This window comes from Acomys minous (assembly GCF_964271855.1).
Source record: "Acomys minous genome assembly, chromosome: 5".
Taxonomy (NCBI): Eukaryota; Metazoa; Chordata; class Mammalia; order Rodentia; family Muridae; genus Acomys; species Acomys minous.
The window spans coordinates 57,775,651-57,919,829 of NC_140494.1; the positions used below are offsets into that span (position 1 = coordinate 57,775,651).

Below are 144,179 nucleotides of genomic sequence, written 5' to 3' on the forward strand. Positions count from 1 at the left end.
ACCCATAAGCTGGCTTCCTGGGCAAAAGGCAGTTGGTGGCCAGGCCTAGGCTCTGGAATCCACTAATAACACTGTGGGAGACAGGAAACAGAGAGGCTGAAGCTGGGCTCCATTGCTCGGGCCTATCCTGGCTTCCCTGCTTACTGGCTTCCCTCGCTTCTTGAGCTTCAGTGTCTCTGACTGAGGATCCGTGGACAGCAGCGGTCTCTGTCGCCTCAGATCACTGCAGGAATTAAGTAAAGCAACAGAGAATGTCAGTGGCACAAATTGTATGGGCGTTGCCATACGCCTCCTCTCTCTGAAGAACACAGTGATAGTAAGCCTGCAAGTGTCAGTAGTCTGTTTTTATATATCAATTTGTATCTCTCTTGCTGTCCCTCTCGCTATTATAGAACATATATCCATATATAAAAACTACATAAATATATGTTTATGTATGTCATACCAACAGGACTCAGCAGAAATTCATAACTCAGGGTCTTCCGTCTGAGCCTGAGTTTTCACTGTTGGCGATGGGTAGACTTACAGCACAGTTGGAAGTGCGCAGGAATGAAACCACTAGGTGCATCACGGGCTAAATTAAGACCGCAGCACTGAGGAGGTAGGGCTTGAGGCTCAGTGCAAGGTCACTCTTGGCTGTACAAGGAGTCAAGAGTTAAAGACCCTGTCAAAAGAAATAAACAAAAAGTACCCCCCAAGGTAAAGGGAGTATATTACATTTAAATAAAAAATTTAGTATAGATGTTATTAATATTAATTTTTGTGGTATTTCATACTGTTTGTGAATATATAACCTGTTGCATGTTTTAAATACATATTTTCCAAGTTGAAAACTATTGTTTTCTCTCCTTTCTTTGTGAATATTGACCTCTCTATTAAGATCAACCCCTAAGGTCACATTTTTAAACACTGTTCCATTCATGATGCTATTAAATAGCACACTTAATATTTTACAAATTCTTTATAAGTTGTAAAATATTGCAGACATGCAAAAAGTATGTAAAGTCATATTTTAGCTTAAAGTAAAATAATTTTTCATCTTAGATGTTTATTGTCAGCTTAAATGCCGAATGTTTTCTCTTTTTTCCTATTACTTTAATTGATTATAATTCATTCAGATTTCATCCTGATTGTTATCCCCTCACTTGTATTTTCCCGTTCCAACCTCCCTCCCTCTTCCATCCTATTCCCCTCCCCTAGACCTCTGACAGAAGGGAGACCCCTACCCCACCATATGATCAGAGCCTATCAGGTCTAATCCAGATAGACTGTTTCCCCTTCTTCTGTGTGCCACCAGGCATCCCCACTAAGGGGAGGTGAGCACATCAGGGGCACCAGAGTCCATATCAGAGGCAGTCCTTGCTCTCCCAAGGCTGGCCTCGAACTCACAGAGATCCACCTGCCTCTGCCTCTCAAGTGCTGGGATTAAAGGCATGAGGCACCATGCATACAATATATTTTGATCATATTCTTTCCCCTCCTTATAACTCTTTCCAGCCTCCTTTCCAACTTTATGTTCTTTCTCTCTCTCATTAAACAACTAAACATAAAAAACCAAGCAACCAAACAAAGAGCAAACAACATTTGGCAAAACACCATGGAAGCTGAGCATGAGGTTTTGTCCCGAAGTGGCACTCCACCAAGGAAAACTCATTTCCTCTCTCCTAGCAGCTGTCAGTTGCAGGCAGCTTCTTGGTTAGGAGTGGGAGATCATGCCACGACACCTTCCGCATGCTGGCTTTTGTCGGGCTTTAACTTGTGCAGATCTTGTGTGTGCTGCCACAGTTTCTGTAAGTTCACCAGTGTGTCAGCCTTGCTGTGTTGGGAAGGAAGGCGTGCTTTCCTTGAGGTCGGCCAACAGCTCTCTGGCTCTTACAATCTTACTTCTTCTTTTTCGGCGTGGATCCCTGAGCCTTGGGTAGAAGGCTGCGGTACAGGCTCATGCTGCACATTGCTGTGGCTCTCTACATTTACTCCAAGTAGAAGCTTCTCTGATGAGGGTCTAGCGATGCTCTGATCGTTGGGTCTAGCAATAGGTCATCGGCTTTGAAGCACTTACCTGTCCAGGTGAGGCTGGCTAGTGGCTCTGGAAGTCATGTCTTTGAGAAAGCAATCTGTTAGTGCACATCAGGAGTCTTGAAGATGTTTTCACCTTTGCTCCAGTAATCCTGCATCTGAGCAACTAGTCTAGCAACACAAGAGCCAGTTACACACATCTAAATGCTCTTATGTATGTCCATCTGTTTCCCTAAACAATTACGTTTATATATAAATATACATATACATAAACACATATGTTTAGGGAAACATATGTGCATATATACGTGTGTGTGACACACACACACACACACACACACACACACACACACACACACACTGTGTAGTGAGTCTTGTGGAAACAGAGGCTGCACACAAAGGTTTGGAGCCTTGATCAACTGTCTTCTCCACCCCACTGCCTCTGTCCGGTGGGTGCTCTGCCTCTGTCTCCCAGGATCCTGTTAGAATACTGCTGCTACCAATGCCTCACCTGGGGGCGTGGGAGTAGGTACAGGAAAGCGTGGGGTCAAGTCCTGTGTCTCCACATGACTGGGTGAGGCCCCAGACACCTGGGAGGGTTTCTATTGGGAGTTCCCTGGTGCTCCCAAGATAGTGAGGTGGCAAATAAAATGAAAACAAACAAGAAACAACACCTTCACCACCAAAAAAGTAACCACAGAAGGAGGAGAACAGCCCTGTTGTTTTAGACAGGAGCTCACATTTTCATTCTGTGCTATTCTCATAAATTACGCAGTTACTGGAAGAAAAATACTAGTAGATAAAATTCAGAGGCCTCGGGGGAGGACCCAATACAGCTTTATCAAGAAATTACTCTAGATAAAGTAGGAAGAAGGAAAAACTTTCCCTTTTACCTTTTAACTCAGACTGCAGGAACCCAGCCAGGAGAGAAAGAAGGCGCACAGAGGTCCTCAGGACATGTATGGCTTTTCTCATACTGGGAAGAAAGCAATATCAGGTCTTGGCCCCAAGAATTATACTCGTGCATGTGTGTGTGTGTGTGTGTATGTGTGTGTGTGCATGTGTGTGTGTGTGTGTGTGTATGTGTGCATGGGTGTACATAGAGTAAGGAGGTATAAAAGCCAATGTGTGTGAGTGCATGTGTGTAGGGGAAAGGAGGTATGGAAGTCAACATATGTGAGTATACATACATGTGCGTGCGCATGTGTGGAGATATGGGTATAGAAAAAGGTATGGAAGCCAATGTGTGTGATTGTATGTGTTGGGGGAGGGTATCAGGAGGAGTTATGGAAATCAGTATATATGAATGTCCATGCATGAGTATGTTTTTTGTCAGTTTATATGTGTACACATGTGAGTGTAGGAGCAGGTGTGGAAGACAGTGCTGTGACTGTATGTGTGTGTGCACATGCGTGTGTGTAATGATGTAGAAAGAAAGTTTGGAAGTCAGTAAGTGTGTGTATGTGAAAGTGTGTAGGAGTATATGCATGTGTGCAAGTGAATGAGTGTACATGTGTGCATTTACATGAGTAAGTGTGTGTATTCATGTGTGTGTGTGTAGGAAGAGGTATGGAAGGAAGTGCTTCTGCATTGCTTTCTGCAATACGCTTTGCAACTTTCTTGTTTTCCTTTTAAACTTCACTTAAAGGAACCATCCCATTATTTGTATCTGAGTTGTGCCAAAGGAGCTTTTTTTTTTAAAAAAAATAATAAGAAAAATACAGAAGAAACCCCAATGCCTCCTGAAGGAACCCGTCTCTCTTGTGTGTGACTGGGTCTGCCATGTGTGAGTAGCCACTTGAGAGAAAGTGCTCAGCCCTGTGCAGTGAATGGGCTCTTTCAGGGCACCGGGCCTCCTGCCGGAGGCATCCTACAGGCCCTGCATAGCAGCAGGCTCAGCTCCTGACCTGGGAGCGCTTTGTTCCTCTGGCCATGCAGATAAGCATCTGTTTGCTCTCCCGTCTTCCTGGTCAGTGGGGCTGGGGTCCCTTCAGAGAGGCATTGGCATCTAAACATCTGGGCAGTTTGGTAACAGGAATAGGGAAATGAACTCAGCAAGGGCTTCAAGCGCTTTTGTTTGACGTGGGAAGAGCTAGCAACAGTAGTTTCTGACGTCAAGTTGAAAGCCGATGACGTCGTTCCTTTCTTCCAGGCATCAGTCTCTGGGGCATTTGAAACCAAGTGTTTATAAGAAAACGCCAACGCCACTGGCAGTTTCTCTAGAATTGTTCTAGGACAGTGGCACCGCTTTTGCCCTTTTCGGCCTAGTCCAGATAAAACCTTCCTGCCCATCCGTGTTGACAACGTCAGGGCCCCGCTTTCATGCAGAAGAGGAGCTGGAGATTACCGAGTCGATAAGGAAGTGGGGTTCCTGTGTTTATGCCTTGGGACAGTTAACTGAGAGAACATCCAGCTGCCTTTTCTTCCTGTTTTCCAAGAACCGTCTGTTTAGGAGGCCAATGGCTGAGTTTATGTCTTCAGCAGTATGTGGAAGATTCTTAGCGAAGAGCTCTTCCTCTGACCGGAATCCCAAGGCTCTCATGTGCAATGTCTTGGTGTTTTGGGGAAATCTTCCAGTGACCACTCTGAGGTTCAGATTATGAAACAATTATAAGAGAATAAAAAACAATTAATACAATTAAGCAAAAACACCGACTCTCTGGGCTTGTCCACTTGTGAGGGTAGAGAAAAATAGTTTCCCTGGGAAGGGCTAAGTATATAAATCCAAACCACTGAGGTGAGTTCTTAATTCAGCCGAGGACAAGACTGCTGAAAATTATTCTAAAAGCACCATTTTCCAAATCTCTTAGCAATAGTCACCTTGGATTGTGGTTTTGTCTTGACTTGCTGATTCCATTTGTCTAAGTCCTTTAAGCTTAGGATCTGGAACATTCTAACCCTCTAAGGCTTTGTGAGTGAAGGAATGGACCAGAAGACTCGTTCCCATACATTGTGACACATAGAAAGAAGAGGGGCGCTCCGGGTGGAGCGACATCCTGAGCCAAGCGCTGGATGTATTTTTAAGGCTCCAGCATCTAAGAAGCCAAGAAAGCATCCAAGGGGGAAGAGTGCTCCTTGAGGGGAAAGGCCCCTGGGCAACACCCGGGCGTGCTGTTCTTGGTAGATGGCCAGGAATCTGGAGCATATATGCCCCTGGGAAATCGGCCAAATGCATTGCAGGCCTAGGTGTCTTCGAGCCACAGCGACAGCTTGGACAAATTGAGTCTTTTCTCAACTCTGACCCTTACCCAGCCTCTCCTTGGCCAAAGCCACTCCTCATCCCCTTCGGAGTTCTCATTTCACTCCCAGGAGGAGAGCAAACTGTTCCCATGAAGTTTTATCTTTAACTTTCGGTGGCCAGTGTGGAGAGTCCAAGGGCATGTGTCAGAGAAATGGGACGGAGGCAGGTGTGCGGGGGCTAGGGGTGGGGTGGGTGGGTGGGGGGTGGGGGGTGGGGCGTCTGTTTCATAGCACCAAGTGCTTGACACTTTAATAGTCTATAAAGAGCCAAACAAACCCGAGGTCTTTGTCTAACTTTGGGAAGTTTTTGGGAAAACATCAGGTTTCAAAGAACAATATTTTAGCTCTACTGGGGCCTGTTCACCAGAATAAAATGTCTCCGCCAAGTGCCTGAACGTTTTTTCAACTGTCATCTAAGCGCACTCACGAGAGGACACTGCATCCTAGAGTAACGGTGCTCTACCACAGGCAACCTGATGGGACAGGATCGTCTGTCAAAGAACGAAACCCCCATCAGGCATGAGCATGTCAGCTGCCTCCTCTGCTGCTCTGATGAATTTTGTCCCAGGCCAGGGCTGGCCTCTTCTTCTTACCCATTTTGACAGCTGCTACTGTAAGACCCTGACATCCTTTGGATTTCCCCAGAGGCAGGCTAACCTGTCTCATGCCACTTTGTGGATCATCCAGACAAGAGTGGAATTTATTGGGTGTGGCTAGTATAGCCGAGGAGAAAAACAGTGAGATGAGGATGCATTTTCTTCTGGCTAGCTTCACTGGGGCTTAATAGATATATAATCTCAATTTCAGATATATCTATCTATCTATCTATCTATCTACCTATCTATACATACATACACACACACACACACACACACACACACACACACACACACACACACACATATCTGAAGTTGAACAAAGAAGTTGAACAGAACAGAAGAACAGAATTGTTTTTTGTTTTTTGTGTTTTGTTTTTTCAGGATGATCAGTTTCTCTCAGCTCCCAGCTGTATGCACTAAGGACTTCTGTATACTGTCCGTACAGTTGAAGGTAGCTCTGTCTCTGAAGACAGGGAGCTTAGTAGCAGCCCTCCAATGTAGCAGATTTCTTCTTAATAAGGAGAGAAGAGGAGGTTAGTATAAACACTGCCAAAGAGAACTTACCAGTCCACAACAAGGTCTTCGTTGCCACTGCAAATCCTCCCAGGAAAAAGCCCTACCTTCAGGAGGCATTGTGTCCCTTTGTAGAAGATGGCTTTTGCCTACAGCCCAAAGCCTCAGTGGTTCCTTAACACCTCACTCAAAGTCTCCCTGCTATGGCGAATGGATGGAATTAGAAAATATCATCTAGAGTGAAGGAACCCAGACCCAGAAAGACATGCATGGTGTGTGCTCACTTATAAGTGAATATTAGCCATAAAGTGCAGGATAACCGTGCTGTAATCAGCAGACCCAGAGAAGCTAAGTAACAAGGAGGGCCCAAGGGAGGATGTTGGAATCTCCCTCAGAAGGGGAAATAAAACAGACATCTGAAGTAGATGAAGGGAGCGAAATGGGTGGGAGAGGGGGTAGGGGCCAGATGCGGAAGGAGCTAGTGGGGAGGACTAGGAGAAAGAACAGAAATTGATGGGGGTCTATGGAGGTGGCCATAGCTGAAACTCCTAGCAATGGGGGATATAGAGACTGAAGATGCCACCTCCTGTAGCTAGGTGGGACTTCCAGTGGAGGGAGGAGGACACCAACCCACCCCCAAAACCTTTGATCCAGTTTTTTCCTTCTGCCTAGGAGAAGTGTAGGGATAAAAATGGAGTGGAGATTGAGGGAATGGCCAACCAATCACTGGCCGTACTTGAGACCCACCCCATGGGAGAAGCTATCCCCTGACACTATTAATGATACTCCGCCAAGTTTGCAGCCAGGAGCCTAGCCTAACTGTTTTCTGAGAGGTTTCATCCAGCCCCTCAGATGGAAATAGATGCAGAGGCCCACAGTTAAATGTTAGGTGGAGCTTGGGGAGTTCTGGTGGAAGAGTGGGAGGAAGGATTGCGCCGGGGTGGGGGGGGGGAGCCAGAAGGGTCGTGGGCACCACAAGAAGATGTACAGAATCAACTAACCTGGGCCCATGGGGGCTCACAGAGATTGAACCACCAACCAAAGAGCATGCACGGCTGGACCTACACCCCCTACACATATGTGCAGCTTGTGGGTCATCATGTGGGTCCCCTAACAATGGAAGTAGGGGCTGTCTCTGACTCTGTTGCTTGCCTTGGGATTCCCCTTTTCCCTGGCTGGGCTGCCTTGTCTGCCCTCAGTGGGAGAGAATGTGCTTAGTCCTCCTTAACTTGATGTGCCAGGGTGGTTGGTATCCATGCCCCCCCCCTCAGAGAAGGGGAGGGATGGATAGAGAGAAGGAGACTCCCAAGACTAGATTAGGTTCCCTAATATTTCTGCTTCTCTGCATTTCTGACTTGATGAGATTTTTGGATGCTTATCTGTCTCTCTTCCTGTCCTATGGGGGACTTTGATTTCCCCAGGGCGAAGAGTATATTCCCTCAAGATATTGACGATGTCACTAGAAACAGCTTTCATCTGTGAGCTCCATTCAGAGATTGTCTTTGTTGCAGAGTCTCAGGCAAGTACCATCCCCTGTTGGAAGGTGTGATGACTTTCAGCCCTTAAAGTCATGTGTGTTCAAGTCTGGAAGGTCACCTGAGCTTCGGGGGTTTCCTGCTTGCTCAGTGGAGCATCTCCCTGAAGCTGTGCAGCACATCCCAGCCTCTCCTTGTAGCCATTTCTGCTTCTCTTATTTCTTTCCATGCTTGTTGGTGTCAAGCACTTTTTGCATGCTGGCCCTGACTTCAGAATCAGCTTCCAGAGTGCCAAGGAGGGCCGTGTGCCTTCATCTAATCCGAGGGCCCTGATCACAGGGACTGTGTTTTACTCAGTTGTAGGTTCTAGCATCCAGGGCAGTATCAGGCACACAATACAATGGTGTCAATGAGTGTCCGTAGACAGGTTGGTTAAGTGAGATTGAATACAAGGGAGCAACTACGTTCCTGCTAGGAGGTACGTAGCCATGCCAGCTGGCAGCCTAAACTGTTAACTGTGGAGGAGGCTTGTGGTTGGTGTGGACAGATGGTGTTTGAGTCCTCCGCTTTTACTTGTTTAGTATGTGGATTGATAGGTCCCAGCATGAATTAGATGTCACACTCAACCCAGGTGGTTGGAGGACAGTTTAATACAGGAGCATCCATGCTTTGAACGTGAGCCTACGGTTCACCAGAAACCTATTGACTAATATAAGTACTGAGGAGTAGCCCTTAAAATAAAGGTTCTCAACCTCCCTGATGCTGCGACCGTTTAATACAGTTCCTCATGTTGTAGTGACCCCTCCCCCCAACATAAAGTTATTTTCGTTGCTACTTCGTAAGTGTAATTTTGCTGCTGTTATGAATGGTAATATAAATATCTGATCTGCAATCCCTGTGAAAGGGTCGTTCGGCCCCCAGAGGGGTTGAGACCCACAGATCGAGACCCACTGCCTCAGGTCATTGGGGCTCTGTCCTTGAGGATTAGTGATCTTCTCTTGGGAGTGGGTTCGTGTTCTTAGGAGTGGGCTCCTCAGAGAAGAATTAGTGTGGATTCATTTTCCCCTCCATTGTTCTCCTTTTCTTCCCTCTCATTCTTATCTTTGCACCTCTTTCCACAGGATGATGCAGTGAGGGGACCTGCATCCCTAGATTCCAGAACTGGAACAAGTACATCTCTTTGTTTTGTAAATGATCAAGCCTCATGTATTCTGTTACAGTAGCCCCCAAACAGATCAAAAGACTGTGCACACTCTTTGCAAGATGAAGATGGAGTCTAGGGAGAGTAATGAGCACCAGCAGGACACGCAGGGCTGAGTTCTTATCACTAGGCCTAAGGGGGCTGTGTCTGGGTGTCACTAGATGGGTACCGCTTGGGTCCTGTGACAAGGTGTGAAGGGAGCAGGGACACAAATCACCTCCCTTCCACCAGTGCCTCTTTGCTGCAGACCAAGGGACTAGCCTTGTAAGGCCCTGAAAAGGAGAGAGGAGGGAGAGTGAGGAGGGAGGAGAGAGGAGGGAGAGGGAGGAGGGAGGAAGGAGGAGGGAGGAGGGAGGAAAATGGACCTGAAGTGGAAACAGAAGACTGTCAGCACAGAGACTGTGACTGAGGGAGGAGTTTCAGATTTGCTCCTTGGAGAAGAGTGACACCAAGTTCCCTTTCTCCATTTGGCTAGTTACTTAAAACAGACATTGTAAGCCCAAACCTGAGATACGTGTGTGGCATGTGTGGACAGTTGATTGGAAATGTTCTCTTACTGTTTCTGAGTGTGGGTCTCCATACAGTTAATGCCTGTCCAAATGGCCTAAGGTTAACAATGGGTATTTCTCATTCAGTAACAGGAAACTACCTCCATGCCTGCTGGCTCTGTCTGTCGCCTTTGGGTTCATGGGGACCAGGGGTTGGAAAGGCCAGCTTGCAGAGCCTTGACCTTCTGCCCGCTGCGTTCAGTCTTTAGTTCATACAAGCACAGAGCATGCTTTCCTCTGGGAAGGATTTCAACATTATTTGGAAGAACGGTTTCACTGGATTTCTTTGTTTAATATTCATTTAGAAAAAGTCCATGTAGCTTCTCTGACTCATATCACAGCTTTAAAAAATTTTTTCCCACTTAGTGAAAAGTGGCAGGATTTTAAATTTGTTAGCACAAAATAATGTGCCCTTGGGGAAAATGAACACAAGAGAATTAAAATTGGTTTGAAAAAAGTCTAACAAGTCTTTTATTTTATCATTGCTCCATTGTTTGATGTAAATATTTGTATAAGTATATAACACTGAAAACCCAGGAGAGTTTGCCTTTCTCCCCTCTTCCTTCTCTCTTCCCTTCCTCTTCTTCTGGCTCATATGTGCATATTTACTGAATACTTATTGTGTACCAAGAATCAGAAATACAGCAGTGAAGAGAAGAGACTGAGAAGCATGTTGCTTATATTCTACTGAGAAAGGATAAACAACCCACAACACACATCAATAAAATGTTCATCATGGGAGATGTTGACATCTGGCTGAACAATAAGCTAAGAAAAGGATGAAAGGAAAACGGGGCAGCCTTTTCTCTGAGTGATCAAAAGAGCTGATAATTCATTATTTAGATGGTAGTAAACAATTGTAAAATTTGTGTGTTACAAGCAGAAACAATTTGGGTTCCTTAACCCCTTACCCACATAGAGACTGCATGCCCTGGGACCCAGAGTCTCAATTTTCTTGCCTCTTTTACAAAATTATTTATTTATTTAATTATTTATTTATATTTTAAATTTATTTTTAATTTATATATTCACTTTGCAACCCCCATCACAGCCCCCTATCTCCTCTCCTCCCAGTCCCTCTTTCCTACCTTCTTCTCCCATCACTCCTCCCCTTGTCCTCAGAAAAAGTCCCCCCCCCCCCACTAACCTACCCGAGCATATTGAGTCACATCAGGACTGAGTTCATCCTCATCCACTGAGGCCAGGTAAGGCAGCCCCTTTAGGGGGAGAGAGCCAACCCCTGACACCATTAAAGATATTCTGCTATGTTTACAGACAGGAGCTATAACAGTCCTTTGAGAGGCCCCACCCAGCAGCTGATCCACTCAGCCAAGCATTAGGCAGAGCTTATGGAATCCTGTGGAAGAGTCGGAGGAGGAGGGAGAAGAATAGAAGGACCTGGAAGGAACAAGAACACCACAAGACCAACAGAGCCAACTAACCTAGACCCATGAGGGCTTACAGAGATGGAAGCACCAACCAAAGAGCATGCGTGGGCTGCACCTAGACCTCCTACACGTAAGTAACAGATGAGCAGTTTGATCTTCATATGGGTCCCCTAGTAAATTGAGTGTGTGCTGTCCATGACTTGTATCATAAAGTACTACCAGCATGTCAGGGCAGATGAGGGAAATATAACCCAATGACCTGAAATGATCAGTGAAGGATACAAACTCCTGTTTCTTTATTTGCTTCCACTGATTCTTTCTCTGTCTGTCAATATGTTGATTAGTTCTATTATTAACAGACACCTACAATGGGGCATGGCTTCCCTCCCCGCTCTCTAGCCCCAATAGCAGTCGCTTTCCTTGGATCATACCAATAAACACTTACTGACTACTCAGGTGCTGAGCCCACACATTAGATGGGGAAAACCTTTAAGATGTCATGTCGTGTCCTTGCTTTGTTGAAATTGTCAATGCCTTATAATGCATGGTCCTGTGCAGAGTCAACGTGGAGGCCACTCAGGCCCCCTATTACCAGCTAAGTCCACATTAACCTCTTCAGCCCTTGAATGTCAGAGGCCTTCCTGTATCCCCGTGTTCTACTTCCCCTCCATCTGAATGCTTTCCTGATACTCCCACCCCAGTCCTTTTGCATAGACCTCTTCTCAGGGAGTCTGTGTCCCTGACCAGGTTCCTCTCTCCTCTGGAACTCCTCTCTCCCTAAAAGCTTGCTCTGTTTTTGTTTTTGTTTTTATTTCCACAGTGCTTGTTATTTTTACACAGTCAACAGCCTTTACTAAGTCATTCACTATTGTGTTAAATTGTGCATCCGTCTGCTAGAACACTGTCTTCCTGGGAGCAGGAACCTTGTTTGTTTTGTGCACCGAGGAATCCACATGATAGGTGATAGGTACTTAGTGAATAACTTATAGGAATAATGGATGTTTTCTTGTATGAGTTTATATGCATAATATACAGTGACACACACACACACCAACAGAAACGCACATAATCTCTCACACACACCTTCACACATACACACTCTCTCATACATATTCTCACTCTCTCTCTCTCTCTCTCTCTCTCTCTCTCTCTCTCTCTCTCTCTCTCTCTCACACACACACACACACACACACACCACACAAACAAACTTTTCTCCTTCACTTTCTCTCAGAAGCACTCTCCCTCACGTTTCTTGGGTGATAGCCCACTGTTTTGGCATAAATATTTGTTTCTTTTCAAGATTGGTAAATTGAAGCTGCAAGCCTCAGATGGGGCTTTTAAGGGATTATTTAGGGTTAAGTAAGGTCATAAGAAGTAACACTGTGTGATACAATTAGTGTCCTTGTTAGAAGAAATACCAGGGATAGCACACACTCTCTCTCTCTCTCTCTCTCTCTCTCTCTCTCTCTCTCTCTCTCTCTCTCTCCATCCCTCTCCTCTTCTTTCCCCCTTTATTCTCTTTGTTTCTTTTTCCCTTTCTTTCTCATCATAAAGTTACCAAGGAAAGTCCACAAGAACACAAGAAGGCAGCCTTCTGCTGGCCAGAAAGAAAGAGGGACTTCACCAGGAACTAAAATGGCTGACACCATCGGTCTGGGACTTACAGCCGGCAGAACAGTGAGAAGACACTTTTCTGTTCTTGTAGCTATTTAGCCTGTGCTATTTCATCACAACACCCAGAGCAGACTAACACACCTACTGTACTTTAAACTAGCCCAAAAACTGCCCCTTCCTCCTAGTCACTGTCAATTGTCATCCCACAGACACAATATTTTTCACTCTTTGCATAGCCTGGGGTGACTGCCAACATGCTGTCTTCCTGCCTCAGCCTCTTGACTGCTGGGATTACGTGCGTGGACCGTGACACAAAGCTCCATTTTCTGACCTTCTGCAGCATTTTTGCCTGCACGGCACTTATAGAGTTGGCTTTTGCTTATATTTGTTGCCTTCTGATTTGTGTGCAAACCTAGCCACTCTATGTAAAATATAAGCTACTGTATGGGGGAAGAGACTGAGGCAAACATGAGCCCCTAGTGCTGGGTTTCATGTAATGAAAGCAACTATTGTCTTACTCACAGGGGATATTATAGGATCATTTTGCAGCCTGAAGCCACATAAATGGTATTGAAAGAGAATAGGGCTCAGTTCTCCCGACTCTTAGCCCAGCACTTCATTTGGGTGCAATATAACCAGGCTTTGAAGATGGATGGTAATCAAAAATGATGTTGCACTCCTTCGCAAGGGAAGCCTTTGTGAAAATCTGTCTATGACCAACGGTGCTTCCTACAGATAGCAGAGTACATCTTCCTGACACCAGTGCTGAATAAAAGTCGGCATGTTGCAGATGAGATCCTGGCTCATCACTCATCTCTAAGTTGTTTTCCCTACCTCCTTCAAGCAGGCGAGGCACTGCCAATGGGACTCCCAGGAGAACATACAGGATGCTGAGGGAAGGACTGTGAAAAACAAACACAAAAATTATATAACTGAATGAAAAAACATTAAAGGAAACTTGTATTTGATGCTAATGATTAAGAACAAAAGTCATCCATATTTGACCACGTCCCCTGAATGGGGAGGCCTGGTGGCACTCAGAGGAAGGATAGCAGGCTACCAAGAAGAGACTTGATTCCCTATGAGCATGTACAGGGGGAGGTCGTCCCCCTCAGTCACAGTCATAGGGGAGGGGAGTAAGGGGAAAATGGGAGGAAGGGAGGAATGAGAGGATACAAGGGATGGGATAACAATTGAGATGTACTATGAATAAATTAATGAAATATATGAAAAAAAGAACAAAAGACATTCAAGGGGGAAGAAAGTAGATGCATAGTTTTGCTGAGCTTTTAGAATGAAATTGGGGGAGGATTCCAGGCTTTGGGGAGGGCTTCCTCACGCTATTCATTTTCACTTAGAAAAGCACATTTTTCTCCGTTGATTGGCACATGCCTACTACTGCCTTTTAGACACAGAACTACCAAGCAGAACAATCCAGGCATGAATTGAAGGCATTTTAATCAGGAAACTGAGCAAGAAGTAAAGAGGAGATTTGAGGGCTTCACTACCTTTGAAGAAGGCTTCCTGTTAAGATGCACACGAGAGGGGAAGGTGGGAGGGTGAGGGCATAGCCCTGTGACAGTCCGTGACTCTGCAGTATAGGCTGCGTGGAGACTTTTCATCTGCCTTGAGCACTTGACTCCCATAGCTTCTCAGCCTTAATCTCATCTGTAGAATAAACATGGCCAGAAAGGGGAGAGGTGGCTGTCTCTGACATGGACTCTGTCTGCCTTGCCAGGCTACACAGGTGAGCTCAGTCCTGGTGCAACTAGATGTGCTGGGGTGGGCTGTTTGGGGGGGATGCTCCCCTATCTGAGGAGTAAGGGGGGGATATGGGGGAAGAGGGAAGAGGGTGGGACTGGGAGGACAAGAAGGAGGGCCTTCCATCTGGATGTAAATTGAGTTAAAAAAAGATGGACAGATTTAAATGTCCAATAATAAGGGGGGGGAGGGGAGGAGGAGGAAAGAATAGATGCAGTCTTGCTGTCATCAGCCTGGTGTGAGGATGAGATGAGGGAATGAAGCTGAGGCAAGAGTGGGAAAATCTACTGGCGCTGCTGCTCTGCTGAGATGGTAGGGTTGAGAGTGGGAGACAGAGGGGCAGGGGCAGGGACTGGCTGGCTGGCTGTCGTCTAGAGTGCGCTAGAGGTGGAAGGTGGCATGTCTCGGGGGAGGTCACAAGGGTTAAATGGAGGAGGAGGAGGGCATGCTCATGCCTGGGCTCTTCCTGCTACACTCACACAATGGAGGGAGCGCATCAGTGCACAGTGAGATCTGGTTTTGCAAAATTTAGTTGAGTTTTAGTCTTTTCCTTCTTTTATTTTCCTTCCCCCCACTGAGGAAACTATACAACATCTCTGGGTTGCTTAGCTACAAGACCTATTGAGTTGAGAATCTTAAAAAGAAGTTAGAAGTTAGGTTCTCTGTTTGCAATGTCCTTGGTTGGTGCATCAGTTTGTGCAGGCCGCCCCTCTCCCCCCCTTCCCCCCCATCCAGATCCATCAACCTTGATAGTCTCCTTGTGGAGCATCTGACAACCTTCCTTCCATCCCCCAACTCTTCCATGCAACACTTTACCCAGAGTCTGTCTGTGAGTTCAAGTATCTGTCCCAATCCCCTGCTGGGTGGGGTCTCTCAGGGGACATCTATGTTGGGCTAATATCCACTTATAAGCTAATATATACCATGTGTATCTTTCTGGGTCTGCGTTACCTCACACAGGATGATCTTTTCTAGTTCCGTCCATTGCCTGCCAGTTTCAAGATTTCCTTGTTGCTAATAGCTGAGGAGTATTCCATTGTGTAAATGTACCAGACTCAGTATTCAGATGTAGCCAATGAAAATCTCATTCTCCATGTGTGGAAAGGGGTGGGGAGCAGGGGACTGCCTCTGACAAGATACCTGTGATTTGATCGCTGCCCCTTGGCGGAGAGGCCCTGTGGGAACACAGAGGAAGGGGATGCAGGCCATCCAGATGAGGACTGATAGGCTGTGGTCAGATGGTGGAGGAAGAGGACCTTACCAGTCAGAGGGCTAGGGGAGGGGAAGAGGGCAGAAGACAGAGGGAGGGTGAGAGCAGGAAGATAAGAGCGAGGGGATAACAACCAGGATGTAATGTGAATAAATTATAATAAAATAAAATTTAAAAATTAAGACGCCATCCTAGAACAGTGATTAATAAAGTATTGTATCCATGTAGCACCCCAGGACACCATCCTGGGACAGTGGTTGATAAAGTACTGTACCCATGTCGCATCTCCTAGGGGGCTGGCTGAGCAAAGCTGGTCACAGAGGATGCAACGAACAACAGCAAGACTCTTTTCACATCTTCCCCCAAAAGGGCTCACTCAGTTTTTTGTCCAGTCTGGTCCACCCACAGTCAGTCTGCTGGTCTCAGCATGGGCTTTTCTTGTTTCTCTTTTGCTTCGGGTTATCAACTGGGCACTCAGTGGCTGTCCGGATGGCCTTCAGTGTCTTCTCTGTCACTTAGATAAACAATTGACCACATTAAGGCGTTGCCTCTGAGTCATGTGATCCTATCTTATTCCGGGATTTGTAAAAACTCTCTCTTTAAGTGCCTGGCTTAAGTTCTCTAATCATCCTCACAGAGCCTGCTGCGTTCAAGTAGGATGAATTTGTTTATGTGTGCTCCAAGAGGTCATTTAAAGCATGTCGTTTCCAGTATCTTAAAACCTCGTTGAAAAAGAACTGCAGGTTTGTCCTATGAAATAATTCAGTCTTCCAAATTTCTACAGAAACTAAAATTTATGAGGGGGGGGCAACTAATGTGTGACTTAATGTGATCAACACTGTTTACTGCAAAAGTAAGTGGAAATCACGCAGGGCCTGAAGTCACTCGCCAGGCCTGGGGAATCTCTACCTAGGGCTGTATAATTGGATAATCTTTCCATTCACTCTCTTGCCTTTTTGCTTGTGACTCTAGCTGACCTTTAACAGTTGAACCTTCCCCCACCCGCCACCCTCTACTTGCTCTCAGAGAGCCGGTCCAGCCTAAGGCATAGCCCGGCTGGCTATATTGTTTCCAAAGAGAGTTAAACCCACTGGGGTGTTGAATAGAATATTCTAAGAATCTTTTAAGTCAACAGCTCTGCTCTCTTGACTGTGAGGAATGTGCTCTCCCTGGGGATGCCTGGAGAGGAGGGAATGCGTGCCTTCACACCAACAATGGATCCTGGCCCATCCTCCCTATCCGGCTCTCAACCTGCTGGAGGAGGGAACTCACTGCTCTACAGGAGGGACAAAGCTGACAAGGGGATGAAACCACCAAGTCTCTCACCCATTCTCTTCCGATGGACGACATCTTTTCTTCCCCAACCCTGTGCTGCCCCCTGGGTGCTCAAAAACGTGTTCTAGGAAGGCGGTTCCATAGCAGTCTGCAGACCGATGGCCCGCTTAGAGAGCGTTTGTCTCAACAAGAGTCTTGCCATTTTCATTTTAATCTGAAGTGGTTGCAACCACGTGGTTTCGGATTTCCGCATTCTCTTCAAAAGAAGGCAAGGCTCTAGCTTTAGCAGATCATGTTTCTAGCGCCAGGAAGGGGGCGTCTTTGGATGGGCCCAGGCCCGCTGCGTTTGCTACAGCCTTCATGCCTTCCTCCTATCTTAAATGGATCTGCTTCGCTTGGTGACTATCATTTCTAGCGTATACCGACAGACATGGTGCGTTTCCCTTGTCAGGTAGGGGCTAAGCACATGGACGATGCTGTATGTGAATTTCACTCTGCAATGGGGGCACATTACACACATCTTCTTTTTCTCATCTTTGGAATGAGAAAAATACTTCCTACCTATATGCTGTCGGGATTCTCAGAGCAAATTTCTGCACAGCACGCAGACTAGAACCTGACTGATAGAAATCTCTGAAGGAAGGTCACCTATTTTTAATACACCAAAGAGGGTACCCCTTTAAAAAATATCCTATGTACCAGAGTTATCCCTTTCCAACTAGTGTTATCACTCTCCCCATCCCTGTCAGTATCCCATAAAAACAAACAGGATTTCTAGTCGGATGTTCTAACACTTTGGAATTGAGTATCAGCTGAGTCAATGTCTTAGGCACCGGGGAAGCTGGATGTAACTACATAGTCTTATGTCTCAAGGGGTTCACGATTGTGGTGGTTTGAATGAAGATGGCCCCCGATGGGCTCATATTGGTCCCCAGCTGGTGGTGCTTTTGGGAGAAGGATTAAGAGGTGTGGCCTTGTCAGAGGAGGTATGTCACGAGAGCTGGGCTTGACATTTTCAGAAGTCCATGTCAGACTCCAGTCTCTCTCTCTCCCTTCCACATGCATATGGATCAGGTGTCAGCGCTCAGCTGCTGCTCCAGCAACATACATATCTGCCGTCCAACTGCACTTCCTGCCACTATGATTGTGGACTAACTCAGAAACTGTGAGCAAGCACTCAATTAAACTCTGTAAGTAGCCTGGGTCACAGTGTCTGTGTACAGCAATAGGAAGGTAACCAACACAATGACCCTATTGAAGAATAATGTTACAGTTAAGCTATATGCACAAAGGAGCACATAGTGATAGTAAGCTGTCAACAATGGCTTTCATCTGTAATTGGTGTGATAAGTACAAACTAGTTCTTTTTGCAGAGACGAGGAAGTCCTCACTGACTTGCCAATTTCCGTGGTGTAAATTTTTCCACTAAGATCAAGTTAAGCTTCCAGTGATTTAATAATCATGTCTTAGGAAGAAGTAATCATTTATAGCATATACTGTTTGTACATAGTTGACCATAAAAGGTCCCTTCCTGTGTCTTCTCCTATTCACAGTGCTGAGAAGGCACAATTGCACTCCTATCCTTCTCATCAACAGAAACAAAGTCCCAGGAAGCACTATGGCTTTCCCAAGATCACGGAGAAAGTGAACAAGGAAGCAGAGAATAGGCTTCTGTTTGAGTCATCACCCTCTAAATACGGCCTTGTAAGTCACTGTTTTAATCTTTCCAGGCACTTAAGAACTTAGCACACACTACCTACACACCTTCTGAAGAAGGCTACAGGATGATGTGCTCCCTTAGCAAGTGAAAATTACTAATAAAGAGGATAGATGCAATGCAAGCAAGTAGGAGAAAAGTGAAGGCAATCCCCAGGACAGCTCACTCTACTACCAATGGGGTATCGTAGGGTGCTAGCCTTGCAGCAGAAAACATGGATTGGAGTATGTTGGAGGCTCTTGGAGGGAATTTTTCAAGAAAAATTTAAGCAAAGGGATATATATTTATTCATAAGAACATCTCTAAATTGTGGAAGAGCTTAATGTATAAGAGCTTAAATAATATATAAGTAATATTAAACAATATAAAATATAGTAGATAAAGGGCTTAAATAATAAATGGATGAGGAACCAAGCAGATGAAAAGGCAAGAGATTTCTTCACTCCAGGAAAAAGAAAAGCGGTGCAACTAAGGAAAGGGCTTTGTCTTAGCTTTCTATAGTGATAGAACACCATGACCAAAAACAATTTGATGAGGGAAGGGTTTAATTTAGTTTATACTTCCACAACACAGTCCATCATTAAACAAAGTCAGGGCAGGAACGCAGAGAGGCAGGAATCTGAAGGCAGGCACTGAAGCCGAAGGCATGGAGGAACACTGCATACTGGCTTGCTCCCCATCGCTGCTTTATTGTAGCACCCACGGCCACCAGCCCGGGGTGGCTCCACCCAATGACCGAGACCTTCCCATATCAGTCACAAACAAACAAACAAACAAACAAACCCAAAATGCTCCACAGGCTTCCCCACAGACCAGTCTGGTGAGGTCATATTCTCAGGTGAGGCACTTTCTTCCCAAATGCCTCTACTGACATAAGACGATCCAGCATGGGCTGTATACCAGGATTTATAAATCTCAGATTTGGAACGAATTTACATGTTCAGAATAATAGAAATACTTTTTTTTAATTTGCCAGCATTATGTAAAGCAATTAAAGATGTTTCCAAGTAGTTGAGATGAGGTTTTTGTGTGTAAGTGAAGATATAATCACCCTAAATTGTGAACCTGATCATATAATTTCAAGATGTGTATAAAGGGGAAAAAGACTCCAGTTAATGTGTCCACAAATGTAATAATTATCTACCTTTATAGAATTCCCCAGAAACTCACAGGTCAGCTGAGCAAGATAGGATTTTAGTGGCTCTAATAGTTATGTGCAGGATTTTGAACCAGTGGTCTTAATGCACACAAATATTTACAATTTAAACTCATATTGAGAATCTGAACCAAGACTAATGATTTGATATCATTGTTGCACTGTGAGAGGGTGAGAGGGTTCTTCATGTTCCACCATGGCCTGGCCTTCCATCTGAGGAAGGACAGGCACCACCGCTTGCTTCTAACTTTTGGAACATGGGAAAAGTGAGTGACTGTGACTCCACAAGCACATTACAGCCTATGTGTCCTATCCTACTAGTGGATCCTCTGGAGACCTGATGCTCATTGAATGAATGACCATGTTGTCATTTGTCAATGAACTTTGGGAAGTCTCTAAGGACAATAGGTCATCTCTAGAGCATCTCTAACAGCCAGCAAGAAACCTCGCACCGAGTCCTACCACTGAAAGCAAGCAAATTCTGCTTATAATCTGAGTAACATTCGAACTTAGTCCCTATGAGGACAGCTCAGCCACCCAATGAAAATGCATCCTGGATGACTCCTGAGTTCTTAGGAGACATTTAACGTGACAACTTGCCTACAAAGTCTGAGCTAATTCATAAATACATTATTAGATTTACTAATTGGAGGTAGTGGGTTACAGAGCAACTTATAACAGTCAATATGTACCATCAGTAATCAGTTAGGTCAGTGCTTCTCAATCTGTGGACCCTTGGGGGGGTCCAAAAGATACGTACAAATTCCTGCCATCCCTGAATCATTTCAGTAGCAATCAGAGAGTAGAGCCCAATAATAAATTTGATCAAGTAACATTGTTTTTGAGACTTTCTTAGCAGTAAGAGTACTGTAGGATTGTGAGTGCCCTGATTTTCTCCCATTCTAAAAAAAAAAAAAAAAAAAAAAAAAAAAAAAAAGAAAAAAAAAAGATCTAGAGTGTGAATTTGAAAGACAAATCATGGTAGAGCTGTTTCTGATGTAGTCATCATCACCACCGCAACCATCCATTCATTCCTCCAGTCAGTCTGCCACCCAAGAAATAAATCCAGTGCTTATCATGCAGCAGGCCATCTTCCAGGTCACCAGGAAATAGTGGGGAAGGACTCGGAAAGGACTCCTACCCCAGTAGCTTAGACTACGGGACAATGACGTCAGAGCAACAGAGTGGAGCTTTGGAAGGGCAGATCTGTGAAGCATGTGATCACTCCCTAAGGTCTGTAGGAAAGCTTATGAAGTGGATTTGTTTTGAGATCACACAGGAAGACTGTTTAGAGTGTTACTGGTTGCTCATAGGAGGGTTGTTTCTCTAGAAGGAAGATGAAATTGGAAGCATTGTTATGCTTACTTTAGAAGAAAAATAAACACGTCTGTCAATTCAGGTTGGTCTTTAATTTAAAGGAGGAGCATCTGGATGGCTGTGCACTATTGCCATGCTGTCCCACACCTGTGACACTTAGGCAACATCAAAGAATTTAAGATGCCCAAATTAAAGTGCCCTGCCCGGAACCAGGATGAAAACATCCCTGTGTAATACATTAATGGTTATATGTATTTATTACCAGCCAATCAACATTAAAAATGCATTATAAAGGAACCTGGAAAGTCTGCTAAAATTTAACTATCAGTTACATATTCTTTTTAAAGAAGCTTGTGACTTTATGATTATATTTAACTTGGAACAAACGTAGTCTTGTCTCTCTCATCTTTAAAAGAAGACTTAAATCTGCTTTCTTGGCCAACTGGAGTGACAAAATACCATGACTGGCTGTCAAAACCCCAAGTAATACCAATTGCAAAATACTAAGAAATAGAAGTTGAGCAATAATGAAGGATTACATTGATTTTATCCCCCAAACAAGTTCTGCATAAAATTTAAGAAGTTTTCAAATAAAAAAATTAGGCAGCAAAATGGAGCTATGAGAACTATGAAAAGATAAGGGCTATTACACAATTTTCTTTAAACATGATCACCATGTTTTCACAATACACACGTTGGAGATAAATATGTGTTGCATGAGAAAGTCAGAAACATCAGGATTTATGTCCTCCCATGGCAGTAGCCTCTGAAAGCAGCCATATTAATCTAAATCTAAGATGCCAATAGCTGGGGTTTGGAGACGTCATCGGACTGCAAAGGTGGATTCTGTTGTAACCACTTATTAAAAACAAACCAAGCCAAATTTGTGGTATAAAATTGAGAACAGATGATGTTTAATAAGCATGAAATGCTTTTGCTGTTACAAACGAGAACCAGGTGTGGTGATAGGTGGCTTCAAGCTGAGCAGGGCCACCTACAAGCAGGACTTGTCTTCCTCCCAAGGGATGAGGGTTGGTCACCAACCATACAACTTGTCCACAGCTTCGCATTCTTGGGATGAAATGTCCCATTTGAGAAATTAGAAGTGGACACTAGAAAGTGGGGGGAAGGTCTGGGGATCCAGCTTCGTGGAAAGAAGGCTTTTCTAGCAAGCATGGTCCTGATCCCTAGAACTGCATAAAGAGAATAGGGTGGTCAATGCTTTTAACCCCCCTGGGGAGACTGAGGGAGGAAAATCAGAAATTTGACATCATCATCATCAGCTACATATCAAGTTGGGGCCAGTTTGATGCTAACTTCGGATGCATGAGATGCGATCTAAACAAACAAACGAAAGCAAATAAATAAATAGATAGAAAAGAACAAATAGAAAGAGGGAAAACCACGGAGGTGTTCTGAAACTGAATAAACCAACAGAAGGCATGGTATAAAGGGATGAGTTAGACAGCGGCATTCTTTTATTAATGTGGGGCAAAGGGATTGAGTAACTCATGATAGAACTGTTTACCACCCTGAACCTTGGTTTTTATCATTTGTAAATAGAGCCTTCTTGTTCAAGGTTACTTTTAGAATTATGATCTCCAAGACGTGTATGTTCAAGGGAGCATTGGAAGGTTTGCTGACTACACTTAGATGCCAAACTTAAAAAAAAAATATCATTGGCTCTGACTTCAAAGGAATGAGATAAACAAATACATTTTTGTCCTTTTCTATTCATGCAAACCCATTTAAAGAAAAGTTCTCCAAACCCAAATATCTCCCATTTATCTTCATTGGTTCTATATTAATAGTATACACTTAGATTGAAACCAGTACAAGGCAGCAAGTAATATGGAGACATAAGCTCTACATTCAAGAGGTTGATGATGTCATCATGCAATTATTGTCACTTCTTATTCACACAATAGCATCGTCTTGGAAGCTTGTTACAAACAGATGACTGAGCCCCAACTGTATATGTTCTGATTTAGTAAGTCATGTGTGGACCAAGGGTTTACATTTCTGACAAGTTCCAAGATGCTGTTGCCACTCCTGGTCCATGGCTTTCACTTTAAGAATTAGTGAAAAGCCAAGCGTGGTGAGACAGCTGTAATCATGGCACTTGGGAGGCTGAGGCAGGTAGATTTTAAGTTCAAGGGCTGCCCGGACAACATAGAGGGTTCCAGGTATGCCTGGCCTACATGGTGAGACTTTGTCTCAGCAAACACAATATAATACCACACACACACACACACACACACACACACACACACACACACACACACACACACTCCCCAATTTTTAAATGCTGGAAATTAAGTGAGAATTTGAGAAACACTGTAAAGTTAGAAAAAAAAAGTTGTATGCAGCATCCAGCCTGTGTCCATCAGTTTTCCACCTTCAGTTTACCAGGAGGCATGAGCTTGCACCATCTAGGCTAAGGTGAAACTGGTGAGGATATCAGGGTACCAGAGGAAGGTTAGCATTTGGGGGAAACAGACTGTCAGGCCCTGAACATTTTGGAACCCACTGCCTTTGTATGAGCAAAGTATATTTCAAATCATACTCCTTACAAGTTCATTCATTCATTTGATAAAATAACTGGGAGTTCCTGTGGTGTGTCAGACACTGGTAAACAGTGGGTATACACAATGGCTGTTTTACTTAGTGGTTCAGGCTGTCACAAAACGCCATAGACTGTGTCTTAAGCAATAGAAACTCACATCCCTGCATGCCAGCTTGGTCATGTTCTGGCTTGCAAATAGTGGTCTCTTCCATTTGCTTCCATGAGCACTTCCTTGTGCATATCTGGTGACGAAAGAGTGAGTGAGTGTGAAAGAGAGAGAGAGAGAGAGAGAGAGAGAGAGAGAGAGAGGGGGGGGGGGAGACAGAGACAGACAGAGAGAGAGACAGACAGACAGACAGACAGACAGGGAGAGAGAGAGACAGAGAGAGAGACAGAGAGAGAGAGAGAGAGAGAGAGAGAGAGAGAGACAGACAGACAGACAGACAGATAGACAGACAGACAGGGAGAGAGAGACAGAGAGAGAGACAGAGAGAGAGAGAGAAACAAAGAGAGACAGACAGACAGACAGACAGACAGACAGACAGACAGACACACACACACACACACACACACACACACACACAGATATCATCAATACCACTTCTTATTCAAATACCAGTTCCTTCTGTAGGTTCCACTCTAATGGCCTCATATAACCCAACTACTGCCCCAAGGCCCCTAATTTCAGATGGCAGCATACAGGAGGTTAATATTTGAACACGTGTACCTCGGGAGGTTATGCACATTTAGGCTAGAACAGTCAGCCACTGTTGTGATCCGTGTCCTCTTATTATTAACAGTACCACAGACTGGCTCAGTTATAAAGAAAAGAGATTTACTTTGGCTCAAAGGTCTAACCCAAGGTCGAGAGGCCACATCTGGTGTTGTCCTTGATGGCAGAATTTCAAGGTGTGTGGGACATCAGAGAGTCAGGAGTAGGAAGAAAGGAAGAAGAGAGTGAGCCAAGGAAGGTCAGCTTGCCTTGTCAACACTCGTTCTCTTAAAAAACAATCCAGACCTAGGAGAGAACACCGATTCCTTATGGGGTAAGACCCCCCATGGCCCAACCACTGTCCGCTAGGCCTCACTTCTTAAAGGTCCCATCACCTTTCCATACCTTATACCGTGGACAGAGTTTCCATCAAAGGAACCCAAATGTGGGGAGAGAAGAGGGAGAATATACTCACATCATGGTTTCCTGCCATGACTTTAAAAGCCTGCAAATCTGACTACCACAAGTTGGGTGGGAGATTCCAGACAGTGGGCAGCATGAAGACAGGCGTAAACATTAATGGTGTTTTGCCTATTTACAGGTGATGTTGGGAAGTCCCATGTAGCTTAACAGTGGACAGCCAGTGGTCAGGTTGTGACATGATCTTTTTTAAAAAATTTTATTTTATTAATTTATTCATATTACATCTCAATGGTTATCCCCTCCCTTGTATCCTCCCATTCCTCCCTCCCTCACATTTTCCCCTTACTCCCCTCCCTTATGTCTGTGACTGAGCGGGACCTCCTCCCCCTGTATATGCTCATAGGGTATCAAGTCTCTTCTTGGTAGCCTGCTATCCTTCCTCTGAGTGCCCCCAGGTCTCCCCATTCAGGGGATATGGTCAAATATGAGGCACCAGAGTACGTGTGAAAGTCATACCACACTCTCCACTCAAGTGTGGAGACTGTTCTGACCATTGGCTAGATCTGGGTAGGGGTTTGAAGTTTATGACATGATCTTATCTTTAGATCAGTTTGGACTTTGCGTAGTGTGGCCATCGGTTTTCGTCACATAGGAGAGTGGAATGCAAGCCGGGTGGGATGGAAAGGAAGATAGAAGGACAGGAGCTGTGACATTCTAGATAGAATAACACGCTGGGTGAGAATAGCAGACGCTTACCTGGTGTGGGGGGAGCGGGGAAAACGTGCCACAGGGACACTCTGGGTACCAGATGGCACAGATGTGGAGTCAGAGGCAGGGCCAGAGAAGGCTACTCTGAAGTCCTTCACATAGCGGCAAGCCTTGTAGTCCCAGAAGAGTGTCCCCAGAGAGAGTGGACAAAGGGGAGCAGAGGCTGAAGATTCGGCCATGCTCACTGGGGAGTGTCTTTGTTCAGGTTGGCAAAGAGCATGGGGGTGGGGGTGGGGGTGGGGGGCGGTGGGGGCAGGGGCGGGAACATGTGCTGGAGTGGAGGTGCAGGGCCGTCTCTGCTTCCACAGAATCTGGAAGAGAAGCAAGCAGGACCTCAAGGAGGTCATGAGCTGACAAGTGGCCACTGCATTTGGTAAGCAGGAACTGACTGGTGACCTTCTAGAGCCTCTCTTAGCACAGGCTGAGTAGCAAGATATTTCTTTATATATAGGGATGTTTTGATTTAGCCATTCCCCATCTTTGGCGGATACGTACAGGGGAATTCACAGAATTCACAAGTTCAGTGCAGGCAAGCTTGCGGCAGAGCCCCTGTCGATGCACAAGGCAAACAGATGCTCATAAATTCTCTGTACTGTTTTTTTCTTTCTCTTCTTCTTACTTCAGTCATAAGGGGTCTACAGTGCTGTTATATTCAGAGTCAAAAACCTGAATGCTGGCATTTAAATCTAACCAATAAGCATTTAGAAGCATTCGATCCCTCACCGCAATTCAGAAGATCTGAACATCAGAAAGAGAGACTTGAAACACGTAGCCAGGGGTCCTGTAAGTGGATCTCGTAGGTTGGACAGTCACCCACTGAGCAGGCTGTTCCCTGTGAGGTATCCGGCAGCCAGTCATGCTTACGAGCACTTAAAAAAGTCCCACAAAGGCATAAAGGCTGTAGACGTTTAGAAGGGTCATGTATTTATCCAGTAATGCCATCGTGGAGACCCCACTCATGTCCAGGCCTGGAGGTTTGGTCCCACACAGGCAAATCTTTGACAGTTGTGATGAACAAAAGAAAACAAAACAATTGCTGGACTTTGTAGGCGAGGTTTTGTTTTCAAACCTTTTTGAGTGTTTTAATGAATCCAAGGGCTGTCGGTGGCAGCCTCAAATTAGATGTCTGTGCTGGGGAGAGGTGGCCTGGAGGACTTTTCATTCAGTTGGTAATTATACAGCAATGGGTATTTTATGAATTTTTAGAAGTGCAGAGTGGAGTTGAGGAGAAAAGGGCAGGCACTTAGCGCAGGGAAGGCTCTGGTTGCACAGCTTGGCCTCACCGGCACCACCGCAGCCTCTTTGGGGGCAGCCTGTCCGCAGTGGCCCTGGCTGGCACCAGGTCTCTGAAGAAATGCGAGGGCAACCTGACATTTTCCTATTTGTTTATTTTAATCTCTCAGGCCTGCTGAAAACAACTGGAATCTTCTGAGTGGCTGAAAGCACATAGGCTTCTTTGATGGGGCTCTTGGCCCCTGCCACCCTAAAGCCAAAGGGGTCCATTGATTAAGTTGTTGAGTAACTATGCCCTCTGTGAATTCGGGTCAGGCCAGAGGCGATGGCTGGCTAGCAGGTAACTGTCCCTAATGCAGTCTTTACCATAGCCTCCAAAGCTGGCCGTGGGAGAGTGTCCTGCTGAGATCCAGGCTGCAAAGTGGGAAATATTTTGAACCTGGACATCTTCCTGTGGCAATGCTGGAAAAGCAAAAGCTAAAAGGTAGAAACATTGATTCACCACAGCTCGAGGAGACGCACGGAGATGGACAGGCATATGGGTCAGCAAGCAACCCAGCCCCCATCTCCTTTTTAGGTTAGAGTAGTTCAAATTGGACTTGGTGGGCTGTGAGGATGAGCTCACGTGGACCTCGGCTACTGATAGGTTCCAGCTCTGATGGACCTTGAGGACAAGCTGCTGGGCCGGCCAGCCTTCGCAAACCAGATCCTGCTGTTTCCTCAACACCATCCAAAGTTGGTCCAAAGACTGTCACATCCCGTGAGCACCTGTCATGTTCTCAATGTGAGTCATGCCATGGCAGCTTGCCACATCACGTCAGATGATGCTGTTACTCCCACAATGTGGAAGTAAGTTTGATTTGACTTGAAATTTCTTAAAATAATCATCAGTGATAAATAATAAATGAGTGCCATGAGATAATGGGAGGAGAATATTATCAGACACTTTATATACGTGTATGAATATGTGACATGAAATCCATAATTCTATCTGATTACTGTACTAATAACAAAAACAAAGGTCAAAAGGAGAAAGCCAGGTGAGCACTGGCACTGCTCTGCAGAGAGGTGAGCCAGATCCTCATGTTCCTGCCTCCGCAAGCAGGAAGCTGCTCCCACTCCCGTGTCTTCTCCCTTGTCATGACAAACTGTGTACCCTTAAACCCCGAGCCAAGAAAAAATTTTCCTCTTCTAACACACACACACACACACACACACATGAACATACATATACATACACACAATACACACATACGCACGCACGCACGCGCGCGCGCGCATACACACACACACACACACACACACACACACACACACACACACACACACACACACGAAGCTCTGTTAACTCTCTGCATTAGCGTCTCTTTCCCTTCCCTGGGACAGCTCCATTGTCCGATGCCAAGCTTCAGGCACAGGCTGCACCCGTGTGCCACTTCTCTGAAGCCGGCTGAGCCCTTCACTTAGGTCAACTGTAAATACTGTTGAAACGACACTAGCTAAGTGTTATCTAGGTTGATGAAATAGGAAGGTGAAAGGAGAACTGAAAGATAAAATGTAGATGAAGACAAAGTTGTAAGACAAATTCTGTGAAATCAGTGTAGACAAGGCAACTTGCTAAAGCGTGAAGAGACCGCAAAGTACAGGTGAAATCAGAGTGTGCAGTTTCACTTTAAGGAAACAAGCTAGAACTTGCAGGTGAGAAGGACTTTAATCAGACCATTTCATACCTTCCATATTATGGAAACCAGTCTCTTCTCAACTAATTTGTATTCACAATTTTGCTTATTTTGTGATTTATCTTTTATTTTTTGATTTTTTTCTAAAATTTTGATGAAGTCCAATTTTGTCTATATTGTTATTATCGTCATTATATTATCTTTCTCTACTTGTATTTTTATTGTCATACTTAAGAAGCCATTTACAAACCCAAGGTGATAAGGATTTAGCCTCGTTGTTTTCAGAATTTTACAGTTTATTTTGCTAGCCATAGTGATGTATGCCTATAATCCTAGCCCCCAGGATCATAGGCCGGATGGTGAAAGCCAAGGTCCTCCTCAGGTACATATTGGGCTCATGAACCAGCTTGGGCTACGTGAGACCTTGTCTCAAAAACAACCTCAACAACCTCAACAACAACAACAACAACAACAACAACAACAACAACAGCAACAAAACAAAAGAGAATCTTAATGGTTTTAGTTCTTATGGTTGGTCATTGATCCATTTTGAGTTAATGCCTGTTAGTCACATAACAAATACTATAGGCTGGTGAAAGAAGTTTCTTTCTTTCTTACAATTTTAGAAGGCAGTGTAATAATCAGGCTATGGCTCTCTCCCTGGCCTCCACCTAGCTCTCTTTTTGCTGTGTCTTCAGGGCAGACAGAAAGTGATATAACATTCATAAGGGAACCAATGCCATCATGATTTCCCTATTTTCACTCCCTTAGACCCCAGGAAACACCGTCATTCTGGGATTATAGTTGGAATATGTGGGTTTGGGACTGTGGGAGGAAACAGATATTTATTTCCCAGTCATGTTTCTTGGTGGTTTGGGTTGTAGGTTTAATTTCATTTATTTTGTCATGTAGACAGCTAGTTGCCCAAGTACGATCCAAAGAAGAGGCTGTTCCTCCCAACCCGAATAGGTTTGATATGCCTGTTGAAACTCAATTCACCCGAAACATTTCTGTTTTAATTTTTAAACCTTATTTTGCTCATTTATATATGTTTAACTTTGTGTCAATATCATGCTCTTTTTGTTTGCTGTGGCTTCACAATAAGTTTGAAAATTAACAAGCTTGAATACTTTAATCATCTTACTTAATATTGTTTTTGCTTTTAAGGGCATCATATAATCCTGAGTGGATTTTTTTCCATTTTTGCAAAAAATGCCATGTAGATGAAAGAGGAATTATTCTGTAGTTCGCTTTGGGAATATTGCCCTTTGGCCAGCACAGACTCTTCCAATCCACAAACACTGGATGATTTAAGGTTTTTTTCCCTCCAGTATTTCTTTATAATTTCAGGGTACACATCTCACATCAACTTGTTAAATTTATTCCTAAGTGTTTTACTCTTTCATTTTACTTTTTATTTTTAAAGATTTCCCTTCATTTAAAATAAAAATGTGAAATAGGTGTTTTTGCCTGCCTGGGTGTCTGTGCACCACATGTGCAGTGCCCGAGGAGGCCAGAAGAGGGCATCAGACCACCTGAGACTGGAGGTACAGATGGCTGTACTCAGAATGTGAACGGTGGGAACCAAACCCGAGTCCTCTAGAAGAGCAACAAGCGCCCTGAACTGTTGAGCAATTGCTTTTATGCCTAATATTTTTACTATTTATGATGCTACTGTAAGTGGGATTGTTTTGTAGCTGCTGTGTGTACTTTTACTTTAAGAAGGGCACCCACATATTTACTGTTTATGTAGCACACACATATGGCCTCACCCATGTAAGTGCACCTGATATCGCACATAAAATAGGTTTGTAATTTTAAATTTATTTATTCTTTCATTAATTTATTCAGTGTATATCACAATCGCTGGCCTCGCCCCCCTTTTCTACCACTTACACCTTCATATCCCTTCCCCCCCCCCTCCCCTTCTCCTCAGAGAAAGGGGCTCATGGATACCAACCCACCCTGGCACATCAAGTCACAGTAGGACCAGGCTCATCCTCTCCAACTAAGACCCGGCAAGGCAGCCCACTAGGGGGAAGGGATCCAAAGCAGGCAACATAGTCAGAGACAGCCCCTACTCCCATTGCTAGGGGACCCACAGGATACCAAGCTGCACATCTGCTATGTATCTATGTGCAGGGGGCCTAGATGTAGGTTGGTGGCTCAGTCTCTGTGAGCCCCATGGGTCCAGGTTTGTTTACTTTGTCAGTCTTCTAATGGTGTCCCCCTGCTGCCCCTCTCAATCCTCCCTCCCATTCTTCCACCAGACCCCGCAAGCTCTACCTAATGTTTGACTGTGGGTCTCTGCATCTGTTTCCATCAGCGGCTGGATGACGGCTCTCAGAACACAGTTATGCTAGGCTCCTGTTGGCTTTCCCTTGGTGGGTCTCAAGTTGGACCAGTCATTGGTTGGCCATTCCCTCAAACTCTGTTCTGTCTTTATCACTGTCCGTCTTGTAGGCAGGACAAGTTTTGTATTGAAGGTTTTGCTGGTGGGTGGGTGTCCTTATCCTTCCACTGGAAGCTTTTCCTGGCTACAGGAGGGGGCTGATTCAGGCTCCAATGCCCCACTGCCAGAAGTCTCAGCTCAGTCACCCCCATAGACTCCTAGGAGCCCCCCCATCCCAGGTCTCCAGCTCATTTGTATTCTTTGGCCCATCCCTCCCCCTCCCCCACACCGTCTCCCACCCACCCAATTCCTCAATCCATCCACCCCCAATGCCTATTTTACTTCCTTTTCTGAGTGAGATTCAAACATCTTCCCTTGGGCCCTCCTTTTTACTTAACTTCTTTGGGGCTGTGGATTGTAGCATGGTTATCCTGTACGTTATGGCTAATATCCAGTTAGAAGTGAGTATATGCCATGCATGTCTTTCTTTTTCTGGGTTGCCTCACTTGGGATGATGTTCTCCAGTTTCACTCATTTTCCTACAAATTCGTGATATTCTTGTTTTTAATAGTCCATTGTGTAACTGTACCATATTTTTTTTAATCCGTTATTTGGCTGAGTAACATCTAGGTTGTTTCCAGTTTCTGTATGTTAGGCATAAAGATGCTATGAACATATTTGAGCAAGTGTCTTTGTGGTATGGTGGAGCGTCTTTTGCATATATGCCCAGAAGTGGTATAGCTATGTTTTGAGGTAGATCTATTCCCTATTTTCAAAGAAACTGCCAAATTGATTTACAAAGTGGTTGTACAAGTTTGTACTCCCAGCAGCAATAGAGGAGTGTCCCATTTCTCCACATCCTCACCAGCATGTCTTGTCACTTGAGTTCTGGCCATGGCCATTCTGATGGGTGTAAGATGAAAGATCATAGTTGTTTTGAATAGCATTTCCTTGGCGACTAAGCACACTGAATGCTTCTGTAAGTGCTTCTCAGCCATTAGATATTCCTCTGCTGAGAATGCTCTGTCCTTCTGTACCCCGTTTTTAAATTGACTTATTTGGTTTTTTGGTGTTTAATTTCTTGAGTTCTTTATATAGTTCGAATATTTGCCTTCTGGTGGATGCAGGTTCTTTTTTCCATTCTGTTGGCTTCCATTTTGTTCTATTGACAGAGTCATTTGCATTTCAGTTTCACGAGGTCCAAAATATTAATTGTTGATCTTTGAGCCTAAGCTGTTGCTGTTCTTTTTGGAATGTTGCCTCCTGTGTCAATGAGTTCAAGGCTCTTCCCCACTTTGTCTTCGATTAGATTTAGTGTACCTTGTTTTATGTTGAAGTCTTTGATCCACTTGGACTTTAGTTTTGTTCAGTGTGATAAATATGGATCTATTTGCATTCTTCTACATGCAGACATCCAGTTAGACCACCACCATTTGTTGAAGATGCTCCCCCCACCCCCGCATTGTATGTTTTTTTTTTTTTTTTTTTTTGGTCAAAAATCAAGTGTCTGTTGCATGTGGATTTATTTCTGGGTCTTTGCTTCTATTTCATTGATCAACCTGTCTGTTTTTGTGCCAATACCATGAAGTTTTTATTACTATTTCTCTGTAGTACAGCTTGAAATCAGGAATGGTGATACCTCCAGAAGTTCTTTTACTGTACAGGATTATTTTAGCTACCTTGGTTCCGTTTTGTTTTTCCAAAACAAAAAATTGCTCTTTCAAGGTCTATAAATAATTATGTTGAATTTTTGGTGGGAATTGCATTGAATCTGTAGATTGCTTTTGGTAAGATAGACATTTTTACTATGTTAATCCTACTGACCCCATGGGCATGCGAGATCTTTATATCTTCTGATATCTTCTTCAATTTATTTCTTCAGAGATTTGAAATTTTTGTCATACAAATCTTTCACTTGCTTGGTTAACTTGACTTAACTCTGTTAACTGGTATATATCAAGAAAATCATCCATTATATTTAGATTTTGTGGAGTATAGGTTTATGAAGTAAGAGCTAATGATTCTTTGGGTTTCCTCAGGGTCTGTTGTTATGCTCCCTTTTTTATTTTGTTAATTTGGATACTGTCTCTTTGCCTTTTAGTTAGTTTGGCTAAGAGTTTGTCTATTTTGTTGATTTACTCAAAGAACCAAGTCTTGGTTTTATAGATTCTTTGTTATCTTTATTTCTAATTTATTGATTTTTGCTCTGAGTTTGATTATCCTGTTATCTACTCCTTTTGGCTGGTTTTTTGTTTGTTTGTTTTGTTTTAGAGCTTTCAGGAGTGTTGCTAAATTGCTAGTGTGAGATCTCTCCAATTTGGTTTTTTCATGGAATATCTTATTTTCTCTATCTATAGTGATTGAAAGTTTTTCTGGGTATAGAAGTCTGTCCTGATATCTGTTGTCTCTGAGAGTCTGCAAGACATCTTCCCAGGCCCCAGGCTTTTAGAGTCTCTGGTGAGAAGTCAGGTAAAATGCCTTTATATGTTACTTGACCTTTTCCTCTTGCAGCTTTTAATATTCTTTCTTTCTTCTGTACATTTAGTGTTTTGATTATTATGTTGTGGGAGGATTTCCCTTTTTGGCCCAATCTATCTTGTGTTCTGTAAGCTTCTTGTATGTTGATTAGCATCTCTTTCTGTAGTTTGAGGACACTTTATTCTATGGTTTTGTTGAAAATATTTTTTGGGCCTTGGAGATGGGAGTCTTCTCCTTCATTTATTTTTATTATTCTTAGATTTTGTCTTTTCATAGTGTTGAAGATTTCTTGGATACTTTGTGTCAGGAACTTTTTAGATTTAACATTTTCTTTGACTGGTATACTGATTTCTTCAGCTGTATCTTTTACAGTTGGGATTCTCTCTTCCATCTCTTGTATTCTGTCAGTGATTCTTGCATCTGTAGTTCCTGCCCTCTCTCTCTCTCTCTTCCTCCCCCCCCCCCCGCCCCGTCTAGGTTTTTCATCTTCAGAATTCCCTCAGTTTGTACTTTCCTTATTGCTTCTATTAACATGTGCAGAACTTGAACAGTTTTATTCATTTTCTTGACCACTTTGATTGTATTTTCCTGTTTTTCTTTAAGAGATTTATTCATTTCCTCTTTAAAGGCCTCTAGCAACTTTGTAAGGTTGGATTTAAGGTCATCTTCTCGCGCTTTAGCTGTGTTAGGATATCGAGGCCTTGCTGGGCTCTGATGATGCAGTTTTGCTCTGGTTCTTGTTGATTTTGTTCTTATGCAGGCCTTTAGGCATCTGGTTGCTCCTGGTTTTGCACGGATGTTCCTGATGCCTGCAACACTCCTCGAGGACTCTTGCTAATGGAGCTCAGGGCACAACATGCTGTTCATCTCTGCTGGCTGTGTAGCAGGTGGACCTGAGTGTTCCTGGGGCTGCAAAGGCTTCCTTGGGCAGGCAGGCAGAATTGTGAGCTAGACAATGGAGCTCAGGAGACAACACGCAGATCATCTCTTCTGGCTGGTCCCTAGGTGGACCTGGCAGGCAGGACATTGGTAGGAAGGGTCTAACCTGGATGTTCCTGGGGCCCAGCAGGCTTCTTCAGGGAGAAGAGGCAGGCAGACAGAGCCATGGTCTGAACAATTGAGCTCAGGGGACAGTATGCAGTTCACCTCTGCTTGGAACTATTCATGAGGGTTGACAATGAAAACTTTCCTGGCTGCAATGATATTTATGCTACTAAGAATTTAGATGAATGATTAGAGATGAAATCTTTACTCTGCATTTAATCCTTTAATATTCTAAGACAACATTTTTCTGAGGTTGCTTATGGCTGTCTCTATTCTCCCAGGCTTTAGAAAGTGGTAAACAGGAAGGGAAAAGTCTTAGAATCTGAATTCAGGCTTTGACTGAATTCAGACCTGCCTGGATGGTCTCAGCTATGGAGGCCATTTTGTTACTGTGAACTTTACATCTGCTAAATGAGAAAAAAAATCTGCATCAGAGAGCTCTGAGAATTAAACAAGCCATCTTCTATGAGAGTGCTCTATATATAGATGTGAAGGCACACATCCTTGAAAGCACCTGCCACATCCCCTTTGTTCCTCAAGAGGGAATACGTGATTTTGAAAGATTTACCTGCTGTGTTTTCTTATTATTCTACTAAGTCATACTCTCAGTTAAAACCAATGTTAGGATCAAGAGAAAATGTACAAAATACCTGTGTTGCATGTGGAGTATGTGCTGGACACATTGCTTTTTCTGTGATAAATGAGGAGTCAGTGTTCCTACTTTTTGACCGTGGAATACAGAAGAACTAACTGGTCCAAGCAGAGGTCCTGGTGGCAAATCTTGGCTCTATTCTTAGGTCCCTCATAGGCAGAGACCGTTATATTTGTTCTGATGAAAGCAAATGATTCTGATGCATTTTCCTACAAGCATCCAGGTAACGGGGCATCAGAAGTTGTACTTGATAGTTGTGAGTGGTTCTTGGTTAGCTCTACCTGAACGTTTAAATGATTCATGTTTCTCTTGGTTACATACCATCCCTTCAGTGTCCTTCAGCCTTAAGGACATTAAACTGAAAATAAAACTCTCACTTTATCTGTTTCATAGATACATAGCTTTTCAAAAAGTTCCGTTTCAATGTGAGACTTTGAGTTCTTAAAAAAAGAAAAAAAAAAAAAAGAAAATATGTTTGAAAATATCATGTGTGATTGAGGTAAGCTGTTCCAATAAGATGTCTCAGACATGGTTCAGAGGGTGAAAATCTATACCATATGACATGCGAGTCTCACAAAGGAGAAGGAGCCTAGCAGCTTTAACAGATGGTTTAGTAAAGCGGATCTTTTGGAGGAACCCAACCCCCCAGGTATTTGTCAGCCTGTTTGATCAGAGGAATTGGAAATGGCTTAAAGAATGTTGTATCTGGAAGAAATGGCATGATCCAAGAAGGACATTTGAAAGAAATTAAGTTTTTTTTTAAGCTTACTTGTCTGGTGTGGAACTCCCATTTACAATCTACTCCTGGCAGGAACATCCTTCTAGAAGGTGGATGGAGGAGATTTTCCTTATTGAAGGGGGATTGCAAACAAATACGTTGAATGTAATAAACTTAGAGGGATTTAGAAAAACCTACATGTGTATCCTTGTATATGGATTTGAGAAGGGAAATAGAAAAGATAAGTGAGTTCACTTCTTCCCTTGGGTGTTGTGTATTCTTTTGAGTATAGATGTGGAGTTGGTGCCTCTCCTTTTTGAAATCCCTCCCCTAATTTGTAATGGCAATAGTCCACGAGCAAGAAACCTCTCTGCCTTCAAAACTATGACAATGAACTCTACTCCTCGTTCTGAACAAGAACACATGAATTTTGTGTCAGTTTCTTGATTTATTAGCAAGTGGCGACAATTATTTACATCTCCTAGTGACTGAGCCCGGGAAGATAAATGGGGATAAAGAAAACATTTAGAGAAACCAAAGATCAGAAGGAATAGTGATTGAATTTATATTGTAGGAACAGCCATCAAAGGCTATAAAATTGATCTGCATGTATTGGCAGTACCTCAGTTTAGAAATTATTTTTAACAGAGAACATTTTGGAGACCTATTAATCAGAGTGTGTTCTGTCTTCAAGCCCAATATCTCAGTGACAGAGGCACACATTTTCCCCCTTCAAGACAGGGTTTCTCTGTATAGCCTTGTCTGTCCTAGACTCGCTTTGTAGGTCAAGTTGGCCTTGAACTCATAGAGATCTGCCTGCCTCTGCTTCCCTGAGTACAGTTTTGCTTCTTGAACCTGCTTTGTACTCAAGAGCCAAGTCTGAAGAAGGCTTCTGCATCTGAGTAGCATTTGGGCATGTAACCTTGGTTGCCATAACAGAAAAAGAGAGAGTTTAAAATCTTTCATTGACAAAGACTTCTATCCACGTCAATCTATTTATAATCTACTACTGAGTACTGGGTCACATGGTCTAATCTTTTCCCAGGGGACAGGGAATACAACCTGTGTGTAAGGAAGGGGGAAAAAGAGCCCAACACAAACTTCACTTTGAGAAAGCATGGAATAAGAAATCAGGGAGGTCGATGAACCTTACTTATCATAGGTAAAGGAGCTTGGAATGGTTTTTAGTATATTTTAGGGAAAAAAAATACAAACTATCACCTTGGTTGATAGATACAGATGAGCTCTGACTCCTGTGTGCTTATATGGCTTCATCTTCTTCTCTCACTCTTGAAAACTCTCTTTACCTTTTGGATTGTGTCCATTTTTAACATGAGCCAAGCCTGTCATCCTTAAAGGATTTTTCACTTACTGTTCATTCTGCCCAGAATGCTCACTCTTTCATTAAACATATGCATTCTACTCATACAGGATTTGGCCACCATCTTCTTTGAGAAAACATATTCAAATACTCAATCCAAATAAACCACAATTTCTAGTCATTTCCTATTTTTCTACCTATTGCATTTAAGTCTTCTCTCTCTTCTCCTCCCCTCCCTCCACTCCTTTCCTTAACTTGTGGTGCTGGAGAGTGAACTTGGGGCGTTGCTTATCTAGAAGTGTTCTCTACTGCACCCTCAGTCCTCATTCTCACATTATAATCATATGACATTTCCATATTTATTTGTCTCTTTTCATGATTGTTTTCCTTCATGACAATATGGTCATTTGACTAAGGATCTTGTTTGTCTACTTCATCATTGAATTTCTAGGATTCAGCAAGCATCTAATAAATGTTTATACAATAAATAAATCCAAGGGAGATTACCAGAGTGCCATAGAGGCTATAACCACAAAATAATGCCGTTATGGATATAAAAGGAGACATTTTTCAACATCAACAGCCATGCCAAAACAGCAACAACACCTCCAAGACCAATAAGAGGAAGGACCTCGGGTGCTCACACAAAACCACAAAAGACCAATTAACTTAGGCACTGTGGCAACTTTGGGTTCAGCGAATAGCTTAGGTATCTACAGATGTAATGTGGACATCTTGTCCACCCTGGAGAACAGTGCTAGCTACTGATGTGGACCTAACATTCTTAGCTTCTTGCTGTTCATTTGGTTCTCATGTCTCTTCTTATTGAATTAGTTCTGGCTTGATGTGACCAATGAAATATGGGAAGGATGACTCTAAAAATCTTAGGTAATCTGCTCTGGAAGAATCTAGCTATGATGTGTTGAGGAGACTGAAGCAGGCCTGTGTAGATTTTTTTTTTTGAGACAGAGTTTCTTTGCATATGTAGCCTTGGCTGTCCTGGACTCACTTTGTAGACCAGGCTGGCCTCGAACTCACAAAGATCTGCCTGCTTCTGCCTCCCAAGTGCTGGGATTAAAGGCGTGCGCCACGACTCCTGGCATGTGTAGACTTTTATGGAAAGAGGAACTGGGACCCTAGGAAAAGGCCAGTGCTATTTTGTCAATAAAGTGAACAACTACCTTTGCGAGTAGATCTTCTGGTGCTTATAAGCCTCCTGAGTGATGGTTAGCTTACATGGATCAGTTAAGCAGATTTCCTTAGCTGCAGAACCTGCAGGAAACAAGAAATGATTATAGTTTTAAGTTACTGAATTTTAGAATCATTTGCGATACAGCCAGATGAACTAGAATATTTAGCTTTCTTCAAATTATCCGAGGTTTTCTTCTCTCAGAGTGGAAAGGGAATCTATAGAAAAGGGAGAAAGCAGATGTTGTAGTTCTACATGGTCAGGTGAAGCCAACCACTTTACCTGCCAATGGGATGATCGATGTTTGAGAAAGAGAAGGATGTATTCATCTGCTTTGCAAAGCAACCAGAAAGCAATGTAAAAATGATAGGTTAATTCAGTAAAACAACACCAAATTACATGTCAGCTGTTGTGTCCCCACAAACAATGAATTGCTGAAATTTTTGTTTTAGAATGGAATATTTGGTGGCTGTGTAGGATACCAGAAGGTTTATAATTTAATTTAAAGCTACAAAACATAAGCTAGTCTTTTTAATTTTTTTGTCCAAAATATTTTATTTGTTTATTTTTAATTTTTTTTACTTTTATTGAATGTCTATGATTTACACGTCATGCACCAAAATCTCTCTCCTCCCCCCAGTAAAAGAAAACAAACAGACAAACAAAAAATCTTGTCACAGAGGCTGTAGTGTATCATGCAGTATATATACTTTTGTCCACATATATTTACTTTCAAATGTTCATTGCTATGAGTCATAGGTGTGGTTTGAAGCCTACACTACTGTTACCAGACTCTCACTGGGACTGGTGTCAGATATCCCGTTGTTGCCGTGTGTCAAGGAGATTCTTAATCTTTGAATCCTCAGGTCCAGCCCCTTCATGTGTTCCAGCAGGTCATACATGAGGTAGATGTTGGGGTAAGGTCCACTCAGAGCCCTGGATCAGGGCCTGTTCCCTTGTCCTCAGGGTAGGACCTGCTCTCTTGCTCCTGTGTCATCATGGCAAGGCCTTCTCTCCAGCTCCCATGTCCTCAGGGCAGGGCCGGCTCTCCCTCTCTCATGTCCTTGAGGTAGGGCCAATTCTCCCACTTCTATGTCCACAGGGCAGGGCCAGCTCTCAGGCTCCCATGTCCCCAGGGCTGGCTCACCTGCTCTGGTGTTCTCAGGGCCAGCTCTCCTGTTCTTGTGTCCTCAGGGTCAGCTCTCCTGCTTCCATGTCCTCAGGGCCAGCTCTCCTGCTCCTGTTCAAATCACCAGATTGTTGCTGGCCATCAAGGCCGGGATGGCCTCCTACTCCTGTGGGTACTGGATCTTGTGGGCCATCAAGCAGGTGGCAAGCGGAGGCCCCTGAAAGTCTTCCTTGAGTAGCTTGCAGAAACCACTGATGTTGGCTCAGCTCAGCTTCTTGTCCCCGGGAACTTGTGGTTCTGTTGATTCGTGCCTCCCAAGTCTCTGGTTCCATCATGTGCTCTATCCACCATGGGCCCCCCATCTTGGTGCTGCCCCTAGTATCCACTTCTGCATCATCCAGCTCTCAGCACTAAGCATGGCCCTGGCCCATGAGAGGAGGTCCTTGAGGCCTGTGGTATGATCGGTGCAGTCTTCGTTAGGGCTCCACTCAAACAGAACCCCCTTCCTTAGCCCTCACTGTGTGCTGGGCTGCAACCTGGAACGCAGCGGTAGAGGCAATGGTGGTGACCCAGGGTCCCTGGGAGCACACAGGAGCGCGGGCCCACGGTCCTGCGATGGGAGAGCATGGATGATCCACATGACAGGATTTCTTTCTTTCTGGGAACACCAGCACTGTGTTTTGGAGCTCTAAGTACAGTTCTTTGGTGGCTGTGGAGTCACCGCTGTTCCAAGGATCAGACACAGAGTGCAATAGACGCCATCTTGGATGATCTTGGCTTGGGTATTTCTAATGCATTGCACTAAGTGTTTCCTCCCAATCAGGCCGCTCTCGGGGTGTTTGTGTGTGAAAATTTCTTTGTAGCTCTGGAACAAAATCCTCCTCCTCAGAATGCATTGAGGACCTCATCTTTAGAATCCTGCGGATCCCTGCCTGTTGTGCAGACCTGCGCCTGCCGTGCAGACCTGTGCCCATTTATTTTATTTAGTTTTGTCCAAAGGATAGGATACAAGTTTAGTAGGTTTCTTTCAAAAGTATATACTTTAAAAAATATGATCTGAGAAATGTTCTGTAAGGGACCCATGACAGAAACAGTGTCACTTTATGATTATAACCGTTTGGCTAAATAAAGATGCTGAAGCCTATGACCGGGCAAAAGAGAGAGCATTTGGTGCCCGGGCTTGGGGCTTAGAGAGGAGGACAAGAGAAAACAGGGGAGAAGAAGATGATGTAGCAGAAGGAGAGGAAACAAGAGAGAGAGGAGTCTCCATGAGGCAAGAGGGTGATGAGCACATGGCTATAAGGCAGGCAGATCCAGCAGAAGCCACCCAGGAGTCTCCAGACTGGCAAGTGATTAGCTTTTGTGTGGGTTTTAAAGGTGCTAGAATTAGAATACCTCAGAGTCTGCCCAGCATAGTGCCTACAGCTTAATAATAAGCCGTAGTCTCTCTTTGCCAATCATTGCAGAACTAGCTGGTTAAAGAAAACTGCTGTCATAATAATTCCATGTATTGATTAATATAGAAAGAATAATTTGTCTTTGTAGAGTCTTCCTTAGAGATTTCCTTTCAGTTGAAAAGCTGACCTGTTATACGTGTGTGCAGATGCCTGACCTCTGACCTCCCCATGAAGTGTTCTCCCAGGCTTTAAGGAATTAAATGTAGGGGTTCATGTACTTGAAGCTTTGAATCTCTGTGCTCACCTTTGACCCTTTCCGCTCTGATGCTATTATCCTAGTGTATTTCTGAAAGTCTTTGAGATGTCAGTATGAAGGAGGAGAGTCCTCATTCTAGTTTGGTTTCTGTTGCTGTGGGAAACACTTGAACAAAGAAACATGGGCAGAAAAGTGTTTCCTTCAACTTTTAGGTTACAGTCTATGACTGAGTAAAGCAAAGGCGGGAACTCAAGGCAGGATCACAGAGGTTGGGGATGGAGACCATGGAGGAACACTGCTCATTGGTTTGTTCTTAGGCTCACATTCAGCTTCTTGTCTGCTGCAGCCAAGGCCCACCTGCATAGGGATGGTACTGCCCACAGTGGGCTGGGCCCTCCTCCATCAATCACCATGCAAGAAAATGATGCCTCCAGACATGCCCACATGCCAATTTGGTGGAGACAATTCTTCACTGAGATTCATTCTTCCTAGGGTACTCTAGGTTTGTGTCAAACAAATAGCTGAAGCTAACTATGGTAGTCTTCCAGAATGTTAGGGTTAGGGTTAGCATGGCTTGTTATTAAATGGTTTAGTTTCTAGTTCAGTTTTCACAGATGAAACACATCTTGTCTCTCTTTTATTTTCAAGGCATTGCTTTTACTCTCATGACGTCTTAATGAGACCATACCTCCCCCCCCCATCTCTTTTTTTTTTCTTCAACATAGCAGCTCCTTTGACCTCTTCTGGGCACCTACTGGAGTACTCTGTGGGCTGGTCTTGTTCAGGAGAACATTCTTTTTCCTAATATCTAGTCTAAACTTTCCCTTCCTTAGCTGAAGGCCTTTTTGTCCCCCATTTTTGAAACTACAAGTGATTCCCTTTCTTCATTGAAGACTAAACTTTATACCTAATGGCCAGAATGTCAAACAAACATTAATCTTGTCTGCTGCTTCTTTACAGATGGAGGGATGCCCAAGAGCAATTTCACTTTAGACAGCAGAAATGTTTATTTAGTGTTCTTTAGCCTCTGATTCATCTTCTCAAATCATCTAGGATTAAGGTTTATTTCCCAAAGATGCCAACAGCATAAGACTTCCATGTTGAAACCTCATAACCATTCAATATGCCTGCATTTTTAGTTTAAATCATGTCTCCCCCTTACACAAGCACTTACTGTGAAAAAAGGGACACTTAAGCACTTGCAAAGGACCATTACATGCCTCAGCAATACATGTAACAGGTTTGAAACTTTCTCTGCATAGATAGGGTCTACTCTAAGACTGCTTAATATGCAAAAAATTCATACTTTCCAAAGATCTATGTGAGGAGCAATTGTTCACATCCAGGCAAACATTCCCACTTTCCCCTACTCCAAGTGCAGACACACATGGACCAGTCATTGTGGAATTCCTCCTTTGAGAGTGTGGCCCTTAGGGACAACTAGCTCAAGAGTTTAATGGAGGTCTTCTAGGTGGACACGGAATGTCCTCGATATTTTCTTTCATGCTTTGAATGCTAAATTAGGGGATGGAATGCAAACAAGATGAACTGAAAATAGGATGAAAAAAAAATAGGATTAAAAAAAAAAAAAAACCTCATTAAGATCTTAGTTTCATGCTAATTGGAGTTTTAATGATGGAGATGAAATTGTAAAGGATTTTGGCATCAGGTCATTATGATGATGAGCATAGGACACTTTTCAAGTGAGTTGAAGAACTGGCCAGTAGGTGCTTCAATAAAGAGTCAGAGAAAGCTAAGCATCTGCCCTCCATCCTAACTGTCATGTTGTGGTACCCTTCTTTAGTTTTGAAACATCTTGAAAATTATGTTGAGGTGACTAGCTCATCTGTGTTCCTCTCCAGTGAGTCTTTGAGGATTGGGAGAATTATATAGTGTTGGGTATCTTAATATGGGATGGACCTGCTGGATCAAATTCCATTCTGCCATCTATACAAAATTTTAAGGTCAAATGAAAATTGAAATTAAATACTTTGTTGGATAAGAATATTTTTTAGCAATGCTGATGGTAGCAGATCACAAGGAGGGGGTAAATTTCTAGAAGATTTTGGCTTATAGAAATGAAGCTAAAGGGACTGAGCAACACTGTTATAGATACTGGGGTGGAAACTTCATGAAGAAAGAAAAAAATAAATGGATGGCCCAGAGAGAGTAAGTAAATTCAAATGGTCTGCAGGAAGAAATGTTGGCAATGATGGTACATTTAGTAAACATTTGCTTACAATGTTAGAGGATGCATATTTAGTCATTTGCATAGTGTATTATTCAATCTCTACAACAACTTTCCTGAGAATTGTTATTCTTATTGTTCAGATTTAAAAACATCTTGCAATTAAGAGGGGTGAAGTAAGTTGGCCAAGGTATCAGAGCTAAGAGATAGAAGAGGCAAACCATGAATCCTGGCCTGGTCACCAGAGAAAAGGACTTACTAATTTTTTTTTTTTAATTTCTATTGAAGTAGGCATTGAATGGCTGGAAAATTTCCCATTAGAAGGATTCAGCTTTTGACTAATCTTTTAATAGTTGAAAATAATCACCTTCTTTGTAAAAATACTTTTGTGGATAACATTGCACTTTGTGAAATGCCAGTCACATTTAGTTAAATGCTTACATTGGGCTGGGGAGATAGCTCAGCCCCTAATGCCTAAGGACCCAAGTTGAATGCCTGGCATCCGTGCAACAGCCAGGATTTCAGTGGCATGTGCTGTAATCACACTTCTGGGAAGACAGAGATTGGCCAGCAAGACCAGAAGAATGGATGAGCTCCAGGCTCATGGAGAGAACACATGTCAAGTAGCAATAGAAAGAAACTGAGGAAGACACCCAGTGTCAACCTCTAGCCTACAATACAGACACACACACACACACACACACACACACACACACACACACCAGACACATACACACATACACACACACACGACACACACACACACACACACGACACACACACACACACACACACACACACACACACACACACACACACACACCAGACACACATATACACACAACATATACCCCAGAGAGTCATCCAAGCCAGACAGTACTCTGACAACTGATTTGTGGCCTTCAGTATTGGAGTAGCTCCACAGGTAATTTTGAGAAGACATTTTACAATGTGGATGTAGCAGATTTAAAAATTTCCAAGTGTAGGATACCAGTGAAAAATTAATAAATGGAAGACAGAGGGAAGAAAAAAAAACTTTAAGTACCTCTAACATAGCTTGGCATTTCTTCTTCTTCTTTTTTTATTTTTTCCTTTTTCAAGGATATGTTATTTGAGGCAATTTTATGCTTATACTTCCCTCCCAACCCACGTACCCTAAATAGGAGAGAAAAGAGGTCAATGGGAACAGGAGAAGTAGATCTTTTTAGATTTAGTTCCTTGGAGTGATTCCACTCTTCATAGTCAGAATTTCATCAGACCCGTTAAACAGCAAACCAGCAATTCAGTACAGGCGACTGCAACCGTAATAACCAGAATCGTGAGCAGCAGCCAAAATTCAGGGCTGCAGCTGGAGCTTTGAAGGATTCTCTGGAGTGGTTCTCTCTAGGAGCATCTTGAAGTGGAACAGTGAACAGCCAAGCAATAAGAAGCAATAGCTTGGCATTTTCCATAGATGTCTGTTAAAAAGGTTCTTCCCTGACTCCCACCCTTCAGTCTACTACACAATGTTCTTCAAAGCTGAATCTTCTCGTGTATTGTATCAAATAAAACTATATGCCCTAGTCACTCATTTGGCCATTTTCTAAATATTAATTTCAGGTATATTCTGTTAGCATGGTACATTTTAAACTAGGTTTTCTGTATGTACTTTCTATTGATAGATATTTTTCATAAATAGCCAAGTAGGGACACTTTCTTTTTCATCAAGCCGCAGTGACCGTAGGTAAGCAAGTTGCTTTGCTTTTGAAGGTGGTGGTGCAGTGAGGGCTTTTCTGAGAGAGCCATAGACCTTAAGGCATATAGGGTAATTTTCTTGGGGAGTGATCTCAGGAAAGGATGGGGTAGGGAGATCAGAAAAGGAGGGAGAGCCTGCCTTCTAGGCCAAAGAACTTCCCTGGGACCCTCTGGCACTGTGTCCATTGGTTTTCGGTTTGTTGAGCTTTTGTGATGAGGCATCATCACAGGCGACCCCCACGAAGCAAGTAGAGATAATTTTGAAAAGCACAGTTCAAGGGCTCAGCCTTGGTACAGCATATATTAGGGGCAGGGAAGATGGATCAGCAGGAAAAGTGCACGCTGTGTGAATGTGACAACCAAGTCAGATCCCCAGAACTCATGTAAGCTCTGGGCTGCTGTGTCAGCCCGCTTTTAGTCTCAGTCTTTCGGAGGTGGAGATCTGGATAGTTAGATTAGCCAAATTGGTAAAGCCTGGGTTCAAGTAAGAAACCCTGCCTCCATCTAAAGAAATAGAGAACACATGATGATACTATCTGATATTAACTCCCAGCCTCTACATGCACACAGGTGCATGTACACTGGCAGAGACTGTGCCTACATACATGTAGACATTCACATCATGCTTACATAGCCACTTGCAAAAACGAGGGACAGACATGTGTTAACGATTTGCTCGTAGTCTTGACTTAGATTTCATAAGCTGCTAATGGGGACGGTGGTGAGAAGAATTCTTGTTTGTTCTATGTCCTGGCTCTTGAGAGTGAGTTTAGACTCTCTAAGCTGATGGGGGCTTGAACACACTTACAGAGTGTTCATGGTCTCTATCTCTGCACTCGATATGATTGGAAATTAATGCTAATATTTAAAAATAGTGATAATCAACTTGGAGCCAGTTTCTGAATTTAGAAGATACTTTCTTTGTGAGTCATAGGAGTGCAAGCAAAAATAATTATGGTTCTGTGTTGACACAGAACCTATTGGTTATGCCATAGAATCTTAAAGTCACACTAGCTCTGCAGAGTGGAAGAGACTCCGTGGTGACCAGAGCTAAAGTTCACTCTCACTGTTCATAGGCACAATTTGGTTGTTTGGGGTATGAAACAATTGGATACGGAAGGGCATAGTGTGGCTCATCTCACTACATAAGGTGAGACGTGAGCATCCCATTTGCATGCCTTTAATGTACAAAACCAGCCCCACTGCCTCATTTTTCTATTCTAAGTTCTGTTCTTTACCTGCAGTGGTTAGGGGACAAAGGTCTGAAATGGCAGCCAAAAGTCTGACACAGGCCACACTAATAATGGAGTGAATTTTTTTTCAGATACATGTTATGATTTTTCTCTGAGAATGATGGTGTGCATTGCAGACCAAATGCTTCAACTGACTCCTCTCAGTGACCACCCCTGCACCCCTGCTTCTGCATCCAAGGAGTCTGGTTAGCAGGGAAAATCTGGTAGAGAGGATAACAGGAACACAGCAGAGCCAAGAGCTCGCGGGAAAAAGCTTGGTGTAATATTGAAGGTCTTGCTCATCACAGTAAATCACACTGAAAATGCCGAAGAGTTGGAATAGAAGAACAGTGTGAAATTATCAGTCAGAGGGATGTAGTCATCTTAATGCTGAAACAGCATCAAGAAAGTTGCAGCCACCATGAGAAAGCTGTGGAAGCTAGCAAGTTTCGGATTGTGGAAAACATGATTATGAGAGACACATACACACTGAAGCTGGGTGTGGGGGAATACACCCGAGGCAGCAGAATTGTGAATTAAGGGCAGCCTGGGATCTGTAGTTAGATGCCCCCATCTCGGAAAAATCACATGCTGAAATACAGAGGGGTAAAGAGGTATGACACGTGCAGCTTGCTTTCAAATGGCTGAGAATAATCAGATAGTTACATATGAATAGAGAAGCAAACACAGATACAGAGAAGGAGAAAGGGGAGAGAGGAAAGGAAATGAAAAACAGACATGCAAGGTAAAGTAGATGGTGACACTATATTAATGACATTGTCCTTGCAGCTTTCTCAGTGTTTGAACTTCAAAGTTGACAGAAGCATATACACAATCTGTGATGGAGTCCCTTTGGGGGGTGGGGTTGAACGACCTTTTTATAAGGTTTGCCTAAGACGATGGAAAAACCACAGATATTTACATTACAATTGGTAACAGTAGCAAAATTACAGTTATAATGGAAGTAACAGTAGCAAAATTACAGTTATAATGGAAGCAACAAAATAATTTTATGGCTGAAGGTCAGCATGATATGAAGAAATGTATTTAACGGGTAGCAGCAATAGGAAGGTTGAGAACCACTGCTCCAAGGCACTAAGAGACAGGAGTCTCTTCTCTGCTGCTTCCTGTTTCTTCCTCTGGAGGCCGTGACTCCTATGACGTCAGAGAGCATGAATCTGGAGAGCAGAGGCTGCCTCTCAGAGGCACAGAACACTGCTAATGAATGTGCCATTTGTTAAGGATTTGGTTGGGCTGCGTCTCTAGGTCCTGATAACCCCGAGACTTTCCCATTGCTGGTCTTTGCTTAGCATAAATGTTTCTGCTGTGGCTTAGAGCATGGTCCTCAGAGCAGAGAGCCCTGCTTTCTCTCCCTGAAGGGCAGTGTGAATGTCACAAGGATGCACCTTTCTGTATCTTTTCCAGCATGTGAAAAACATTCAGATTTTAAGTTCTTAAATACAGATGTCCTAGCTAGACTCCTTAATGGACTCACACATTTGCTTTCAAAGAGGTGAACTATGAATGCGTCGATGTGAAATATAATGTCACATTAAAAAATTGAAACAATTCCATGCAATATAGCAAGAGAAATTACAAGGCAGTAGAGAAAGGTTAAAAGAAGCTTATATCATCATCATAATGGGTCCTTTCAAACTTTAGCATATGTATAACTCTCCTGGGGGTTTGCCAAAATGTAGCTTGCAGCTGGCAGTCTGAAATAGAGCCCAAAAATTCCACGTGTGTGTGTGTGTGTGTGTGTGTGTGTGTGTGTGTGTGTGTGTGTGAAAGCCAGAGGTTGACATTAGGTGTCTTCCTCTACTTTCTATATTCAGATAGTCTCTCTAACTTGAGTCCAGATCCACCTGGCTCACTAGTCTGTTTGTCAGTTTGCTGTGTAGATCCTACCTTAATCTCTGCCTCCCAAACACTGGCAATGCAGGTGGCGTCCAGGGCTGTCTAGCATTTACGTGAGGGCTGGGATCTGAATGTTAGCCTTCACACGTCCATGGTAAACACCTTACCCAGGGAGCCTTCTCCTTAGCCTAGAGATTCCACACTTCTGACCAGCTACCAGTGATGGCATGGTTTGAGGATGGCATGAAGGGAAGCTGCTTTGGCCCTCTCTGGGGAGAAGGGCTTAGTTGTGCCTAAAAATCTCCATGGGAGAGGAGTCCAGCTGAACTTGAAAGGCTGAGAAGGAGTGTTCAAGTAGGTGAACTATGAAGAAAGCATTTCACGTCCAGGCGCCTGCCAATGAAACCACCATGGAGAGGAAGAAGTTAACTTACAAGAGACTTCGTGAAAGCCTTTAGATTGTGGAGACCAGGAGGCATGCTTCGAACTGGCATTTTGACTACTTGGCTAAAGAGCCTGAACTGGGCAGAAGAGATAGGGAAAGCGCGAGAGAAGACAGTATGGCAAAGTCTGCTTAGCAAAAGGTTATCCTCGCTGTTCACACATCTGTGACACACCATCATTGTAACAGCTTTCTTTGGGAGTGGAATATTTGGATAATTGCTCAGAACTACAGAGGAGTTATTCAAGGAGAATAACTTCATCTCCTTGAAGTATTTTATGCTTTAAAATTCTTTTTTCTCAGCTCCTGCCAAATAGCTCAATGTGGTGATGGGAGGGCAGGTAGTGCTTAAATTTGCTGTGCTCAAGGCAAGTTAGACAAGCAGCCAGCACTTAGTTATGCACAAGTGAGCTTAAATCAGAGAAAGATTAATTATCTAACGGGCTGGGAAAAGCAAGATCTAGAATCCTTCATAAGTGGGGATGAGTTATGTGGATCTATGGTTGCTTATACAAAAGCAGTAAGTCCATGGGGCCTGGAAGGGAGCCTGCTGTTTTCAGTTTCTTCTAAACCAATTTCATTTCCAGCTGTGAACTAAACGCGCATCCTCATAACCACAGGTGAGTGTAGCTCTCACTCCCCATTAAAGAGGCAGCAGATGGAGACCATTACAATGCCATGACTGGTCATGGGTACCATACGGAGGACAACTGGCTATGGGGTGCCTAGGCCGAACTCATAGATGTACAACACAACCCCTATGACTCAGAAGAGGACCAGAATTTCCTCTCAATAGTGTTTTCTTAAAGAATAAGAACAAGAGCAGCAGCAGCAACAACAACAACAGCAGCAGCAGCAGCAGCAACAACAGAATAAGCCAGCGGTCGTGGCACATGCCTTTAATTCCAGCAGAGATAGGTTGATCTCTCTGAGTTTGAGGCCAACCTGGCCTACAGGGTAGCCAGGGCTATACACAGAGAAACACTGCTTGAAAAATCAAAACAAAAGATAAAACAAAGAAACATAAGAACCAAGCCAAAAATCATAAGTTGGAGGGAGATACAGGGGAGGACAAAGGTCTGGGAGGGGTTGGGTGGGTGATTGAGAGTGATTATAATCAAAATATATTCTATGAAAATCCCAAAGGATTAACAAGTTACATAAAAAGTAGACAATAGCCTGTCACTCCAATGTATCAATAGAAGTGTAAGAATTTGTAGTGTGCTCATAATTCTTTAATAGCTGCCGGGACCTTTTATTCTCTAAGTAACTGAACACAGACATAGCACGAGCTACTAGCTCCCCATGAATAAGGTGAGAATGGAGACTGAGTCCAGCTGTTGTTGGCTCTGTTTATTAACAATTAAACTTTATTATACAACCCAACTAGCACACACAAGAAAGAAAAGAAAGGTTAAAGGGACAGAAGAGTGAACCTTCCGGTATCCGTTCCACTGGACGGGTCCTTAGGTGTCTCTCTGTCCCGCGAGCTGGTCCAGTCCGGTTGTTTTGTCTTCCCTCCACCTTCCCAGTCACATGCAAAGGGCGGTCTCCTTCTCCCTTCGAGGGTCAATTAGGAAAACAATAGCCACGGTGGGGTTCCCAGGTAGACTTCCTGAATTCCAAGCCCAGGAAGGCTCCAAACAGTCTGTCACAAGGTATTCATGGTGTGCCCCAAGGGTAAAGCCCGCCAAGATTGCTTCTACTTGTGACAAAGCTTAATCTTTCCCACAAGCCATATTGTGTTTCTCATTTTCCCCAGTTCTCTCATGTCTCTTCCCCGGTTACAAATGTGGGACAAATCCCTTTTAAGTATCTCTAAGTGCAGACAACACTTAATATATGTTTTACCACATCCCCTAAAAGCTCAGGCCTCAAGTCAGCCTTAGTACCTCAGGGTACATTTAGAGATAGGGCTGATGATATTAAGATAAGCTCGGTAGGGTGGGGCTTCTCAAGGGGGTGTTGCTGTTCTAGGCTCATTGTTTCAGCGACATCAAGGGAGGCACTTGAAGCTTCATCTTCACAGTCAAGGGTAGAGAGGCACCTTAGCTGCCTGCGTGCTCTTGTCTCACTTCCTCCACTCTCACCCAGCTCAGGACTGCCTGCGCTGGCAACAGAGCCACCCACAAGGGACAGTCTCCCTATATGTCGACACAATTGCTATATACACTCAATCCAATGCCTCACCCCAGATATGACCAAAGCCCAACCTGATCTAGATAGTTCCCCACTTGAAACCCTCTTTCCAAGTGAGTCTAGGCTGTGTGAAGTTGACTCTTAGCGGCATATTCTCCATGGATACCTTAAAACAACCAAAAGGCAAAAACTCAAATAAATTGCACATAGCCACATTTACTCCACTATGTATATATCAATCCAACAGCCGTTTCTTTCTTTTCTTTTTTAAAAAAATTAAAAAAAATTTTTTTTGGTGTTGTTTTATTTCTCTGTGTAGCCTTGACTGTCCTGGACTCACTTTGTAGACCAGGCTGGCCTCGAACTCACAGAGATCCACTTGCTTCTGCCTATTGGGATGATAGGCATGCACCACTGTGCCCAGCTTCCAACAAACACTTAATGAGTATCAACAAGTGTCGATCACTGTTCTATGTTAGGACATGGTCATGTATGTACAAGGAGCCTATGCTAGAGCAGATATAGATTTAATTTATCAGCTGGTGAAAAGTGCTTTGGGAAAAGTTAAAATGCAGATTGAAGATACAGAAGAAGGAGGGCAAAGAAGGTCGAATGGTCAGTAAGGTGGAATTCAAACACAGATAAGGGGGAACTAAACACCTAGTGTGGTCTGATGTTTTTGTAAGATCAGGAGGTAGAAGAAAGAACCCATATCTGCAGAGAGCTGGGCATTTAAACTAAGATTTTAATATATCTAGTCAGGCATTATAACCAGTATTACACATTATAATATTACAATAAGTATAATATGTTATATAATACTTATAATGTATTATATTATAATAAACACAATAAGCTATATAATATAGCCTAATATATTGTAATAAGTCACAATATTTTAAATGTCTGGTTGGTGTTCGCAGCTTACATGACTATTTGCTAAATACCCAAATCAGTGAATGGTTGCCAGAAATGGTGAAACATATAGAAATCTAAAGGAAGGAAGTATTTTTGAGTAGCAAGTGGTTTTACTCTTTTTATATTTTTGAGACAAGGTCCAGGCTGGCCTCAAACTCATGGTAATCCTCTTGCCTCAGCCTTCTGAGTTCTGGGATTATAAATGTGAGCCACCATACCTGACTAGTATGGTGATTTTCAAACTGGGTTGTACTCATGAAGGTTCCATGAGGTCCAATCATAGGGCAGTGGCGTGGGGTGGGGTGGGGTGGGGGAGAAGTGGAGGGCATACATCCCAGGGTTCTGTACTCTTATCAACATCTAACAGCCTGCTTTATCCACTGGACACTCAGAGGAAGAAGGATGCAGGGCATTGCTCCCTGAGGGGTTGAATTTCCATGGAAATTAGTATGAGGAAAGGGAACCACATCTGTCAACATCATTTATTGTTCCTAGTCTAACCAGAGATGACCTGGGAAGAAGGCGGCTTTAGGCATGGTAGGAGTAGAAGTGAGTCACAGGCCCCTTACTTACATTTCTATAATTTCACAAAACCAACCACTCTTGGCTACAACTTAGAGCCTTTGTGAGTCGAGAATAGTTATCTTGTTTCACTGTTGTAGCTCCCGACTCTCATATTAGGGTTGCAGAGAACTGAAGATGATCAGAGGCTTGCAACCATTCTTTCTGTAGTTTTTATCTGTAAGGAAAGTGGTTTGTTTTGTAAAACAGGGAAAGGGGACCAAAAGGGAAGTTGAGGAAGATGAGGAGAGCATTGGTGTGTGCATTCCGAGAAGGCTGGAGGGAACTCATAGCCCAGCTGGTAACAGCATCACATATCTCTTCTGCTTGCCTTTATCATTGTGTTTAATAACCTAAAAGCAACCTTTTTTTGTTACAATGTTCATAAGAGAGAAGATATGAGAAAAACAACAGTCAGCCATTGATGAGGCCTGAGTGGTTTATGTTCTTTTGTTTGGTCTGATTTTCAGATAAATAGCCAACCTTCTTTGGATTGCACTTTCTGGCCAAACACGGACTTCTGTGTGTGTGTGTGTGTGTGTGTGTGTGTGTGTGTGTGTGTGTGTGTGTGTGTGTGTGTATGTGTGTATATATATATATATATATATATATATATATATAATTTTTTTTACCTGTTTCATTTTTTATTAAATCAGAAGACATAGGCAGGAAACATTAACTGATGTGAGTGAGTCATGTATGGTTTGGGGAGCACAAAACCATGTAGCGAGAGGACACTGATAAGCAGTCATGGACAAAGTGCTGTTCAAGTATCCAGGACAGACATGGCCTTTGATGTGAATATGTTTCTAGAGTCATAGTGAAATCTGGTTAGTAACCAGCTTGCTTCCTTTGCAGACACAGTCTCTTCCACGGCAAGAGCACATCCATGCTGTGCAGCTTGTGTTAACTTAGCACGGTGGTGATGATAGAGTTTTAGAGGATCACCAAGATGGTTGGTATTTACATCAGCTGTATACATAATTACAGAAGCCTCATGGATGCTGTTGATGAGGTGTGTATTGCAGCAGTGTGTTATAGTGGCCTGGAAATTCTGTGGGAAAAGGCACAGATGTTGTGAGTGTATTGTGTGTGTGGGTTCATGGTTTTTGTATGTGTACATGCTCCTGTGTGTGTCTGTGGGGTGGTGGTTGGTATTGTGTGTATGTTCTCTTTATATGCCAGTGTGTGTATTTGTCAGTGTGTGTGTGTGTGTGTGTGTGTGTGTGTGTGTGTGTGTGTGTGTGTGTGTATTATGTACTGAACACGTATGCAGAGGTCAGATGGCAATGCTGGTGTCTTCCTCAATCATTCTCCATCTTTTTGAGATAGAGGCTGTAACTGAACATGGAACTTGCGGATTTGGCTGGCTGGTCATGAGCTCCAAGAACCATTCTGTCTCAGCCTTCTAATGATAGCGTGACAGGTTCACACTGCCCCATGAATTTTTTATGTGGGTTCTCACATTTATGTAGCAAGCACTTACCTATGGAGCCATCTCCCAGCCCTGGTGTATTCTCATGGTTTTGTTTGTTCGTTTTTGTTTTTATTTTGTTTTGTGGTTTGCTTTTGTTTTCGTTTTGGTCTCAGGATGGATAGCTCATGAATTCAGCTCTAGCCAGAAGTGATTCCAGGCAGAGGAACATTTGCTCACGAAGATATTTTCATCAGAATCATGAATCTAAATAGGATGGATGGGATTTACAAACTAATCCAGTTGAATTCATTTGTTTTACAGAAGAGGAAGCTGGGGTGCAAGAAGACAGGTGGCTTTGACTCCCAGTCACTTTGTGATAAAGGCTGTTGGGGACCCAGAAGGCAGCCCATCTGTACTGTCTTATATGTGCCACCACAGGGTCCATGGTAGTACTGAGCTTTATTGAGGAACATAAAAAGAGAAGCGAGGACTCAAACTGCACTTATTTATGAGTTATGATGCAGATGCATTTGAGTGATGAACAATATAAGTAACTATTTTCGAGGAGTTCTTGAGTGCGTAGGGTGCTTTGTTTGCAGCTCAGGTTCATTTTTATGTTTGAGTCTTGAAGGTTGTAAAGACACGGAAAACTGTTTATTTGCAAATTATGCACTCCAAATCACTTGTAATATGGTTAGAGAGTTCCTCAGCTTAACCCAATGGAAATAGAACTGTGGGGGTTCAGCACAAACACGCTTCTGTGTCTTTATCATCTGATGTCTTTGCTCACTCAACAGAAGACAAGATAACTTTATCACCAGCTTGGCTGGGTGAGCTTGTGCCAATCAGCAGATCTCTTTCCATGTTAAAAAAAAATCTGGCACCATGTAGAATAACAAAATGGGGAGATTGCCAAAGGCTTTGAGACTGTAAAAGCCCTTGAGAACTGTAGGACTGGTGTATGCGACAGTGGCTGCAATCTGTACAGCTTTGGATGTAAGTCATCTGGTCCAGCCATCTTTAAGACCATCATAAAAACACTGCAGTAGCTCTGCACAGCATCTTAATGTCTCGCCCACAGATGATGTCCCACGACTGGGCAAAGCCCTCTTCTTTCTTTCCCTGCGAGGTCCTCATTAAAGTAACATGCTCACAAAAGAAATGGCGTTAGTTAGAGGGCTTGTTTCAACAGAACCAATTCCAAGCAGTCAGGTGTCCCTCCTCTTTTCCTTAAGAGTTTCTCCTGTTTTAGAGGAGACAAGCAGACTGCTGTCCAAGGGTAAGGCAGAAAGAACACCACTGCCACCACCTGGATGCAGGGAGAAAGAGGCACTGCACATCTGAGATGCTCAGTAGCTGCGTCTGAACAAAAGCTGTCTGGCCTAATTTGTCACCTTGCTACTCTGTTTTATTTCTAGTCATGATGCCTTTGTCTATTTTTTCATATCATTTCTATTTCCTGAACATATGGTAACATCTCCTAGGAAGAGGTACAGAACATGGTGTGTGTGTGTGTGTGTGTGTGTGTGTGTGTGTGTGCGCGTGCGTGTGTGTGTGTGTGTGTGTGTGTGTGTGGAGAGGGCAGGGATGAGAACTGGGACACAGGACTCATCCAGTGACTTTATATCTCCATGGAGGTTTATATTTTCTCCCCAACACACAGGAAAAGCTTCTTGGTGAAATCTGGCTTCATGTGGTTTGAACTGTAAGAATCAAGCAATATTAAACCATTTGTCCTGAAGTCAAGGATCTGGTGACAGTTTTCTTTCTCTATGAGAAAAAGAAGCTATACATTATCTCATCCACTTGAGACAAGTGAGCAAAGTCACCATGCACCATTTTCATCTGGGATATGATCCCACAGACCAAACAGGGACTCAGAACAACTGATAACATGGCCCTTGGAGCAGTGGTTTTCAACCTGTGGGTCAGGACCCCTTTGGAGGGGGTTTCAAACAACCCTTTCACAGGGGTTGCATGTCAGACACCTACACTGAGACTCCTAACAGTAGCAAAATTACAGTTATGATGTGGCAACAGAAACAGTTTTATGATTGGGGTCACTGCAACATGAGGAGCTGTCTTAAAGGGTCACATTTGGATGGTTGAGAACCACAGCCCTAGAGAGGCTGAGGCAAAAATTTTCCTAAGCAGACTTTCCTGACCTCAGTAAGATTTCCCCCTAGAAAGTTCCAAAGACCGCCAGCTTCTACAGACAGTTATTCAAGTTATTAACAGTCAATTACCAGGTGTCAGACCCAGAATTAAAAAAAGAAGACTGGGCCAGTTATAAATTAAAGCTAGCTTTTATTTCAGTAGTCTAGATAACTGCGTATGATGTCAAAGGTTTGTTTTGAGTGATTCGCTCCAGGATTCCACAAATACCAATGGTACCCTGAGGATACTCCATGAGCCATAGGCGCAGAGGAGGTATGTTAGAGCAGCGTGTGTGTGTGTGTGTGTGTGTGTGTGTGTGTGTGTGTGTGTGTGTGATAATGTAGCATGCCTATCTGTTATAAGTGCTTTACTTTTGTCTTTTGTCTGCACTTATGTTCTGTGACACACTGATTGTGGCACAGACAATTTCTGAGGGTTGTGCAGGTGTAGACCGTTATGACTGATGGACTCACTCCTCAGCGTGACTGAGATGCTCAAAGGAAGCCGTGAGATTGGTCCCATGACTCAGGCCTTCGTGAACGGAGCCGATGTATTTGGCATGGTGTGACTTGGTTCTGACTTTTAAAGATCCATAGGTTAAGGCTTGGGTGAGGCTTCAGGTTTCGCTCCCCTCTGGAGGAGGGAGGAGAAGTTGAGTGCTCCATTTAATAGCTGCACCTCGTCGCTTAGAAAAGCTGAGCACACCAGTTCTAATGGGTTCTGTTTTGACTTAGAATTCCTCTTTGAACCCTTCGTACTCTCCAAGGTAAGGTTGTGTGTGCAGCACCTGCCCTGCAAATACATGGAACCTATAAATCCTAGAACTCAAGTGTTTTATCGAGGCTGTAAATAATACCACGCTCTGGCAGCATCCGCCTTTGTAAACTCGGTTCAGATCGTGGAAATGAGATGACAGAGTTCTGGGAAATCTCTCCTTCTTTCCCTCCCTCTCCCCCTCTCCCCTCTCCCTCCCTTCTTTATGCCGCCTTCTCTCTTCTTTCTGTTCCTCTTCAGCTTTCCCTTTTTTTCCTCTCCCCCACTGCCGGCTTCTTCAACTCACCTTTGATAAATAACTGATTTAATTTTAGTCAAACTTTGCCCTCAGGGCCGAGGACTTAAAACTTTACTCTGCAAAACCATTGAATTGATTTTTTTTTTTGGGTAACACTAAAAAGGATAACATGTTTGCTGAAACAAGTTTCAAGTAATTTCCGAAATACATAAGATAAAAGGTAAAAGTCACCCCTTTGATCCCTGCTCTGATGGTGTAGCCATAGTCTTTGCTCAGAGAAGCGGCCCTTCCTCCTGTTGTGTTTGGTGGTGACAGAATGCCTGGGCAAAGAGTCTCAAGAGGATGGATTTCTGGGCTGAAAGTTTCAAAGGTTTGCGTTCCATAGAGAGAGCGGCAAAACAGAGCACTTGATGGTGAACAGGAAGGCCCAGGAAAGGGAAAGCCTCCAGCTAGGTCCACTTTCTGAGGCAGCTCCTCTGAATAATCTATTCAGAAGGTTAGATAGCTGTGGAGGCATCTTCACGGCCTACACAGAGCTGAGCTTCATTTCTATCCTACTCAGTTTTTTTTTTTTCTTTTACTGGAAACAGATTTATTTTCATATAATATGTTCTGATTACAGTTTCCCCTCCCTCTACTCCTCCCAGCTCCTCCCACCTCCCCTCCCATCCAAATCCACTCCCTTTCTGTCTCTCATTAGAAAACAAGCAGGCTTCTAAGGGATAAAAATAAAATGAGATATAATAAGATAAAACAAAAACTAGCACATTAAAAAGGACAAAACAAGCAAGCAGAAGGAAAATAGGCCAGGAAAAGGCATAAGAGACAGAGACACAGACATCACACACTCAGAAATCTCATAAAAGCACAACCTGGAAGCCATACTCTATATGCAAAGAATCTGCAGGGTATAAAAATATAAACAAACAAACAAAAAATAAAAACTTAAAAAAGATAAAACTGAAAGGAAAAAAAAAAGCCCTGACATGACATTAAGAGACAAGGAGCCTCCAATTAATTATTTCTATGAGTTAGTTTCCAGTTGACCATCTACTGCGGGGCGTGGGGTCTACCATTAAAAATAGTTTGTTTCCTCAGTGAGACTCCCTTTGCTAAGAAATTTTTAATGAAAACTGGTAATCAGTTGGAGATGTCTTCTAGGTTAGGAATGTGGGCTGTGCCCACTTCTCCTTTCAGCTCTAGCACCCCATCTTAGGACCCCATCTGGTACAGACCTGTGCATGCTTTCTTGATCTCGATGAGTTCGTATGTGTATTGGTCCTTGTTGTTGCTGAAGGCGTTGTTTCCTTGTTGTCCTTTTTTCCCTCTGGCTCTTACACTCTTTCCCCCTCTTCATCCAAAAGATCCCCTGGGGCCAGAGGGGAGGGATTTGATGGAGACATCCTATCTGCAGAGTGTTGGGCCTCTCATTCTTTGCATACTGTATCTATTGCACATTATTTAGTAAGGTCATGTTGATAATTGAGACTAGTCATCTTCCTCCCCATGTTCATAAAAGGGCAGCTTACAAATGATAGGATTCATTAGTAGAATTAAGTGTTCAATTTGAGACAAATGCTGGCATTTGTCTACAACCGTAATCAAGCTATAGACTGGTTTTTATCAGTATAAAAAGCTCTCTCTGGACCTTGAAGTCAATGTACTTAAGACATGCTCAGGAAACCATCACTTTGTTTTAGACCACCACAGTTTTGCCTATTCTAGAATTTCAGATAAACAGAATCATCTGTTTGGGTGTATTTTATGTTTTTGAGATCTAACCATATTGCAATATGTATTAATAATGCAATTTTCTTATTGCTGATAAAAAGTTGATCAAAATTGGTTTATTCATATGGCAGCTTGTGATATTGGGGTGCTTTTCAGATTCTGTTTTTATGAATAAGGCTTCAGTGATCATTCACTTAAAAGTCCCTTGTGGAGTGTGTTTTGGGAAAGTATTGGGGTGTGAGGTTGATGTGGTGTTTGAGTAGGTGTGACCCTCATAGACTCATGTATTTGAACACTTGGCCTATAAAGGGCAGCACTATTAGGAGGTGTGGCCTTGTTGGGGAAAATGTGTCATTGTAGGGGAAGGCATTGATGTCTTTTATGTTGCAGCTATCCCCAGTGTGGCACAGTCTCCTGCTGCTGCCTGAAGATCAAAACGTAGAGCTCTCAGCTCCTTCTCCAGCACCACGTCTGTCAGCACATCACCTTGTTTCTTGCCATGATGATAATGCACTAAACCTCTGAAACTGTGAGTCAGCCCCAGTTAAATGCTGTCCTTTATAAGAGTTGTCTCTGTCATGGTGTCTCTTCATAGCAATGAGACCCTAACTGAGACAGAAGTTGGTACCAAGGGCTGGGGTCTCACTGTGATAGGCCTGGCCGTGCTTTCGTTTGGAGGAGTGTGGATTTTGGGACCTTGGGTTAGGAAAGCAGTAGAGTGCTTTGAGCTGAGCATAATGAACCATACTAGCAGGAACACGAAAGACTGTGATGCAGAGGGTCACTTGAACTGTGGGGGCCTGACTTGAGAGGTTTCAGAGGAGAAGAATTTTGGTATGTTGCCCAGAGATCATTCTTGTGATCTTTTGGTAAAGAATGTGGCTGCTTTCTGCCCTTGTTAGAAAAGTCTGCCCGAGGCTAAAGTGAAGAGATTTAGATTAATTGCGTTGACAAAGAAAAATCTCAAAACAGCCTGATATAGGCTCTCTCCTGTGCTTAATAGTGCTCACTCTTACGAAGAGTGTTTTGATGAGAAGGAGCAAGTTGATGGCATTTTTCAGTCAGGAATGAAGAATGGAACAATATATTGTAGACTTCTAAGATGGGCTACCATTCATCATTAGGGCTTTCAGAGATAATTAATTCCAAGTATTTAATTAGAAAAAGAAACGTGGAATTTAATATTGTATAAATTACATTCTATCCTCTTTTTAAAAATTTACTCACTTTACATCCTGATTGTAGTTCCCTCCCTCAACTCCTCCCAGCCCCACCCTCCAGCCCTCCCTTCCTCATCACCCTCCCCTAGTCCTCAGAAAGGGGGAGCCCTTCTCCCCTATCATCTGACCCCAGCTTATCCGCTTCCTCTGTGGCCTGGCAAGACTGCTCTGGCAGGGTGAAGTGATCAATGTGTGGGGGCCAGAGTCCATGTCAGAGGTAGCGTCTACTCCCCATATTATGGGACCCAGAAGGAGACTGTGCTCCCTACCGACTACATCTGAGCAGGTTCAAAGGGGAGGCTGGGGGAGGTGTGCCTGTGGCAAAGGCTCCAATTCCTTATGGACAGTCGAATGGGAGTAAAAAAAATTGGCAATGCTGCAACAATGTACACGCTTCTGTTGCTTGTTGCTTTCATGCATGAAACAGTGGCAACTGTAACCGTCCTTGGCAGTCCCTCTTCTCTTGTCAACAATCCATCTTCTGTTTCAGAAATAAATTTCTAAATAAAAACCTCCTCAAATTTCAAGCAAACAAACAAACTAACTAACAAAACAAACAAAAATGAAAAAGAAGAAGATGAGCAAGGAAAAAAAAAAACCAAGATGTATGGTTCAAGGAGAAAAGGGGCACAAGGAAGTAGAATGGAGTTACATCCTGTGTTGAAGGAGAGAAACAGATTAAAGACATTAAATGAAATAAAAGGAGTGGTGACCTCAGGGCGAGATCCCACTCAACTAAGCTTCCATCTCCTGAAAACGAATTAAAGAACAGTTTAGGTGCAGGTGTGGTGGTACATGTCTTTAATCTCAGCACTGAGGAGGCAGAGGCATGCAGATCTCTGAGTTCAATGTCAGCCTGGTCTACAGAGTAAGTTCCAGGACATCCAAGCTTAGGTAGGGAAGGAAACTTTTGAAAACAGAAAGATAGCGAAGATGTAATTGAGGGAGGGGGCCATGTTCCAGGCCCAGCAGAACTTGGCAGCTTCAGCCACGTGGTTCTGCCTTTAGGGTCAAGGATAGAGGAAGGGGGTTGTAGAATCTTTCTCTTGGGCTAAGCAAAGTCGCAGAGGCCAGGTGTGTGGAAGGGGTTGTCCCTGATGAAAGCCTGAAAAGGCCACTGTGTGAATCTGTGATGGTAAAGCCTGGATTACCTTGGAGACCCCCAAGATGCCAGAGCTGTGGGATACCTGCCGAGGAGAGCTGCTAACAGGGAGTAGAGCCAGCCCAAGTATGTTGCAGTCAACAAAGCTGAAAGGGACTGGAGATCTGACGAGTGTTTTGACCTCAGACGTGGAGATGCAGTTTGGTTTGGTCTTGCTTTGGTCCAGTATTTCTTCACTATGTTCTCTTTAGGAACGGCAATGTACATCCTGTGCCATTATATGCTCAAAGTATGTAATTTTTTAAAAAATTTGATTTTACAGTTAGGAGATTGCATGAATCTCAGAAGAGACTTTGAATTTAGGACTTTTAAAACATTGTGGGGACTATGATAGACTATGGGGACTTTTGAAGGTTACCAAGAAGAGACTTGATACCCTATGAGCATATACAGGGGGATGAAATCCCCCTCAGAAACAGTCATAGGGGAGGGGAGTAAGGGGAAAATGGGAGGGAGGGAAGAATGAGAGGATACAAGGGATGGGATAACAAGAATAAATTAATAAAATTTTTTTTTAAAAGTTGGACTAAATGCATTTAGCATAATATTATGGTTCTAAGCCTATGGGGACCAGAGAGTAGAATGTGATTGTTTGAATAGGTACAGTCCCCATATATTTGAATGCTTGGCCCATAGGGAGTGGCACTATTGGGAGGTGTGGCCTTGCTGGAATAGGTGTGGCTTTATTGGAGGAAGTGTGTCACTGTTGGGGCAGGCCTTCAGGTCTCCTTTGTTCAAGCCCAGTGTAGCATCTGCTGCCTGCACATCAAAATGTAGAATTCTCAGCTCCTTTTCCAACATCATGCCTGGTCACATGCCACTATATTTCCCACCACGATGATAATGGACTAAACCTCTGAAACTTTAAACCAGCCCTGATTAAGTGCTTTCTGTTACAAGAGCTGCCGTGGTCCTGGTATCTCCTCGCAGCAGTAAAATCTCAACTAAGACAGTCGATACACTGTTTTTCTAAACAGACGGTTCATTTCTCATTCCAACTAGCAACTTTTTAAAATTAATTAACTCATTTATTCACTTTACATCCCGTTCATCTCTCCCCTTCCCCCCTCCCCTCCCAGTCTCACCCTCTCTCCCACCTCCTTCTCTCCTATTCCTTGGAAAAGGGGAATCCCCCCTACTCGCCCACCCCAGTTCATCAAGTTGCATCAGGACTGAGTTCCGTCCTCTCATCCAGTGACCTGGCAAGGCATTCCCAGCAGGAGGAAGTGATCGAAAAGCAGGCAACAGAGTCCATGTCAGAGACAGCCCCCGCTCTCCTTCCTAGTGGACCCACATGAAGCCTGAGCTGCCAGTGGCTACATCTACGTAGAGGACCTAGGTCCAGTCCACGCGTGGTCCTTGGATGGTGCTTCAGGCCCTTTGAGGCCTGGGTCGTTGGCTTTGTTGGTCTTCTTGTGGCGCTCTTGTCACAGAGGTCCTTTTGTCCTCCTCTCCACTTTCCCATCAGCTTCCCAGACTTTGCCCAGTGTTTGGCTGTGAGTCTCAGCCTTTGTTTCCAACCGCTGCTGAGTAGGGCAGCTCTTGAGAATGAGAGTTGTTCCAGATCCTTGTCAGTGCTTCTTGTCGTCCGGGTTTCTAATTTTGGCCATTCTAAGTAGGTTTTTGTGGCACTTTATTGATGTTTTATTTTGCCTCTCTCTGGTGACCAGTGATGTAAAGGATCTTTAACTAGGCTTTGTCAACCAGTTGTGCCTCTTCTCTTGTTGTGAGTTTTCAATTTTTCCCACACTTTTATCAAGTCGACTTATTAGTGAGTTAGGACTTCTTCATAGAGTGGATGAGATGGTTCAGTGGGTAAAGTCATTAGGCCTGGATGATTTGGAGAAGTCTAATTTTAATTTTAGATGCCATATATAACATTTTTATTTATATGTTTAAGTAGGTGCTTTATTTATCTTGCTGAAATTATGCTTAAGTGACTTAAATCATCTCCCGACTAAATATTTTCTTTTTAGAAGTTTTACAGTTTTAGGCTTTAGCATATATTTGTTCCATGTGAGTGACTGGATGTTGTGGAAGATGTAGATCAAAGTTCTTCTTGGGATGTCTGTGTGTGCGTGTGTAAGGGCACATGTGCCACTTAATCTATGTGGTGGCCAGAGGACAGCCTTGAGTATTCATTCTGATGTTTTGCTTTGTCAGAGATGAGATCTGCTTGTTGTTGTTGTTGTTGTTGTTGGTTTCTGCAAACACCAGGCTACCTGAGCCTCTAGCTTCTGGGGATTTTCTTGTGTCAGCTTTCTGCCCAACACAAAGGAAAGTATGAAAGTTAGCTCTGGCATGGCACTGATTTACTACAGTCTTCTATTTCCTTTATATGAACCTACACATGCTTTTAAATTTTGACTTGTTTATTTATTCTCTGAAAATTTCATGCATGTACACAATGTATTTTTATCATACCCAGCTTCTGCCCCCCTCCCAACTTCATAGCGTGCGCGCGCGCGCGCGCACACACACACACACACACACACACACACACACACACACACATCTTCTCCAAGTCCAGTCCGTGATGCACATATGCACATGGGTGTGGGATTATCCAAAGGTGTGCTCTTCATTTATTTTAAAAAATCGGTAAAGTTGTTATTATAAAAATTATAAGAATATGTGAAAGAAGTGAATTCTGCATTTAATTTACTCAGGCTGGTCATGTCGGGGCATAACTCTGAGAGCTAGAACACACAGTTCTTAAACTTGTAGGACCACAATAGAGCAAGACAATCTTGTAGCAGATAGCCCAGGCTCTCGGGGGATGCAGGGGAAGAGCAATGTGACTTGTGACCAGGGATGGATTTTGCTGAAACAACAGCCAGTTTCTCTAGGAATAATATTATTGTTTGCCGGGTAATATCCCAATGACTGCCAACAGCATCCTTTTTTCACTGATAGTGAGAGATGGATGGGAGGCCAACTCATGATGTCGAGTATTATGGGAAACACTTTCCATTCCACAGGGAAAAATCTCTTACCTCCTTGAATCAATGTGAGAATCTTTCCATGTCTCCGTAGAGTAATTGCTTATATTTAAGATTTATGTATGGATTTGATTACTCTTATTTGCATTATTTTTTATTGAGTGTTAGTGAATATGCTGTGAAATGCAGTTCTCAGGTGCTGCTTTGATGAACTGGCGTAATGGAAGATACTGAAGCCACAGGGTTTCCTGTGTTCCCAGCCCTGCCTCAATCATTTTCTGATTTCTGTCACCACAGGTTGGTTTTGTCCTCATTTGCGTTTCTTATGAATGGGTCACTTAGTGGTGGAGACTTCCAAACCTCCTTTGAGATTCCTTTCTCATCCATTCTTGGCCTTTTGGGTAAGATCAAGTGTGGTATTTCCTGCTCAGACAGTAACTCTGGGCAGCCACCAACCACTGTGCAATTCAACAAACTAAGGTTAGAGGTACCTTTTCCTTTCTTTTGCTCAGTTTTCCTTGCTGGGAACTTCTGGCTCTTCAGGACATTCTCAACATGAAGGAAGCTGGCTGTGAAGCCAGGGAGCCATCGCCGCATCCCTGTAAGCTCCACTGCCTGGTTTCACGCTCTTGCTCAATATATCAGTTTGATGGTGCTCCCTTCAGTTTTTCTAATCTCAGAATGGCTCTAACTCCAATGACCTCTGCACACGTTGCTTTGTTAAGGATCTTCTTCCCAGGTGAGCATCTGTGGTCCAGATGCCATTCAGTGTTGATCCACGTCTCCCTTTCCAAGGCTGTGGTCATCCCAGCTTCTGTTCCACCTTATGCTGGTCAGCCATTGCACCCCTAGCCAAACTGCTCCAGGGAAATGTCATGACTCCACACACTTGCCTGTTGGCTATTTTTTTTTAACAACTAAACTTTATTATACAACCTAACTAGCTTACGCAAAAGGGACAAAAGGTTAAAGGGAAACAAGAGTGAACCTTCCGGTATCCATTGCACGGGACGAGTCCCTAGGTGTCTCTGGCCTGTGCGCTGGTTCGTCCTGTTTGTTGATCCTCTTCCCGATCCACGTGCGCTCAAGCCTGGTCTGACCCTGCTGCTCCTCTGTGTCCTCTCTGCCTGTCTGTCTCTCACATGCAAGGGGTGGTCTCCCTCTCCCATTAAGGGTTGACTAGAAACACAATAGTCCAGGTGGAGTCCCTCAATCCCTTTCTTGAATTCCAGGCCCAGGATGGCTCCACCCAGTCTATCTCAAGGTTAATCTCAGGGAGTATCCATGGTGTGTCCAAGGGCAAAGCCCGCCAAGACTGTTTTTTTACCTGTGACAAAGTTTACAATCCTTCCCACACTTGCCCTTCCAGTTGTGGTCTCAATCTCCTCTAATCTGTAAGATGGTAACACAGACAGGGCTGCACTAGTAAACAGAACTACACTGACGGCTTGGAGGGGCCAAAAGCTTAATGTAGGGTTTCTTGGAACCAGGAGAGAGTCATATTATGTAGAGAATGAAGTGTATATAATTTTGAGGCCATCTACAGGGCCAAGGCTATGGAAGCACCATACTTTTGAAATTACAAAAAAAAAAAAAAAAATCACATGACTGTGTATAAACATTGCCAAGCCTCCTCCTTGGACTTCTGTGGAACCTGGATAAAGGAAAGAACCCTGGAAAATCTATCCCTATCAGATTTGTGGTTTATTTACAACTGCTCCCAGTTTTCAGATCCCATCTCTGACCACTCACATGGCCTAACCACATCACCAAAGTCTGGTTAGAGGTTTGAAGCTCTTAGTGAGAGCTTGGGAAGTCATGTTAGTCAGTGCATCCCATGCCAGGGATGGCTGCATTCCAGTCTGTTCATGGCAATCTGAAGGACAGTCCATCTTTTTCATTCTTCTTGGCCACTAGTCATGTTTGTAAGAGGATGTAGGTAGTGTTGTAAGAATAATAGTATTTTTTTCCATATAACAGGGTGTACATATAAAAAAAACTATTAACCTTTTTGAACTAATGGTCTTGTTAATAGATTCACGCTGAACCCAAACTCTTAATGTTCCAAACTAAGAGGATTTCCAAAGAGCTCTATATACCATGCTGCCTTCCATCAGCTCGACAGAGATCTCTCCCAGGACTAAGGGAGGCCCCTCTTAGAGATCAAAGACATTTTCTTCCAAAATGCCACAGCTGCGTTCAAATGTCCTGAAAGATAACTCTGTAACTTCCGAAATCTAAGTTGTGATTCTTCCAGGGTACTCTCACACATTGTGTAACAGCACTCTATCTATCCATAAGGTAGTGTGAGAGGAAAGTTAAACAGTGTCAGTGAATGTGTTTCACAGTCTTAAAAGACTACAGATGTTAAACAGAGCAAGACACCTTCCAGTTAAAATTACTAAACTATTGACAATTTTCTATTTCTTTTATTAGTGACCTTAGGGATGGTAACTTAGCACCCACAAATAAATGTTCCTGGACCAAAATATCAGCCAATCCCCTTTGCTATTTTATTCACCTAAAGTGAGTGAAAACAGCTTAAGAGTTGGCAAAGAAGGAAAGGACACAGACTTTAACTGTAAACAAGTGTAAAATTAAGAGATTCGCAGAACCAATATATTAAATATCTAAGGCAAGATTAAAACTGCCTTATAAATATATAAAGGTAATAATTAAGGAGGCTAGATAACACATATAAAACAGTCTCTGCAAAAACTATAGGATATATAACTCAATACCTTAAAAACCATTATTAGCCTACAATGCTGGCATTAGTCCCAGATCCTATGATTTCATTAAAGGAGGAATGGCTATATTTACTGTCTGCCCACAGGGTGTAGTGCAGTGTCCAGCAATTGCTTCTTGTGAAATGTGTTTTCCTTTTGTTTATTACCTAGTTTAATGTCTCAAACCCAAGTCTTTTGTTGACTATCATCAAAATATTTACCAGTCTAGTTTAAGCCAGGACCTTTCCCAATAAGAACTTCTTTTTCTGTCAATCTCTTTCTTAAAGAAAATTAGTAGTGAATTTCATCTCAATTCAAGCTATAAATCCATGAAATGTTGGGGCTTCGTGTGTGTGTGTGTGTGTGTGTGTGTGTGTGTGTGTTTAAATCTGTTAAATATGCATTAAGTTAAATAATCTTATGAGATTTAAAAACAATCTCACCAAGTGACAAGAACTTCAACAAAAATCACACATGGAACATTTAAAAAAGTTCAGTCATGTGCCCAAACAAGGTAACATGTAAGTAACTCCAGAGCAGAGGAGACGTACACACAGCATGCTCTTTGACACAAAGCAATTAAGCAAGAAACAAATGACAAAAATATATGTGCATGCTTCTTAAAGCACTGGTAAAATGCTAGAACATTCTAAAGGGACAGAAGAGACTCTGCCAATATTCAGCTGGCACCTCTAACCTCTGCTGTTTTTGTTTTTGTCCAGCTATTTTATTTAGAAGCTTGAAGGTAGTGATAGAATAAGGAGGTCAGTATGACCTGATGTCCTTGGCAGGACAAATCTGGCCTTTCACATCGCTAAAAAGTCCTTCCGCTCTGCTGCTTTTGTTAAAGATGCCCTTTTATTATCCAGCACATTCTTTTTGACTACTCAGGAAAGAGGTCCCTTGGTTGTTAGTATTCTGGGCATCCATTATCTTTGCAAACTAATGTGGAAAGATGTTGAGCCACGGCAGAAACTTGGGTGCAAGTAGGTGCTGGATGAAAGTCCTGCTTACAATGATCCTATTTTGGAAAATTTATAGATGCACATGTATGCTCCTAGAAACAAGGACTACTACAAAGCAGGCATCGTATTTACTCCTCAAAGCATATGCCTGAGACCGGCACTGTAATATGACAGATGAGGAAACTAAAAGCACAGGGACCTTAAAGAACACAGTCACAGTAGCTCTGAGTACCCTGGCTTTCTGCCTTCTCACAAATTAGTCTTTACGATTGTGATTTCTTAGAAGAAACCAGGCTGTGTCAGTGGGTTTGAATGGGGGACCTGGGACAAGCATAGACTAAATCTTGTGGGGAGGAACATAGTTTTTTTTTTTCTCTTCCTACTTTTCACTGTGAACGTCTTGATTATTTAAAATTTGTTTTACAAGGAGCATATTGTACATTTTTTTTTCCTGGAGAAAAATTAACGAATAAAAATGAAAAAGGAGCCGTAATTCATCCTGGCTCCCAAAGCCTGTTCTTGTCATTGGAGAGCTGGCTAGAAAGCAGCTGTACCCAGTGAGCTGAGGGTTCTGAAATATGAGTGGTGTCTGTGAGAAAATAAAGGCCCCATCTGTATTCCTAATGCTTTGTATTTCTTTAGCACCGAATCTGAGTTGTCCCCAAAGCTGAATAAACAGTCCTTTATCCTCAGAGCACCCCAGGAGCTCCCCGGTGTGGTCTGGGAGGGTGTGGGGTTGAGTGGTGATAGGCCATGATTAGCTTCTAGCCACATTTAGGGATTCCAGCCCCTGGAGGGAAAAATCACTTCGGTTGTGTATGCCGCCCAGCACTCCGCTCCCCCCCCCCCCCCCCCCCGCTAAAAGCATCATCAACTTCGTAATAATTTTCAGGCTTAAAGGGATGCTATTAATTAGTCTAAATATTAAAGGGCAAGGAGAACGGATGCCAGACGCTCGGGATGAATGAATGGGGGGATTTTACCCAAATCCTATAGCTGGCAGCCCTCTAGGGGAGGAGGTGAGGTGACTAGCAGCCAGTCACAGGAGGAGGCTAAGCAGAAGGAACAGCATGGCCACTGTCCCGCTGTAACGCCCCCTCCTTTAACCACAGCGTACCCGCGTTCCCTGCCTCCACTAATTAGAAATTACTTCAGCACATAAACAGGCACTTTACAATGTTTTCTTTTTACGATGGGCTGCACGATTGCTTCTCCTCTCTTCTCCTCGGTGGCAGAAGGAACCAGCGCTGGCTTCCCACTGTCCCCACCTCCTTTGCAGTCCCATCCCTGCCTCAGCCACAGAGAAAGCTGCAGCCAGTCAGGCCCAGGCTGGGAAGGACTTGGTAAATGGCCTTGAGTTCTCAGGCTCGGAGGTCTTCCTTCTCCCTTCTCCCTCCCACTCTTCTATCAAGTGCCCTTCCTAGACAGCCTCACTGACAGGACAGTCGCTCAGAGCACCCTTCCCATACACCACTCCATCCAGCGGTGAGTGATAACAACGCTGTTGTGTTGAATTAGCCCTCGGGGTTATGGGGCAGTTTGTGTTGAGGGTGTGGCTGTCTTAGTTGGTTATGGAGTTGACAGAAATATATGTGCGTTGATGTGGGTCCCCCATGTGTGCCCTCTCAGCGCTCTGTCTGAAAGTTCAACAGGCCCGGGTTCTACTGCCTATGGAGGCAAATTCCTGAAACCCCCAGGAGCTGATTCTGCCCCTGGAACAAGAGATAACACACCTTCTGAGACTCTAATCCCCACCAGTCCAAAGGTCGACAGCGTTAGATCACCTCACTGCTGCTCTGTTTCACAGGACTAGACCAGGGCCCAGCTTTGGAGACTGCTGCCCAAGCAGCTGGCTCCACGCCCTGACCTGAGTGTCATCTGTTTATTTCTCTTATTTTTAAAATCATGTCTCTCGTAGGATGCGTGTCATGACTTATATTCACAAAAATAACTAAAATAGAAGCATGATTATAAAGTAGTGGATTCCTGGAGGCAAACATTACACAATGTACACTCGTCTAAATCTGTCATCCTTTTCAAAGGCATCACTTTTGAAAGTTACACACACACACACACACACACACACACACACACACACACACACTCCAAAAATGGCAATATTTAGTAAAGCGTTTAAGGAATTCTTACTTGAGGCATGGTGATGTGCAATGAAAAGAAAACGATAATTTTCTTAATTAAAATGAACATATTCATACTGGAAGCTTTGGTTTTCTTGTTGCTCTGATTTATATCTATCATCAAACCCAGGCTAAGCATTAGAATGCCAACTATATATAAAATATAGAATTCACATAAAAGGTTTTTCTTTCTAATCTTTTTTTTTTTTTTTACCCCTTGAGTTTTGTCCAGACAAATACTTAGTGGTGATGGATGGATCTTCATCCTGAGGGTAATTTAGGGCTTTGGAATTTAATCCCATTACATTGACTTCAGAAAGTATTTATTGAGTGTCTCCACATGCAAAGAACTGATTAAGTGGAATAAAAGGATTAACAAAATATGTTTAGATTAATTCTTTTTTTTTTTTTTTTAAGCCATTAGCTGATTCTCAAGGCAATATGAAGGAGGCTGACAAAACCACTTGAATAATTGCAGGGTTATTGGGATAGGTGTCTTCTCTATAGGGGTGCATGAAGGACACAGAAGAAACAACTGTGTGATTCTTGGAGCACTAAGAAAATAAACGCAACACACACACAATACGCTGGATAAAAAGGCTTTTGTAGCAAGCTGTAGCAGTTATCATGGCTCAGAAACTAAAACTAGGCTGACGCTAAACTTAGGAAATAGGTAAGCTGGTCTTATACCTCAGGTTTTGTTGACAGTCCTGGCTTATCTCTGTTGTCTTGCTGGAAGTAGCATCATCGGCACCCGCATTTCCCCCTAAAGATACGTGGCCTAGAGGATCAGCTAGTGCTGTGATGGTGACCGGGACAGTGATGCTGCTTCTGACACTTTACAGGGAACGTTTTTTGGTTAGTATAGCTAGCCAGCTCTGTTGGTATGCAATGGACTCTTGCTCTATTTCTTTGTCCTGTCTTCATTTTTTCCCTCCATTGGTTAAGTCACACATTTTATTTTCTCTGAGAGGAAAAAAAATGTCAAAGAAGCAATGTCCATCCACAGTTGTTTCTTCTGTGCCCTTCATGCATCCCTTATGGAGAGGACACCTATGCCAATGACCTTGCAAGCTCGCCCTCTGAGCCATCTCCCTAGGCCCTAATCTGCCTTTCCATGTGGTATACACATGAGGACGTGAGTTTGGGTCTTAGCACTCATGGAAGGCCAGGCTAGGTGGTGCACGGTTGCAACCTTAGTGCTGGACATGAGAGCGGGGCAGAGACAGATGGATCTCTGGAGCTCACTGACTGGCCCGTTTGCCCATCAGTGAAGTCTCGGGTTCAGTGAGGTAGCCTGTCTCAAAAAATAAGGTGGAGAGTGGCAGATGAGGAAACCTGGTACTGATTTCTGGCCTCCACACGCACATGCACGCATGCGTGTGCACACACACGCAAACCGAAATAAGGAGGTTACTGAGATGGGAATTCGATCATTAAGACCCCTAAGGTAATTTGATTTTAGGACCTAGATCATTTGAACTATACTACCAGGCTGTCTAAGAGTTAATGGTAGCTTTATTACTTACCAACAGCTGACCCTGGGAATCTAGCTACCATCACAATGCCTCAGTCTTTCCATGAGCCAAATGGAGTTAATAATCATACTTTCATAGGCTTTTTAAAAGAAAAGCTTTAGTAAGTGTACAAAATAACGAGTGTGTCTCTATGATGGCTTCATGTATGAAGATATTTGTACTTTGCTCATACTTGTCTCAGGGTGGTTTTAAATATGAAATGATGTCATATCTATTATACTTAGCACACATGCTGCATGATCCAAATGTCCTGATCAATAAAATGGTCATTTATGAAATAGTCACATAGACAAATAGCATTACATCTACATCGAGTAATTATTAAGTAGGTTTGGGAATGGATTTTTAAATAAGGTGCTATTCTAGACAGAAGGAATGAAAAAGATATATTTCTTGTATTCTTGTCTGGTGGAGAGAAAAAAAATAATTACCTGGTTACAATTAGGGGACACTGAATAATGAACTAAGGCACCCACACCCAGGAGGTGTTCCCGAGTATAAAGCACTGTTTCTCAATCTCTGGATTGTGACTCCTTTGGGAGTTGAATGACCCTCTCACAGGGGTCACCTAAGACCACCAAAAACCACAGACGCTTACATTATGATCCAAAACAGTAGCAAAATTATAATTATTAAGTCATAACAATAATAATTTTATGGTTGGGAGTTCACCACAACATGAGGAACTGCATTAAAAAGTCATAGTGTTAGGGAGGTTGATAACTACTGGTCAGGAAAACCCCTGCTCAGTGGCACGTGGGTCTTGGACAGGTAGGTGTGTAGAAAGCTCAGATATATTAAAACAAAGTGAAACGAAACAGCCTTGAATGCTTTAGTTTTGTTAAACAAAGTCATATTAATGTGATTATTCTTTTTTAAATTTTAAAAAATTTTATTAATTTATTCAGATTACAGCTCAATTGTTATCCCTTCACTTGTATCCTCCCATTCCTCCCTTCCTCCCGCTTTCACCCTTTTCCCCTCCCCTAGGTCTATGACTGAGGGGGACCTCCTCTCCCTCTATATGGTCATAGGCTATCAAGTCTTATCTTGGTAGCCTGCTTATTCTTTCTTTGAGTGCCCCCAGGCCTCCCCACTCAGAGGATGTGGTCAAATATGGGACAACAGAGTTCGTGTCAGAGTGAGTCCCCATTCTCCCCATAACTGTGAAGAAGTCCTATCCATTGGCTAGATCAGAGTAGGGGTTTGATGTTTACTGCATGTATTGTCCTTGGTTAGTGTAATGCTTTGAGAAGACCCCCTGCCCCCGGTCCCTGATCCACCCATCACGATGTTCTTGTAGGTTTCTAGGACCCTCCGGGTCTTTCTATTTCCCCATCTCCTATACTTGTCTTACCTAGAGTCCCAGTGGGATGTCCAATGTGATCATCCTTAATACAATGCTCCCACAGGTGTAGTCAGATGCCTGTGGAGATGGCACGGTGTCAATACAGGGTGGAGCAGGAGGTGGGTTCCTAATGCCCTGACGCTTGCTTGTCTGATTTCTAAAGCTCCACGGTTCGCTCATAAGAAACCCAGATGGCTAGGCCTTCTGTAAAAGTATGATGGGTCTGGGCAGTGCCTAGGGCCCAGAGCCTGCTAGTCACGTTCCTCACCGCTGAGCCATACGCACAGCCTCTGACAGTGTCGTCCTCTTTTACATGATCTTCCAGCAGCTGAATGGTGAGCGATGAGAAGTGACCTCCCTTCCCCACTCATCCTGTGGATCAGGGCATTCCAGGATTGGCCTCCACTTGTTAAATATCTCAAACATTCAAAGTTGTCCTTCAGTCTCATGTCCTGAGCATCTGACTGTGAGCTGCCATGGAGCCTCAACTCTGGAAACCACTGCAAACAACTTACGGAAGGGTTTGTTCATATATCAGTGTGTATCTTGTTTAGAATTTAGTGCTAAAAATAGCTTTATTTGTTTTCCAGACATAGTTCTCGAATACTTCTGGTGTATATCTTCTTTTGATGAGAACTACAGGGCTGGCTGCCAGAGGGTTCCCAGCGAAACAAGAGGCCAAGTTACCACAAGCATGTGGACTCTGGTGGCAGACATCCTTTCCCTTGCCTCTGCTTTCTGTCTTTTAAATTTACCATGGATTTTGATAAAAGGCATCCTAATCTCTTATGATCAAAGGGAGATTATAAATAATCAAACTAAATATATTCACATCATCATCATAAATCAAGATATATATAGCTTGACTAAGCACATTCTTGGACAGTTTTCGTTACTATTAAAAAAAAACAACTAGTAAAGCATAAATCTTTGGTGGAGATAATCTCCATGGAGGTAACGGAGATAATGTCAATAATTTGAGTTATAGCTGGTGTGTAGGAGGAGGCTGGAAACATGAGGAACCTGCCAAATTGTCCCTGAAACCCACGGCTGGCCTAGCAGCAGAGTTTGTAGCCGTAGAGGTACCCCACAGAGAACGCTGATCTTGGCCCACGGCTTGGGAACTTCATTGTCCTAGAAGGAGGGGTGAGAGGTCCAAGGCCAGGAAAAGCAAACAAGCGTCACTCCCATGCACAACGCGTCCTCAGACCTCAAAAGTTGAAACTAGACCCTCGTAAGGCTGCGTGGCAGCACACGCCTCATCTTGACTTTTCATGACTGTGCTTCCATCTGATTAAATATGAGTAGAAATAAAGTGAGCAGCGAAGGGGCTGCCAAGCACAGAGAGGTCAGCTCTGTCTAACAAAGCAACAGAGGCGTAGTAGATCACGGAGCGAGTGAGACATTCTTTTCAAGGAGAGTCAGCCTTACCCCACGAGGGAAGCCCCTTCAATTAACACCGAGATGACTCCTCTGGTTCTAAAACATTAATTGGGGTTAAATTAGGGATCACATAGATGGGAGAGGATTGTGAAGTTTCAGGACTCAGGATGGAGAAAGGAAGGAGGGAGGGCCACATCCGCCAGATGTCCACTGTGTCCTAGGCACCTGTGCTCTTCTTTATCTCTCTCATCATGGCATTCTTTAAGATAAGCAGCAGTGTTCACTCACTTTTCTTAAAAAAAAAAAAAAAAAAAAAAAAAAAAAAAAAAAAAGAAAAGAAAACCAACCCAATACTTTTCTTTCCTCCCCCTCCACAGTACCATTTGCCCTTTTGGAAAACCGTACCAACTTAAATGATAAATTCTAAGCACTTTTTATCCTTTATCTCATTTTGATTAATATTACAATAAAGTTCCTTTAAAATTTTTTAAATCAATTTTAGGGATATTGGCTCTAGTGGATCAGGTCCTGGGGATTGGGGCAATTTGAAAAATGTGAAAAATAAAACAAATGAAAGGTTAACTTCCCATCCGAGATGACAGAGGGTGCCTGACCCCAGCAGTCATAGAAACTGACATGTGTATATTAGATAATCTCCTTTATTGTAAATTATCTACCACACCAAAAATAATAAAAGAACTATCTTTGTTTTCCTGAAATCTGCTAGGTAGAAACACTCATCAATGGATAAAAGATTTCATACCTTATTTGCTAAAATTCTGTGCAACACCATGCAACTATATAGTTTCAAAGATGTGAAAATTTGTCCAAAGCATATTCCTGGGGTACGGAGAGTCTATAGTCACAGAAGCAGAAAGGAGGAAACCTGGGAAGAGAAGGAAGCTCAGAGATGATCTTGTTCGAAATCTCAAATTTATGGGTAAGGAAACAGAACTATAAACCTGGGAGTACAGTGACGATAACAGCCCAGGGTTCCAGTTTCCCCACGTTGTAAAGAAGTACATCATGATGGGCGGATCTGGACCCAGGGGCATCTACTTAAACTACTGCACCAGCAAGGACAATACGTGCAGTAAGCATTGAACCCCTACTTGGATCTAGCCAATGGAGAAGACATTCTCCACAATTGTGTGGACTGACTCTGACATGAACTCTGGTGCTCCATATTTGACCACTTCCCCTTGCTGGGGAGGCCTGGGGGCACTCAGAGAAAGGATAAGCAGGCTACCAAGATGAGACCTGATAGGCTGTGACCATATAGTTGGGGAGGATGTCTCTTTCTGTCACAGACCTAGGGGAGGGGAATAGGGTGAAAGAGGGAGGGAGGGAGGAACAGGAGGATACAAGTGAAGGGATAACAATTGAGATGTAATCTGAATAAATTAACAAAAAATAAAATAAATGGTTTTGGTTGTCATTTTGACAAAGCCTCCTCTCTACCTCAACTCAACATCCTTGAAAAAAAGCGAGCACATCTATTTCTCTTCTGGATTGTATATGATTACAAAGCATAATTTCAGATGGAATCAAAGCTCCAAACTTTATTTAGAAATGAAGGTGGTATGGAATGAAAGGTGAAATGGCCAAAGTCGCTCAGCTATTGATGAGTGTCAGAATGGGAACTGAAACACTGTTTTCTTAGCTCACAGTCTTTTCCATTTTACCAAGGACATACGTTAGCTTAGTGATGGAGGAAGCCCACTGGAGATGCTGTCAAGAGTAGAATCCTGTGCACTAGTATTGAAAGGGGCACGGCTCTAATAACACAAGTGCATTGCCTAAGCCTGTAGCAAGTAGGGATTAGCAGGGCTAATTTTATTTATTATTTATCAGTCCAGGATTAAAGGCTCCTCCCAGAACACACGATTCAGCTTTAGCACCGTGCCCTCGGCGTTATGCCATAGCTCCAGTGGGACAAGCCAGACCACAAGGTCAAGCGACTTCCCATAAAGGTCTTAAGCTCAAACAAATCTAGGCTTAAAATGCTTTTGGTAAAGCTCAACTCATAACAGAATAGTAGATCTGTTTTCTTAAGAATAAAAAAAGTATGTGTATGCCTCTCTCTCTCCCCCTCTCTCTCCTTTCCCCCTCCCGTGTGTGTGTGTGTGTGTGTGTGTGTGTGTGTGTGTGTGTGTGTAGGGCAGAGGCTATCAGACTTGGTGGCATGTATCTTTACCTACTAAGCCACTATCTCCTACTTTCCCTTCCTTCTTCCTTTTCCTTTGTTTTGTCTTGTTGTAAGATAGGGCACGGGTGTATGTGAGAAAGGAAAATCAGAAACTGGGGTCTAAGGTGCGGGTTGGCAACAGTTTCATCAACAGTGGTGAGAAACCAAAATATTTTCTTGTCTTCACGGCTATCTTAACACTTCCCGTCAGAGGCTCGTGGACCAGCATGGCGGAGGTGACAAGCTCCAGGGAGACATTTAGGAAACAGAAACATACAAAGTGAAAATGAACAGAACAAACCCCAGGAAGAAGTTAGATAATAACCCAGGAAAAACTTAAATAAAAAACCCAAGATGAAGTGGAGTAGACAACCATCAGAACATCACATTGTATATGAAACGTGCACATGTTCGCACTGGGCACTGAGACCGTAACTGAAGCTCAGGGCAGCAGGAAAGAACATATGTGTCTACATAAGACTTGTGGACAAATGTTCATAGTAGCATTATTCACAGTAGCTGGCAGATGCAAACAGCCCAACTATTAGCAACTGATGAAAAATTCTATTTATATAAAATGAAATGTGTGTTTATATTTATAATAAATGAAATATTATTGGCAGTAAAAAGTGCTGACATGGGTATAACACCAGTTAACCTTAAGAACACTGATGAGTTCAAGGAGGGAGCTACAAAGGGCTGTACAATGACTTCACTTATAGGAAATGCACTGAGAAGTCAATGCCTGGGCACAGAAACAGGACAGGTGGGTACCTGGCACTGTGAGTGCCGGGAAGGAGGGACAAATAGGTCACTGTGATGTTGTGTGCTGGAGGTCAAGGAGATAGTGGTGAAGGCTGGACAATGCGTGAACTTATGAAGAGTCGGCTGACATGTGCTCTTGAAAGGGTCGGTTGGTTCTGGCATCCCAATTTTCTCTCAATAAAGTTATTTAAAGGTGAGAAAGAAGATGAAGGAAAGCATTTCTTACAAGTGGCAACATCCCATTGTTTGAAAGAGAGAGAAAAAAAGACCCAATCATACATTTTCCATTGGCATGTGGGACCAGTTTCTTGGTGGCTAACTTGGGATTTGCAAGAAATCAGTAATGGACATTTTTGACCGACATAGGGAGTGTATAGTTGATAAAAAAGCATCTATACCTTCAGATACGCTCATTCAAGAGGTCAATATTTTGGAGTGCCTACTATGTGCTGGATAGAGGGCTAGGTGATTGACTATTGATGGTGAATGACAGAGAGCCCTTGACCTTGAGTCCTTGAGCGCTCGTGTGCCAGCCTCTGACAGATGACGAAAGGATAAATATATGATATGAAATCAGCATTCAGGATGCCACAAAAGGAAGCAGCAATGGTGGTGATGGTGCTTTTCTGGATTGGGTGATTAGGGACAGCTTCCTGGAGGTGTCACTGTGCACCTGACTTAGTGAGGGGCATGGAAGGCCATTCAAGTGCTTTCTCACTGGTAACTTCCCAATGATAACTGTGCCCATCTCTTCTGGACAGTAGAACATATTTAGCCTGCTGTCTATCAGTTATTTTACCCTGCGGGAGTCTTTCCCTGCCACTTCTAGGCTGACAGATGGCTCAGTTGACTACTTCTTTAAATTAATGACTACCTTTCCAACCATCAACTTCGGAAATGGTAGCTCATAGATTCCAAGTGTCTTTGAGAGAGAGAGAGAGTGTGTGTTATGGGTTTGTTCAAATCAGTGTTAACTGTCATAAGAGCTAAAGATTAGAGTGCAAAGCTTGCTGGGAGTAAATAATCTAAAGGAGTGATTCTCAACCTGTGGGTTGTGACCCCTTTGGGCATCGACTGACCCTTTCACATAGGTCACCTAAGACCATTGGAAAACACAGATATTTACATTACGACTCATAGCAGTAGCAAAATTACAGTTATGAAGTAGCATCAAAATTATGGCTGGGGGGGGGTCACGTCAACATGAGGAACTGTGTTAAAAGGTTTCAGTATTTGGAAGGTTCTAGAACAAGATGCTTTTCAGACTTTGTTTCCTTTACTGTCCCTTCTAAGAAAAGAAGAAAAGAACCATATCAGTCAGGGTCCAAACAGAAAGAACAAAAACCATCTGGAGGGATCATGTAGGGAACTAGCCACACAGTTATGGATAAACAGAGAGTGGAACCAAGTGACGCTGGCACAATTGAGCTAAGCCCAAAGGTGAACCACTCACAAAGCTCATCTGGAGGGAAGTCCTGATATTAACCATGCCCAGAGGGCCAAGATCACCTGACCAAAGGTGGGTCATGGTGGCTTGGCTACCAGGCAGTGGAATCTTACACTGCTGCCTGAGGGAACACTGAAGTTGGAGTGGGGGAAAGCATGACTTGTGAACCCCTCTGAACCCTCTGCTTCTCAACTAATAGTGCTAACCAAGAGAGGGAAAACCAGCTAGAACCTTGGGGACATGGGAGCCTGGCGAAGGTAGCCTGCAGGGTCATGCTCTTTTCAATGCGGAGAGGAAGGGCAAGGACAGATCTGAGGGCAGAGATGTTCCGAATGATTGGAGGAGCTGAAAGATGTCCTTAAATATTCTTCAGTGTTCACCCCAAGCCTGGTCATGTGTCAGGTCCTCTCACACAATTGTCCCCGTTTTTGTCCTAAATGTCTTTCTTTGAAGGTAGGGCCAGGTAACAACTTTTAAAAGATGGAAGGCTGGGCATCAGTTTTTGGAATCTGTTCATCAAATTCCGTTGCAAAGACAGGACTCTACTAATCTTCTCCTTTTCCCCTGCGTTCTTGGCACATCTGGAGGTTAGGGTCAAAGCATCTCTCCTCTCTAACTACTGACTTCCCCCCTTTCATCACTTCAGACCCCACATAACTTGTTCACAGTGCAGGTGGAGGCTTTCTTTGTTCTCATCATATCCTTTGAGTTATGTGAAAACGCAATCTTTGATCCCAACCTAATTTCATGTCAGATGGAATTGTTGAAACGAGAAATATAATGATGTTGAACATCTCTCCTGAGTGGATGAAAGTGCTAATCCTCCCTCCTCTGTACTGTGAAGATGAACACAGATGCCACCACCGCATTTCCAGACACCAAGACCAATTTTCAGGGGTGGAGGTGTTTGCTCCAAGCAATGAGGTAAGACACTAAAAGCTCCAGGGTGGGGCTTTTCCTCCCAGGATCTCAGGTGGAGCGACTGGTTTGACAGCAATGTCCTCTCATTTATAAATGGACCGTGTTTGCTCTGGAAGCATCTGAGAGGATAAATATGGGATCCCACAGAAGCCACAATGTTATTTTTTGCACTGTCTTTTCTCATTATAACTTCAGCCCCAGTCTCTCCTTTTTTCTTTCTCAGCCTCTGTTTTCTTTAGGAGGAGGGGTGCTTCTACTGTGAAATGCATGTGCACACGTGACTGTGCATATGTGCATGTGTGCATGCATGTGTGGGCATACACACACAGACACACACATGCACACACACACACACACACACACACACACACACACACACTCACACCAACGAAGCCATAGAGTACATTTTGTGTTGGCCAACTATCCCTGGGCATGGGAGCTGCGTGCTCTAGAGTGTGGTTGACACACCCAATGACCTTTATTGAAGGAATCTGATCTTCCCTTTCTCAGTAGGTATTAATCGCAAATGTCTTCTGGAGGTTAGTGTTAGGAATCCGTGCCCACTTCTCCATCTCAGTGCTAGGTCCTCATCTGGCTTGAGTTTTTATAGGTCTAATGTGCTGTGGCCATACCGCCCTGAACATGGTCTGATCCCATCTAAATAATCTTATTCCTGTGTGATGTTACTTAATTATTTCAAAAAGTCGCCCAACAGCAAGTGGCACTTCAATATTAGAAGGTAGATATTAATTTTATCCAGAAAGATGCCAACATATAATTGAGATTTGGGTAAACACACTCATCCTTGGTTGAAGTTCACCTTAACAAGCTTTAGCCAGCAATGCATTAGGTGCCCTTCTGTGGTAGGCAGAGTAATGGGACCACAGATTCTGTGCTCTGATCTGTTTCTGACTGTGTGGCCTTCCCTGCTACTGTCTGTTGTGTTACTTTATTTATTGTCTTCCTAGTATTTAGGGATTTATAATTGAAGTTGTTTGCCCGTTTTATTGACTGTGTCTAGAAGGCGGCAAGCTCTGTGAAGACAGATTGTTTGCTCACTCATAATGACATATCTAGCCTAGCAGAGTCTGAGTTGCAGGCTCAGTATCTGCCTTCTGAAAAAAAGGTTTCTTCTAGATATATTCCGAAACTGAAGTGACAGTATCATGTGCCTTTTATAGAAATAATCAGAAATAAGCTTCTACATGGACAATACAAAATCTTTTCCAGTTGTTTCACTGTAATTTTTTATTTTATTAATTTATTCATATTACATGTCAATGGTTATCCCCTCCCTTGTATCCTCCCATTCCTCCCTCCCTCACATTTTCCCCTCCCCTATGACTGTGACTGAGGGGAACTTCCTTCTCCTTTATATGCTCATAGGGTATCAAGTCTCTTCTTGGTAGCCTGCTACCCTTCCTCCGAGTGCCACCAGGCCTCCCCATTCAAGGGGCGTGGTCAAATATGAGGCACCAGAGTTTGTGTGAAAGTCATACCCCACTCTCCACTCAACTGTGGAGAATGTCCTGACCATTGGCTAGATCTGGGTAGGGGTTTGAAGTTTACTGCATGTATTGTACTTAGCTGATGCCTTAGTTTGAGCGGGACCCCTGGGACCAAATCTGCCTATCATAATGTTCTTCTTGTAGGTTTCTAGGACCCTCTGGATCCTTCTACTTTGCTATTCTTCCATGCTTCTCTCATCTAGAGTCCCAGTATGATGTCCTCCCCTCTGTCCCAGTTTCCTGGTAAGTGAAGGCTTTCGTGGGACATGCCCCTTGGGCTAGTATGCAGATATAAGTGAGTATATACCATTTGAGTCTTTCTGCTTCTGGGTTAACTCACTCATTATGATCATTTCTAGCTCAATCCATTTATCCACAAATTTCAGGAACTCCTTGTTTTTAATAGCTGAGTAGTATTCCATAGTGTATATGTACCACAGTTTTTTTATCCATTCTTCTACTGATGGACACTTAGGCTGTTTCCATGATCTGGCTATTATGAATAGGGCTGCTATGAACATGGTTGAGCAAATTTTCTTGTTGTGTGCTGGAGCATCTTCTGGGTCTATTCCAAGGAGTGGAATAGCTGGGTCTTGAGGAAGCCCTATTCCCATTTTTCTGAGATAGCACCAGATAGATTTCCAAAGTGGTTGTACTAGTTTGCATTCCCACCAGCAATGAAGGAGTGTTCTTCTCTCCCTACATCCTCGCCAGCATGTGGTGTCGCTAAGCAAGGATTCTTGCACTGAGGGTGGAATGCCCCTTTGTGCATTTAGTTTAGCTGTTACAGACTTGGCACATAACTGTTTGCAGACCTACAACCAGCTTCTCAGCCTCATGAGGTCCCATTTATTAATTGTTGACCCAGATCTAGCCAATGGACAGGACATTCTCCACAGTTGAGTGGAGAGTGAGGTACGACTTTCACACGTACTCTGGTGCCCCATATTTGACCACCTTCTCTGGAATGGGAGACCTGGTGGCACTCAGAGGAAGGATAGTAGGCTACCAAGAAGAGACTTGATCCCCTATGAGCATATAAAGGGGGAGGAAGTCCCCCTCAGTCACAGTCATAGGGGAGGGGAGTAAGGGGAAAATGTGAGGGAGGGAGGAATGAGAGGATACAAGGGATGGGATAACCATTGAGATGTAACAAGAATAAATTAATAAAAAAATAAATTAAAAAAAATGCCGGCACTCACTCTTGGGATGATTTTCTTTTCCATTTAAATTAATTTTAGTTGGGCCTGTTTTCTCTTGTGATGTGAAAGCTATGGGAAGTGTTTATTTTTGGACAAGAATTATCTGATGCTCAGAAACCATCTTTCAGTCATCACCTATCCTCATTGCTCCATTGCTAGATTTTTTTTTTTGAGATGTTTCATGCTGATCTTTAAAAATATCCAATCTCCAGGCAAGACCAGGGGTAGAACAGCAACCCTGATGTTGGAGTGCATGTTAAAACATCACTCTGACTCAGAAAACTGGAATGTATTTATAATTGGGGAGAAATGGTGGAAAGAAAAGATGAAAAAGAAGAGTATCCTCGGGCCTCGGGGAGGGGAATCGATCTGAGGGTACTGGGCTGCATAGCTCGCAAATGTGGAGGCCTCTGAGAGCAACAACATGACAAGAGGAACGTAGCCCAGAGGGAAACCAGCTTGAATGCACCGTGCTCAAATCAGCAAGGAAAAGCGTCAAGCCCCCGGGTGCAGTTTTTATTTGTATTCGTCATCCTTTCTGAACTTTGTGCTACGTTGCAACTTAACTTCTGTATTCTCTGGCAGCCGCTGCTACAGCAGACGCTCCAAATGCCGTTCAGATGCCAAAAAGCCATTGAAGAGGAATGAGGGGGCCCTGAAGCCTCACTTATGTATGAGTCAGGAGAGCTCGGAACAGTGTGTGAAAGAGGAGACTGACTGACCCAGTCACCACTATTTCCTATTATCGGAGGCACCACTGTGCGGAGGGCGACACAGTTCAAGACAGAGTGTTAGGCGCAGGGATAAAATCAGAAACATACGCCTTTCACGGGAGACATGGCAGTTATGGGGTGCCAGCTGCAGCGGCCCTGGTGACAAGGGAGGCAGGGTGATGCTGGATTTCCTTAGCAAGGGAAAAGTGTGAGTATGTGTAACTATATAGCAACTTTAACATACTAAAATATTTGCAGAATTTAAAAAATGTGTAACTGACTACCCACGGTCTGTATTATCAAAAAAGAACCATATCTTCATTAAAAAGAGACACTTTCTTTTGGAGAGGTGTAGGCAGGAGATGTGTGTGGGGGGAAACATGATCAAATACATTGTTTTTATGTACGAAAATATGCAAATAAATAGATAATTCTACTTTTTAAAAAGGGGATTCTTGCACTGGAGAGATGGCTCAGCGGTTAAGAGCACTGTCTGCTCTTCCAGAGGTCCTGAGTTCGATTCCCAGCAACTACACGGTGGCTCACAACCATCTAGAATGAGATTTGGTGCCCTCTTCTGGTGTGCAGGCACAGAACATTGTATATACAATAAATAAATAAATAAATAAATAAATAAATAAATCTTTAAAAGGGGGATTCTTAAGTACCTATTTTTTTTTTAGAATAAGCAAAAACTTAAGTTATTCCAGAATAAGTCAATCCAACAGGATGCTGGAAAAACCCACTGCAAAGCCTTTGCGCTCCTGGACGCCATGCGTCTGCTGGTACCAGTTAGCACCCCCTTCATTTGGCTCATGAGCTACAAAGCAACAAAAGCCAAGGATGTTTAGAGTAAGTTATTTCTTTAGAGAATAAAAAGAAAGAGTGATATGGATATATGATATAAGGTCTTAAATTCACAAAAGACAAAAGATTAAAGATGGATCTTCTCAGAGGAAGTTCTTTCTAAAGGAGAAACAATTCTCAAATCAAAATTATAGCAAATATATTGCTTTTTTGACTTTAAAGATTTAAATTGATTAAATGATTTTTCAGTTCTTTATTATTATTTTTCTTTCTTTCTTTTTATTTTCATATACATTTATATTATTACACACATATATACAATAAACTACTTACAGCAAGAAGAATCATGAAATAATCAGGAATTATATAAATGATACATTCTTAATGTTTTGTCTATTTGTATTTGGCAGCCTTGAAGAAAACATCTTTCTTATCTTAGTGCATCTAAAATTCTGAATGTAAATCATATCTTGTCATTATCAACTTAAAATCTCTGTCTAGACCTAAAAACATCTTAACCCCTAAACAATTAAGCTTAATTGTAAAACTTAACTATCTGGTCTTCATCCTAATCAGAGGCTTGAGAAGGAATAAAATTAATTACCTAAGTACACAGGGAATGCAGGTTAGTAGCTTTCCAAATGAGAAGATGACAGAGACAGTTTGCTGCCTCAGTAGTCACCGAAAACTTTCTGTAATGTTAGAGCATCATCTCCAGCCTTCTGACCTTTCAGTTCTTTTTCAAGGGTAAAAATATTTAAGTAGTTTCTTTACTTTGTGAATGATCACAGAAATGTTCAATTAAAGAGTAAATGGACTTTCTAAAAGTCACTAAAAATATCAACAGAACCAAAAAGTGAAATAATGAAATATTTTGACTAAATATGAATTTTATTACTAACTGGATGCCTTGAAACATATTAATTATTCTTATAGAACTACTACTAAAAATTAAAAATGAAAGTTTTTGCTGAATTGGTATTATAAGACTTATTAACTTACATATTTAATTATTCTTATATTGGAACTTAAGTCTTTGATAGTATAATAGAGTGTAAACTTAGTATATATACAATTATAATGTGATATGAACAATTACATTTTATACCAGAAATGCAAAACTTGTTTAACATAAAAAAGCACTTTGTGCAGTTTACTAGATTTGCCATATTAAAAATCGTGACAATTTAGACAAAAACGTGTAACACAGTTCAACACCTAATTGTGATAATATTTACACTACTAAAAAACCATCAACAATGATATGTAATTAGCATTATTTAAAAGATTATCCCTATTAATTTTTCATACACGATATCTTGATATATGCAGGCAATAAGACTTTATGAAAATAATAGGCCATGCATCTGAAGCAGAATAGGGAGGGTATGGGGAGGGCTTGGGGGAAGAACAGGGACAGGAGAAATGTTGTATTTAAAACATAATTTCAAAAATAAACAAAAATTTTTATAAATATATTTTGATTATATTTATTTCCTTCTCTCAACTTCCTCCAGGTCTTCCCCATGTTCCTACCCACCTAGCGTCATGTTCTCCCTCCCTCCCTCCCTCCCTCCCTCCCTCCCTCCCTCCCTCCCTCCTTCCCTCCCTCCCTCCCTCCCTCCCTCCATCTCTCTCTCTCTCTCTCTCTCTCTCTCCCTTTCTCTCTCTCTCTCTCAACAAACCAAACTAAGCCAAAACAGCAAGGTCCTCAAATGAAAACCAAAACAAACAAAAACCCCACAATAAGACACAAAAATCCCAAACCAAATCAAAATAAAAAGCACACAAAAGTAATGGAGTCCATTTTGCTTTGGCCAACTACTCCTGAGTACAGGGCCTGTCCCTGGGTGTGGTTAATACATCCAGTGTCACTCCAGTGGAAAAAACAGATTTCTCCCATTCCCAGCAGCTATCAAATGCAGCTATCAAATAGCTTCTCGGTTAGTTTTGGACTTGTTTCCATGTCTCCCTCTCCAAAATGGGGATTTGCTTGGCTTGAACTTGTGCAGATCTTGTGCATGCTGTTGCTGCTTCTCTGAGTTCATGTGTGGATCAGCCCTGTTGGAAGACACGATTTCCTTGGACTTTTGCACCACCTCTGACTCTTCCAGGCTATGTGTATTGTTTTCCACAGAAATCTCTGAGCTTTAAGGAGAAGGGTTTGATAAGACATTTTAGGGCTGAGTGGTCTGAAGTCTCTCACTCTGCACATTTCCCAGTTGTGGGTTTCTGTGTCAGTTTTCATGTACTTCTAGATGTTTCTTTGTTGGGGGCTGAGTGAAGCACTGATCTATGGAGATAGCAAATGTCACTAGGACTTACCTTATTGCTATGTTTATTTAGAGGAGTAATTGTAATAGGCTTTCCCTTAGGGTCCCTGACCTGTCTAGTCTTGGCTTCCTGGCCATAATAGCAGTGTCAACTACAAGTTCCATCTCAACGAGTAGATCTTAAATCCAATTATTGTTGGCTACTCCCATGCAATCCGTGCTGCGATTGCACTAGTGTATCTTGCAGGCAAGTTGCTGTTGTAGGTCACAGGCTTCATAGCTCATGATATTAATGATTACATTTCTTTTCTGGTACTTTCTAGCACCCTGAACACTTAGTCGAGATGGAGCTGCTCATTGGGCACCAGGTTGATGTCTCCATGTTTGATGCTGTAACTGATGCCTCCAGCAACGCTGTTTAACTATCATGTTGTAGAGGGTAATTGGTGGCTGGTGATGTTTGAGAGGTCTATTGGACCCCCTGGCCAACAGCTCAACATGTAATGCATCCTGACACTTATGTTTTTACTTGGTGGTATAAAGTGTCTAGTTGGGGCATTGTTTTCCCCCACACTAAGGTGACTCCATTTAACTTTCTTTCATATGTGTACATATGTTAAGAAGCTCTTGTGGTAGGAGGCTTCCATATGGCTTTATAAAAGGTCTTTACTGTTAGCTTTCCCTCCCCATTACTCTCCTTTGTCCTGATCTTGAATCTTCCTGGTCATTGAATCCTCCTATTATAGTTTCCTTATTATTTACTTGTAACATTATATTCTATGTACCCTTCTTTGGAAGAGTTCTCTTTGTGACCTCCACATATAAGAGAAAGCATGCAATGTTTGTCTTCCTGGGTCAGGGTTAGGTTATGCAGGGTGATTGTTTCTCACCCTATCCAGTTTTTTACCTTCAAATTCCATTTCCTTAACAACTCAATAATATTTCATTGTGTAAATGTACTAAATTTTTATTATCACTTGATGGATAAGCACTCTTGATAAAGTGTTCTCAATACTCGCTGGTCTTTTGTGACACTACCTTGTCCTTAAATAGTAGTCTCTTCTCTACCTTGTCCTTAGATAGCAACAGAAAAAACAAAGTTTACTTGGTAATTAATCTGTGCCTGAGAGCACATGGATGTTCATGTATCTTTATAGAATAAAAAAATGTAAATAACTATTGTGTCCATAAGGAATGTCCAGTGCAAGTTACTAATTGCCAGATACGCATATGTGTGGGTTAGTATGGAAGAAACTTTATATCATAGATTATAAGAAAGAGGTAATTATAAGTATTTCAGAACAAGCTATTCAGGGGCACCAGTGCTTCACTGAGGATTGATAAGGAAAATTACAAGTCTTCGGCTTTCATCTTTATTTTTCCTTCTTAGAGTTTGCTTTGCCTCACATTTCTACAATCAGTTACCAGCTGGCTGCCTGCATGATTTGGCCTGTGTGGATGTCTTAGAGTTTCTATGGATATGATAAAACACCATAACCAAAAGCAACTTGGAGAGGAAAGGATTTATTCCATCTAACACTTCCGCATTGTGGACCGTCACTAAGGAGAGCTGTGGCAGGAATTCGAGCAGAGCAGGATCCTGGAGGCAGGAGCCGAAGCAGAGGCCATGGAGGATGCAGAGGCCATGGAGGATGCTGCTCACTGGCTTGGTCCTCATGGATCTCTCAGTCTGCTTAATAACTGATTTTTACATCAAGACTACCTCCTTCCATTCTTACATCCCTTCCCTCCTTTCCTCTCAATCCCTCCCCTGTGCCTCCTTTTCCCCGACCCAACTCCTCCTCTCCTCCTCTGTTTCTCTTCAGAGAAGGCTAGATCTTCCATGGATATCAAGTTTGCAGTAAGACTAGGTACCTCCTCTACTATTAAGTCCAGACCAAAACAAACAAAAACAAACAAACAAAAAACCCAAGGAAGAAAAGGGTCCCCAAACAGGCAACAGAGTCAGAGACAGCTCCTACTCCCACTGTTAGGAGTCCCACAAGACCAAGCTACAAAACTATACCATATGTGTAGAAGGCCCAATCCAGTCCCATGCAGGCTCCCTGGTTGTGAGTTCAGTCTCTGTGAACTCCTCTGATCCCAGGTTAGTCGATTCTGTGGATTTTCTTGTGGTGTCCTTGACCCTCTGGTTCCTACAATCCGTCATCCTCTTCTTCCACAGAATCCCCCAAGCTCTTCCTAATGTTTGGCTGTGGGTCTCTGCATCTGTTCCCATCCCTTGTGGGGTGAAGCCTCTCAGACGACAAGTATGCTAGGTTCCTATTGCAGCTATAGCAGAATATCATTAGGAATTTATTTGTCAGTTATGTTTGGTTCTATCAGAGATCTCTGGGCTATCTAGCCTCTGGGTCCTGGCCCTCCTTACGGCACCTTCTGGCCTCTGAAAGCACCCTCATGAATTTATATACACATACACACAGACACCCCCCACTTACCCCACACAAATAAAATAAACCTTAAAAGTAAAAATACACCAGAAAAGCAAAAGGAGACCATTTCTCTACCTTCTGGTAACACTCTCTACTAGGCCGTATTTTAGAGGAACATTGTGTCTGTCAGCAAATGAGCAGGCAGTTGGCAAAAGCAGGAACTACATTCACAGCTGTGTTTCTGTTTGTATGGTGTGTAATAATGTATGTGCAAGGTGGGGAGGGTTGAAGAAGAACGGGGTCCCAGACAGAGGCCACGGAAGACTTTGTACAGAGCAGATGTGTTGTTTTTTCCAGATGTGGTACTGAGGGTCTGGAAAGTTGGAGTCCTATCACAGATTGCTAGAGAGTATGCTAGAGAGCAGATAACAGTAGAAGCATAGTGCCGAGGAGGTGAGGGGTGGGGATCCCGCTGGATGGAGTTCAACTCCGTGCAAGTGTGAACATGAACAGCGTGGGGGACGGAACACAGGCAAATGATACGTTTATTGGTAGAAAGCTAATGATGGTTATTCCTGTTAGCTCCCAGGCTTCACTGAGCATGATGGGAAAACTGGAGAAGTAGAGGACTTGGGGGTAGAGGAAAAGGTATAACCTAGAAATTTAGGTGACCAGGACTAGGCACGTTTAGAAGGATTGCCTTTCCCTGTAGCAGTCGTGTCTGTGACGTAAGAAAAGTCGATACAGTTCTCCAATAGCTGGGGGACTATTGATATTAGTCATGGATGCTCCTCATTCCTTAGTTGAGAGAGATTTTCTCTGCCCATTGGCTGTTTGGTGCAGAGGGAATATCCAAGCCCACTGCTGTCTAAAATCAGAACTTTGGACCATATCACAGCTGATAAGAGACAATGGAAACAGAAGGTGGTGCTGGGAGAAGGGAGAAGCAGTTTCTCTCTTAGCTTGAGAACGCTCACTACAAGCTGAAGATAAGAGGGCCTTTAAGAAGTTTGTGGGTCAAGCAGCAGGAAGGAAGGGCCTCCAGATGAATAGCCAAACCAATCTTACCCTAGACAGCAAGGCTCCGTCCTTGTTGACTCAGGGAGCAAAATGGTTTCCCTGGTTGCCGGAGTCTGTTTATTCAGTCAGGCCAAAGAAGCAAGTGTGTTCATGCCATGGACAATATGCAACAAGCTAACGAGATTCTTCTAGCGTCTTCTTTGTCATCACGATCTCTTGGATATAAATGGTATTGATAGAAAAAGGAGGGAAAATGTCAGGCTCAGCAGTATGGGAGCCAGGGCCATGTTTTCCCCATCGTGTCCAGTCCACCAGGAAAACAGTCTCTTTCTCCAAGAGATAGTGGTTTGTGTTATTCAGCATAAGGGACAAAGCCTGTTCTGATATGGGGAAGATATTTCCAAAAAAGAATCCCAGTGTATTCTCACCCACAGTCACCAGTGGGTTTTGAATATGGGGACAGCGGGCGTCTGCTCACTTCTCTAACTTACAAACTGTGGGGCGAGTACTCTGCACAGGAGGGACAGCGAGGGCACTTGGTCATCACAAGCATATGTATGTGCTCATTACAGAGATTATGGGGAAACAAAGCTACGTGCTGCCTGGTTTGGGGAAAGGAGGAGGACAAGGCTCCACACAGTAAAGAGTTTCAGGGAACAAAGCAAACATTGTGAATCACATTGGAAGGAGAAATTTTCCATAGCCTTCAGTTCCTGGGCTTGTCTGTTTGTCTTATGAAAACTGCTCTTCTAGAAGCCTGATTCTGGAGGACCACCATGATGAATACATCAGGGAGAGCCACGTATGCGCTGGGTCAGTGATCTGTGTTTCATCCTCAGAGAAAGTGCATATAATTGTTTTTCAGTATTTGTCGGGGGTGGAGGATAAGTTCCAGGCCCACTGTCATTATAAAAATGTGAATATGCCCAAGCCCTGCATATGAAATACGATAGTATTTATATATAACCTATCATTTTGTTTAAATCATTTCTAGAGTATATATAACATCCAACACAGTGTAAATGTTATAGAAATAGCTCTCGTTCTGTATTACTTAGACAATAATGAGAAAACTCCCTATATGTTTGGTACAGACGGTAGCACTGTAGACCTGCCTACATTTCCTGCCCTACAGGTTGAACCTGTAGCTGTGGGTCCTGTCACTATGGTGAAGCAACCGTGCATCCAAAACTCTCACGTGCTTTCTAGCATTGTGGCTTTTTGCTGGAGAGCCTAAGAGAGGTAGTTACAGCCAGGACAATTAAATCAGTGATCTGCTATGATAGGCCAAAGATGGGATATTCTGTTAGACTTCCTAGAAGTCTTAGAACTTCACTCTACAGTTTTTTTTTCAGGGCCTTTCCCATAAAAAACATTCAATGAGTCTTAAAAGTACAAATGCATTTAATGATGTAAGGATGATATCTCTTGTTTCCTGTCTACCCTCTCTTGGAGAGTTGCTATGGTGCAATAAAATGGTCCCTAAGTGGGCATTAGGAAGAGAATGAATAGGAGCCAGGAACCCAGCAGTGCAGAGCTGAGTAATCACCCAGAGCAAACTGGAAATGATGACATCTTCTTCTACAAGCTGCCTGCAATACTAGGCTTCTCAAGCCATGGCAGAGGGCATCAGAATAGAACGTTAGCATAAGGCACTCCTAAGCAGGCTTTTTATTCTAGGCAACACTACTTCTTTTTTCTCTTTCTTTTTAATAAATAGAACAAACGAAACCCATATTTTCCATATAAAATAAACACGTGGCTTGTCACTGGCCATCTCTACAGTAATTCTGACTTTGGATGTAGACTCCATCTCTGCCATTGCACGGTATTCTATAAGCAGCCACTTTCAGGGATTGCCAAGTGAGACAGCTGCCAGGCCACTCACATGAAGGTTTAGTCCACCCTTGCAGACACTAAACTTTTATCACCCCAAACTATGTGCTTGATAATTGTTGGTGTGGCAGAATTTCTAGTTTAAACCAGGGTTTACACTAAGAAATGAAATAATAAAATTATGTTTTCCTATACGTAGGAATTGGGTAAGTTGAATGACTCACTGTTTTTTTAATTGCCCCCAATACCTGGTTCCATGTTTCTTCTGTTTGGGGAGCAGGTGGAAGGAGCCATGAAGTTTCTGGGCTTTGGTAAGTCTCAGAATGTTTGTAGTGAGTGAATTTCCTGGACACCAACAGCAGGCACGGTACATCTCACTATGACAGATGAGTAAACCTACCTATACTGACGGTCATACAGCTTTGAGTCCTGAAGACAAATGCCCACTGACTTCACTATGACATCATCACAGGGACTGGCCAAGGCAGCTAGTTAAAGCTGGCGTCACCACAAAGAGTTGTAGATGAGACATTTACCTTGCCAATGCTCATTATGAATATAGTGCACAGGATTAGGGTAAGTGGGGCTGGAGCTGTGCAGAATTTGGAGAAGAGGTCAGACACTAGTTGGGACAGAACAATTGGAGCACACTTAATGCATCCTCAAGTGAAACTCCTGATTTAAGGAAAGTTCTGAAAATTATTAGCTTAAAACGTCTTCGAGGTTTTTCAAGTTGCCCTTCAGAATTCTTCACAGGCAAGCCTCTGTGCAGTGTTCTTGGAATTGCGTCTTTCCTATACTCAGGCAATACTTCCTTTCTTCTGTACACGGTACTCTCTGCACAGGCCATTTAGAGACTCCATTACACTTGAAAGAACAAGTGTGTTTATTTGTCTGTTTCTTCCATTGGCCCTTGGGATGATGGTGGTGGGAGCTTCTACCCACCTGTCCTGAGATCCCCAGGGGCCAGCGCTGTGTCACAAGTCATGGGGGCCAGCGCCGTGTCACGGGGCCAGCACTGTGTTATAGGTCACAGAGGCCAGCACCATGTCACAGGTCACAGGGGCCAGTGCCATGTCACAGGGGCCAGTACCATGTCACAGGTCACAGGGGCCAGCACCATGTCACAGGTCACGGGAGCCAGTGCTGTGTCACAGGTCAGAGGGGCCAGTGCTGTGTCACAGGTCAGAGGGGCCAGCACCGTGTCACAGGTCACAGAGGCCAGCACCAAGTTACAGGTCACAGAGGTCAGCACCAAGTCACAGGTCACAGGGGCCAGTGCTGTGCCACAGGTCACAAGGGCCAGTGCCGAGTCACAGGTCACAGAGGCCAGCACCGTGTCACAGGTCACGGGGGCCAGCAACATGTCACAGGGGCCAGTACCATGTCACAGGTCGCAGGGGCCAGCACCGTGTCACAGGTCACAAGGGCCAGTGCTGTGTCACAGGTCACAGGGGCCAATGCTGTGTCATAGGTCACAGGGGTCAGTGCTGTGTCACAGGTCACAGGGGCCAGTGCTGTGCCACAGGTCACAGAGACCAGCATCATGTCACAGGTCACAGGGGCCAGTGCTGTGTCACAGGTCACAAAGAGGCCAGCACTGTGTCACAGGTCACAAAGAGGCCAGCATCATGTCACAGGTCACAGGAGCCAGCACCGAGTCACAGGTCCCAGGGGCCAGCACCGAGTCACAGGTCCCAGGGGCCAGCACCAAGTCACAGGTCACAGTGGTCAGTGCCCTGTCACAGGTCACAGTGCTGTGTCATAGGTCCCAGGGGCCAGTGCTGTGTCACAGGTCACGGAGGCCAGCACCGTGTCACAGGTCATGGGGGCCAGCACCATGTCACAGGGGCCAGTACCATGTCACAGGTCACAGGGGCCAGTGCTGTGTCACAGGTCACAGGGGCCAGTGCCGAGTCACAGGTCACAGGGGTCAGTACCATGTCACAAGTCACAGGGGCCAGCACTGTGTCACAGGTCCCAGGGGCCAGTGCTGTGTCACAGGTCACAGGGGCCAGTGCTGTGTCACAGGCAACAGAGTCCAGCATCATGTCACAGGTCACAGAGGCCAGCATCATGTCACAGGTCACAGGGGCCAGCACCGAGTCACAGGTCACAGGGGCCAGCACCAAGTCACAGGTCACAGTGCTGTGTCACAGGTCACAGAGCCAGCACCGTGTCATGGGTTAATGGGGAGTAAGTGAAACAAGAGGCTGATGACACGTTCTTGAATGTCTTCCCCTAAAACACCAAATACCAGGAATTCCTAACACTTTCAAATGCTTCACTGCAGGGTACGAGCTATTAAATACTAAAAAACACACACACACACATGAAAATTAAGAAAAACTAATGTTTTAGTCTTGGTAGAACAAGATGAGATGCCCACTTTACATTTGGGGCAGAGTGACAGTCTAAGCAAGAATTCTTGCACTGAGGGTGGAATGCCCCTTTGTGCATTTAGTTTAGCTGTTACAGACTTGGCCCATAACTGTTTGCAGACCTACAACCAGCTGGCGTCTTTAAGACACCCATCCACCCAGTCAGTCTAGAAGGTGTGTGACAGCCCTGTCATATTTGCAGGATCTGGCTCCTGAGACACTAAAAAAGGCATACCAGTATGGATGTTAAGTTAATAGCAGTTAAAGTGGGGGTGTTTCACCAGGATTACAGCTCTGCAGATTGTCTGACATAACTGATTCATTTGGAATTAAGTGCTACTTCTAGATGGACCAGGCTGAGTGAGCTGGAGGTCTGAGGACAGCCTGCAGAATAAAGTAGCCAGAGAAAAAAGCAGAAACTAGACAAAAAAGGTTACAGCGAAAGAATAAAGGAGAACAGCAGATAATTCAGAAAACATGACTTGCTGCTAGATCTCTCATTTCATCTGAATAAAAATATCATGGAAGCAGAGACATAGAACCAAGCTTATCTTACTTAGCATCTTTCATTTAAATAGTTTCCATTAGTACATTTTGTGTTTTAGTGTACGCTGTTATTTTCTCACTATCGGCCCTTTGGTACATTAAAATAAAATCTGTTTAACATCTTTCACTGCAGTGTAAACACTGCAAGGCAGGAACTCTAGCTTGTCTTGTTCACTCTTCCCTTCGGTTCACAGAGTGTCTGTCACATGACAAGCACATTCTAAGTGTTTAACGACAGACACACAAATGTTGTGTGTATTATCTCTGATCCACTGTCTGCATTACTGCCAAGCAAATGTGTCTATGACATTAATCACATCATATCATTGTCCTGATAATAGCAGCATGTTATATTGTTCATAGTTTAAAGAAAAATGTTCCTACCGAATTATCAGGATCCATAGGGAGGTTCCATAAAGCACACAACATATGGCATTAGGAAACACAGCTGCCGTGTGAAATAAAGTCCGTTTGCTGTTTGTATTTTATAGTCTGCGCTTTGGTATAGTTTGATCCTCCTAATTTATACACTCACTCACTTTCCAGTTTCGTTGAGAATTTGTTCAATAAATTTGATACTTATCAAACAGTGATCACAGGAAGGGCTGCTGAGGGTTCCAGGATCAAGGCTGGGAAAACCAGTCTACACAACGCAGGAGCCTAAACCTCCTCCTCTCCCACCATCGTATGCCACACGGGGGCTTCTCCATATGCCTCTGAGCAAAGACGGAAGCCCCGAAGCTGAGCTCTGGTCCTGCTACTTGGGATTTTAGTTATATTCCCCTGGACAAAAATCATCCCCTCGGTGCCTCAACTATCAAGGTGGCATGAGAATTTCTGAGGCCACAAAGCATACAGTGTGCAGTGCACAGGCTCTGAGTGGCCAAGAGGGATGATTACCGTCTTCTTCACGTTTTCCAGCTATCCTTAAACCCTCCCCCCTCACCTCCTAAAAAACCTGTCAGCCCTGGTCTTTGACCAGACATTCTAAAATGGTTTTATGCCTATTTTTTTTTTTTTTGGTTTTTCAAGACAGGGTTTCTCTATGTAGCCTTGGCTGTCCTAGACTCGCTCTCCCAACCAAGGGGAAGTGGTCAAATAGGGGGCACCAGAGTTCATGTCCAAGTCAGTCCCTGCTCTCCACACAATTGTGGAGAATGTGCTGTCCATTGGCTAGATCTGGATAGGGGTTCTAAGTTTACTGCATGTATTGTCCTTGGTTGGTACAGTAATTTGAGCTGATCCGCCTGGGTCCAGATCTGCCAGCCTTAATGGTCTTCTTGTAGGTTTCTAGGACCCTCTAGATCCTTCTATTTTCCCATTCTTCCTTACCTCTCACACCTAGAGTCCCAGTTGGAAGTCCCAGTATCTATCCCTATCTCTGGCTAAGTGAAGACTTTTAGGAGACATCTCTGTTGGGCTAAGTGTCCAATTATTCTGGGTCTGGGTTAGCTCACTCAGGATGATCATTTCTAGTTCCATCCATTTGCCTGCAAATTTCGAGACTTCCTTGTTTTTTAACAGCTGAGTAGTATTCCATAGTGTAAATGTACCACAGTTTCTTTATCCATTCTTCGACTGAGGGACATCAAGGTTGTTTCCAGGTTCTGGCTATTACGAGTAAGGCTGCTATGAAAATGGTTGAGCATATGTCCTTGTTGTGTGCTGGAGCATCTTCTGGGTATATTCCAAGGAGTGGAATAGCTGGGTCTTGAGGAATCCCTATTCCTAGTTTTCTGAGAAAGCACCAGATTGATTTCTAAGGTAGTTGTACAAGTGTGCACTCCCACCAGCAATGAAGGAGTGGTCCCTTTTCTCCACATCCTCACTAGCATATGCTGTCATTTGATTTTCTGATCTTAGCCATTCTGATGGGTGTAAGATGGAATCTCAGAGTCATTTTGAGATGGATTTCTCTGATGACTAAGGGCGTTGAGCATTTCTTTAGGTGTTTCTCAGCCACTCGATATTCTTCTGTTGAGAATTCTGTTTAGTTCCGAGCGCCATTTCTTAATTGGGTTATTACTTTGGTGGTCTTTAATTTCTTGATGTTAGTCCTTTGTCATGTAGGGTTGGTGAAGATATTTTCCCAGTCTGTAGGCTGTTGCTTTGTTCTGTTGACAGTGTCTTCTGCCTTATAGAAGCTTCTCAGCCTCATGAGGTCCCATTTATTAATTGTTGACCTTAAGGCCTGGGCTGTTGTCTCCTGTGGCAACGAGTTACAGGCTCTTCCCCACTTTTTCTTCTAACAGATTTAGTGTCTCTGGTTTTATGTCGAAGTCTTTGATCCACTTGGACTAGAGTTTTGTGTGTGGCGATACATATAGATCTACTTGCATCTTTCTAAAAGTAGACATTCAGTTAGCCCAGTGATAATTTTATTTCTATAACACATGAATGGCTGCTGTAAATTTTCTTAGTGGAGTCTCTACAATTCAGTCTCTAGGAGGATTTTAAGAAAAGAGTATTTAGTAATTTTTTTCCTATGAGAACTTTCCTGGAGTAAATGGCTAAAGCCAGGAGGAGATAAAAGATGGCCACACCCAAGGAAAAAGACCAAGATGGGATTAATGAGGCAGGGGCAAAGAATAATAAGAAAAATTCCAACACTGTAAATAGAAATCAACAACAAAACAAACAACAGGAAGAATTCCATGCAAGCTAAGGGGGCTTTTTCATATGCTTACAATCATTTGTTTAAGAATTTATCTTAAAAGGAATTCATCAGAGCCTGCTGATTCACAAAAATTACTACTTTCAAAAAGTAATTTTATTTTGTTTTGTTTTGAACAGAGAACGAAAAGTCTGTCACAGCTTGGAAACTATCAGGGAGGAAAACATCCCAAGTGTGTGTGGGAAAATGCAGAAAGAAAATATTTAACTAGAGTCTTTCCATAAATTGAGTATGTTTGCACTTATTGAAGTTCTTGAGATTTTGCAGCATGACAGATAATTTAGAGCTGTTTGTTTTAAGAGAAGAGGAGGTTGTAAGCTGTCCTCAAAATAATTCCATATGTTAACGTACGAGTCCTTGGAGTCAGCGTACTTTCTGTCACCTCCAAAGCAACCCACTGGGCTGTGATATCTCCAGGCACAGGATAAACAGATACTCACGGCAGAGCTGAACTGTTTATTTTTAAACAATGGAGATCTAAAGATGAATAAAAAATAAACTAGGCATTTGAATACTTTCTTCCCACCAAGGATGAGAAGCATGCAGGTTGAGAGTGGAAGTGTGTGTGAAAACTAATCTATAGTTCCCAGCAGAAAACTTTCCAATCATCTTGAAAAGGAAAGAGCCCTGGAAGAGGATGCTGAAGTCAAGGGACCTAGCTCTAGTCCCAGCCAGATCACATGTGATCTATGTAACGTATGCGTTATCACCACAACTTAATTTCCATGTTCATGAAAAAGCTGTGACGAGCTGGGCCACTCCACCTCTCTGTGCCGTAATCTGAGCTGATATTGAACTTGCTTCATTTGATTTCCTTCTCTTGATGCCACAGCTCAATGCATGAAACTGTTTTCACATTTTGTACCTTTTGAGCTGCCTCATGGAGCAGGTAAGGGCAGTCCCTGTTACTCCAGCTTTGTGAGAAGCTAAGCTTTCCCCATTGAACTTTGAGGTCATTGTGCAAAGGCCACTGATAAAGTCTGGGGCTGTACTGTGGATAGTTACGAGGAGGGCTTTGCATTCTAGAATGAATTTGTGGAGAGATACTTTTTTTTTTTTTTTTTTTTTTACTGCTACATTTTTTTTTTATTTTTATTTATTTTTTTTTTATTATTAATTTATTCTTGTTACATCTCAATGGTTATCCCGTCCCTTGTATCCTCCCATTCTTCCCTCCCTCCCATTTTCCCCTTATTCCCCTCCCCTATGACAGTTCCTGAGGGGGATTACCTCCCCCTCTATATGATCATAGGGTATCAAGTCTCTTCTTGGTAACCTGCTGTCCTTCCTCTGAGTGCCATCAGGTCTCCCCATCCAGGGGACATGGTCAGAGGTGTGGCACCAGAGTGTGTGAGAACGTAATATGTGGAGAGATACTTATAGTTAAGTAATTAGTATGAACTTATTACTTTAATAAGAAATACTGCCTTATTATTTTTACTATTCTCTTTTTCCTTTTTTACATATACATATATATATATATGTATATATATATATATATACAATAAACTACTTACAGCAAGAAGAACCATGAAACAATCAGCAACTATATACATGTTACATTCATAGTGCTTTGGTTATTTGTATTTAGCAACCTTGAAGAAGACATCTTTCCTATCTTGGTGAGTCTAAAATTCTGAATGTAAAAGATATTTCTACCCCATACTCCACAGAGCAGGAGTTGCATTTTAATTTTGGAGGGGCTCTAAGTGAAATCTTTCATTAACTCTTTGGAGACATCATGGCTCTTTTGAGGACTGAAGCCTATTGCTTACTGAGTTGTAGATAACTTCTCTCAGATCCGAGGCAGAACTGGGATTTTGAGAAACAGTGAATGCATTTGTGCCCGAGAGGAAAGAACACAGCTGCTTGGGGCTCCAGTTTGGAATAATTCTGTAACTAAAGTATAATGGTTGGGTTCACTCCCATTAGGGAGTTTAAACATAAATAAGGAGAATAAGTTTTAATAAATATGCATGCAGAGCTGGGCATGGTGGTGCACACCTTTAATCCCAGCACTCAGAGGCAGGTGGATCACTGTGAGTTCGAGGCCAGCCTGGTCTACAAAGTGAGTCCAGGACAGCCAAGGCTACACAGAGAAACCCTGTCTTGGAAAACAAAACAAAACAAAACAAAACGAACACAGAGCCTTGATGTAAGGGAAAGCTAACTGTACACACTTCATCATCCTGGATGTTGATCTTCCAGGCAAGATTTCGTTCAATTTATTTCTCAAATTGGACACTTACACTTCGAAAGCAGTTGCTGCTATTAATTACATTGGGTCAACTGGCAAAAATTGGGATTGAACAAGGCAAATAGTTTGAACAATTAAGCTTAATTGTGGTCAAAATTCTCTTTTCCAGAAAAGAGACTGGGTCTCTATGGGGACTGAAGGCAGAGTGTATTGTCAGGTCAAGGGTCAAACAGGTGAAGCGTCAGGAAGTTCTGACCCGGAACTATATCAAACAGGTATTTACGAGCAGATGGAGTAGTGAGCTGTCTGAGTCGGGCATAAAGGGGGAACTGAGGTGTTAGTGCTTTGGTCTAGGGTATCCCACAGATTTCATATGTAAATGTGCATAGACTGAGATCTGTGGATATCAATAGATAGTGATACCCTAGGTGCTCTGGAAAGGAGTGGAACCTGTAAAAGGTGGAGCCAAGTTGAAGGTCTTTTCAGACTGGTCTTTTCAGGAAGGATTAGGATCTCAACACCTTTTCCTGTGTCTCTCTCTTTGCTTCTTAGACATTAAGCTGCCTACTCACGCTCAGTCACATGCTTCCTATCATGATGTCCTGTCTCACCACTGACCCACATAGAACAAAGCCAAGAGACTATGAACCAAGACCTCTGAAATCATGAGCTCAAATAAGCTGTCCTCACTTACCGTCTGGTATTTCGACACAGTGACAACAAACTAGTAAGTTGGGTGTTCTAGTTTTCTTCCTGTTGCTGTTACAAATACCACAACCAAAAGCAACATATGTGAGGAAAGGGTTTATTTCAGCTTTTAGGTCACAGGCCATAAATGAGAGAAACTAGGGCAGAAACTAAAGCAGGAATTCAGAGAAGGAACCATGAAGACAATACTCTTTGTTGGTTTGCCCCAAGGCTTATGCTAAGCTATTTTTCTTGTACAGCCTAGTGCTACTTGCCTAGGGATAGTTCTTCCCACAGTGGGCTGAGGCCTCTCACATCAGTTAACAAGCAAGACAATCCCCACATCATGCCGCAGGCCAATTTGGTTTGGATAATTTCCTAGTTGGGAATTATTTCTTATTACTTATTTCTCAGGTAACTGTACTGTGTGGACAGTTAGAGCCGACTAGGACACACATAAACTAAACGTATGAAAATATCAATTTTTAAAAACTTTTAGATTGTTTTCTTCCTTATGCCTTTTAGGCATTATAAGATTCTTTTATTTTATTTTATTTTATTTTATTTTTTTGTCTAATCACTTTAAACCTGATCCTAGCCCCCTCTCTCTTCTCCCAGTCCCACCTTCAGGCACCCCTCTCCAACCCACCCTAGCAACTTAAGTTGCAGTAGGACTAAGTGTGTCCTCTCACCCTGAGGCCTGACAAGGCAGCCCAGCTAGGGGAAAGGGATCCAAAGGCAGGCAACAGAGTCAGCGACAGCCCCTATTCCCAATGTCAGGGGACCCACGAGATGACCAAGCTGCTGCATATGTGTAGGGAATCCTAGGTCCATCCCATGCATGCTCTTTGGTTGGGGTTTAGTCTCTGTGAGCCTCCATGTGCCCAGGTTACTTTACTCTGTGGGTCTTCTGGTGGTGTCCTTGACCCCTTAGGCTCCCTCTATGTTTCCCCCCCCCCCCCCACTCTTCCACAAAACTCCCTGAGCTCAGCCTATTATTGGATCCTTTGGGTTGCTTCTTTCAGAAAATCAACAAGATAGACAAACCCTTAGCCAAACTAACTAAAAGGCAGAGAGACACTATCTAAATCAACAAAGTCAGAAATGAAAAGGAAGACATAATCATTAGGTCTAACTTCAAAAGCCTATACACCACAAAATTTGAAAATCTAAATGAAATGGACACTTTTCTTGATAGATTCCACTTACCAAAGTTGAATCAAGATCAGGTAAGCAAATTAAATAGTCCTATATTTCCTGTGAAATAGAAGCAGTCATCAAAGGTTTCCCAACCAAACAAAGCCCAGGGCCAGATGGTTTAAGTGCAGAATTCTACCAGACCTTCAAAGAAGAATTAATACCAACACTTGTCAAACTATTTCACAAAATAGAATCAGAAGGAACATTACCAAACTCATTCTATGAGGGCCACAGTCACCTTGATACTTAACCCTCACAAAGACCCAACAAAAAAAGATAATTTAAGACCAATTTCTCCTATGAACATAGATGCAAAAAATACTCAATAAAATACTTGCAAACTGAATTCAAGAACACACCAAAAATATCATTTACTGTGACCAAGTAGGCTTCATCTCAGACATACATGGATGGTTCAATATAGGGAAATCCATCAATGTAATCCACTATATAAACAAACTGAAAGGACAAAAACTCCACACAGTCATCTCATTGCATACCAAAAAAGTATTTAACAAAACCCAAGGCTCATTCATCTTAAAAGTCTTGGAGAGATCGGAGATACAAGGCACATACCTACACATAATAAAGGCTATATACAGCAAGCCGATAACAAAATCAAATTAAATGGAGAGCAACTCAAAGCAATTCCACTAAAATCAGGGACTAGACAAGGCTGTCCACTCTCTCCATAGCTCATCAATATAGCTAGAGCAATCAAACAACAAAAGGAAATCAAGAGGATCCACATCGGAAAGGAGGAAGTCAAAATATCACTACTTGCAGATGATATGATAGTGTACATAAGTGACCTCCAAAATTCCACCAGAGAACTCCTACAGCTGATAAACACGTTCAGTAAAGTGGCCAGATGTGAGATTAATTTTCTTTTTAAAAAATCAGGAGCTCTCCTGTATACAAATGACAGGCTGAGAAAGAAATTAGGGAAACTACACCCTTCACAATAGCCACAAATAATATAAAGTATCTTGGTATAACTCTAACCAAGCAAATGAAAGACTTGTATGAAGAAAAAAAAACTTTCAAGTTTCTGGAGAATAATGATTTTTTTAAAAATGTTTTTTAACTTGGAAAATTTCAAAGTAGGCATTTCTATGGGTTTGCCAACCGAGTTTGCTTAGGTCAAAGAAACAAGCACTCATGGCTCTAAGATAACTGCAAACTATCAACTAGAGCTCATTTCAAAATGGCTTATTTTAAGCTTCTTTTCTTTTCTTTTAGAAAGAAGAGGAAAATAAGCTGATCAAGAACCCACATGCTGTTGGCCAGGGGTCCCCAAAGCTCCCAGAGGCCCAAAGGATTTGAAGGGGCTGCCTTTAGGCTGTTTGTTGTGGCCTTTGGCTCTACCGCCTGCCTCTTTCCTTGTAGCTGGTTTATATTCCTTGGAAATTTCTACAGTGGCGTCACAGAGCATGGATAATTCTAATCTCATGAAAATTGGCAAGCAGAGTGCTTCTCTCCTACTTTGGAGAGAAAAGGCTGATTCTTTTGGGTGGGGGGATGGGGTGGGAGCTGCAGTTAATGGAGCAGATTTCACTTCTCTGACTGACTTCGCGTGCTTGCTTGTCAGCTCTGAGAGAAAGCAGGCAGAGCAAGCAATGCAGAAGAGTGTGTTTGCCCCTGGCGCAGAGCTTGCCCTGAAGAACTAATGAGCACTTAATTGTATTGATGTGGTCTTCCTTTACTGAGTCCTCATCCTGGATCACAGAAAAGAAAAAGAGGAAAAAAAAGAAGAAAGAAAGAAAGAAAGAAAAAAGAAAAGAAATCCACCCAAAACTATTATTTTCAAATTTTAGTTTGAAGGCAGCAAACCCAGTGAGTATTAAGTACGTTGATGCTCTGAGAGCCCAGACACACCTCTGATGACGGAGACAAAAGATCAAGTAACTTCTACTTTTATAAACCCACACATCTGTATTTAAACAGGGCAGCAGCAGCAGGCATTAATAATTAGCCTACAGTAACCGGTCAGAATCAAACAGACCTGTGCGAACCACTGCCCACGAATTCACTTAGCCTGTTTAAGATTTTACCATATTAAATTTCTTATGCAAAGTTGCTCACGGTAAAACAAAGTAAAGGATGGCTCGAGGACTTCTCGTCAGGCTTTTATTGCGGCAGATTAAATGTTTCCACTTTTGGCAACACCCTGCTGGTGTGTCAAGAGGAAGATCGGTTTAGACAGGTAAATGTTTTCCAATTACTTGTGGTCGAAGGGTTGCCAGGCTCCATTCTCAGTAAATAGAAATTCTGATTTGTGGGGCCAGCCCCGGCCTACTGGGAGGGAGGTACTGACAGATAGCGTCAACAGGTAAGTGTGTGGAAAGACTCAAAGCTGTTGTGGGAATGCTTCTGAGTGTTTGCCTGCAGAATTTTACTTGGCACTGCCAAACGGCTAGTCAGCAAGTATTTCGGGGCCAGGGTAATATGCATTTTTTTCAGATGGTATAGCTCAGCTACATAGATTTTCTCAGCTCTAGTACTTGGTAAGAAGAGGTGAGGACAGTAGCAAGAAATTTGGAAGCCACATCCTAGGGGCAGATTGAAGTATTCATGATTAATTATTGTATAGAGATTGATAATATTCATATCAATAAATTCTTTAGAAATACGATTTGACGGTGGGGCGAGTCTCACTTTTGCAGAGCAAGTGTGTAGAGGAGCTTTGGATGAGTTATGGAGGATGCACTACTGTTTCTAACTCCCACATGAACGTTGAACTTGTTACTCAGTCCAGGAGGCAGATATAAACAGACGCGGAGTGAGGCTGAGGCTGGTGCTGCATGTAACAAAGAGGCGCGGGACACAGATTCACCACCAACTCTTCAGCCAGGGAGCCAAGGTCATCAGATGAGGGAGGAGCAGCTATCAGACAAGAGTGAGGCTGTGTAAGTTGCAGAGAGACATCACATACGGCAATATGACATTTGCCTACACACAGTGCTTGCTGCAGACAGTATTTGTTGAAAAGTTTTTCAAAGCTCAGATGCTCAAATGAAAGACCATGGGTTTTATAGACACCAAGTAACTCATATTTCCTTCACTCCAGGGTTTTTGGGGTTTTTTTTTTGTTGTTTTTTTTGAGGCAGGGTTTCTCTGCATAGCCTTGGCTGTCCTGAAACTCACTCTGTGGACCAGGCTGGCCTCGAACTCACAGATGTCCTGCCTGCCTCTGCCTCCCGAGCGTTGGGATTAAAGGCGTGCATCACAACCATCCGGCCTGGGTCCAGGGTTCTAAACTCCAGGACAGGAGTCAGAATGGTAGGACAGATGGAAATTGCACACGTTGTTTATGAACCCAACTGGGAAAAACTGAGCACATTTTGTTTTAACACCTTCTGGCCGAAATGAAACTTTTCCTTTGAGCATTACAAACCGGAAGAGAACTGACGGTATCTTTCACTAATAGAGATACAAATATTTCCCGTCATATTCAGCAGGTGCAGGTACCCCAAGCCACTTCTTATCACGCTTTAAAGTCGCAGGCGCTAACCGACCAGCCTGCTGATCTCGTATCTGTACACTGGTAACAATACACAGGTTGCTATTTCTTACTGTTTTGACAACTGCATTTCATTAGTCTTTTCCCATATGATCTTACTGTTGTTAGCTATATACCGACAGGATGAAGTTATTTTTCTTATATATTTTAGGTAGTTATGCCTCACTATTAAAAACTTTTGTCTGTGGGGAACCAAATTTATATCTGTGTCAAGTTGTTAATTCTTTTTTTTTCCACATTTTTTCCTTTATTAATTTATTCTTGTTACATCTCAATGGTTATCCCATCCCTTGTATCCTCCCATTCTTCCCTCCCTCCCATTTTCCCCTTATTCCTCTCCCCTATGACTGTTCCTGAGGGGGATTACCTCCCCCTCTATATGATCATAGGGTATCAAGTCTCTTCTTGGTAACCTGCTGTCCTTCCTCTGAGTGCCACCAGGTCTCCCCCTCCAGGGGACATGGTCAAAGGTGAGGCACCAGAGTATGTGAGAAAGTAATATCCCACTCTCCACTCTACTGTGGAGAATGTTCTGTCCATTGCCTAGATCTGGGTAGGGGTTTAAGGTTTACCGCCTGTATTGTCCTTGGCTGGTGCCTTAGTTTGAGCGGGACCCCTGGGCCCAAATCTGCCTATCATAATGTTCTACTTGTAGGTTTCTAGGACCCTCTGGATCCTTCTGCTTTGCCATTCTCCCATGCTTCTCTCATCTAGAGTCCCAATAGAATGTCCTCCCCTCTGTCTCAGTTTCCTGGTAAGTGAAGACTTTCGTGGGACATGCCTGTTGGGCTAATATGCAGATATAAGCGAGTATATACCATTTGAGTCTTTCTGCTTCTGGGCTAACTCACTCATTATGATCATTTCTAGCTCAATCCATTTATCCACAAATTTCGGGAATTCCTTGTTTTTAATAGCTGAGTAGTATTCCATAGTGTATATGTACCACAGTTTCTTTATCCATTCTTCTACTGATGGACACTTAGGCTGTTTCCATGTTCTGGCTATTATGAATAAGGCTGCTATGAACATGGTTGAGCAAATTTTCTTGTTGTGTGCTGGAGCATCTTCTGGGTATATTCCAAGGAGTGGAATAGCTGGGTTTTGAGGAAGCCCTATTCCCATTTTTCTGAGATAGCTCCAGATAGATTTCCAAAGTGGTTGTACTAGTTTGCATTCTCACCAGCAATGAAGGAGTGTTCCTCTCTCCCCACATCCTCGCCAGCATGTGGTGTCGCTTGAATTTTTGATCTTTGCCATTCTGATGGGTGTAAGATGGAATCTCAGAGTTGTTTTGATTTGCATTTCCCTGATGATTAAGGAGGTTGAGCATGTCTTTAAGTGTTTCTCAGCCATTTGATATTCCTCTGTTGAGAATTCTCTGTTTAGTTCCAAGCCCCATTTCTCAATTGGGTTATTTGGTTTGGTGGTGTTTAATTTCTTGAGTTCTTTATATATTTTGGATATTAGACCTTTGTCAGATGTAGGGTTGGTGAAGATCTTTTCCCAGTCTGTAGGCTGTCGCTTTGTTCTCTTGACAGTGTCTCCTGTCTTACAGAAGCTTCTCAGCCTCATGAGGTCCCATTTATTAATTGTTGACATTAATGTCCGGGCTGTTGGTGTTCTGCTCAGGAAGTTGTCTCCTGTGCCAATATGTTCCAGGCTCTTCCCCACTTTTTCTTCTAAGTGACTTAGTGTCTCTGGTTTTATGTTGAGGTCTTTAATCCACTTGGATTTGAGTTTTGTACAAGGTGACAAATATGGGTCCAGTTGCATTTTTTTACACATAGACATCCAGTTAGACCAGCACCATTTGTTGAAGATGCTATCCTTTTTCCATCGAATGGATTTGGCTTGTTTGTCGAAAATCAAGTGACCATATGTGTGTGGATTCATATCTGGGTCTTCGATTCGATTCCACTGATCAACCAGCCTGTTGCTGTGCCAGTACCATGCTGTTTTAATTACTATTGCTTTATAGTACAGTTTGAGATCAGGTATGGAGACTCCTCCGGAGCACCTTTTATTGTACAAGATTGTTTTAGCTATTCTGGGTTTTTTGCAAGTTGTTAATTCATTTAAACAAAATCTTGAATTCTTTTAAAGATAGCACCAAAAATATTGTCAATTTGGGGCAGTGTTCTCACTGAGCTCCACCTGTAAGTAGCACTGGATGTTAGTATGGTGGATTTGTTAGTTAATGAACAGCTATTGACACGTTGGTGTTAAATGAAGTTTGTGTTGAGGGTCCTCTTAGTTTTTCTTAATGGCTGTTTTCCTCTTCTAGGAAATGGTCTAGAACACCACGCTGTACTTAGTCATTTTGTTTTTCTCAGACTCTTGTCGGCTGGGAACTCTTCCTTTGACTTATATTGTTTAAAGTTTGTGACTTCGCTGTTTCATTTGGCCTCACGTCTCCAGAGCATTAGAATCCTCCGTGGCTGGGGAGGGTGACAGCCAGTGCTGGATGTGGTGGCCTGAGAAGGAAGATGAGAGTTTACACTTTAACTGCAAGTGAGAAGTAGAGAGGACAAACTGGAAGTGATGTGAGGCTTCCCCCCTCACCAGTCACCTTTAGTGACATGCTTCTTCCAGCAAGTCTGCACAAGCCAAGCCTCAAAGATCACCGCCACCTGGGGGCCATGTGACCAAATGCCACCGCCACCTGGGGACCATGTGACCAAATGCCACTGCCACCTGGGGACCATGTGACCAAATGCCACTGCCACCTGGGGACCACGTAAACCAAATGCCACTGCCACCTGGGGACCATGTGACCAAATGCCTAAGACTATCGGGACATTTCTAATTCAAACCTCTACAGTTTGACTCTCGTTTTCTTTCTTCTGAATTTTTTTCTAAGCTTAAGAAAGGCAGCACTTCAGTACCATCACTGCTTTCTTCATCCTTCCCTCTCCATCTTCTTGTCTGCAAAGCTGAGAGAGCTAGAGTGGAGGAAGAAAGCAGCACATAGACACACAGACACACATACATATACACACAGACACACACATGCATACACACACAGACACACACACGCATACACAGATATATACACATAAACACACACAGACATACACACATAGACACACACAGACATACACACACAGACATACACACATAGACACACACAGACATACACACATAGACATACACAGACACACACAGACAGACAGACACAGACACACACACAAACTCACACAGACAGACACACATAGACACACAGACTGACACACAGATAGACACACACATGCACAAACACATACGTAGACACAGACACATAAAATACACAGACATACAGACACACACAGATAGACATACATACATACACATAGACACATACACACAGATACACAGATACACACATATACAGACATACACAGACACATACATGCACAAATACACACATAGGCACAGACACACAGATAGACAGATATACATGGAAACACAAGCACACACACACACACACACACACACACACACACACACACACAAGCAGACACAGACTCATAGATATACACAAGAGACAGACATGCAGATGGACACAAACACCCAAAACTTTCCTTATAAATTGCTCTAAGAAAAAGACAGTCTTGATTAGTGGGCTAAATTATATATAAATAAAATACAAATAAGAATGAATTCCATTGTTACCCAGGAAAGTTGTCTGTTGATACTATCTCTAAACCATGTTTACTCAAAATTTCACAGGAGTAGTAAGAGGGGATTCCTCCTGTAAGTCACAGAAACATGGCTCTGGAGGACAAAAGGTGAGAAGTCAGGTGCCTAACCAACTCCATGCAGAAACTGAGTGGCAGAATGTGTGTACCCATTGCCCATACCAATTTCCCTTATATGTATAGCAGTTTAATTTCCCTCTCCCTTTACAGCCTACATCCAGTTCTCCATGCCTCTGACAGCTGTGGGGTTAACAGAGGAGGAGGCAGGAAAGAGGAAAGAAACGGAACTAAAGTGAATCTGTCTTGGTGGGGCTGGGGGCTCAACTCAGTGGTGGACCACTGCCCAGATGCACAAGAAAAGGTACACAGAGACTGTTTCTCCCATGCTGGGTCCTGCTTTTACTTCCCTTTATAGCACATTCCACTCCTTTGCTTTCTCCCACTCTGTCTGCACTCAGGAGTGCAGAAGAATCTTCCTAGGGCTCCTTGCTCTAATTGAACAGCCAAGCCACAGAGATTGTCCCTGGATCTTTAGGAAATTGCTAAGATGAGATACGTCATAGTCAGAGCACTTTCCATGTGGACTGGGAATTGGGGATAATCTCTCCACCCCTAGAAATGCCCATAACTTATCAGGAGGAAGATGAGGAGCACCCTAGTGTATCCACTAGCTAGAGTGAGGATGCTCTGTCTGGATAAGTAGTCTTGGATGCCTTAATGGATACTTGGTGAATGTTTGGGGGCGGGGGGCATGAGAAGGTCACCTGCCATGCTTTCAGGTAACTGTTTTTTCTTCTCTTTTTTGAGTGTTTTATTATCCCAACCAAATATGTGCCATCTATGTATTGCTTAATTGACTGGTGGCCCAATCTTTAAGAAATTCAGTTCAGTATAGGGAGCACATTTGGCAAGGACTGGCTTTGCTCAGCAGGTATGAACTTTTAATTTTTGTTTTGTTTTAGTTTGATTTGGCTTTTAATGTGTATTTGAATTCTTTGGGGGCAGAGTCTACATGCGTGCTTGTCTGACCACAGTTCTCCCTCACGTCCTTAACCTGGCAGTTCCCTGAGTACCATGTGCAGTTCTTAGCTCTACTCACTCTGTCATCTTCCTGGCCCCAGCACCCTTTGGAGTTTTCAACCCACTATGTAAGATATCAGTTGTATCATCTTTGTAACTTAATGTTTTAGAAGTTACCAAATAAAATTCCGAAACATACACCACAAAAAAAGGTTCCCTATCCTGGGTGGTCATGCAGTGAGATTGGCTATCTGATTTATTATTTTTTTCTGTGCCTTGTTTTCTCATTTATAGTATGGGTGCTGAGGGTGTAAACCGTTTACTTTCCATCTTGCTCCTTTCGTTTCTTTACTTTCTCTCTCCCTATAATCTGCAATGGTTCCTGCCATACATCAGGGAGGGGCTCAGTCAGGGATGCTTGATACATTGTCCTCAATGAGTTTTAATACATAGATTTTATTATTTAGAAAAGACTTAGGTCCACAGAAAAATTGAGGAGTAGATACAAAGGGGTTCCATAATTCCCTTGGCCATATATGCACAGCCTCTTGTACTATCGAGGTCCTGTGTTGGGGTGGCATCTTGGTCCCAGTCAGTGAGCTTACACCGATCCATGGCTGTCACTGCAAGACCTTCAGTCACAGTAGGGTGATGGACATTCCGTGGGATTTAACAAATATGCAGTGTCATGTGGCCACCAGATTTGCATCATATGGAGTAATTTCACGGTGCTTAAACTCCCGTATGCTCTGCCAATTTATCTTGTTCTAACTTCAGCCCTGGACAACCAGTGCTTAACCCAATGCCTAGTTCTTTCTTTTTGCTTTTGTTTTTGAGACAGGACTTCTCTCTGTAGCCTTGGCTGTCTTGGACTTTGTTGACCAGGCTGACCTTGAACTCACAGAGATGTGCCTGCCTCTGGCTCCCCGAGTGCTGGGATTATAGGCTTGTGCCACTGAGCCTGGCTACATAGTTACTTCTTGACTATGTTCCCCCTACGCCGGGCCATGTGACCTTTAACATGTGACTTCTTTAGATTCCTTTGGTGAATCTGATCATCAGATGAAGAGATGAGAAAATAAATATACAAAAATCACATCAAGGAGAGTAAGCAAATGTGGTAAGGAGCCGGTCAGCCTCTACTAAGTATTTTTCTATTTATTTAAACAAGTGTGACAATGTATCTCACATACAATGGTGAAGCCTCACTGTGCTCAGCAGTCTTGTCAATAGATACTTGGCTCCCTTAAGGAGCTCTGTATTTTTAAAGTATTTTTGGTTTTAAGCTATGCTAGGATGAATTGAGCAGACTCTGAAACATGCTGGGAAGGAAGAAGATTCCTTCCTAAGATCTGTAGGAAGTATAGGTGATTTTTCTACTAGAACTTCAGAAAGTTGTTGTAAAGCAGACATTATGCAAACCGGAACAATGTCTGACCATATTACAAAGAAAGTTGCTCACTGGCCTCACGTGTGTCTGTAGCTGGTGTTGGGAGTTGTTTCTGTTTTGCTCTGCTGGTGGTCCCATGATTCAGCTGTCGGATCTTTCATGTCCAGCTGCTGCTAAAAAAAAAATACCAGAAAGGACAAGTAGAGACCTGTTAATCACTGAGGGAGCTTCGAGCATTATAAACTCAGTTTCCTAGCTCCACTGAAGAGATCTTCCAAGTGCAACCAGGGCAATTTTCATTTCATTATAATTAAGTTAACGAGTCTGATTTCCTGCTTAAGAACACAAGGAAGTACAAATTAGAGGAAGCACAAACTCTTTTTATAGAAGTATAAAGTTATCTGTCATTTGGATATTCCCCAATGAGAGATAACGTTGGCACGGATGGAAGGGGAAAGAAAACAGAACAACCCGCCGGATAAACAATGGAAACCAGTTGGAGGCAAGGTACAGGCAAGAGTCTCAAGTGAGCTCAGAGCACACAACTGCAAAATAGTGGGGGAAAGAGGAGCTGTTCCCAAACATTGAGATGAAACCGAGTCACCAGTGTAACTTCTCAACGTATCTTCTCACACATGTCATAGTATGTTCAGGCTAAAAAGGCATTTGATTTGAACTTTCACCAGACAGCTTGAACATGATCCCCAAGATCCGATGAAAGGAACTGAAGTCTGGGAGAGAAACATGGGTGAGAAGATACTGCAGACAGGAGAGCTTGCCCGAAGAGCCATAAATTATAACAGAAGATGTACGGCTGTTAATCTGGCCGTTCTGTTATTCTCTACCTCCCCCTGGCCCTGATGGAGGCTGTGGCTTGCAGAGGTGTCCCTCGTGTGTACTAAAAGTAGAATCCTTTCAAAGCTATGCCGGGCGTGGTGGCGCACGCCTTTAATCCCAGCACTCGGGAGGCAGAGGCAGGCCGATCGCTGTGAGTTCAAGGCCAGCCTGGTCTACAAAGTGAGTCCAGGATGGCCAAGGATATATAGAGAAACTCTGTCTCGAAAAACCTAAAAAAATAAAAAATAAAAATAAACCAAAGCTAGAGAACCTGTTTTTTTGTTTGTTTTTTTGTTTGTTTGTTTTTAGCAATATTTGAAGATGCTGATACTTTAAAGAGCAAAGACTAGGCACATTTGATGATGATTATACCAGGCCACGAGCTTCCTGGTCATAATACTTACCAAGGCTGCAGCAAAGGACACGATAGTGTGGAAAAAACAATCTAAGTACCAGTGATGTTCTCGGCTCTCAGAAATGATCAAAGGTCTTGTTTGTTGCTTTAAAGTACTTATTTTGCCATGGAAAGAGCCCACTTTCCTCATTGTCCTCAAATAATGCAAAAGGCTTTTTGGAAGTATTTGAATGATTAGATTTTTATAAGAGGGTCTTGGTTGCTTTTCTTTCACACAGAGTCTTCACGTGAAGAACATGTGATGGCCGGTGGCTTGGCAGAGCTCTTCCGTGTGCCATGATAAAGACTGTGCCAGGAGATAGGAACCTTCCAGCTGCAGCAGGACAGAGAAACACAGAGTAATGGTCACCACAGAATGATTTTGGTTAATTTCAACAAAATGGCCTCATCCTTTCCTAGAAGCCAAAAAGAAAATCTGGGTCTAGATAACCAACAGGTATTTGAGCAATTTAGCCCTAGACTTTGCTCAGAGTTATGCACCAGTTTTGGCACTGTTTCTCAAACCCGCGGGGCTCCCCTGTAAGCTGCGAAGAAAGCTGATGCTGTGGCCTCAGGAATAATCTCCATGGAGCTGGTGGGCGACTGCTACCTGGCTGCTTGCAAAAGCATTTTGTTTTATTAAATGTCACAGGATTATTTTTTTCCTTGCTTGTTTACCACTATAGGCTTTATAGCTGTAGGTTTTACATTCACATCTACAATCTATTTTGAGTTAGTTTGGTTTATGGTAGAAGATATAATATATGTATATACACATCTCTTTACACACACACACACACACACACACACACACACACACAGAGAGAGAGAGAGAGAGAGAGAGAGAGAGAGAGAGAGAGAGAGAGAGAGAGAGAGAGAGAGAGAGAGCTATTTCAGCACCTTTTCTCCCTAGTGATTTCCTTTTTATCTTTATCAATTGGTCTATTAAAATGTTATTGATATACTGATGCTCCTAAAGGATATTCGCCTTAAAGTTTGGTTTTGCTATGGTTTTTGGTTTGGCATCAGGACAATGCTGGTATTGTAAATGATTTGGGAAACATTTTCTCTTTGATATTTTTGAAAGAGTCAGAGTGAAACTGATGTCCTTTCTCGAATAAGTTAGCCTATGATTTATTTAGAAGTTGAAGTTTTACAGTGTGGATGCCCAAATCACGTAGTATTTTGTCACAAAGCTTTGATAGTGTGTATGTGCTTTCAAAATGTAAGTCTGTTTTATCTGTGCTGTGTGTATTGACATAAAATTATTCATGATGCCCTTTCTGTTTTCACCTGGAATCTGTAGCCTTTTATTATTCAAATGGATAATTTGCACCTTTCCCCCCTTTTTGTCTTCCAGATTAATTTGACTATAGTTTTAAAAAATTAACCTTATTGGTCTTTTCAAGGAAACAGCTTTAGGCGATTAGTACTGTATATTGTTTTTCCTTTGGTTCATGTCTGCTTTCATCCTCCTCCTGCTTACTGTAGCTTTATTTATTTTGCTTTTCTAGTTTCTTCAGGTAGAAACTAAGGTAAGCATTCAAGGCCATTCTCACATCCACTGTACGCATTCAATACTACAGGCATTAATTCCCTCAGCAGTTGTTGCAGTAATATTTTGTTCATTCAAATTATTACCTAATTTTACCCTTGACTCTTGAGTTAAAGATTATTATTACTTAATTTTGTAGATCTTCTATTGACTTTGAATTTATGACTTATTTCGCTTATGGTTATAGAGCATGCTATTTGGACCTATATCTTTCTAAAATTATCAAGACTTGTGTCTTGTGATCCCAATATGGCCTATCTTGGTACATTTGTTGTGTGAACTTTAAAAGGATACATGGATTGCTGTTTGAAACTTTTCAAGTGTTATGCTCTGTTATGCTCTGGAACTACACTCTGTGAAGATTTTGGATGACTCAAACTGTACAGTAAGGCAAGATGCAAGGTATAGTTACCAAAATGCCTAATCTTTCAGTAAGAGGTGAAAAGCTTAAAACTTATCAGTGTTCCTCAAATAGATATATTTAATAGCATGCAACAAAATATCTAGATATGTTACTAGTTTCTCTTTTTTCATCCAGATGTTTGGCATCAGTAACTATGGCAAGAGTTTTAAATACCAGGTACTGTGTTGGTTCAATGTGTATTGAATTAAAAATAAATTTTGTTTATAAATGCAGAAAACATCGTGTTTTTGTCCAAGCAACAAAATTAGTACCATTAACTTTAGAGAAAAAGTCACATTGCAAATGATTTCCATAAATGTAATAATCACCTTACTATATCCATAAGCTCATTATTAAGAATTTAAAAATGTATTAGCTTTGAAATTGGGGAAGGGAACAAGGGAGTGTCTCTGCCTTTTCCAAGGTGTTACTCTCCAAGGAGCACATGACTAACAGGGAAGGTATGTGAGTCTTGGGGCATCCCAGCAGTCTAGTGAATGAGCAAATTCTTAGTGGTGTTATGACATCACCAGGGAGCATGACTTGGGTCAAGAGCTTGGCAGGAGGCGTTGGGAACAGTAGAATCAACAGTGATCATGACTGGCAACCCATCATACTGGCTACCATAAAACCAAAGAGAGAACTGATTGTGCTTCATGCACAGCGGCAGGTTTAACAGAAAATTAGACATGTTTATAGACCCAGATTTACAGCACGCCTTGTAAACACCTTATTACTTAGAATCCAGTCTGCTGTCCTAGAAACTAAGAATGTGACTTTGTTGAGCACTAGGATTTGTTGACATAAATGTCTTGACTAAGTTTGCCATTGTGGTTAACCAAAACGCATTTACTCCTGGGAAAGTAAGCACAAGCAAACAAAATGCCTCTTATACTACAATACAGTATGTTTCAAATCGACCAATCTTAATGCTATGACATAAATATGCTTAATGTTTATGGAATTTTTAGAAACCTTCTGCCATGTTGGGCTTACCATCCTGTGTAAGTCTCACTGAATGGCAATGTGTTTTCAGAATTGCATGTGCCTAACAGCTTCATCAGAAATATTCAGAAAACCGGCCATGAATACCAGAGCTGACCACGCAGCAAATAAAAGTGGGTCATGGTCTCAGACATTAATGTGGATAAATCCACCCTGCAACATGTAATAGCGGCACCCTGAGATGGTTAACAACAATTAAAATTAGAGAACTAATGGAAAATAATGCTGAATAAACATTAGGAAACCACATGAAAATATGTCCAAGGAAGGCAGGGTATCTGGCTGAACCCACAAAGCGGAGGAAATTTCTAGGGAAGAATGTAAATTCAGACATTCTGGCTAAGGCTTAAAAATTCATTCGTTTAACTGTAGATAAAGCTCCTAGCTTGGGAGGAGATTTCATTTTGAGGGGTGGGGAAGGATATTAACCAAACCAGCTCACCACCCCTCCTATTCTCGCTGGCTTCTAATGACTCCTCCAAAAATGCAGTTAGAGGGAAGAGTTTCATGTTTGATGTAAATAAGGACCCATTATTGCCTAGTTTGAGTATGAAGTGGTCAACCCCCTCCCATGCAGCTTGCATCAATATGATCCTCAGGAATTGTGAAGAAGAGGATTCCTTCATAACGGGTGAGGTAAAGAGCAAACAAATATAGATTCACCAGATCCCACAAACCAGGCCCTATAAATGACAAGAATCTGGAAGCCTCTCTAACAGAATGGTGTGGCTGACACCATGAGCCAAAGCAAAGGGAAATGACCACATGAAGCAATAAAAACCATTTTACAAGTTCACAATATGGGAAATGTGGTTCTGGAGCAGTGTACGCCATGGTGACTTGGGGGTTAGTTGATAAAGAGCTACACACCTCCCAGGATCAATGCAGTCAGAGGTCACATGGATGGAGCAGAAGGTTCTAGAGGAGAGTTTTGGTGCTTACAGTCAATATAGGAATTGATGTTTATACTGCTTGGGCACAAATGCATTCTGGGAGGGACAAACTCAAGGAAGCCCCCCAAAGACCAACTAGAACAAAGCAATTAGATGTGCACATTCTCATTAGGGGGAAACCAAAAAAAAAAAATGAGTTTGCAATCAAATGTTTTCTGAGGAATATGATCACTGATCCAAATGCTGATGGGGAGCAGGGGATAGTCTGGTTAGCTTTTAGTACCAAGAAAGAGAGCTTATGAGGAAATTATCAAAAGATAAAACACAAACCTTCTAAATCAACAGTTTAGCTTCTCCCCATAAAGGTGGCACGTGGGAGATTGGGCATCATGGGAAATGCTGAAAGGCTGAGCCACCACCACAATGGCTGCTTGCTACGGATGGGACTGAAGCACAGCAGAGGGGAAGGCTAGCCTATTGTGAGTGGCTTTCAGATGTCCCAGCAGAATCTTCGACTCTACTGAAGAAATGAACACTGTAATGCTTGTGGACTATAGCTCCTACCTCCGCCATAGCTGCCTGGACATCTTCTACCTTACAGTTGGTGTTCTACAAAATATTTGCCTATATAAGAGATGTGGACTGTTAAAATATTGTAAGGCAATTAGGAATATGATTTCTGAAGTCCATTTTGATGCTATTGTATGACTCGGGCTGTATGGCAGAATCCGGCCTTCAAAGCATCTCCCCTTATGCAGCTGTGAGGTTGGGGTGGCTGTGGCTGATGAAATGCTGGAGCCCACAAGCACTAGTCTATCTTTTGAAAGTAGAGAAGTGAACAGGATTAGTAGCTACAGTGCCTGTGATTTGGACAAGACAGATTCGTCAGCAAGGAAGGTTGGGAAGGCAGCATCTAAATCAATTGATCAAACGGCAATATCAGAAATAAAAAATGGGGGCAGACTTGGTGTCTGAGACACTGGTATAATTTCCAGGAGTGGATGTTGCTCACAGTTATTTTGAAAGAGGGAACACCCCTGGCTACCAACGACCTTCTGTATTCTGGTATTTCTTAATATTAGGTTTCATTTTCAGTGTTAAGTGCTACTTTTATGAGTTACTTGCAGAAAACCTAAGTCTCCGAGGACCAGGAGGACAGCTGACCTCTGGGTTAATTCCAGAGACAACGCATCCTTCTTTAGTCAAAAAAGGGCAGTTGATAACTTCACAGTATTTTCCCAGACGTGTTCTCACTTTTGCCTCTTGACAATGACTTACAATGATGCAAGGGCACCCGTGTTCATTTTATTTCCCAGACGAGAGAACCGAAGATTAGAAATGTTTAGTGTTGAGCCCAAAACACAGGGCATCTCAGCAGAGGGATGAGGATGAGCTCTGGGCCTTGGTCTCAGGTTTCCGACTCCTTTGCAACATCCTCAGCATGTGCATCTTTCACGAGGAGCGCCTATGATGGAGTTCTGGGTTCCTTAAGGCTTGCTCTCTTTGTTGGGATTCCTTTGTGTCTGACGGCCAACTGCATTTTGCCATGGCCAAATCTCCCATGCAGGCTCAAATCAGAATGTTTCTATTAAAAATCAACAGTCCTCTGGAAATAAACATGCCACTGAAAATTGTCTCAATCCAGTGACTCAGCAGATTGTGCAGCAACAGCTTGTGGAATTGCCTTTGGTTTTTGTTTTCATAGGCATCTATGACATGAAGACAGACACCAGGCTTTGGATGCCCTTGTCTTCTTCCTCTTAGAATTCTTGCCTTCCCCCTACTGGGCTGAGTGCCTGGCGAGAGAACTTGTCTTGATAAAAACACCTTGGATTCCACTTCTAACAACAAAAGTAAAGGGTCCAATAAAAAGCAAGGTTTATCCTAAATGGTCCTCTAAGAGTGGGTGGCTTTTCTTTTCTTTCTTTTTTTTTTTTTTTTACTTTATGATTGTGTGTCTGTGTGTTCATGTGTGTTCAGGTGCATGTGTGTGGGGCGAGCATGTGTGAATTTGCATACACATAGAGGGAGGTGGACAATCTCTGATGTCATTCTTTAGGCTTGTCCACTTTTCCTTTCCTTTGCTCTTTTTTTCCTTTAAATTTATAAAAAAATTTCTTTAGGCATGGTCTCTCAATGACCCAGAGTTTGTCAAGTAGGTTCAGCTGGCTGTAGACACGTGAAGAATCCTTTACCAAGAATGAAAGATCAACTACAAAGTTAATAGTGCTACAAAGAGCTAATCCTGCTTCTCTCTCTCTCTCTCTCTCTCTCTCTCTCTCTCTCTCTCTCTCTCTCTCTCTCTCTCTCTCTCTCCTTCCCTGCCTCCTTTCCACCTCTATCCTTCCTCCCTCCCTCCCCATCTCTCCCTCTCAGACAGCGTCATAGTCATATAATTTTATTTCTTGAAATCACTATGACCTCAGTGAGAGCCTTAGAATCACTGTTCCATTTTGACTCTAGAAGTTTTTACTGGCTTCGCTTTGTTTGTATAGTAAGGGAATTGTCCCTGTCTCAAGTCTGGATCTAGGAAATTGGGCTGTGCACCCCAGAGGCTCTGTTTTGAGCATGTCTGTCTGGCAGTGGTGAACAAGAAATGCGTGTGACAGTTACCACGTACCAAGCAGTGCTGCAAACGCATTAGGCCTCCTATATGTAGTCAGCAGAGGCCCAGGCATTTAAACAACCTCAGAGTAAGTTCCCCTCTACTGGTTGGCAGCTCTTTATAATGGGTGTGGTTATGGATGCAGTGTAGCAGAATAAAGTATCACGGGCTCTGAAAATGTGGGCTAAATAATCTCTCCTCTCTTAAGTTGTTCACTCAGGCATGTTGGTTAGAAACAGACAAGTGTTAACGAGTGCATGTGGGAACTTGCAAGCCACCGTCATTTTGACTGCATAGCAATGATAGCTATGACAATGTTGTCTTTATATTTAGCTCTTCACAGTGGGGACAGAGACACGTTTTCTAATTCACATTGATGGGGTATCCTGATTCTAAAATTAGAGGAGACAGTATGAAGGCAATATAAAAAAAAGAAAGCAAGAGAGTCTTTTATCGAAACCACAGAACATCGAATGAAATATCTTGCAGGTTTTAAAAACACGTATAGGTTGCAGGCTGGAGAGATGGTTCAGTAGGTAAGAACAGTAGCTGCTCTCCTAGAGGACCCACGTTCAATTCCCAGCACCTGTATGACAGCTCACAGGCCGCTGTCATTCCAGTTCAAAAGAATCAAACATGCTTTTACAGCTTCAATGGGCTTCAGGCACACTAGAGGTACACAGACATCCATGCAGCCAAGACATTAAAATACATATAATAGTAATTAAAACATAAAAATATGTTAGGTGTGTACATGGGCACATGAGCATGTAAAGGTCCAAGGTTGATATTGGAAATGAGAACTCAGGCTTTAACTACCGACTGAACCCATCTCCTGAGCTCCCTAGATTGGGAAAACTGCCCAGTGCTTAGCCACCCTGTGGGCACTGGCAATCTCTATGCCAGAGGCTTGGAGTTGGATCTGAGACCCCAGATTAAAGGTGGAAGCTCAAGGCTTTTGTAGGAAACATTTCTTATATTATTATTACTTATGCATTTTTATAAAATTTGCATATGTTAGAAGATGAAAAACTACAATTTTTCTCCCTTGAGGATCATACAAACTAATTCTTACTTAGCTAAAAACCGAACGAGTTTAAAATTTTAAATCAATTATACTCTGCTGTTAATTGAATAATTTTGACCCATGCTGGTATACTTAACGTTAGACAGTCAATTTCCAAGGATTGGAAGTGTGACATAGACATCTCAAATTCTGGTTGTCTAGAATTAATTTCTTGAGTCAGGCATGGCATGGCAGGCCTGTAATCCTCAGTATCTGGGAGGCTGCACCACAAGTAGCCTGGACTCTATAGCATGTTTCTGTCTCAAACCAAACAAGACAAAATAAACCAAGCTTATTTCTTCTTGTTTCTGACAATGCTCAAGTGTTCTCATTCAACAATTTAAGCACTACTACTGAGTGATGTAGGCAACTGCTACATCCTACATGCTGCTGCCTGACACTTGCCAGTGGCTTCGGAGTTTATAGCTCCTTCTAGGCTGGTAGGCAAGAATTCTTTGGCTACTTCCCACCAGTGAGATAAATTACCAGAGCAGCTGGCCCACGCAAGGGGCCCTCAGGCATGTAGACAATCAGCTTTAGGTGAACATCCTCTTCCTCACGTCAGAGGGACAGAGGGACAGCCTGGCCTTGGTAGGGAGACCACCTGGCAAAACTGAATCCATCTTGCGCGGCATCCTGTGAGACCCTGTGTTTTCATTACAGTAAAAGCTGAAGCAAGCGCGAGTACCAAACTGCTAGCATTCCTGAGGAAAATTGGATGTACGTTTTTTTGTTGGTCTTAATAAGAACAATAACTCTGATTATATGTCTGGGAAAATTCTAAAGACTTTCACTTTCTCTTGTTTCATCCTCAAAAGAACCTAGGATAGAACCATCACTTTTATTTTACAGATGAGGGAACTGAAGCACAGAGATGCTAAGTCTATTGTTAACATGATGAGATGTTGACAGCCACTTATGGACATAAGATTTGGACCAAAGTGGTTTACTTCCCCAAACCCAGGCCTCTCTATCCTTCTCCTTTTTCAGTCATCAGGGAAGATGGCTTTGCCAGGCCCTTATGGGGAGGTTGGCATCCTTCCTCCCAGCTAACCTCAGGGTGATGCAGGAGAAATACCTAGCTTGTATGAAAAGAATCTCTTTGTCTTGATTTTGATCTAGTTCCCTGATGGGCTGGCGAAGATTTGTCTTAACATGTACATTTCCTTTGCCAAAGCCCACGTGGTATGTTTGGACATATGGTCTCATTTTCATGATCTTTTAACCCTCACATATTTCAAATACTTCATGGTGGGGCTCGTTTTGTGGTGACTGAGACTGGCAGCTGTTCTGATGGGGCCACGTTTGGAATCCCTAAGGAATGAAAAGATCGATACTTGTGAACAGCTTTCGAAGATATGTAGAACAATGGAAAGAGAAACGTACCTTGTGGTAAATTGATAATTTTACCTGGAAATGCTTGATTGTGAATGGTTTTAAGATTCGACTTACTATACTTCTGAGCTCTTTTTAGATAGTGATAGTTGATTTTTTTTTGTTGTTGTTTGATATATTCTGAATATAGCAGGCTGGAAGGGTGAAAGTGCTCAAAACAAACAGAATGACTAAAATGTTTGAGCCTGTCAAGCTTTAAGTACTGGCCTAGACAACATGATAGTGAGATGTTTAATGTTATAGAATTATAAATAACTTCAAGGCAGTTTTGACTGCAAAGTGTGATGGTGAATGGAGTTCCTATTTTCTGAAACTCTTTACCAAGAAAACTAAAATAAAGACGTTTGTGATCAACAAGTGGAGCCAAATTAAAGCAGCCACACTCTCCAACCTGGCTTATAATATCCACTTCAGTTACTTACAAAAATTGAGCTAGGATCCATTGCTTCCTTGTAGTCACTACGTGCGGCTTCGTGTTTTCCAGCTACAGTAGGGAAGTTGTACACGAGTTCACAGCATTTGTGATAATGTGTACAAGTTTTGCATGAACTGAAGCCGGACAAAAATGCCAGCTTGCATAGAGGAGGTAGGCATGAAGTCCCACACTTAGTTAAGGACCTACTGTAATACCACAAGGCATTGCACAGTTATGCTCACTATTGAGTGTGCCAGAAGTTTCTCTTCCCATTGTTCTATTTGTCTTTGAAAGCTATTCCATGAGTAGCCATCCCTTCATTCCTTAGGGATTCCTCAGTCACCACAGATAATGAGCCCCACCATGAAGTACTTATAAGTTCAGGGAGAAAGGGTGTCAGATTTCTTGAAGGGTGTGGCCTCAGACAATTTGACCACACTCCAATGGATGACCACACTTCCAAAAGTATACAGGCAGCAACTTCCAAGAGTATACAGGCAGCAACACCCAAGAGTATACAGATAGAGGCATCTGAGAGTATATGGGCAGCAACATCAAAGAATATGCAATAGCACAAATTTCACTTGCTGGATTTAATAAAAAGAAGAGTACACAAACTTAGAATATGAATATAAAACTTAGAATATAAATATGATAAAATATATAGAAATTCTCAAATAACTAATAAAAATAAAAGAAGACAGGTAAATGGCCAAATGGTACTTCATATATCAAATATCACTAATTATCAGGCGATATAAACAAGAATGAAATTGTGACTTTATCTCACACCTGTTAGAATGGCTGTTAACAAGACTACAGATAACAAGTGTTAGCAAAGGTCAGGAAAAAAAAAGAAAGCCTGTGTACTCTAGTTTTATGAGTTTGTAAATTAGAATTGCTGTTATGAGAAAGTTTAGAATTGCCTTGAAATGTTCTAAGTGGAACTACCATATGCTCAAGAAATCTTACTAGTGGGTATATGTCTTAAGGAAATATGTTGACAAGAGAAAAAAGCAACAAAACAAAACAAAACAAAACAAAACAAAAAAACCCCAAATCATTAGTCTCCTAAGGAGGCTGCATATAGAAACAAGAAAGGACAGATTCTGAGATATAGTCTCCTTAAGCTTGAATTGTGTTATTACACCTACAGACATGAGGGTTAGCTATCTGGATACGTCTATCTTTCAAGACAAGAAGGCAGTGTTTCCTCTCATGAAACACTGGACAATATCTGAAAGCATTTACGTCCATCAAAACAAAGAGGGACTTGAGCGATGGCACAGTGGTTGTGTACTTATCTGTGTGTGAGAGGCCAGGAGGTTCAGTCCCTAAGGACTACCACAGCTACCACCACCACCACCCCCACCACCACACTGTTACCACCGACACCAAACAATGCTAACAAAATGAAACAACAACAGTAACACAACATTTGAGGAAAGGTATGTGATGACAGAGAGTAAGAGCCAGTGCTTCTAACAGTTAGTGTCAGGAAGCCCTCTTCACAAAATAATTCACCAACCCCCAGTTCAAGAATGCAGAGGCAGAGAAATCCTAATACAAACCAAGGTCATCTTGGTTAGTGTTTGGGGACCTCAGGGATTTTCTGGTTGGATTTTGGAAAGGTCTGCTACACTGAATGTTTAAATCAAAAAGTCACCATACACATGGGGAGGATTTAGTCGCCAACTAGATGAATGATTGTGCTGAAATTTGAGCACTTAATCTGTCTAAGTCTGTTATTAACTGTGTCAGCAAGGTCATATTTGGACATATCTAATGTGTGCTTATTCTCTATTTAAGGTGGATACTTTTTAAAATTGCTTAATATAACTTTTGCTATCTAACACTTACAGTTTTAATCTGTTTTATAAAATTTATACCCATTGTTTGATAAATGGCAGTTCTGGGTTTTATAGACTAACCATTGCAGTCTATTTTGTGCTGTTACAAAAAAATGACAGCGATTAGGTAATTTACAGTAAACGTAGAGTTATTGCCCAGGAGTGAGCAGCTGGCATTTGTTGAGGGCTCTTGTAGCACCATTCCATGGCTGAAGTTAAAATAGCAAGATAGAGTAAGAGGGTGTTGAACTTGCACTTTGAGGATGGCATTGACCTACCTGCAAGAGTAGAGCCTTTGCAGTATGGCTACTTTTAGTATTGTTGCAGTACTTATTTGAATACTTACTCATATACAAATACATTTAAATATGAGGGTAGGCATTAAATTATACACAAGGATTTTACATGATGAGCAGGTGGATTTGACTTGACTTCTTCTCAGTTTAAAATTAGGTCATTGAGAGTTTAGTATCATGTATTTTGATCATATTGATTACTTCTCCCAGCTGCTTCCAGATCCACTCTCCTTCCCTACCTATCCAACATTGTGTGTGCATGCGCATGTGAGTGTGTATATGTGTGCGAGCACATGTGTGCATCTTTGTGTGCATGTATGTCTATATGTGTGTGCATGCACATGTGTGCATGTGCATGAGTATATGTGTGTGTATATGTGTGTGTGTGTGTGTGTGTGTGTATTTCAAGTACAATTGGTATTGGCCATATAGTCTTGAATGTGAAGGACTCCAGATTCCCTTCCTCTGGAGAATAGTCAATTCACTTGGAGCCTCAACAAGTTCACTCTTCTCCTGGCCTCTAGCAGTTGCCAATAGCTCCTGAGGTGTGGGTGGGACTTGTCCTTCTCCCTTCTCCATGATGAGATTTTGTCTGGCTTGAACCTGCTCCGGCCTTACACATTGTCTCACCTGCTGTGAATTCATATGTATAGCCTCCCTGTTGTTACTGGGGAACACTGCTTCTTTGTAGACATCTACCACCTCTGGCTCTTACAATGTTTATGCCCCTGTCTTCCGCGTTGGTACTTCCGGAGAGGGGGTGTAAATATAGAGTCTTATTTAGGGCTGAGCACTACACAATCTCTTATTCTTTGCTCCTTGACTTGTGGTCTCTCTGTTAATCACTACCTACTACTACTTTCTCTGATGAGGCTTGAGAGATGATCTTATCTGTGCGTTCTTAATCACACCAACAGGGGTGGCTTTCCTACAATCGAAGAGAAGCTTTGGAAGAGTCCCAACTTTTATTATTATAAAAGCAATGATCTGGAAATGATCCATGAAGTAGTCTTCAACAGATTGCAAACTCTTGCATGGGGAGCTTGTGGCGCAGAGAAAGAGCTGATATTGCTCAGGCCCTCACTGTCTTCAATCACTTCATACAGAGTGACAGTGAGGAAAGACTAAACAAGGAGCCAAGACTACAAAGGTTCTGTTCCCAACCAACTGGGTGACCCTGACGAGCTAATTGCAATGGTTCATGCGTATAGACAATGTTGACTATTCTTACGTCAACTTGACATAAGCTAGAGTTGTCTGAAAGGAGGGAACCTCGATTTAAAAAAAATGCCTCCATAAAACCCAGCTGTAAGGCATTTTCTTAATTAGTGATTAATAGGGGGAGGGAGCAGCCCATTTTGGGTGGTGCCATGCCTGGCCTGGTGGTTCTGGGTTCTATAAGAAAGCAGACTGAATAAGCCATGGAAAGCAAGCCAGTAAGCAGCACCTTCCACGGCCTCTGCATCAGCTCCTGCCTTCTTTGACTTCCTGGCCTGAATTCCTTTGATGATGGACAGTAACATGGCAGTGTTAAGCCAAATAAATCCTCTCCTCCCCAGCTTGCCTTTTTGTTTATTGTGTCTTGCTGCAGCAATTGAAGCCCTAAGGCTGATAATGTTAGGGAAGGGGATACTGATCTTGGAAGTATCCTGAAGTAGGAGGTTAGAGCATTGTAAAGCTTGTTGGCTGCAGGCTAGCTATGGAGAGAAAAGAGAAAGGAGAAAGGAGGGAGAGACAGGGAGAGGTAGAGACAGAAAGGGAGGGAGGGAGGGAGAGAGAGAGTGAGAGAGAGAGAGAGAGAGAGAGAGAGAGAGAGAGAGAGAGAGAGAGAGAGAGGCGAGGGAGGGAGATAAACAAAGACAGAGAGAGAAACAGACAGAGACAGGCTCACAGAGGCAGAATTTCAAAGGTGAAACACAATAAGGGATGGGTCATCACAAAGTGTTTTAGTCATTGATTGCTGTGAAAACCCACCATGATCAAGGCAGCTCTCATGAGAGAAACTCTTTACTTCGTGGCTCATGCTTATAGTTTCAGCATGATGGGGAGCATGGTGGCATGCAGGCAGACACTGGAGCAGTAGCTGAGAGCTACATCTTGATCTGAGGGCAGAGAGAGAGAGAGAGAGAGAGAGAGAGAGAGAGAGAGAGAGAGAGAGAGAGAGAGACTGACTAGAGAGGCCTAGAGAGACTAGGCCCGACATGTCACCTCTCAGTGATGCACTTCCTACTCCATCAAGGCCACACCTCCTAATCCTTTCAAACAATCCCACTCCCTGGCGTCTAAGCATTTAAATAGATGAGCCTTATGGGACATTTCCTACTCAAACCACCACAGGAAGAGTATAATGAGAGACAAAGTAAAGAAAGTCAGGTTTCAACCCTACCATGCCAGGTCTGGGGATGTGATAACAGCTAAGCGCTGGCAAAATTGAGGTCACTGTAACGCATATAAATAGACAGCTGCTGAGGCACCACACTAAAAAAGTGTGCATCATTTGCAGGACAAGGGAAGCCCTTTCAGCAAAAGAGTAGTGGAGGTTGGTGGCAGAACATTCTAGCTTATGTCATGTGGACATGCACAAGGACTGTGACATAGAGTAGGTTTCAAACAATGGTGGGAGTCTGGGTGTGGCTGCAATCAGAAGCAAATAAAGCAAGAGGGCATAATTGTATGTCCAAGAAACAGCTAACGGTTTCATTAATTTCATTAGGGGGTGAAATGGACTGCTCATGTGCCAGCCAGCCTGAAACAAAGCACCCACGTGATGAGACCTGCACCGTTAGCAGTCATCACCTATGATAGCAACAGTGCATCCTCTTAGCCTTCCATCCCGGAGATCACGGGACAAAGGAGAACACTGCTTTGATGGGGACAAATTCCTTAGCGAAGAAAGTAAGAGGTGAGGAGAGAACGCAGCCCTCACTTGGACTCCCATGTGTCCTTTCTGCCCTCGTTGCATTCCTACATCTGCAGCTGTAGTATGCTCTTTCCTCAGAGTCTACCTTCCTCCTTAAAACATCACCCCAGTGTTCCACCTTTGGCCCAGATTGTCGTTCTGAAAATGTAAAACCTGCAGATTGGGTCTGCAACCAAAGGAAACAGTTTTGCTTAAAAAATCTTGTTTTTGCCAAAATATTTTCAAAGCAGCTGGAGGGCAGTCAAGCCACGGTGGCTCTCAGTTGCGTTTCCTTCTAATGTTTCTCTAGGTCCTCCCAGCACAGCACTCAGTAATTGGATAGTATTTGATGAGGAAGAGAAGGAGAAAAAAGATGCTGCATGAGACAGGTCATACATTTAAGAATTACCCTCTGGGTGCTGAAGGCTACAGATCCAGAGGGTCTTAGCTGCCAAATTCTGGGGCTGCGTGACCATGTATTATTCCTAGATGTAGCCTTTAGTGAGGAGGCCTAGGGAAATATGCTGGCCACTGCTAATATTTGGACTGTCATTCCAAAGTCTTGAGATACTTTTCTGCCTTCAGTCGTGTGACTTCAACCAAAAGAATCTATTTTAATAGAAAAGAATGGCTGAAAACAGCCTGGAATGATGTATTTGGCATTGCAGGTACTGCCAACTTCTGCCTGTTTGGTCTGAACCTTTCTCTTGTAAGCCCAGTTAGCACTTGTAAGCTTTGGGTAGCAGTTTGTAGCTTGAAAGCGATTGGAAATTAGGAAATCAGATTCTCTCTGCTCATCTAACAGTCTTTATCAAGGGGTTGAAGGAGGTACAGAAGTGTTATTTAACAACAGTAAAATCTTAGGGTTTGCCAATCGGCTCAGCTGTGTTAAATTTTATTTATTTGTTATGTTTGATTTACTTAATATATTCATTTAATAACAGAAAACTACAGGAAATAAAAGTAAATAAGTTTATATATTTTGGAAATGATAATTTATGATTAGCATTTTAAAACAAGCACAAACTGGTACCAATATTGTACGATTTATTGATGTAACCATCTTAAGTCAGTATGGCTATGTAGCCCTTATGATATTTCACAATTGATTACTTACAAAGGACTTTTTTCATGATACATGGGAAGGCTCAAACATTAATGTACAAAGTATACGTATCTGTTTTTTCTCTTAGATTTGTATAATGTGGATTGCCAACCTGAGAAAAAAAGATTATTTTAATTAAATGAAAATTATCTTCAGTACCTCTTTATGGCTTATATGCTATAAGGTTACATTTTAGATATATATGTGTATGGAGTTTTGCAATTTTTAAATTGAGATTTCATATAACATATAAAGCCCAATGACAAGAATGGATTGCTTCTTTCAAAATTGTTGAGCATGTCTTAATAGACTCACAAACATAAGCTACTGCCACTTTTCTTAATTACCTTCCAGTGCTAGACACTAAAATGCTATTGCTGACCGAATAGTTGAGCATAGAACATGAAGAAACCAAGCTCCTAGAAGGTTCTATGTATGATATTAGACTAGAAAAGTAAATCCGTCATACCCATCTGTGAACTCTGAATGCTACAATAATGAAACTCTTGGCCATCCCATTTGACTGATCTCACTGGTGCAATGGTGGTACATGTGTCATAGGAGTAACCAAGCACTCTCAGGTTGGATTTAATTCCTGTTTCCCAAGTTGAAACCTGTGCCTGGCATCATTATCAGGGCCAAGAACATGTGGCTAGATAGATTGTAGGCCATTGGGAAGAACCTGCTATTATTATTCTGCTAAATGGACCCATCACTAAACTGGCTACTAATGGCTTCTTGACACCAGTAGTACATCTCTATACCCTCATCAGAGAAGTGTGTATTTTCAATAGGTGATGATCAATACAGACATTTACAATGAACCAATGGGCAGAGAATAAAAGACTGTAGAGTACTGAGTCCCAAATTTGACAATTATATAGCATCCCATCCTTCCAAGGCTAAAGGATTATTGTGGGAGAGGGAAAAGAGAGACTGTAGGAGTCAGACGTAATGTATGGCTACAAAGAAACAGTCTTTTCCTGACACAGGAGGGCAGTAGACAATGCCTCATCATGGAAAGGGAGGTGGACATGAACTCCCACCTCTAGCTGAGGAGCCATCAGCAATTGACTAGTGCTGGGAGAGGAAGAGTCAGTGTTCTTTCAGGATAGGGGCCCTGGTAGTTTGATGTGCTTTTGAGGAAGGCCACATGTGCAAAGGATATGGGCAGCACAAATTGGACTTAATGCCCTTAAAAATAGAAGAGGACGCAAAGTTGGGTGGGTATGGTGGATCTAGAAAGATCTAGGAGAGGAATGAATACAAACAAAATAGATTGTGTCAAAGAGCTATTGTTTATTTAAAAGTAATAATGACCATGTTCATCCAGAAGCTGAAGTTCAGGCAAGTGACTTGACTTTCCCCAAATCAAATAAATATATCCTGCATCTCCCTCACAACATATTCCGATTTCATTTAGATGTAAGACAACAAAACAAAGCAAATTCATTACAATAAACCAGCAATTTTAATCACTATGTAGGAATTATGTTAATTATCCATTATTCAAAAATGATGATCATTAACAATTTCTTTGACCTCAGGACGTAGGTATAACTATTCTTGCCCTCACCCTCTTTTTAGACAGAGTCTCACTATGTAGCTCTGCTTGACTTGGAACTTGTTATATAGACAAGGCTAGCTTCAGACTCACAAACATTCATCTGCTTCTGCCTTTGGATTAAAAGCATGTGCTACCATGCCTGGCTCCAACTCACTTTTCATGGTATCCTGGAAGAAAAAAGGTAACACATTCTGGACCAATGTCTTAAAGGAGTTAAGTGGGATGGAGTTGAATCAAGAGACCCAATGGAAAAGCAGACGGTCCTCAGATTGTTACTCAGTTGTGCTTAGCAATGGTCAGATCCTAGTAAGAGCTCTTACGTTAGGAGAGGGCCTGCCTGGCATGATCCATGGGAGGAAACAAAGTCTGATGCTGCTTTTCTCTCTTTTCTGTTCTCTGCAAGGGCTTTCCTCTGGCCCACACCTACAAGCCAGAGGTGGAGGAGCCTGGGCAATGATGCTTGGTATGCATGTACCTCATCTCTTCTCTAGAAACGTTAGGACTGTGCTGATGGATACCAGCTGACTTTCCCTCCAGTCTCAATTTCCCACTTTCTATTATCTTTCTCCTTGGTGAGGCCCAGCTCATGTCCTGCTCTCTCCACAGCCTCCTCCTCCTCTGTTACCTTTCTCCTACCAGTGTAGGACATAGATCTCAGGGACATCTCCAATTCTCAGTTTGCCTTCATGGCCAGCTTCTCCTACTTCAGCAGACCTCATGGACTCCATCAGTGTGAGTCCACAACCCTAATACTTCTCTGTATTTTCAACATTGTTACGAGATTCTAAGTCCAAATCATAATTTCCCAGGAGTATTATGCTAAGTGACACTGCACCCGCACTGGCTTTCTGCAATGGACAATGTAGACTGTCAACTTGATTGGATTGACAAGTTCTTAGGGTATTAGTAAAACACATTTGAGTGTTCCCAGAATGTTGGCTGCTTCATGGCTTAATCCACCTACTCTTTTGAAAACTGACTAGATTTTTAAAAGTTGCTGGAATTGCAGAAGGTAAGGCCTTTTTAATGACAAAACAACCCAAAAACCTTATTAGGGTTTTTGAAATCTTATAGGGGCAAAGTTTATCCTGAGAATAAACTATCAGATATCACTGCTGAAATCTGAGCCAGGTCAGAGTTCACAAACTACGAGAAAATCTCCAGAAACCCTCACTCATAGGAGGATTGTATGTTTTATGATTCCTGGAAAATGCTTACTTAAAGTGAGTCCCTGACTAAATTCCCACTCTATTCTTTTCAGGTTTTAATATACAAGACCTTAAAAAGCAATAAGATATATTAAAGTTTTACAGAAATCTGGAGGCCAGCAGCAATAAAGTGAGTAAGTTGTTGAAAAATATTTGTGACTTTCTGTTCTCTTCTGTATTAAACAAATATCAATAAGCTGCCATAAATTAATATTTGCTGAACGAATACTCAAAGTTATGTCACATTTTAGCAGAATGGAAACCCACTGAGTATTTTCTTAGTAAGGACAACAGACTTTAGCCGGGTAATTTTGTTTCAGGCTCAGGAGGCTGCAGAGGGAAGAGAGCCTTCCTCAGAGGCTTGCCGACACCTCCAATTGCACATTTCATGATTCTGCACTGTAATGTAAACTTTTACCTCAGGTGATGTCCCTTGGGAGCTCATTATCCCTCAGCATAGAAGTGAATGTGAGGAGTGGGTTGTCCTCATAGCTATAAGAACAGTTATTAAGGATGTTGACCAACTTGTGATCTAAGACATGAAGGTTTACAATTGAAGGTCAGATGGTGACCACCACTTTGATTACTCTCAGAACTTCTATTTTAAAGATTCCTCACCTTCAGTGTTTAATGTATTTTGGGGACAAGTTGTTACTCCAGAGGTTAGATGGGTGGTGTGGGGACAGAGAGGGGCAGGACAATGCTGTCTATAAAGGTATGAATTACAATTCTTCCCTTTATTCTGTATATGAGTAAAATTACTCTAGCATACTCAGCGAAGACAGGACCAAATCAAGTCATAGAGGAAATTAATAATAATGATTAAAATGCGTTTAGTGCTTGATCTACATGCAGATTTCAGTTACTCATCTTCCCACACTGGAAATTAACTCAAATTAAGATGTGTGTTCATGCCTGAAGAAGACGAGTTGGAAAGTGTTAGAGCCAGAAGGGATGGGGACGCCATGAAAACAAGGTCCACTATAGCATCATGAGGAAAACTCATATGAACTCTCAGGGCCTGAAGCAGGGCCTGCTCAGGCCAGCACCCAGTCCTCTGTATCATGTCACGGTTTCCAGTTTAGTGTTTCCATGGGATTCCTGCGTGCATGGATGACTAGGCCTTGGCTTGTCTGTGCCTTCTCTTGGGCTAGTGTCTTTCTGGGTTTTGTTGTTGTTGTTTTGTCCACTTCTGATGTGTTAGTTTTTGTTTTATTTTATTTTATTATATATTATCCCTTAGAAACCTGTTAGTTTTCTAATGAGAGACAGAAAGGGTGTGAATCCAGATGGGAAGGAAAATGAGGAGGAACTGGAAGGAATTGAGGGAGAGGAAACTGTAATCAAGATGTATTATGTGAGAAAATTATTTTCAATAAAAAAAAAGAAAAAATGTGTTCGTTATGCTTATACTCAGAGTAGGCTCCTCCAAGAAACACTTAATCATAGCTAAGTACTAAATTATATTAAGAAACTTAAGAAATAGAGCAGGTAAAGTGAACCTACATAATGAAAATAAGAAATAAAATGAATAGCAATATTCTTTTAAAATTCATATTTTATATTTAAATTTTTTCATACAATATATTTTGATCATGTTCCAACTCCTCCCAGAATAGCCTACCAGCCCAACCTTATATTCTCTAAGGAAAAAAAAGCCAAGTGTGAGAAAGTCATATCCAACTCTCCACTCTACTGTGGAGAATGTTCTGACCATTGGCTAGATCTGGGTAGGGGTTTAAAGTTTACAGCCTGTATTGTCCTTGGCTGGTGCCTTAGTTTGAGCGGGACCTCTGGGCCCAAATCTGCCTATCATAACATTCTACTTGTAGGTTTCTAGGACCCTCTGGATCCTTTGATCATGTTCCCTGAAGGGGGAGACCTGGTGGCACTCAGAGGAAGGACAGCAGGTTACCAAGAAGAGACTTGATACCCTATGAGCATATACAGGGGGAGGAAATCCCCCTCAGTCACAGTCATAGGGGAGGGGAATAAGGGGAAAATGGGAGGGAGGGAAGAATGGGAGGATACAAGGGATGGGATAACCATTGAGATGTAACAAGAACAAATTAATAAAATAATATATATCTTGGGGGGAAAAAGCCAAGTGTGGTGGTTTATACCTTTAATCCAGCACTTGGGAGGCCAAGGCAAGCAGATCTCTGAGTTCAAGGCCAGTCTGCTTTACAGAGGTAGTTTCAGGATAGCCAGGAATATACAGGCAAATCCTGTTTTGAAAAGCCATAAACAAACAAACAAACAACCCCCCCAAAGAAAGTCAGAACAAACAAGCAAATGAGCAATAAGACAAAAAAAACCCCCCACGAAAACAAAACAAGACTAAACAAAAAGTCTACATAGAAACACACACACACACACACACACACACACACACACACACACACACACACACACAGGAAAAATACCTAAACCATGGAGTTCAATCTGTGTTGGCCAGCTATTCCTGGGCATGGCACCGTCCTGGAGTGCTGATATACCCAGTAACATTCCACTGGAGAGAACTGATTTTCTTCTTGCCAGTGGGTACTAATTGCAAATGCTTCTTGGTTATGAGTAGCACTCCATGTATGCGTCTCCCCTCAGTGATGTGACCCCGTCTGCCTGACCCTGTGCAAGTCTTCTGTGTCTTGCCACGGTCTCCGTGAGTTCATAAATGCACCAGTCCTGTTGTGCTTAGAAGACACTATCTTATTAGACCCTTCATCGCCTCTGCCTTTTACAATCTTTCCACCCTCTCTTCTGTACAGAGCCTTGGGAGGGGTTTGTTACCACGAGAGAAAAAATAGAACCATAAAGCCTAAGTTTAAAAAGCTATCTTTAGAGCCTGGTGTGGTGGCGCACACCTTTAATCCCAGCACTCGGGATGCAGAGGCAGGCGGATCGCTGTGAGTTCGAGGCCAGCCTGGTCTACAAAGGGAGTCCAGGACAGCCAAGGCTACACAGAGAAACCCTGTCTAAAAAAAACAAAAACAAACAAACAAACAAAAAAGCTATCTTTATGCATTGATTGGGGCTGTGCAGCTGCTGCACCCAAGGTTCAGGGAAAACTGCTGAAGAGGAAAGCAGAATTATCATAAGAGGAAGGGGACCAGGATACCTCGACATGAAGGGGAAGCTGTGCCCAGGAGATCTAAACAATGTGGTTGTCTGAACAAGACCTGGCAGAAGACCACGCCAGTTGAGGAGCCAATGTAGACAAAGGAAGCTCCACAAGGCTTCCCCCTTAGATAAAGAGCTACAGGCAACCAATGGCTGTTGAGAGAGAGGACCAGTTTTCTTCAGGGATGAGCTCTCACATAGGCTGTCCAATTCCAAGTGGTGAGTTCTGGGTACATCTACGAGAACAATCCTAAATCAGCTTGGTAAGTTGTGGAACCATGTATATGTATAGGTACATGTACATGTGTATATGTGTGTGTGTTTATGTAACAATGGTAATAAATAAGAGATCATGAATTTGGGATAGGAGCTGGCAAGAGGAAAGGACAGGAGTGGCATAGATGCACTGCTTGCGTGTGAAGATTTTACAGAACGTTCAAGACCACTCTATCATCTCTTACTCCAAATCATGCATGTACATGCATGTACAAGCACACACACACACACACACACACACACACACACACACAGAGAGAGAGAGAGAGAGAGAGAGAGACAGAGACAGACAGAGATACAGAGATACAGAGAGAGAGAGACAGAGAGGAATAGTGAGTTAGACAGAGTGACACAGAGAGAATACATGAAGAATTTGTCCCATGGGGATGAAGGTGAGCTCACAGATGACCCCTTGGTGGCTCATCAGAGAAGATGAAGGAGAAACTGTAAACACTAAAAATAGCTACAACTTTGTCTTTTTTCTAACTTTGAGAAATATGAGAGAAACACCTCAGGAAGAATTGTCCAGAACTAATTGTCCATAATAAGTAAAACATTTGGCATAAACAATGAAAATAAAAGGAAAACACCACTTGTGAACCACTGGATATTTTTTTCACAGAGGCTCCAAAACATCATATTGAATTTTAATACAAAAATTTAAAAAGTTATGGATTTGTAGGGAATGACAAATTGTGTCACTGTTTCCAAATGTCCAAAGATGTAGTTAAGCTAAGTTGCTGGATTCACTCTAAATAGGGGAACGGTTCAATGCTCTCAAGGAAGTGGACATGCCACCCCAACACAGAGTGGAATCTGGAAAAGAGATTTAATGAAATGGATTGAAGATAAAAATCTTTGAATGGAATCCCTTTCTATTTCTCTTTCTGTGCTTCATGAGACTGCTTGCTACCTTCAAGGCAGTTTAAAGGCAAATACATAATCTAGCCAAAGATTATGGTGGATTTACGAGAGAGACCAGTGAAGTGGACATGCAGGCAATTAATCTGCTCTTTTGAGAAAGAGGAAATAATATTGTGCAATTTTAATGAAAACAAATGGAAAAACAATATAAAAAGTTTATATTTTTTCTTTTTTTATATGAGCATAAGGAAAATATTTTTAATTGAAAATTAAAATCATTCATATTACATCTCAATTGCTATCCCATCCCGTGCATCCTCCCATTCCTCCCTCCTTCCCGCTTTCACCCCATTCCCTTTCCCTATGACTGTGACTGAGGGGGACCTTCTCCCCTTGAATATGATGCTAGAGTATCAGGTTTCTTCTTGAGGCTATCCTTCCTCCGAGTGCCATCAGGCCTCCCCATCAAGGGGACATGGCCAAATATGGGGCACCAGAGTTCGTGTGAAAGTCAGTCCCCAGTCTCCACTTAACTGTGGAGAACTTTCTGTCCCTTGGCTAGATCTGGGTAGGGGTTTGATGATGACTGCACATATTGTCCTTGGTTGGTGCCATAGATCAAGCAGAACCCCTGGGCCCAGATCTGCCCATCATAGTGTTCTTCTTGTAGGTTTCTAGGACCCTCTGGGTCCGTCTATTTGCCTATCTCCTATATTTCTCCCACCTTAGGATGTCCTCACTACTATCCCACTTTCCTGGTAAGTGAAGACTTTCATGAGACATATCCCTTGGCCTAGTGTGCAGATATAAGTGAGTATATACTATTTGAGTCTCTCTGTTTCTGGGTTAGCTCACTCATTATGATCATTTCTAGTTCAATCCATTTGTCTACAAATTTCAGGAATTCCTTGTTTTTAATAGCTGAGTAGTATTCCATAGTGTAAATGTACCACAGTTTCTTTATCCATTCTTCTACTGAGGAGCACTTAGGCTGTTCTGGCTATTATGAATAAGGCTGCTATGAATATGGTTGAGCATATGTCCCTATTGTATGCTGGAGCATCTTCTGGGTATATTCCAAGGAGTGGATTAGCTGGGTCTTGAGGAAGCCCTATTCCCAGTTTTCTGAGATAGTGCCAGACAGATTTCCAAAGTGGTTGCACTAGACTGCATTGTCACCAGCAATGAAGGAGTGTTCCTCTTTCCCCACATCCTCGCCAGCATGTGGTGTCACTTGAATTTTTGATCTTGGCCATTCTGATGGGAGTAAGATGGAATCTCAGACTTGTTTTGATTTGCATTTCTCTGATGACTAAAGACATTGAGGATTTCTTTAAATGTTTCTCAGCCTTTTGATATTCCTCTGTTGAGAATTTTCTGTTTAATTCTGAGCCCCATTTCTCAATTGGATTATTTGGTTTGGTGGTATTTAATTTCTTGAGTTCTTTATATATTTTAGATATTAGACCTTTGTCAGATGTAGGGTTGGTGAAGATCTTTTCCCAGTCTGTATGCTGTCACTTTGTTCTGTTGACAGTGTCTTCTGCCTTACAGAAGCTTCTCAGCCTCATGAGGTCCTGTTCATTAATTGTTGATCTTAAGGCCTGTGCTGTTGGTGTTCTGTTCAGGAAGTTGTCTCCTGTGCCAATGTGTTCCAGGTTCTTCCCCACTCTTTCTTCTAACTGATTTAGTGTGTCTGGTTTTATGTTGAGGTCTTTAATCCACTTGGACTTGAGTTTTGTGCATGGTGACAAATATGGGTCCAATTGCATTTTTCTACATGTAGACATCCAGTTAACACCATTTGTTGAATATGCTATCCTTTTTCCATTGAATAGATTTGGCTCCTTTGTCAAAAATCAAATGACCATGTGTGTATGGATTCATTTCTGGGTCTTTGATTCGATTCCATTGATCCACCGGCCTATTGCTGTGCCAGTACCATGCCATTTTAATTACTGTTGCTCTATAGTACAGCTTGAGATCAGGAATGGAGATTCCTCCAGAGGATCTTTTATTGTATAGGGCTGTTTTTGCTATTCTGGGTAAAAAGTATATTCTACCATTCCATGTTATTATAGGCTTTACTTGAGCTGCAAGATCATAGGTTTCCATATAGTGTTTTTATATGCATTGTATTTTAGTTAACCGTTCCTTTGCCTCCTCATTTTCCCTTCCTACTACTCTACTACTTGTTCGAACCTCTCTTCAGGTACTTTTTCTTCTCCACTTCTCTACCTCCAACCTGCATTTTACTAACCTTCCCTAATAGGCTCAGTTCTAGTTTCCTGGCTTCCACACCTTCTCTACGTTAAACACACACACACACACGCACACGCACACGCACACACACACACACGTTGAGGATTTCTTTAAGTGTTTCTCAGCCTTTTGATATTCCTCTGTTGAAAATTTTCTGTTTAATTCTGAGCCCGTGGTGTGTGTGTGTGTGTGTGTGTGTGTGTGTGTGTGTGTGTGTGAGAGAGAGAGAGAGAGAGAGAGAGAGAGAGAGAGAGAGAGAGAGAGGGTTGAAGCTAGTTGAATCGACATACGAAGAGAACATGTTTAAAAATGTAAAACCTGGGGCCCAAAAAGGTGACTCAGTGGCTAAGATTGAGCACATTGCTCTTGCAGAAGACCCAAGTTTGGTTCCCAGTACCCTTGTTAGGTGTTTCATAGTTGTGAGTAACTTAGGCTCTAGAGGGACCCAATGCCTATGGCTTCTGCAAGCACTTGCACGTGTGGTCACAGGCACCCACACAAACCCACATACATATACATAATTACAAAGAATAACAGTAAACCTTAAAAAACTGTGTAACTCCACAAATACTGAAAAGGAGTATGTTATGCTTTTAAAGACTCTTAAAAAGTGTTTGTCAGTTTTTGTATATTTCTACTCAGTAAAAGCAGGATTTTTCAAAGGAAATAAATAAATAAAATAAATACTCAGATGAGTAATAGAAATAAATTCATGCATATATAAATAAAACTTGATTTAGCCTTTAAGGTGGAAATTCAGTCCTATTTTTTCTGCAAACTATGAAACAACATGTAGGGAAATTATACTTTATTAATAAAGTAACAATGCAAACAAATCTAATATTTAGAAAATATTAAGGGGAGAATGTAATTGCAATTTAAACAGATGTTTTATAATTTTTAAAAATTTCATGGACCAAGGAGATGACTCAGTTTATTAACTACTTATCAAACAAACATGAGGCTTGAATTTTCTCTGCACATAAGTTGGCATGATGACACTTGTTTATTATCCCAGTGCTGAAAAGCAGAGACAAGAGGTCCCTAGAATTTGCTAATATCTATCTATCTATCTATCTATCTATCTATCTATCTATCTATCTATATCTATATCATAAGTGCACATATACATGTACACATAATACATATGTACAAATATACACATATGTATATGCATACACTTTCATGCATTTTATATGATTTCAGGAAATATAAAATTGTGTGATCCCTTAAAGCATTTTCAAACAATTTGGTGTGTTTTTTTTGTCCCTCCTTCTCTTTCTGTATCAACCTCCTTTCCCCCTCCTAGTTAGAACCCTCCTCTCCGTTCTTCTGTTCATGTCTAATATTACCTGTATCTCGCAATTTCCTCCTCAAGCTCTGCTTCCTGTGGGCACTTTATATTTACCTGTTTTCTGTGGCTATACCACATCTGAAGATTTGGAGCTAGGAACTGAAGAGTTGAGAAAAATACGTGGCATTTGTCTGTCTTAGTCTGGCTTGCCTCACTTACTATGATCTTTTCTCATTCCGTCCATTTGCTTGAACATTTCACTTTTCTTTACAGTTGAGTAGTAGTGTTCCATGGTGAGTGTGGACCATATCTGCATTACCCACTCATTTGTTGAAGGACATTTAGGATGTTTCCATTTTCTAGTTATTTTGACTAGAGCAGTAATGAACGTGACTGAACAAGCGTCTGCAAAGTAGGATGTGCAGTCGTGGGATATGCTAAGCAGTGGTTTATTATTTGGGTTGTATGAGAGACTGAAGATTCTCCAGTGAAAAATATATCTATTAGAATTTTTTGAGAAGATCAGTCACAGTGTGAATAACAGATACTATTACAGAAGGGAGATGTATGGCCATAGGCAATGAACAGGAATCTGAGGAAAGGATAGCATGAGATGAGAGAAAGGGCAGAGGGAAGAAGGGGACTGAGAAAGAAGGAGAAACTGAGGAAAGAGAGATGGGCTGTTGATAGTTGATGATTTCTGGGAGAGGAAGAATCAGTTTTTTTTTTAAGGATGTCATTATGGTCCAGTGGATGGCCCTAAACTCATGAGTTTACGGGCAGTGCAAACTGGCCTTGGTGGGTTATAAAATAATAAATAGCACAAAGTTGGGAGTGGGCAAAAAGTGGGAATAGACCTGTGAGGAGTTAGGGGGAGGAGTGGGAGGCTGAACATGATCAATATACATTACACGCTCCTCCCAACCTTTCCATCCACCCAGATCCAGACTCTTCCTTTCTCTCTCTCATTAGAAGACAAAAGGCATCCAAAAGAATAATAATGATAAGGTAAAATAAAATAAAAACAGACCAGAATAGGACAAAACAAAACCAAAGAAACAGACAGGATAAAATCAGCCAAAAAAAAGCACAAGAAACACACACATATAGATGCAGACAACACACACAGACACACACAGACACACAGACACACAGACACACAGACACACACACACACACACACACACACACACACAGAAACTCATAAAAACACAAAACTGCAAACTATAATATACAAGCCAAAGACAAAGCACTATGAGACGAAAGACCCCACTACCATTGAGTCCGTTTTGTGTTGACCATCTGCTGTTGGCTACAGGGCCTGCAAGGGGAGACTTTTGAAAGTAACACATTCTAAATCAGAAATGGGTACTGGGATAATCCGTACAAATTAAAACATCTGTACAAATTCTTTAGCGTTTTCTCCACAGCGTCCAGTCTAACTCTGCTTCCCTCAAATACAGGGCGGCCTTAATGTCGCAGTTCTCAGGAGGGGAATGCAACAGAAGTGGCAATGTGTGGGTTCCAAAGGTGGGTTCGAAGGGCTGTGCTAGCCCACGGCTCTCATCCTCCTCTGCCAGTCTTGCCCTTACAGAGGAAGCTCAGGCCACACGGAGCTCCAACAGCTTCAACCAAGGTCTAATTAAGTAGCTCGCATCAAACACAGACACAAATGAAGTAGGTTCCTAATGTTCTCATCTCTCACCCCAGAAATCATATGTAGAGGTCGTTCGAGTCCCATCATGCCTAGCTCCATTTTCTATGACTTACAGAACCTAGCAAACAGGGCAATGGTCTTATGATATGAGTCACTTGTTACACAGCCATAGATCTGCAATAGGCAGAAGAAATGTAAGCATTTCCGTATGGAGTTTGTGAAGGTATGGGGTTGGCCTAAGCAAGGGACAATTCTCAGTGTTTTTTTTCAATTTTCAATTTTTGTTTATTCTTATGTAATGTCCTATGTGAATACAGTGTATTTAGACCATATTCTTTCCCACTCTTTGAAAGGATCTGTATCAGCTCAGGACACCCCAAGACCAACTTCACAGCACAAAGGATATTTATTTTCCCAAGAAGGACAAAAGGCAGGGAGTAAAAGTCAAAGGCAGAAGATATAGGACAAAAAAAAGGGGGGGGGGGGAATAGACCTTGGTGGCTAGCTTTAGGAATCTAATCAATTTTTACTTTTAAGCAAAGCATGGCAAATGGGGGAGAAGAGCAAGGGCTGCCAAAACCACGCTTGCCATGCTCTGGTTGGCTGCAGTCCCTTCACTCGCCCCCCTCCCCCCCTCTCCTAGCAGATTGCCCCTCCCCCATCCTCCTTCTAACTTTCTGTCCTTCCCATCTTCTCTCATAATCCCGAGTTCAGTCAGGGCTACATGGGTGTAGGACCCCATCCACTGGTTGGTACTTGTCAACCAAGGGATTTTGAAAACAATTTGCATTTCAGATGATTTGTCAAACCTGTGGGATCATGTAATTTAGTGGAAAGAACATTGGCCACAGAGTCATTTCACTTCCGTTGTAATGTCCCTGAATTTCTTATACTGAGATTTCTGATTGTCAATATAGAGAAGATCGCATCTTTTTAAAAATATATTTTATTAATTTATTCATATTACATCTCAATCCCATCCCTTGTATCCTCCCATTCCTCCCTCCCTCCCATTTTCCCCTTACTCCCCTCCCCTATGACTGTGACTGAAGGGGATTACCTCCCCCTGTATATGCTCATAGGGTATCAAGTCTCTTCTTGATAGCCTGCTATCCTTCCAATTGCATCTTTTTTTTTATTTAAAAAAATCAAATCTCTTTCAAAGGACTGAATCATAAAACATTTCAAAAGTACCTGATACAGCATGTAAAGTTTCAGTAAGGAATCTGCTTTCCTCAACAGGTCTGCTCTCACGTTACATGGGCCCGCGTTGTCTCACTGTTTGCTCAGGTGGTGGGTTCTTCTTGGTAGTAGGATCATCACTTGGAGTCTTTCTTTGACTCTGAGTATTTTTTTGTGTTAGGAAATGTTTTCACTGAACGAGCTCAGAGGGCACCTGCTGATCTTAGCTCTTCAACACTGAAGACATGTCCCATGCACTCATTGCCTGAAGGGCCACTCACAGCTCTCAGCCAGGACCCCATTATTATTGTTACGTAATATGGCATTCTCCATTATAGAAACCATCTTGACTGTTGGAAACATTTTCCAAAATCATATTTGGTAAACCAGGAATGAAATGCATCCTTATTAAGTTATTCAGCAATTTCAAAGTTTGCATTTGAAACTATTCACAGATTTCTTTTTGAGCTATTCATTTCACATGAAGCAAAGAAGGCATGCCTAGACAAATATTTTTTACACTATTTTTAAATTAAGCCCTTTCTGAAATGGCTATACACTATTGTGCCTTAACATTTGACTTTGAACCACTTCAGATATTTGCTTTATTGAAAGCAAGTTAGTGTTCTGAAAACTAGCCAGACTTCAAAGAGTTCTGATTTTTATGAAGAGCAATTTTTTTCTGAGGCATAAAAAAAACCCCTTAATTCTATTAGTAGAAAGGCTTTTGCAGAGTATCTTTGAAGATCTTTTTAAAATTCCATGGGGTTTATGGGTCTATGGACATGAAGGAAGGAAGACACCATGTTCTGGTCCTAAGAAAGGGCTTGGAGATGGCTCATGCGTAAGAGTTCTTCTTCGATGAGCACAAGGATCTGAGTTCAAATCTCCAGTACCCATGTGAAGAGCCAGGCATCGCTGTATATACCTGTAACTTGAGGTACGTACATTAGGGTGGGGACAGATCACAAATACTCAGTGGCACACCAGTCTCACCTAAACAGGAAGCTTTCATAAGTTCAGTGCAGGACCCTGTCTCGAAGTAAAAGACAGAGAAAGATTGGGGAAGACACTAAGCATCTTTTCTCAGGAATACTTGTCTTTACACTTACACACATGCACATGTGCATGCAGAGAGAGGGAGAGAGAGACCCAATATGTAAATATGTCAGAAGAGCCATCTACCAAAAACCATGGGATTTTAAAATCTCACTTAGCTCCACAATTTGCAGTTTTTTATGGTTTTCAAAAACAAATTTTGGTGATAGAGTAATTGATTTAGTTGAATTCCAGACTCTGTGAGAATATAGATATATATTTTCATCTGAGAGGAACTTTCAGGGCAAAAACCTAAGTGTCAGATTCCATGGAATCGCCTGCCTGATTCACCTTTGTTTTCCACAACTGTTTCAACTATGAGAAATTACAAAACAAATCTTTACACTATGATTGGAAATGAGGAAGATACCTCTCCACTAGTGATTTCCCATGGGTAAAATCAGGATAATTTATGTTTAGCAATTCTGGAAGCATCATGAATTTCTGAGTTATCCTTCTGATGTTGATTTATTTAATAAATATTTACCAAGCAGCCAGTATGTGCCAAATGTAAATCTAATGACTGACAGCATAGATATACACAAAATAGTAATGCTTCCTGGGCTGATGGAACGCACCTTATAGGATGGGGAAGCAGGCTATATACGAATACAATCAAACTTACAATGTGTCTGGTTGTGTTAGATGCAGAGACAAATGTGGAACAGGACAGTAAGACTAACGGTTAGATCAGTGGCTGATGTGTCCCCCAGGGGATAAATGGCCAGTGAAATCTTTACAAAATCAGAATCAACCATTACTCACACATCTTGGCTAAGGAAGGAACAGCAACCTACACCTATTCCTCTCGTCAAAAGGTTTATGGTGTAAGACACAATCTTTCCTTTCACCAGCTCTTAATATAAAGTTAGCTTTTCTGAGGGCTATGTGTAGATAGCTATCATGCGCTGTTTGACAGGAAGATGCCAGTACCATCTTGGCACATTTGTTAAGCTAGGTATTTAGTTAAACTAGATGAATGCAGATGAGGTCCAATGAGGGAGAACAACCAAGTCTGGTACCCAAGCCTGTCCCTCCGAGCATATAAACACACACCCTGGGTCTTTATTAGGCGTAATATTAGCTTAAGAATCGTGTTGGCTGATATATGTTAGGCTAACCAGCAGGCTTAATTTGTACTTTGTCGAATTCCCAAGGCAATGCTGGCATTGAGTGACTGCTACATATTAATATTAATATTTTCCATGTTGCCTTCATTAAATTTATGGGCCTTAATTAAATGATTATACTGGAAGTAAATCAGATGATTGGGTGATTGTAAAATATCTCAATCCCCTGTGTCTAAAGTCAACATTTTAAAATCCAGTGCACACTTCATAATTGACCAGAGAAAGGAATTTATGGCACCACCGAGAAGGTGTGATTTGCTTTTCTCTCTTTAAAGTCAGGAACAAAAATGAGCAGCCGGTGATGGTTTTGGCTGACTGTCCCTTTCAGGATCTGTTATTAGAATGCCTTTGGGTCAGCTATGTGTTGCCCCCATACAAATAGTGAGAATCTCAGCTTGAAGCCCCCAACACAAAAAGATTTGACACTGGAAAATAAGACTAGGCTCATTAGTGCTACAGCTGTCTTAGCCACTGCCCCCAAACGACCTATGTCACAGAGAAGAAGGCAGGGAAGATGAATGCCACCAAAGCAGCTGTGCTGGGAGAGCTGCTGGATAGTCTAAGCAGAGCGTCTCCTATGCACAGGGTGGGAGGCCAGTGTCTCCTCTGTGCTGCTACAAAACCTTTCCATGGCAATTATTTAAATCAGTGTTGACCCGAGAGAGGACGGAGTGAGCAGAGTAAATATACAAATGTACACTAGGAAACCCAGAGGAAAGCCAAAGGCCAATCTTAAAATAATCATTAAAATATTCTCTCTCCATTTCAGTATCAAAGATCCAAATGTGAAAATGAAGCACTCAGCCACTAGGAGAGATGGATTTCTACGACCCTCTAAGAGCAGGCAATATGGTTTTGACTTCAAATGTAGAAGGAATAAAAATACTCACATGGCAAGAAGGAAAAGTCTTACTGTAGCCAAAAGTGATGGCATGACGGGAAGACTTGAACAATGATGAGCAAATAGTTCATAGAAATGGTACCATGACAGGCGCGCCTGAGTATCTGTGGACAGTAAATAGTTGCTGAGGGAGGGAGAGACATTTTCCTCAGGGGTGTAAACACCAGTCACTTGCTCACGCCCCTCTCACCCACATCCATGCTTTAGTAAGCAACTCTAATTAAACTAAGTGAGTCACATGCTCACAGAAAAGATATGAACGCAGAAGAGGATGAGGAGGAAGGAGATCTGTGATGGCCAGAAGGAGACAATAGAGAGTAATGGGGGTGAACACGACCAAAATACACATGTACATGAAAATGTTAAGCTATTTTGTATAACTAATAAATGCTAATTATAAAAGATTAAAAAATATCTCCCCGGATAGTGCATGGTGACACATACCTGCAACCTAAGCATTTGGAACGTGGGACTAGAAAGATCTGGAGTTCAAGGCCATCACTAGGTATAAGTGAGTTGGAGGCTAGCCTGGACCGCATGTGCTCCTGTCGGAGGAAAACCAAAGAAATAGTCGCCTGCGGGTTCCCTAACAGAACACTTTTTAAAATAGACAATTACTGCATCTTTAAAAAAAAAGATTTATTTATTATGTATACAGTATTCTGCCTGTATGTACACCTGTACATCAGAAGAGGGCATCAGATCCCATTATAGATGGTTGTGAGCCACCA

General features: G+C 42.6%; 4 long non-coding RNA genes across 4 annotated transcripts; 3 read left to right on the forward strand and 1 right to left on the reverse strand.

The window, feature by feature from the left end:
• Nucleotides 1–10,768: 10,768 nt before the first annotated feature.
• Nucleotides 10,769–13,568, forward strand: LOC311597060. The gene is made up of 2 exons (XR_014779079.1): nt 10,769–11,110; nt 12,535–13,568. It is a non-coding gene; the product is annotated as an uncharacterized lncRNA (long non-coding RNA).
• On the reverse strand, nt 12,954–14,213 carry LOC311597058. Its single transcript, XR_014779077.1, has 2 exons — nt 14,103–14,213; nt 12,954–13,496 (listed from the first exon to the last, which is right to left on the reverse strand). It is a non-coding gene; the product is annotated as an uncharacterized lncRNA (long non-coding RNA).
• Nucleotides 13,860–102,119, forward strand: LOC311597057. The gene is made up of 4 exons (XR_014779076.1): nt 13,860–14,341; nt 58,766–58,904; nt 99,224–99,398; nt 101,801–102,119. It is a non-coding gene; the product is annotated as an uncharacterized lncRNA (long non-coding RNA).
• Nucleotides 102,120–103,324: 1,205 nt separating this feature from the next.
• Nucleotides 103,325–113,598, forward strand: LOC311597056. The gene is made up of 4 exons (XR_014779075.1): nt 103,325–103,467; nt 107,793–107,851; nt 107,972–108,122; nt 111,642–113,598. It is a non-coding gene; the product is annotated as an uncharacterized lncRNA (long non-coding RNA).
• Nucleotides 113,599–144,179: the final 30,581 nt, after the last annotated feature.